Source organism: Carcharodon carcharias, chromosome 21 (assembly GCF_017639515.1).
Source record: "Carcharodon carcharias isolate sCarCar2 chromosome 21, sCarCar2.pri, whole genome shotgun sequence".
Taxonomy (NCBI): domain Eukaryota; kingdom Metazoa; phylum Chordata; class Chondrichthyes; order Lamniformes; family Lamnidae; genus Carcharodon; species Carcharodon carcharias.
In genome coordinates this window covers 81,742,468-81,858,193 of record NC_054487.1, presented here as the reverse complement: position 1 = coordinate 81,858,193, position 115,726 = coordinate 81,742,468, and the positions used below count along the sequence as shown (strand labels likewise).

The 115,726-nt window shown below is 45.1% G+C and overlaps 1 protein-coding gene across 1 annotated transcript; it reads right to left on the bottom strand.

Annotated features, from left to right (window-relative positions):
- Positions 1-11,657: 11,657 nt before the first annotated feature.
- cracr2aa (calcium release activated channel regulator 2Aa) lies at positions 11,658-86,029 on the bottom strand. Its single transcript, XM_041215675.1, has 17 exons — positions 85,811-86,029; positions 80,286-80,397; positions 78,613-78,787; positions 64,563-64,709; positions 60,416-60,506; positions 60,186-60,278; positions 54,870-55,057; positions 52,448-52,519; positions 49,757-49,811; positions 49,480-49,571; positions 43,836-44,172; positions 27,204-27,336; positions 24,646-24,727; positions 22,107-22,221; positions 16,856-16,957; positions 15,397-15,473; positions 11,658-11,769 (listed from the first exon to the last, which is right to left on the bottom strand). The coding sequence occupies exons 1-17, from the start codon at positions 86,027-86,029 to the stop codon at positions 11,679-11,681; spliced, it is 2,181 nt and encodes a 726-aa protein (XP_041071609.1). The 3' UTR covers positions 11,658-11,678.
- Between the last annotated feature and the right edge of the window lie 29,697 nt (positions 86,030-115,726).

Here is a 115,726-nt window from a genome sequence, read left to right as displayed (position 1 = left end):
CGTTCAGGGGGTGCACTACAATACCCCCCAAAGTGGGTGTCACTGATAGTGGTTTCATGCTGCGCTCTCCACAATCTGACACTGATAAGGGGGGACCCACTGGAGGAAGAGGATGTTGACACAGCTGCACAGGCCCCAGAGGATGAATCCAGTAGTGAGTCAGAAGATGAGCACGGTGAGGAGAACTCTGAGGACATGGAGGCAGACCTCGGTAACCTCCAGGGAGACAGGGATGCCAGGGACGCCTGGATCCAACGCTCCTTCAGCTAGACTGCCAAATATCAGCCTCAACCACCTGCCAGGGCTGCCACCTCCATCCTGGATGTCTGAAATGACCCTTTCATTTGAACACAAAGAACACTTGGTGCCTGTGCAATAAAGTTCAGAGCCACGTTCTTCCAGCATTACAGACCGGCGTACCCCGCACCAATAAAATAAAAAGGTGAAGCATACTCAGGCCATGACAACAAAAACAAAATTAATCCCATTTGGACAATTCCAAACTATTTACATAAACTTTTCTGGTCTTCATTCCCAGACCAGTACAGTTAAAGCAAATATTAATGGACATAAAATCACCCATGGCCTTTCCCTCTTGTGCTCATGGTGCTTTTAACTTATGTTTATGGGTGCTATGTCTTGGTGCCCCTCCTCGCTGGCTCCAGCAATGGAGACAGCTTATGACTCTGCTGTCCTGTTGGCCTTGATGACCTTGGCGGGCGTCCTCTGGCCAGTGGAGCCTGTGCTGGCCCCGCCTGGGAGGGAGCGGCCAGTGCCACCGCTGGCATCTCCCCAGTCACCGCAGCCTCACCAGATGCCATGGTCACTGGCAGAGGGGCAGAGGAGCTGCTGCCATCATCCAGAGCACCCTGAGAGGAGCCCGCAGCGATGACAGGCAGCTCGTGCGCCAACATGAGGTTGACCTGGACCTCCCTGCTCAAAGTTGATGGACGAGCACCTGGCTGGGATACTGGGTGCCCCATCCATCTCACACATGGAGACTGACCAGCTGAGGTCAGTACCAATGTGAGGGCTGCAGGTCCAAACGCAACCCCAGGAACCCCTGATTCTGTTCCTGGAGCTGCCTCTCCACAAGAGTCGCCACTCTCTCAATGGAGGAGGCGCTGCGCTCGGCCATGAGGGTCAACGCAGTGCTCATGCTCCACATGGACTCCTTCATGACAGAGACCATGGCACGCATACCCTCATGGATCTCCGCCAGATCCTCCTGCACATCCCGTTGGACATCCAGCATCTACCGCCTAATGGACAACTCCAGAGGCTCATCATCAGCCTTCGACTGAGCATTGTTCTGGTCTCCAGCCGTCCTCTGACTGCCGGCGCCCTGGGCACTCTCTGCCTCCACCTGCACCTCAAGCGAGTGTGAAGTGCCCTCACCACTGTGCACCGATATACCAACTGCAACTCTAATGCCCACCAAGGCGCTGGTATCTGCGCTGGTGCTTGCTTCAGAAAGCGGGCGTGACGCAGGTGAAAATGATGCCCAGTGGTCCTCCGGGGTCAGGGGTGGCCCTTCAGGGTCTGCAGATCGAATGCCTGCTGGCGAACCTAAAAGGGAGAGGAAGGACATGTCATTAATTAAAGTCATCACACTGTCACTGTGCATGCCAGGCACCCTGGTGAGACAATGGAGATCTACATCACAGGGCCATTGTCTTTCAATGAGCAATGTGGACTCCAGATTCGAGGCTCCCATCAATGAAGAGACTACACTAGAATGGTTGTACAATCCTAAACTCTCAGCTCTGTGAACTGCGATCTTACCATCATCTAGCACCCCGCCTCTTCACACCTGGTTCCACCGGGGAGTGGTCGGCTCTCCAGCTCCCAGGCATCCTGCTCAAACTGGGAGAGCAGCAGCAGGTTGGGTGGGGCCTCCACCTGTACGCGACCTCTCTGATTGGTTATGGCTCATCTTCTCCTGAAAGGACAGAGGAGCATTGATGAGTCCACTCTCTACCTGCAGCGCCATTGCAGCCTGGCCAACCCCAGCTGAGGAACACCTCACAGGGCACATCCGAGTTGTGGCCCTCGAGCCGCAAGGCACTCAGTCAAGGCAGCAAGGGCTGACCCCCTTGGCCAGCTCCAGAACTCCAGCATCAATGACAGTTGGCACTCAGACTCCATCACCCCTGAAGTCCACGAGGGGGGCGGGGGGGAGAATGGCCACACCCTAACACTGATCCATGCCATCATGATACTTACCCTTCCTGAGCACAGAAGGACATTGAAGCGCTTCCAGCACTGCGCCATGTCATGGCTGCTCACCAGGGATGCTACCTCCTCCCATGCCCTCTTGATGAGGTGCAGTGGCCTCCTCCTCCCATCCCTGGGGACAAGGGTGTCCCTCTTGGCAGCCACCTCCTCCAGGAGGACCGCGAGGTACTCATCCGAAAAGCAGGGCCCGAGTGCCCACCTGACCTGCCCTCCCGCCTGGCGTCTCCAGCCACACTCGACTCCATCACTGCAATGGAATAAAATACTATTCTCATTAAGAATTATAATGAAACTGTTGGATTGTTGTAAAAACCCATCTGGTTCACTAATGTCCTTTAGGGAAGGAAATCTGCCATCCTTACCTGGTCTGGCCTACATGTGACTCCAGACCCACAGAAATGTGGTTGACTCTTAACTGCCCTCTTAAATGGCCTAGCAAAACACTCAGTTCAAGGGCAATTAGAGGCGGGCAAAAATGCTGGCCTTGCCAATGATACGCACATCCCATGAAAGAATAAATTAACATTATATATTCACAGCTGAATTAGACAGAAATTTGATTGGCAAGGAAGGAAATCAAGGGTTATGGGTGGGAGACAGGAAAATGGAGTTGAGGCCATAACCAGATCAGCCATGGTCTTATCGAATGGCGAAGAAGGTTTGAGGGGCTGAATGGCTTATTCCTGCTTCAAGTTCTTGTGTCGATGGACCAGGTTGAGAATAGTAGGTGTTGACACCACCACATTAAATGAGCCTGGGTAGCTCTCCCCCACATTGTAATGCACCGTAGTTTGTACTTTCAGGATGGGTGGTTTGGAGAAGGTTATTGTCCCATTCATAAAGAACTGTGATGCACTAACCACAGCCACCCCACTCCACTTCTGGTTTTAATTGTTTAAGTGCAGCATTTCACAGTTTTGAAATGTATCTTTGGTGGTGAGGGGTCCAGACCATAATCCAGCTGGGACCCACTACAACAGGCCGGGTGTCCACTGTTAATCACAGGGAAGTCTCTCTGTACGCTGCTGTTGTGGAATATTCAAGTGTTGAGGATTCGTGCCCCGGCTCTTCTCCTGCCAACTCCACTGGCTTTGGTCGGGACAGATGTGTGGTCATCCTTCGCCTCTGAAATCCCAACATCAGCTTCAGCCCTGTACCTAGCTTTGGGCCCCAATTGCCAGCACTTGCGTTTATACATTTCCAAATTCCGGATGAGGCATTAAAGCAAGGCTCTCACTAGTGGACAATGAAAGATCCCATGGCACAATTTCAAAGAGCAGGGGTGGTGCCCTGGCCACTATTTGTCCCTCAACAAACATCACTTAAAAACAGGTTATGTGGACATTATCACAGTGCTGATTGCAGGATCTTGCTGTGTACAAATCAGCTGCTGCTTTAGAGCCACTTTTTAGAAGTCTAGTCACTCTTATAATGTAGGAAACATTATTCATTTCTCAACTAATATTCCGCACTCTCTGCTTTTCTCTGTTACCAAAGGAAAAAAGGTCCAGAATTTGCAGGAGTTCTTGACACCAAACTATCAGGGTTCACCATCGTTATCCCCCCCCAAACCTCAACTTCAGGGTTTACCTTATTGTCAGGTAAATGCAGAGATCCTGAAGTTGGGATCTGCCATTTTCTGCTCCACCACAGGCTGCACTGTGGATGCCCCCCCTCCAAGGAGCCTGGAGCAGAGAAATCAGAATTTAGCGAGAACTCCTACATTTCCCCTCTCGTATCACTGTTAAAAAAACCACACAAAAAGTTAAGCCTTGTTCAATGAGTTGTAACCAGGCTTTTAACAACAACTTGAACTGTAACTACTCCTGAACAACCTATCTGGTCCTGAAAAAAACATTTTATATTTGTGAAATATTGGGCGGAATCATCCTAGATTTGCACTAACCTGTGTGGTAGCAGGCAGGGAAAACAGCATTTTACCCTCTGGCGGCTTCACAATAGCGGCTTCTCGCACCGTATCGTCCCTAACCACCGCATTATTTATGCATTCCCAGGAAGCACGGCGTTTCGATGGCAGGCGGGCTCTCATTCGCCCACCACGCCATCCCCTCACTGCTTCATCACGCCAGGCATTACATTTAAGGTGCAGCTATGTGCACACCTCTCAGCCCATCCCAGGACTGCTGCGCAAAAGGCAGGGTAGCTCCAAAAGGCAAAAAGACAGCCGGTTTATTAACCTGTCCCTCGAGCGCCTTTTGGGTGCCATGGAAGCCCGCTGTGATGACCTTTACCCCCGCTCTGGTCACAGGAGGGGCAGCGGCATCACCAATCCAGCATGGGAAGTGGTGGCATTGGTGGTCAGCACCAATGGACTGCAAAAGAGGACAGCCACCCAGTGCCACTACACGGTGAACGGGCTCATCAGTTCCGCCAGCGTAAGTCAACCACCTCATCACTCTCGACTCTCACACTCACAAACCCATCACACATCCACAGGGATCTCACACCTCAAGGGACAACACCACTAATTCTCACACACCCCCTCACATCTCCATCAGGCTCATACCCTCTGGAGCTCGTGCCCTCATCCTGTCCATGTCTCCGCTCACACGCAAACATTCCACGCAGTGTCTTGTGTCCTGCTTTCACACTCCATCTGTTTCCATGCAGGAGAAGGCTGCTCACATCAGCAGGGAGAGGTCCAGACCGGGGCTGGAGCAGCCCATATTAGGCCCCTCACTTTGAGGAGTGTGTCATCATGCTGGCTGGTGAGGATGTGGGTCCTGCCTATGGTGACGGTGAAGTTGGTGGCAAACACCATTATGAGGATCCTGTACCACATCATCCCTCTCTCAACGCAACTGTGAGTGCTCTCTCTCCTGCTTCTGACTCTGCCATGCACTAAGTATCTCTCCTTTGGTTCACCGGGAGCTCTGCCAAGTGACTGACACCCTCAGCCAGGCAGTCCCTCAGCTCCATCCGCATCGTCCATTGAAGAGCCAGAAATAAGCAGCCTGGAAGACCCATCACACGTTTACCCACACCCTCCACCAGCGCAGAGACACACACCTCAGTGGGACCTAGATCTAGAGCAGGTTCAGGTTCACAGTTTGGTGGGCACAGCACAGACACATGCCCGCAGCAGGAGGAGGCAGGTTCAGCCGAGCTCCCTGGCACTCGGATGGCTGCTGGGGAAGAGGCATCTGTGAGGTCGGAGTCAGATGACGAACCTCTGGATTCGGCCTTCCAACTCACCCTAGAGAGTCAGCAGAAGGTGGGGGAACATCACACAGAGCTTTTGGAAGCCCTCAGCAGAGTGGCACACGGGTTGGAGGAGTGGGTCTGCCTGCTGCCTGATGAAGCGGTGTCCGTGTGTGCACGTATGGAGGTCTCCATGGGAAGGATGGTGGACACGATGGAGACCCCGCTCCAGCAGATCGCGGAAATGTGCGCAGACCCGCACTCCATCACGGGAGCCATGGGTGAGTTCCTGCAGTGGCAACGCGAGAGGGAAACAGGGCACCTCAACATCCCTCCAGGTGCTCCTTCCCCTCAAGGAGTCAGGCCAGGGACCCTGGACACTTGAGGGGAGAAGGAGCGGCAACTGGACACCCCTGGGTCATCCACTCAGTAATCTCAGAGGCTGTCCTCTCCCTCCAAGTCCCTTATGCCTGTAGGCCCCTCAACCTCATCCTCTGTCACCACCAGCCAATGAGTGATTCTGGAGGGAGAAATTTGAGTGTGTGGCAGGGCCTTTCAGAGCCTCGAGCAAGCACACTCCCACACACGCAGGCTATTCTCGAATCACACTCACTGCAATGTCCCGAGCATTTTCAGTGCTGCCTGCTGGGGATCGCTTTCAGTTGCAATCTGAGCTGACCTGCATCTCTGCCCATCCAATGATCACACTCCCATGACCTGATCTCGCCCACCACGACTTGTTTCATTGTCAATTTAGACAGCAAGGTGCTGATTCTATTTTTCATTCCGGTCCTTTCCACTCCCCCAGTCACCCACTTCCTTCCCTCTATCACTGTTGACCTCCCCCCGACATCACCTTCCACCTCCCCTCCGTGACTGACCAACCATAGAGATCGCTCAGCAAGGTTTCCTTCGGGGATGTCCAGGTGAATGTGCACGTTCCCATCTTTCCTGAAAAATCCCACCCCCATCCACATTCACCTTCCTGGCCTCCTCCTTCCCACCCTCAGAATCCATGTCTGCTGCTGAGTTCCCACCAACCACCCTCACCGACCCTTCTACTGACACTGTCACACCCTCACCCTCCCACTCTACCACCTCACTCTGCCCTCAGTTATTCTCACCAGTCCCTCATACCATGCCCACCCTCAGTTCACTCCCCAGGAGGGAGTCATGGACTCATCAGAGCCCTCCCTTGCACATTCACCTGGACATCCCCCACCGCAGACCCTTTGCCCCCTTGGGACCCCTTCCCCCACCCCCAGGACACCCTCTCATTAGTCGTCCCACCCTGGGACCTTCCTCTCTACCCCCTTGACCATCATCCGTTGTGAGCAGACCCTCAACGGTGACTTTCACCTTCTGCGAGCAGCTTCACAGAAGACCCATGTCCATGAGAATCCACCCAGCATGGGTGGACATTCCTCCAGGGTCCTGTTGCTGTCGGGCTCCAGCATCTTCTGCTCCTCGGATGTCCGCGATGTGCTCAAGGCCCTGGTGGGTAAGTCCTGACTTTTGCACGTCACACTTGGCAAGACGTGTTCTGCACCGGCGTGGTTTCCTGCCGATGTGGGCGGATGATTCACTGGGGCGGATGATTCCAGTGGGCTGGCCTTATAATGATATACAGATGTATTACAATAAGGTTCCCGATGTCCAATGGTGGGAAATGTGGCCATTCATCGACGGGCTGAGCGGACGATCACAAACTGGTTTCACGACGTCACGAAACCGATTTTTGGCCTTCTTGCCATAATGTCTGCTCACGCCACCGAACACGCCCAATGCCAGAGGGGATGGACAATTCCACCCATTATCAAGTGCCTCAATTATGATTAATTGCTAGACTTTTAAATAATGAAGACAGTTTTAAAGTCTGTTCATGATATTTCAGCTTCTACTTTAAACTTCAAAAATTGATTTATTCATGCTTTTCATTTCCTGCTTGGCTGTCCATGGGAATTCTTTTGTGTGATTGGCTGCTCAGGCAGCTTGATGACATCATTGCAGCTCAATGCTGGGAATTCCCATTAAACTACGCTAGAACCAATTTCATGTTGGGAGAATTGAAGTTCTCGCCACAGAGATCACTCAGCGAAGTTTCCTTCCAGGTCAACAGCTCCCCTGCTTCACTGTTGACAACAAAATCCAAGATCAATGATGGAATACGCAAAATCAGAACCTGCTCTTTCCCGCAGAGGATTTGTGATGTTATACTGAGCTGAAGATAGCACCTTCTTTGGAAGCTGCATATTCAGCTGAACGCCTCATTAAACAGAGGCTGACTTTTAATGGAGACACAATAACTTGTTGGTTTTAACAGCTGTTTAAAATTGTATGCTTCTTATAAATGAACTGCATAAATGAAGTTTAAGCATACATAGAGACAGCAGTTTTGTTTTATTTATGTGACACAGGTGCTAGCACAGGACTATATTCGAGGCTTTTTGCAAAAAGAACGACGTGGGGGAATCTGTAAAAGACACTGCTAGTCGATGGGCCATCGATCCTGAACCTGCTGCACTAACTAATCCCAAACAAGGCTTTGTACTAAGGTTACTCATCCAAAACCACAATTTGAACCGGAATGCAGTAGCAATGGTGTGTTAATGAGTGCCAATATGGCCGGGTGCAGATCACCATGTCCAGATGAAGGGCTTTTCTTTGCCACTTCTCCAATGTGCCCTCAGCCCCTTTTTTTCCAGCATAACAGGCCCTAGAGATTGTATTGACCGATTCCTGCGTCACTACAACTTTAGTTGCTTTCAGCTGCTTGTAGTACACTGATTTTTTTTCAAAATGCGTCTCAAACAAATGCCTAGCTATTTGCTCTGAAGCATCAGCTACAAAAGCAAAAAGTGAATACTGAAAGGGCAGCAGATAGATGGGAACACCGCCACCTGGAAGTTTCCCTCCAAGTCACTCACCATCCTGACTTGGAAATATATCGCCGATCCTTCACTGTCCAGGTCAAAATCCTGGAACTCCCTCCCTAACAGCATTGTGGGTGTACCTACACCACATGGACTGCAGCGGCTCAAGGTGGCAGCTCATCACCACCTTCTCAAGGGCAATTAGGCATGGGAAATAAAGGCAGGCCCAGCCAGCAATGCCCACATCCCATGAATGAATTAAAAAAATGACAATTTACTATTAAGGGGCCACTACACCCATAGACTTCATAAATAGGGATGCAAGAAGATTCAAGATTCAGACTGCTCTCTCTCCCACCCTCTCTGTAAACCAAAAGAAAAATAAATGTTTTAGTGGTACTGAGCTATGGAGCTGAAGCTTTAATTCTGTACACAGTGGATTCCTGACAAACCCAGCACTATTAAACTGAAGCCAAGATCACGAGCACAATGGTAAAAGGCTATTTTAATTTTGGCACAAGACAGAGCTTTTAGTTCTGAAAGAGGTACACAGAGGCGCTATGACGAGATTGAAATCTAAAAAAATACACTGTACATGACATTAAATCGACGCTGGTTCTGACATGAAAATATACCAAGAAAAATTGTTTTATAAGTGTCATTGACCGCACTTGTCTGTGTTAAATGAATATAATAATTCTTCAACCCCCAGGTTCTATGTGTTCTCTAACATGTTTCTGTACGAACAAGGTGGAAAAAACAAAAAACTAAAGGGATTAGTACTGTAAACATAGCAAGTCCAGCAGGTTGTAGAAATAATAGTGACTTCCCTTCTATAACATCCATAAAATCAACCAAAATACACATTGGAAGAGTGTTGAAATACAAGTTTGTTAGAAGTAAAATAATCCAGCTAATTCTGTCACTGATAAAAATTCTAATCAGTCTAAATATTTTTGGTGTTGATTTAAACTGTAAAACTACACAAATTCTGAGAGTTACTTTAAATACAATCAGGTCAAAAATTCCTTTGGAAATATCTTCAAAGGTTTCAATAGATCATTTGAATGTTTACTTGGAAAAGTCTGTCTTCCTCTTGACTGACTGATTATATCCTCTCTGTCATTGGATCTCTTCCATATTCACAGCAAGAACACCAGGGTTTTTTTCCCCATTTTTAAAAGCTGCATAGCGTTAAAAAAATTGTTTTACAAGATTTTCTTGCCTGTTGCCTAAGACATGCAACACAATTGGGGAGGTAACGTCACTGGGCTGGTAACTCAGAGGACAGAATTACCTGGAAAAACTCAGCAGGTCTGGCAGTATCGGCGGAGAAGAAAAGAGTTGACGTTTCGAGTCCTCATGACCCTTCAACAGAACTGAGTGAATCTTAGGAAAGGGATGGAATATATGCTGGTTTAAGGTGGGGTGGGGAGAGAGAAGTGGTGGGGGGGAGGTGGTGTGGTTGCAGGGACAAGCAAGCAGTGATAGAAGCAGATAATCAAAAGATGTCACAGACAAAAGAACAAAAGAACACAGAGGTGTTGAAGTTGGTGATATTATCTAAACGAATGTGCTAATTAAGAATGGATGGTAGGGCACTCAAGGTACAGCTCCAGTGGGGGTGGGGTGGAAAGGCAAGCAGGGCATAAAAGATTTAAAAATAATGGAAATAGGTGGGAAAAGAAAAATCTATATAAATTATTGGAAAAAACAAAAGGAAGGGGGAAGAAACAGAAAGGGGGTGGGGATGGAGTTCAAGACCTAAAGTTGTTGAATTCAATATTCAGTCTGGAAGGCTGTAAAGTGCCTAGTCGGAAGATGAGGTGCTGTTCCTCCAGTTTGCGTTGGGCTTCACTGGAACAATGCAGCAAACCAAGGACAGACATGTGGGCAAGAGAGCAGGGTGGAGTGTTAAAATGGCAAGCGACAGGGAGGTTTGGGTCATTCTTGCGGACAGACCGCAGGTGTTCTGCAAAGTGGTCACCCAGTTTACGTTTGGTCTCTCCAATGTAGAGGAGACCACGTTGGGAGCAACGAATGCAGTAGACTAAGTTGGGGGAAATGCAAGTGAAACGCTGCTTCACTTGAAAGGAGTGTTTGGGCCCGTGGACGGTGAGGAGAGAGGAAGTGAAGGGGCAGGTGTTGTATCTTTTGCGTGGGCATGGGGAGGTGCCATAGGAGGAGGATGAGGAGTAGGGGGTGATGGAGGAGTGGACCAGGGTGTCCCAGAGGGAACAATCCATATGGAAAGCCGCCGGGGGGGTGAAGGGAAGATGTGTTTGGTGGTGGCATCATGCTGGAGTTGGCGGAAATGGCGGAGGATGATCCTTTGAATGCGGAGGCTGGTGGGGTGATAAGTGAGGACAAGGGGGACCCTATCATGTTTCTGGGAGGGAGGAGAAGGCGTGAGGGCGGATGCGTGGGAGATGAACCCCCCACCCCCCCTTAAACCAGCTTATATTTCACCCCTTTCCTAAGATTCACTCGCTTCTGTTGAAGGGTCATGAGGACTCGAAACGTCAACTCTTTTCTTCTCCGCCGATGCTGCCAGACCCGCTGAGTTTTTCCAGGTAATTCTGTTTTTGTTTTGGATTTCCAGCATCCGCAGTTTGTTTGTTTTTATCTGGTAATTCAGAGGCCTAGGCTAATGCCCCCGGGGCATGGATTCACGTCTCACCAGGACAGCTGGTAGAATTTAAATTCAATTTAAAAAAAACCTGGACTTGAAAGCCGGTCTCAGTAATGGTGACCATGACAACGATCGTCAATTGTTGTAGAAACCCATTGGTTCAATCTGGAAGAAAATCTGCCATCTTTACCTCATCTGACCTACGTGTGACTTCAGACCCACAGCAATGTGGGTGACTCTGAACTGCCCTCTGAAGTGGCCCAGCAAGCCACTCAGTTCGAGGGCAGTTAGGGCTGGGCAACACATGTTAGCCTTGTCAGTGAAGCCCACATCCCATGAATGAATAAATAAAAAAAAAAATCAAGAGCCAATGCCAGAGATTTAAGGGATACAGAACTCATCCCAGCAAAACACAAATGATTATGTCATTCCAAGTTTCATAGCTTGCTTCATTTGTGAAATAAGTGGTCCAATTTGAAAGCTCCCACTGTGTCCAGTCTGTCAGTCTGTTAGCTACTCTTTAAACAGTCCCATTGTATTTGCTGCAAGAATTTAAAATGTGGAGAATTCCCCAACCGCAGCCAAGCTTCACATTCTTTAAACAGCATCACTTTGGCTGAAGAATTCAACACTAAATTTGCCAGCTGGCAAACCTGACTGAAGTTCAGTTTCTGTTTTTCATTCAGACGCTCTCCACAATTGCCCAACAAAGTGTGTTCCTCTCAGGTGATTCCAAGTTGCCTCTGGTGATCGGATGTAATAAATCCTGGTTATTATTTTGCGCAGCAAGTTTTCTGTTGGGGAGGCTCTTCCCTCAGCTCAACAATCTTCTCCTTTACCTTATCTTCTAGTTCCTTCAGAAGTCTAAATGAAAAAACCAATAAGTGTTCCATCACAATAAATAGCAAGCTGAAAGTTCCAAAAAAAAATAACCCCTCTTATAAATTTGGAAAATATATACAAGGAACTTTATAGTAAAAAAAGGCCCTGCAGCCTTTGCTATTGTTACCTCACACAATAAGCAAGTAACTGGAAATGAAGCAGAGATGGCTAATGGTTGGATATGTAGAATAGTCCAACACATTCACCTGCCAGTCAGCCCATCACATCAGTGCCAATAAGTATAAAACCTTTACCAGAAGTGAAAGCTTCATATCGGGATGAACATAAGGGCGAAGGGAAAACAGTTATTAGCCTACAAACTAGTTAATCGAAAAGCTTGCAACTCCCAGAATACATAAACTATCAGTGACCACATCCCCACCACCCCCACCCCCCTCCCCCTCCCCACCACCACAAGCAACAATAAAACAACAGAGATGATCCCTGGCTCCTCTATCTCCGGCTCCTTCGCCTTCTTCCCAAAAGCCAGTGACAAAGCGGAGAGAGTCGAGGCTCTGGTCAGAATTTTCTCAACCCTCCTGGCCAGTACATTAACAGGAATTGTTTCATTAAAGAACCCATTTTATGATCAGGGCTCCATTTTGAGATGAATAGACAGTTTGCGCAGAACATACTGAAATAAGCGATAGTCGCAGAACGCCACTGGCGCCAATCCCTATGGCACCATTGCTGACTATTCCCTGTGTCACTCCAACTATCCAACACACAAAATGCTTTGTTTAACGGCTATACGTTTGTCTATTCTGTGCATGCATGGACAGAATTCTGTTACAGGATTCGCTCTTTGAAGGGATGAGCTAGTGTAAATCACTAGCGACAGTCACGGAGGTCCTTTAACTGAGGTTAAGATGTGAAAACTCTGAAAGGGATGTTAGGGAAGACCCTTCAGGGCTTAGTCATCCTGTGACTGAGTTCAGAAGCTGCAACACGATGTCTCAATTTCTTTATCATTGTGTGAGTGTTATTCCTTCTAATAAAATCAATAAAATCTAGAGCTTCAGAACTTCAGCCTAGGACAGAGATAACAGCTCATCTCTCTCTCCCTCTCTCACAATCAACACTCATTAAATGTGCAAACTGTGCGATGAAACAGAAGATAGGTTGATGTAGCACCTTCTTTCGAGACGCAAGAAGAGGCTAATTACAGATCATTTGGCCTAACCATTAATTGGGAGCAATCACTTGGAATCCATAATTCAAGCTAAAATTAGAGCACATTTAAAACACACAGGTTAATCAAGCCAGCGCTGCTTTGCTGACATTGGATAGAGAAAGCAGACAGAGTGAGTGAGGTTGAGCTAATATCACTTCAGAGATCAGGTGGAGGTAGGTTTCAGGTAGATATTGATCTGCGAGCATAGCTCAAGCTGAATTTCACTCCACCGAGAGGATGTCTGGTGTTGTCAATAGCTGCTCATGAGATGCAGTGAGAAGTCTCATGTGGCTCCTTGCTAAAGGGAAGAGAGCAGAGCAAACTGTGTGTGGAAATGTGAGTGTTTCAGCTGAATGGAGGTCGCCCAGACGAGGGCAGCCTGTGATGGACAGACAGCACGTGCAATGCAGCCCAAACACAGAACTGACAACCAGACTAGGTTCCAGTGAGGAGTAACTAAACCAAGGGCTGGGGACTGGGCACCCGGCTTATAAGGACAGGTTGCAGAAGCTGGAAATGATACACTGGGGAAAGGAGGCTTGGGTTGCCCAGTAGTTGAAAACCTACAACCCTCCCAGCACATATCCACCTCTGCTAGTTGTGTATAAGTAGTTGTAGGAACAGGGCAAGTTCATGGCTTTAGGATGCTGCTCCTGTGGAAGATAAACACCGACACGGAGTGGATGGGCCGAACAGCCTTGTTGCCATGTTGTAATTTCTATGTACCTGTTTTTTTCTCTTCTCCATCATGTTATGTCTTAATAAACATGAATCAGTGCTTGTGAATGTTCAATATTGTACTTTCAATCCAACAGGGATAATGGATTTAATGATCTCACACAGTTTCCGGCGTGTAGCTTGACAACAAAAGAGTTCAGAGTCCACCAAGTGGTGGGCTGTCCTTGACTGTTTATACACACGCTCAGATTCTGGTTCAAAGTCTTTTAACATTCCAAGGCTCCTGATTTATAGCACTTCATAAAGGGCTAAAAGGAACATAAGAAGAGGAGACCTTTCAGCCCCTCAAATCTTTTCTGCCATTCTATGAGACCAGAGCTGAACTGCATCTCAACTCCACTTGGCATCCAGTTCAATCTTCAAAATCAAGTATATACCAAAACTTCAGTCTAATCAATAGTGAAGCTGCAATCTTTTCATATTTTCATGCTTGACCTCGTATGATTTTGGAACATTACAGATTCACGGGTGGCATTTTCCTCACAAAAGGCTTTTGTCGTCAAATTAATGGGAATCTTTGTATTTTCCCCACTGCAGCTAAATTCACTCACTGAGATTCCGTTCCTATCCGTGTATGGAGTTTACACAGAGTGCCTTTTGCTCTATTAGTGTTTGCTTTGAAGCAGATTGCAGAGTTCTCCCTACGGAGTGTCCAATGATCCCTGCCTCATTTCCATGACTGGCAATACGGAACGTGGAAGGAGAGATTAGATATTGGCCTGCAAGCAGGCCAATTAACCTGTCCCTCTTCGAACCCTTACAATAAAAGAGACACTACTGTCCCTTGGAATGCCCCATTCTACTTTGTCTACTCCAGGTGAATATTCTCAACACCATCTAATGTTAGCATTTTAAACATCAATTGGTTATGAATGAGATAAAGGGAACATGCATCACCTAAATAAAAATATTTTTTCCCACTTAAAATCCTTGGAGAGTTTAGGAGGGCCTGTGACATAGGGTAAATCTTACATAAGTCTTTAAAAATCATTGGCTTCTAAGCTCACACTTTCAGTCTTCGTGACTTTAGTATCAATATTAATCCTTGGCTACAAAGGATAAGCAGACAAATCTACACGATAATATTTTTAAAAACAATTCTAAGCTAGAATTACATATTTAGTTTTTAAACTGATGTTAGATGTCAATACCAGGGCAATACCTAATATCCAAGGAAATCGTTACCGACTCATTGTATCACTCTGCATTTTGGACTGACATGGAAACAGAGGGTTAGTCAAGAATCAAAGTTTAGTTTTATCGTCTCTAGTAGAGTTCAATCGTTTAACTGATCTGTGTTTGATTATGTTAGCCTGTTCACTGATCTATGTTCTCTTCACTTAATTGCTTAAGCCTGTAGGTAGAGCTGGAGAGCTTAAAGTACTGACACCATGCTGAAGGTGCTAGCATCTGGGCTGAGAGCATATGTGTAGAAATCCTGTAATTACTGAGATATTTAAAAGTATTGTAATTAAACCTGTTGTAGATTTAAAACTAATGTCATCTTTGCACTGCTTGGAGATAAATCAGGTATATAAAATCTATAGCAAACCAGCAAATACACAAGTCTCCATGGACAATGTTACTGCGTTGTGAAAAAAAGCTTTAAATATGTGATGCAACCATTAAAATATACAAATCAATGACTCACTCCCAGGCGTTCACCATCTTCTGATTCAATGAAGTTACTATCTTACCTGGCCAAATGCAACATGGATTTGGTTATATTGATGCCTGAGAAAGCACTGCATTCATAGAAAATCAAATTACATTCCTGTAAAAAGGGAAAAGAATAATCAATCTGCTTCAGATTCCTGTGTCAATAACTAAACACATGCAGAATTCAATATTCATGAAGACAAATTATCCAAAGACAGCCCAGGATAATTAACAGGAGGAACAGATGAGACCAGTGGAAAAATACTTAATAAAAGCAAACAAAGTCCAAGTCCCCATAATCCTTGAAGGATAACATGAGTAGGAGTGTTACGGGTGTAAATCAGGATATGGCAACGGCGTTAAACAAATCCTTCACATAACATCTCTGCACTGATCCCAGATCGAGTCTGTTCCCATTCAGGAACTGGCAACACCTGCAGGAAGCACTGAAGGATTTGAAATGGCAGTGCATTTGGGTCCAGAAGGGAATGAGCAAAAAATTGCTGTCTAGTAAACACTGAAGGTAAGGTTGGTATAATAACGTACACTTTCCTGACAGAATTGCGTGACTAGTTAATTTAGTCTTTAGTGGGAGGCACATGTACTTCCAACAAAGCTCTGCTGAAGCTTCAAGCCAGATGGAGCTGTCAACATGGCTTTCATATCAACTATTCCCTTACTTCATGTAAACAGCTGTCTGGTCGCAAGTGATTGGAAGCCATGGAGTCGAGTGTCTTCCTGCATTAAAATCTTCATCTATCTGGAGAGTGGATGTTAGAAATTTTCCACTGGGTGGTGATGGTGTGAGGAAATCACTCTGGAAATTTAATTCCCTTATTCTTTCATGGGATGTGGGTGTCACTGGCAAGGCCAACATTTGCTGCCCATCCCTAATTGCCCTTGAGCTGATTGGCTTCCTAGGTCATTTCATAGGGCAGCGAAGAGTCAACCACAGTACTGTGGGTCTGGAATCACATGTAGACTAGACCAGGCAAGGTTGACAGATTTCCTTCTCTAAAGGATGTTAGTGAACCAGATGGGTTTTTACAACAATCGAATGGTAATTGTACTGAGACTAGCTTTATATTTCAGATTTATTAATTGAATTAAAAATCTACCAGCTGCTGTGGGATTTAAACTCATACCCACTAGGCCTCTGGAATACTAGCCCAGTGACATTACCACATGTCACCTTCTGCCCATGAAAAACACCCGCTGTGAATGACGAGCAGTACCAGGACCCCAAGTTTCCAGTTGGACCAATTACCTTTGGGTAAAGGGGAATTTCCCTGTTGCTCCTTCACTTTGGGAGGGGCTATTGAGCCTGTTTTTATGTTGGGCTCGGTTCCTGCGCTATCCCCACTTCCAGACTTACTGTTAATGTTCGGAATCTTCCCATTCCTCAAGTGGCCATTTTGTTTTTGATTAAACAGAAATATTTGGAAAGCTTTATGGATGTTTTAAAGTGTTGGTGATTATAGATCTTGGAATGCAAACCTTAGCCAACCGCCGCCCCTCTTCACTGGTGACCTGACGTTCACTTTCCAGATCCGTTTTATTGGCTAGGAGGAGGATTAAAACCTCAGGACCCGCCCCCTCCTGTGAACACAAAACACCGTATCACATCACCAATACAAATCAATATGGTTCCTAGCACCCAGCCTCAGACACTGAGCAGATCCAGACACCAGATACAACAGCACCTTCCTTTCAGCCCATCGAGCCCTGCTATTCAGCTCCCTTTAGCCCATCGTGCCCCCTATCCAGTTCCCCTCAGCCCATTGTGCCCCCTATCCAGTTCCTTTCAGCCCATTGTGCCCCCTATCCAGTTCCCCTCAGCCCATTGTGCCCCCTATTCCCCTCAGCCCATTGTGCCCCCTATCCAGTTCCTTTCAGCCCATTGTGCCTCCTATCCAGTTCCCCTCAGCCCATTGTGCCCCCTATCCAGTTCCCCTCAGCCCATTGTGCCCCCTATCCAGTTCCCCTCAGCCCATTGAGCCCTCCTATCCACAATATTCCATTGCTGCATTTCTAATTACCCTGATCCCCTATCTGGCTCGTTGTTCCTGTGAATGTTTCTGGTTCTGCCCCATGTTTGTAATCTGTTCCACACACTCACTAGCCTTGTAGTAAAAAAGTTCCTCATGCATTTCCTACTTGCTTTTGATATCATTAATTTGAAAGTATGACTCCACGTGCTTAAATTCTGAGCACAACGGAAAAATTTACTTAGTTCCAATTTGTCAAAACTCTCTCATAATTTAAAAGCTTAAATCATTTCCATATCCAAAATCCTCTATTCGAGACAGAAAAGACACAGGGGCGTCCAATCATTCATTAAACATCATCCCCAAAAAATTCTGAAATCAACTCTGTAGCACTTCTCTGTACCCCAATAACTGAACATCCTTCCTCTACCCCAATAACTGAACATCCTTCCTCTACCCCAATAACTGAACATCCTTCCCGTACCCCAATAACTGAACATCCTTCCCCTACCCCAATAACTGAACATCCTTCCCCTACCCCAATAACTGAACATCCTTCCCCAACCCCGATAACTGAACATCCTTCCCGTACCCCAATAACTGAACACCCTTCCCCTACCCCAATAACTGAACATCCTTCCCCAACCCCAATAACTGAACATCCTTCCCCTACCCCAATAACTGAACATCCTTCCCCTACCCCGATAACTGAACATCCTTCCCCTACCCCAATAACTGAACATCCTTCCCCTACCCCAATAACTGAACATCCTTCCCCTACCCCAATAACTGAACATCCTTCCTGTATCCCAATAACTGAACATCCTTCCCCTACCCCGATAACTGAACATCCTTCCCCTACCCCAATAACTGAACATCCTTCCCCTACCCCGATAACTGAACATCCTTCCCCTACCCCGATAACTGAACATCCTTCCCCTACCCCAATAACTGAACATCCTTCCTGTACCCCGATAACTGAACATCCTTCCCCTACCCCAATAACTGAACATCCTTCCCCTACCCCAATAACTGAACATCCTTCCCCTACCCCAATAACTGAACATCCTTCCCCTACCCCAATAACTGAACATCCTTCCCCAACCCCAATAACTGAACATCCTTCCCCTACCCCAATAACTGAACATCCTTCCCCTACCCCGATAACTGAACATCCTTCCTGTACCCCAATAACTGAACATCCTTCCTGTACCCCAATAACTGAACATCCTTCCCCTACCCCAATAACTGAACATCCTTTCTGTACCCCAATAACTGAACAGCCTTCCCCTACCCCGATAACTGAACATCCTTCCTCTACCCCAATAACTGAACATCCTTCCTCTACCCCAATAACTGAACATCCTTCCCCTACCCCGATAACTGAACATCCTTCCCCTACCCCAATAACTGAACATCCTTCCCCTACCCCAATAACTGAACATCCTTCCCGTACCCCAGTAACTGAACATCCTTCCCCTACCCCAATAACTGAACATCCTTGCCCTACCCCAATAACTGAACATCCTTCCTGTACCCCAATAACTGAACATCCTTCCCCTACCCCGATAACTGAACATCCTTCCTGTACCCCGATAACTGAACATCCTTCCCCCAACCCCAATAACTGAACATCCTTCCTGTACCCCAATAACTGAACATCCTTCCCCTACCCCGATAACTGAACATCCTTCCTGTACCCCGATAACTGAACATCCTTCCCCTACCCCAATAACTGAACATCCTTCCTGTACCCCAATAACTGAACATCCTTCCCCTACCCCGATAACTGAACATCCTTCCCCTACCCCGATAACTGAACATCCTTCCCCTACCCCAATAACTGAACATCCTTCCTGTACCCCGATAACTGAACATCCTTCCCCTACCCCGATAACTGAACATCCTTCCCCTACCCCGATAACTGAACATCCTTCCCCTACCCCAATAACTGAACATCCTTCCTGTATCCCAATAACTGAACATCCTTCCCCTACCCCGATAACTGAACATCCTTCCCCTACCCCAATAACTGAACATCCTTCCCCTACCCCGATAACTGAACATCCTTCCCCTACCCCGATAACTGAACATCCTTCCCCTACCCCAATAACTGAACATCCTTCCTGTACCCCGATAACTGAACATCCTTCCCCTACCCCAATAACTGAACATCCTTCCCCTACCCCAATAACTGAACATCCTTCCCCTACCCCAATAACTGAACATCCTTCCCCTACCCCAATAACTGAACATCCTTCCCCTACCCCAATAACTGAACATCCTTCCCCAACCCCAATAACTGAACATCCTTCCCCTACCCCAATAACAGAACATCCTTCCCCTACCCCGATAACTGAACATCCTTCCTGTACCCCAATAACTGAACATCCTTCCTGTACCCCAATAACTGAACATCCTTCCCCTACCCCAATAACTGAACATCCTTTCTGTACCCCAATAACTGAACAGCCTTCCCCTACCCCGATAACTGAACATCCTTCCTCTACCCCAATAACTGAACATCCTTCCTCTACCCCAATAACTGAACATCCTTCCCCTACCCCGATAACTGAACATCCTTCCCCTACCCCAATAACTGAACATCCTTCCTGTACCCCAGTAACTGAACATCCTTCCCGTACCCCAGTAACTGAACATCCTTCCCCTACCCCAATAACTGAACATCCTTGCCCTACCCCAATAACTGAACATCCTTCCTGTACCCCAATAACTGAACATCCTTCCCCTACCCCGATAACTGAACATCCTTCCTGTACCCCGATAACTGAACATCCTTCCCCCAACCCCAATAACTGAACATCCTTCCTGTACCCCAATAACTGAACATCCTTCCCCTACCCCGATAACTGAACATCCTTCCTGTACCCCGATAACTGAACATCCTTCCCCTACCCCAATAACTGAACATCCTTCCTGTACCCCAATAACTGAACATCCTTCCCCTACCCCGATAACTGAACATCCTTCCCCTACCCCAATAACTGAACATCCTTCCTGTACCCAGATAACTGAACATCCTTCCCCTACCCCAATAACTGAACATCCTTCCTGTACCCAGATAACTGAACATCCTTCCTGTACCCTATTACTGAACATCCTTCCTGTACCCAGATAACTGAACATCCTTCCTGTACCCAGATAACTGAACATCCTTCGTGAATCCCGATAACTGAACATCCTTCCCCTACCCCAATAACTGAACATCCTTCCTGTACCCCAATAACTGAACATCCTTCCTGTACCCCAATAACTGAACATCCTTCCTGTACCCAGATAACTGAACATCCTTCCCGTACCCCAATAGCTGAACATCGTTCTCTGTGCCCCAATAATTGAATATCCTTCTCTGAAACACTAAAACCAGCCCTTCTATACAGATAGGTCAATGATTTTGGACCCTGTGCAGTGTTCATGCTCTCTCGAGGTATGTTCGGTATTTACACTGCACCATGAGATTCAATGTCATGTTGTCAATAACTATTCCACAAGCAACATTCAAACCCATTATCAATAGTCACAGATACCATAAACTGATTAACATTTATATTTGGTAATATTATTGCCAGCAGTTGCCATAGTCATCCTGCATCAACACATAAGGATGAGGGATATTCAGCGCTCAATGTTTTAAATTAACTAATCCACTTTATGAATAGAATCTTGGTAGCAACCTGGGATATCAGCATATCTAACACTGCAAGGCAGCTAGTCAGCAAATTGGGGCAATTGTCTTGCTGAACACACAGGGCGGAATGCGGGGGTGGGGGTGGTGTTTAAGAGTGGGCACGCAGAGGCGCGCCTCCGACTGGCACCCCCAATCGGGGGTGCACTGCCATTTTACGTGGGCGGGCCAATTAAGGCCCGGTCAGCGTGACGTCCGCTGGGAAGCGCAATGCACTCCCTGTGTGGGCGGGGGAAGGGTATTCCTTGAGCCGAGAGTGCGCTCTTTCACACATGTGCACGAAAGAGCGACTCATCCCCCTGCGGCTAAGTGCTGCCTCAGGGAGATCGGCTCCACAATAAAAAATCTGAAATTTGGAAAAAAATAATTTCCCTGACATGTCCCCTCATGTGACAGTGTCACATGAGTTGGGACATGTCTATAACTTTTAAATACACTTTAATTACATTTTTTAAAACCTACATGAAACCTCATCCCGTCCACTTTTTCTAATGCCCGCCAGGGCTCCTGGCCTGTCCGACAACCTTAAGGTTGGACGGGCAGGTCCGTTATTTAGTTTAATGACTCTGTCAATGGCCTCAATTGGCTGTTGTCAGGTCGGCGGGCGCACAGCTGATTCTGCTGAGCCCCCGCCGACCTGAAAATTGAAATGACGCGGGGTGACTTTGGGGGTTCTGCCCAACAACATCCCGTGTCATTTTACACATGGGCGAGCAGGCCCCGCCCCCCTCTCGCCGACCGGGAAATCCTGGCCACAGTGTTAGTGGGGCCTGTGACACAATCCGAGAATACAGCTTCTCTGGGACAATCCATTACAGACACAGAGCTCCGAGGAAGGACAGCGACCTTTGCGATTCACACAACAGTCCATCTTAAAGCTAATGCAGGAGCATGCTTGCCTCAGTAATGGTGAGTTTGCTGACTTGAAGGCTTACTAACAGGCAAACGACAGTGAATAGGGAAGGATGAAATACAAAACTAAGCTAAATTTGGCCCCATGATATAGAACTACTTAAGCGTTGTCACAAAGTACAGGAGGATCTAGTGACAGAACCTGCACGCTCTCCAGCCATTGTCGGACAGCGCTAAAGGTTATCGCAGCTGTGATGTCATACATCAGAACAACTCCATCGGCCTTACGAAAGAACTGCTTCGTAACACTGCGAAACCTGCAACATTAAACAAAGTCATCGCACCACGTTTAACAATAAACACGCCCAAGTGAGAGACTGAAAAAGTTTATTCCAAAATATTATCTTCCTAAGCATCACATTTGCTGTTGTCTTTTTTTTTTAATTCACAAAATATAGTTAAAAATTAAAGCAAAGATCTCTCCTCATTTGTCAACATTAAACCACTAATGGATATTAATGCAGTCACACACCACTCTCCGGCAGGTCGCCACCAATCCCTATTGCTACAGAGCTCATGTCATAAAGCTGAGTAGCTGCAAGTCCCAGTGGCATGACTACAACAACTTGCATTTATTTATCACCTTAAACATCCCAAGGCACTTTACAGGAGTGATTAACAAAAAACAATTGACACCAAGAGGGATGAGGATAGGGCAGGTAGCCAAAAGGTTGGTCAGAGGTAAGTAGTAAGAAGCATCTTAAAGAAGGGTACAGAGGTTGAGAGACAGAGAGGTTGAGGGAGGGAATTCCAGAGATTAGGGCCCAGGCAGCTGTAGACACGGCCACCAGTGGTGGAACAATTAAAATCATGGACACTTGAGGCTAGAATTGGATGTGTGCAGATATGTCAGTGGATTGAAGGGAGGGATAGGGCAGAAGGACAGAGATAGGAAGGGGTGAGGCCATGGAAGGATTGAAAACAAAGGTGAAAATTTTAAAATGGAGGCACCACTGGACTTGGAACCAATGTAGGTCAGCAAGCACAGGAGTGATGGATGAACAGGGTCTGGTGAGAGTTAGAATATGCCAGCAGAGTTTTGAATGAGTCTAGGTTGATGGAGAGTGCATGGTGGGAGGCCAGCCAGGAGAACATTGGAATAGGTAAGCTCAGAACTAACAAGGGCATGGATGAGGTTCAACAGCAGATGGGCTGAGACAGGGAAATAGCCAATTGATGTTAGAGATATAGAAACAGGCACCTTAGTGACGGGGCAGGAGGTCTGGTGGTGCAGTGGGTAACACCCCGGCCTCTAAGCTGGGAGCTCTGGATTCGAATCCCACTCCAAGGCTTGATAGCCAAGGAAGGTGCGTTCATAACGCAGACAAACTGGTTGAGTAACAACCCGGAAATTCTTCCAACACACTGCCTGCCAAGGGCGTAAGAGCGAGAGAGATTCCTGATCAACCATGTGATGGTGAGAGATTGGAACCTCTACCATCACTGTAACCTGCAGAAGGCAACGGAAAACCACCACAGTACTTTGCCAAGCATAATCATGGACCAATTCAGAAGTCCGTGGTTGCCAATGTTCTTTCAGGGTATGGTACCTTAAGAGAGAGAGGGGGATGGGGCAAGATTCAAATCTGCAAGACCCAGAAACACATTGACAAGGCCCAGAGATGTGCCTGAAAGATCAATAGCTCTATTCTCACAATAAGAATACGTAATTTAAAGATTGTAGATACTGGATTATAATGGAGTTTCTGGTGGTCTGTTTCTGTGCCATGGCACTGATTACGGAAGGATACTGGTTATCGTCCTGGCTTGGTGAATCAGAGGTTGGGAGTTCAAATCCTATCATGGCTGGTTCCACAACTCATTTCAATAAATCAGATTAGCACTGCAAAAATGACCACTAAAGCCCAACTCCTCCAAGGAAGGAAACCTGCCAACCTTCCCATCTGCCCTACACGTCACTCCAGCCTACACTCTGCTTAACTCTCTGAAATTACCAAGCAAGTTACTCAGCGGAATTGGAAGAGATCTAACCACCTTCCCAGGGATGGACAATAAGTTCAGCTATTCCAAGAATCATATTCTGATCAAACATTGTTTAACAAGCTATTCTGCAGACTAGAATAGAATAATACTATCTTGCTGAATCTGAATGTTAGAGTCACCATAAAGGAAGGCTTGCATTTATATAGCACATCTTCAGGAGCTTCCAAGCTGCTCTACAGTCAATTAACGACTTTCTAAGTGGAGTCACTGTTGCAATGCAGAAGCTAATTTGTGCACAGCAAGCTCCCACAAAGATAATGACGAGGTCACCTGTTTTTTTGCAATGCTGAGGGACTCCAGGGTCACCTCCCCTGCTCTTCTTCAAAATAATGCAATGGGATCTTTCACATTCACCCAAGAGGGCAGGCAGGGTTTCGGTTTAACATCTCATCTCAAAGATGGCATCTCAGACAGTACAACCTTCCCTCAGTACTGCACTGGAGTGTCAGTCTAGAATTGTGTGTTCAAACCCTGGATGTGAACCCATGACCTTTCAACTCCTGATGAGAGTGCAAGCCACTGAGCTGCAGCTGAGAACTTAAATGACAACATACCGAACTGGGTGTAGCGGATGATCATTCTAAGCATCTTATTCTAACCTAGAAGCAGGCAAACCTCACATGTCTCCCTTATAAGTGTCCACTATAAGATTAATCCCCCCTGCCCCATTAACTCACCGTTCCTGTCCCGCAGTGTCCCAGAGTTGCAAAGCCAGCAGGCAATTGTCTACATTTACTGTTTTCACATGATAGTCTATACCTGGAAATAAAAACTGTTTTAATATAGAAGCATTTATAAATTACAAGTTGTAAAAGGAATTTACTAGTTAGAAGAAACTTTCCCTTAAAAATGTCAACCCGACCTTTGTTTTCAATCTTATCTACAGGAATTGGTTGAGGCACAAAGCATTTGATTTTTCCCTGTAACTGATCCAGATGCCTGAGAAAATAGAGATGTGGAGAGGATGTTTCTTTTTGTGGGAGAATCTAGAACTAGGGGTTACTATTTAAAAATAGGGGGTCACTCATTTAAGATAGAGATGAAGAGAAATTTCTTCTCTCAGAGGGTCGCGAGTCTTTGGAACTCTCTTCCTCAAAAGGAGGTGGAAGCAGAGTCTTTGAAGGTTTTTAAGGCAGAGGTACATATATTCTTGATTAATAAAGGGGGGAAAGATTATTAGGGATAGGCAGGAATGTGGGGCTGAGGTTACATTCAGATCAGTCATGATCTTACTGAATGGTGGAATAGGCTCTAGGGGCTGAGTGGCCTACTCCTGCTCCTAATTCATATGTTCCAATCCTATCTGCAGTTTGACCTACACTTGACTCCAGTTCTACCTGCAGCCTACACCTAATTCCAATTCCAGAAGATGTGGTTGATCTTAATGACCCCAAGAAGGGATGCAACGAGATAGGCAGTGAACAATTCCTGCTAACCCAACCTGCTAAGTCCTCCCATTAATACCCAAGACCCTTGTGTCCAGGCTGGAATGATACTTCAAAGTCTCACTGTTCTCACACTCTCATTAATTAATAGTCATTATCATCCCTGGACATTAGAAAGGTCTGTGCAATTGAAGGGGGGGTGAATAGAATTGGCAGTTCTTCAATTATCAAGACTTCTAAATCCCACTTGAGACCCTTAGCAACACTGGGCACCAGAAACACTCAGGTGTTGCTAGGGTGCAGTAATCAGGAAACACATCATAAGAGAGATTTCCATTTGCCGATCAAATGGGCAGATACATTACACATCTAGTGGAAAGGGAGTGGGTAGAGGGTACCCAAGTCCTGGCACAGCACCTGCCCATTCCAAACCCCGCCTCATCCATCACAAACCCCGCCCCATCCATCACAAACCCGGACACTCCAAACCCTGCTTCATCCACCATAAGCCCCGCCTCATCCATCACAAACCCCGCCCATTCCAAACCCCGCCTCATCCATCACAGATCCCGTCCCATCCATTACAAACCCCACCCATTCCAAACTCCACCTCATCCATCACAAGCCCCACCCCCTCCATCACAAGCCCTGCCAATTCCAAGCCTCCACCCCATTCACACAAATCCCATCTCGTCTACCCCAAGACCCACCATCGCAAGTCACAGATTTGTGCTATCACTGGCCAGAATTCAAAAACTATATATTTCACAAGGTTGAAGATAAGGAAAATGGTATAGTATCAACTAGATATTTTTTCTTAGGATTCATGGGACATAAGTGTCGCTGACAAGGCTAGCATTTGTTGCCCATCCCTAATTACCCTTGAACTGAGTGGCTTGTTCAGCTACTTCAGAGGCCAGCTAAGAGTCAACCACGTCCCTGTGGACCTGGAGCCCTATGCTGACCAGACCAGGTATGGTTGGCAGATTTCCTTCCCTAAAGGACATTAGTGAACAAGATGGTCTTTTACGACAATCGATTATAGTTGGCATGGTCACCATTACTGAATAAACTAGCTTTCAATTCCGGATAAATTAATTGAATTTATTAATTATTTGAATTTAAAATTCAATTTAGCTACCATGGTGGGATTTGAACCCATGTTCACCAGAACTTTATCATAGATTCTGGGTTACTACCCCAGTCATATTACCGCTGCACTGCCCTGCCATCAGCTGTCTTGAAACAACCTCCACATGACAGACTACAGTGGGGGAGGAAGGGGTGGGGGGGGGGGGAGGGCTGGCAGCAATTCAGGCAGGCTTCGTTGAGGCTCTCCTGCTTCCCTGGCCACACCCTAGTTGCCATGTAGAGGGGCTCCCCTTCCACAATGGTGGCCAGGCTGGTGTGGCAGTATTATTAACTGAGATGTTTTTAAAGTTGCTGAGAGAGCACCTCAAGGTGGTGGGCTGCAGCTGCTTCCAAGCTGGGAGGCCTCCTATTGGTCTTCCAGCTTCAAGAGCCCACCCTTCATCCTTAATTGGACAGCAAGCCCCGCCCTCTGGCCATTAATTGGCCCATTCAGGGAAAATCACTTCTGGCTGACTGTTCCCCGCACAGTGAGGGTTTGGGGCCCCTTTTTGACCCCGGCATCAATGTCCCAACAAAACCCATAACCCTGCTTGTAGGTTCAGAACTTTCCAATTCTCTTAACTCTCTAGGACTTGAGCCCAATGTTCGAAGATGAAGAACTGCCCACCTGGTAGGGATATTAGCTCCACAAAGTTAGTTGTAATTAAATAAATCTATATCACGTGACAAGTGACAAAAACTGACATCAGCTCACCTACCGACGGTAGCGCACATTCCAGGGTGAAAGCTATCGCCGCAAAATCGTCTTAAAACGGAGCTCTTCCCCACACTGGAATTCCCGACAAAAATGATTTTGAATAAACGGTCAGGGTTGGAGCATGATTCTCTGTCCTGCAAAGAATATCATTCATTTTATTTCAAATACTCAAAAAAAAATAAGCATGCTTATTTATATGAAACATTGGTCAGGGCACAGTTAGAAACTGGGTGTAGGCTCGAGTCCCTGTTATAGAAAGGCAGTTAAATCCCACAGACAACAGGTATTGTAGATTCACTTGTAGATTATCAACTTAACTTTATCATTTAGACAGTGAGGAGAGAGATTCAGATAAAGCTCATTACACAAGAGGGTTATCAGAACATGGGATATATTTATTTATTTCAACAGAAAAGATTTATAACTAAAGATTACTTCTAATTCTTTTTAAGAAAAATAAATTCCTACAGGTTTTTTGAAAATCCACCTATATAAAAGTTGGTTATGTTATCTGGAAGGAGACGGTGGTGTAGCATAGTGGTATTGTGACTAAATTAATAATCCAGAGGCCCAGACTAATGCTCTGGGTGACATGGGTTCAATTCCCACCATGGTAGCTGGAGGAGTTTAAATTCAATCTGGACTATAATGGTAATTATGAAATTGTCATTGATTGTTGTAAATACCCATCTGGTACACTAATGTCCTGGTGACAATGGTGTTTTTTCGTACTTTAAGGGATGTGGGTTTCGCTGGCTAGGCCAGCATTTATTGCCCATCCCTAGTTGCCCTTGAGAAGGTGGTGGTGAGCCGCCTTCTTGAACTGCTGCAGTCCTTGTGGTGTAGATACACCAACAGTGCTGTTAGGGAGGGAGTTCCAGGATTTTGACCCAGCGACAGCGAAGGAAGTTGGGTTGGTGTACCCAAGATTTGGATCCAGCAGTGATGAAGGACTGGGGACGGACACCACACAGTCAGGACAGTGCGTGACTTAGAGGGGAATTGGCGATTGATCGCGCTTCATTATCCTTCTCAGAGCTCGAGGACACAGGGCTGGAAGCTGCAATGAAAGCCAGCTTGCTCATCCTCTGCTAGCCTTGCACTTGTCCTCTGCACATTGCTCAGGATGGGAAAGGTATCCGAAAGATTAGACAAGTCACTTTGTTATTACAGACTGGAAGCACTCAATATTCCATCACCAATAGCACCAGAAATAATCAAACTGCATTTTGCTGCAGTGGTGAATGTATTCCAACAAACTGATATCACTCAGCACTTTTGCCACAACTTCTCCTTTTCTGGGCTATATTTAGGGTGATGGGTATTCTTGTGACTGTGCTTTTGCTAATGTCTAGTTTGCCATTTCTATTCAATCGGCTTGAAGGTGTAGAAAATAGAAAATCCGAAGTGTGAAAAATTATCCATGTCACAGCTTGAATGAGATTATCCAACATTAAGGATAGTGAATATTTCTGTTCAATCAGATCATACAATTCAAATTATTCGCAAAGCTTATTTACTGCCTTAACTGTCCCTCTCTGTGGGTACAGGCCATTGCCCCTCTTGCCCCTCACAGCAGGTAGGAATCATTGTCCCTCTCTAACCCTAATCATTGCCTCTACTACCTCTCACTGTGGGTAGGGATTATTGCTCCTTCTGCCCCTATAGGCTTTGTGCGTAGTCCTGTGAGAATTTGATTTCTGTCCAGTACAAGCCACAATTTGCCCATGTCGTGGAGCAGGTTAATTCTAACTGTTTAATATACAAATCAGGTACTGTGTACATGATCACAGGAAGTGATGCAACATCACACGAATAGATCTCTATTTTTTATTCATTCATGGGATGCAAGTGTCACTGGCTGGGCCAGCATTTATTGTCCATCCGTAGTTGCCCTTGAGAAGGTGGTGGTGAGCTGCTTTCTTGAACCGCTGCAGTCCACTGGTGTAGGTACACCCACACAGTGCTGTTAGGGCGGGTTCCAGGATTTTGACCCAGCGACAGTGAAGGAACGGTGATATATTTCCAAGTCAGGATAGTGAGTGACTTGAAGGGCAGCCTTATGGAAGATGTAGCCAGTGCAGTAAGACGCGCTCCAATAAAGCTCTTACATACCTCTGCAGACTTATATATTCTGTATTAGTCAGAACAATACCGAGAACACTACAGCCAAAACCTGGAAATAAGTGACGCAAAACCACATCATGTGGTTTTAGGGTTTAAAAGTGATGTCAGTAAGTTGGAACTTGTCCGATTCTTCCATCCGAGAGCAGTGGCTGAACCTTTGCACAAACGCTGTACGGTAGCATCATGGCTACGGAATAGTAACCCAGGGACCAGGATCAATGACCTAGAGATATGGGTTCAAATGGCTGCTGAGGAATTTAAATTCAGTTCATAAATAAATCTGAAGTAAAAAGCTGGTGACCATGAAACTACCAGTAAGAATCCTGCTAGTTCACTGATGCTGTTTAGGGAGGGAAACCAGCTGCCATCATCTGGTCTAACTTATACATGACTCCGGGTGCACAGCAGTGGGGTCTGCTTTCCAATGGGGAATTCAGGAGAGAACAGAAGAGGCTGAGGGGTGACTTAATTGAGGTGTACAAAATTATGAGGGGCCTTGATAGGGTAGACAGGGAAGACTTGTTTCCCCTAGCTGAGGGGTCAATTACCAGGGGGCATAGATTTAAGGTGATTGGTAGAAGGATTAGAGGGGACATGAGGAAAAGCTTTTTCACCCAGAGGGTGGTGGGCACCTGGAATTCACTGCCTGAATCAGTGGCCGAGGCTGAAATGTTCAACTCATTTAAAAGATACCTGGATCTGCATCTGGAGTGCTACAACCTCCAAGGCTACCGACCAGGTGCTGGAAAGTGGGATTAAAATAAGCAGCTAGTTTCTTTCTTCTCATTTTTGGCCAGCGCAGATATGATGGGCTGAATGGCCTCTTTCTGTATCGTAACTTTTCAATGGAAGAAACTTTTTCACCCATTGTAGTGATTATGGCTTTATTTAGTGTAATATACCTTTAAGAATAATGCTTGTTAAGGAAGATCACATGATCTTTAGTACCCAAGAGGAGAGTAGCGAGGGCTACCTCAGTAGTTAGTTGTGTGGAGATAGATTTTGCACTGAAAGCACACATTTAGTTGCTGTGGAGTATCTTGGAAATAATCCACCCAAGAAGTGTCTGCTGATCAACTCTATCAATAGTACCAACTTGGCCACCACTCACAACAAACTGGCGATGAGGACAAAACAAATTTAATGGAAGAAATCAAGTGAAAGGAAATTGGCACTGTACCTCACGCCCAGTGACTATAAATAGAAAGCTCCATTAGATTAGAAATGCCACAATTCAGAAAGATTGATCCTTTGGATCCAGCCAAGTACAATTGGTCTGATTACATTGAACGCCTCACATTCTTTTTTTCAAGCAAACAAGATTACGGGGGAAGAGAAGAGGCGAGCAATCCTCTTAAGTACATATGAGAATAAATCCTACAGCTTGATTCGAGTTTGACAGCACCCAGTGCCCCAGATTTGAAAGGTTTGATGAATTGATAGACCTCGTGAAGGGTCATTATTAACCAAAACCCTCAGTAACGATGCTAAGGTTCAAGTCTGATTTGAAAAATAGAGCCTTGAGTGAGACAGTTGCATGCTATGTGGCAAATTTGAAGCAGTTAGTGGAACATTGAGAGTTTGGTACATCGCTTAACAACATGCTCAGAGATCATTTATTGTGTGATGTGAATGAAGACACTATTCAGAAGAGATTATTGTCCAAAGTGAATTTGGATTTCAAGAAGGTGCTAGAGATAGCGTTGGCCATAGAAAGCGCAGTGAGATTCAAAAACCATATAGGGTATGCAAAATGGCACTGTCCTGCACATCGGGCAGGAAACCCCAGCTGGAAAGCGCATGAAAACTCTGCTGAGAAGCAGGAACCAGCCCCCACATGACAAAGAATGAGAAAAAGTAACTTAGCAGCAAAATCAAATAATAATTTCAATAGAGGAGGAAGCAACCAGTCTTTTAATGACTGGCAGTTTTAAAAAATTGAATGCTATTATTGTCACAGAAATGGACATACGATGAGGCAGTGCAAGGAAAGATTCAAGCAGGCTTGTAAACAAAAGAAGAAACCCAATGAAATCTACAATGTGGAAGAGCCTGAAACAACAAATTCAGACATTTACTCGTTGTTTAACCTGAAAGTTGGAAAGACAGAACCAATATTTGTTAGAGCGAAAGTAAATGGCAGACCTGTTAGAATGGAAGTGGACATGGGAACTTCCACTACAGTAAATTAGGGAACATACCTTCAGGTATCTGAATAATGGGGAACATCAATTAAGTTTAGAAGAAACAGATGCCAAACTAAAGACACACAGGGGGGAAAACATTCAAGTAAAAGGCATAAACAGAGTAATTGTCCATTATGGAAGCCAATCGGCCAAGCTACCCATGTTAGTATTGAGAGGCAGAGGACCAAGCCTTCTAGAATGAAACTGGCTAAGGGAAATCAACCTTGATTGGTCATTGGGGTTCCAAAGTGAAGCTGGAAGCATTCCTGCTTTGAAAAAGGACTGTGTAAGGACTCAACAACCTTAAGAAATGCAGGCTGTCTTAAGCCAAAACCTGGAAGAACAGCAGAAGGAACTCGAAGAAACCCCGCTTGATGACAGAGTTCAAGATGAGGTGTACAACCTTCGAAGAGAAAAAGAAAACCTGTTGAAAGACCTTCACACTCTGCAGGATTCCCTCAGGTCAAAGTTTGTACCTCTGGAAAAGTGTGAAAAGAAACAGAAAGAATTCAGCACTTCTCTGAATAAACTGAAGAACGAGTTGGCAGAGAGGACACAACAACGTTCAATTTTCCAGGAGGCAGCAAACAAACACAGTAAAGAGACGGAGGAGCTGAAGGACCAGCTAAATGAAGCCAAAGAGGTTTTGGAAGCACAAGTCACAGAATTTTCTAAGAAGCAGACAGATGATGGAATTTTGGGAGACCTAACCACTGAGCTCAGACAAGTTGAGTGGCAGCTGAGAGAAGTCTGGCCAATAGTGAAGTCAAAAAGGCCGGGATTAAAGTCTGCGCTAGAAAGAAGGCAACTTATAGAAAGAAGATACAGAAATACTAGTAGGGCTTTAATACTGACAGTGTACGAATACACTTTTGTACATAGGCCTGGCAATCAAAATTGCAGATACGATGCCCTTAGTCGTTTGCCTTTACAAGAAAATGATGCGGAAGTCCCAGTTCCACAGGAACTTGTTCTGTCAAATTTTTTAGATTCTTCGCTGGACGTGCTCAACAGATCAGAGACTGGATAAGTCGGGACCCAGTCCTGTCTCAAGTACGAGAACAAGTGCTCCGTGGTTGGTCACAAGAGCCCGGATCTGACAAAATGAAACCATACTTCAACAGAAGACATGAAACAAACAGCCATTTTATTGGGGGGAGCACGAGTGATAGTTCCTCCAAAAGGAAGGGAGCCACTTTTAATTGAACTACACATGGCCCATTCAGGAATATCCCGAATGAAGATCAAAGCATGCAGCTGGGATGGATGGCGAAATAGAGAGTTGAGTGAAGAATTGTGTGCAATGCCAGCAGCTGCAAAAGTTACCATTGACAGCTCTGTTACACCCTTGGGAGTGACCAGGTAGACCCTGGGTATGGTTACACATTGACTATTTGGGACCTTTTTTGGGAACTACATTTCTACACATTGTCAATGCCCATTCAAAATGGATGGGCATATATGAAGTGAAGTCACCAATGTCGACAACTACAATTGAGAAGCTACGTCAAAGTTTTGCCATTCACGGACTACCAGGAGTAGTGGTTTCTGATAATGGCACAGCATTGTGCTGAGTTTCAACAGTTTATCAGCCTCAATGGTGTCACTCACGTGAAAACAGCACTGTACCACCCTTCTTCAAATGAATTGGCTGAAAGGGCAGTTCAAATGTTCAAGGCAGGCATGAAAAAACTAACTGGAGGTTCTTTAGCAACCAAGCTAGCATGTTTTATTTTCCATTATAGGACCACCCCTCACATAACAACAGGTGTCACACCTGCGGAGTTACTGTTGAAACACCATCTCAGGACGAGATTCGGCTTAATAATGCTGAATTTAGAGGGGGAGGTGGAAAGGAGTCAGGGAAGCCAGAAAACTGGACACGACTGGCCTAGTTGAGAGAGGAAATTTCCGTGGGAGAGCCGGTATACATGGAAAACTTCAGAGAAGGATCAAAGTGGTTACCGGGTGAAATAAGTGCAGTGACTGGACTTCTATCTTACCACGCGGAGGGGGAAGGCCAAGTCATACAGAGACCTGTGGACCATTTAAGGAAGAGAGAAAGAGATCACCAAAAATTGATTCCACCAGTGTTCATGACCGGGTCAACCTTTCCTGTTGAAAGAACTCAACCCAGGGCTGACATGTCTGATATTCCTGTAATAAGCGCCTGCTGATCAACTCTATCAAGAGCACCATCTCAGCCACCACTCACAACACCTATAGAGTGGTAAGAATGTGGAACTCGGTACCACAGGGATTGTTGAATAAAATAGTATAGCACATGAGGGAGAAGGGAATAGAGGATTACAATGACTTAAATGAGAAAAGATGGGAGGAGGCTCAAGTGGAGCTGAAACACCAGCATGGACTGGGTGGGCCAAATGGCCTGTTTCAGTGTAATCCAATGTAATCCAATGTAAACTGGTTTCCACCTCAACATTGTGATCCTGTTAATGACAGCAGAAGACTGGACTGGGTGGATATTGCAAATCAATCTACAGTGAGGATCTAATCTCCGTTAAAGAAAGGTAAAAGTATCGAGAGCAGTTAAACTTGGTGAGTTTGCTGAGCTCATCGTCACTGCCCTGTTAATGGAGAAAGTTAAATACAGGACATGGAGCAGGATCTAGATTAGAAAGTCAACAAAGCAGCGTGAGAAAAGCAGAGAGAGGTGGAGAGAAAACAAGAGAAAATCAATGACACAACTCTACAAGGAACAGGAATTGATCAGTTAGAGTGGAAGTGGCAGTTGCAGACCAGGAAATGTTGGATTGTGAAAATTCTACTAGAGGGTCTTAATCTGGAACAGAATTTTTAAAAATCACAAAAACACACGAGAAATTCAGGAATATTCAATACATCAGTTTAACGACACATGTAGTTACACACCAGGCAGAATCAGCCCAGATTTACCTGCTGGCCACAATGGTGGGTTTTCACGCTGTATCGTCCCAATCCCGCCACATTATTCATGCATTCCCAGGAAACATGCTGTTTCCATGGCAGACGGGCTCTCATTCGCCCGCCCGCCATCACCTCGCTGCTTCATCACGCCAGGCGCCATATTTAAAGTCCAGCCGCGCGCACACCTCTCAGTGCTTCCAGCCCACAACTACTGCACAGAAGACATCCACAAAAGACAAGAAGACTTCAGCCCCCAGGCGACACGTCACTGCGATGCCTTTTGGGTGCCGCGGAGGCCCACCACAATGTCCTCTACCCCTGCTCTGGCCAAGGATGGGCAGCAGCATTACCAACCAAGCTTGGGCAGCGGTGGCCAGTGCCAATGCCCTGCAAAAGAGGACAGCCACCCAGTGCTGCCACAGGGTGAATAGTCTCATCCATTCCACCAGGGTAACTCTCTCTTCTCATCACTCTCAACTCTCACACTCACAAACCCATCACACATCCACAGGGATCTCACACCTCAAGGGACACCACCATTAACTCTCACACACACCCTCACATCTCCATCAGGCTCATACCCTCTGGAGCTCACATCTTCATTCCTGTCCATAACTCTTCTCACTACACAAACATTCCACACAGTGTCATGTGTCCTTTTCACACTCTCTCCATCTCTTTTCATGCAGGAGAAGTTGGCTCACAGCAGCAGGGAGAGGTCCCAGACCCGGGGTGGAGTGGTCCACATTAGGCCCCTTACTCGCTTTGAGGAGCTGCCATTGCGCTGACTGGTGAGGGTGTGGACCGTGCCTGTGGTGATGGTGATGTCGGTGGTGAACACCCACCCGAGGATCCTGAACCACATCATCCCCTCTCTCAATGCAACTGTGAGTGTCTCTCTCTCTCCTGCTTCTGACTCTGCTGCCCTGCACTAATTATCTCTACTTTGGGTCACAGGGAGCTCTGCCAAGTGACCGACACCCTCAGCCAGCCAGACCCTCAGCTCCATCCAGGTCCTCAGCTGCAGCCAAGAGGACTCCTCATCCGGTGAAGAAGTGGGAATAAGCAACCCGAAAAGCCATCACCACAGAGTGAGCAGTTTGGCTCACAAGTGATTCTGGAGGGAGAAGTGTGTGTGTGGCAGGGCCTTTCAGAGCCTCATGCATCTCTCTCCCACAGATCCTTCACACTCATCTCAATGTCCTGAGCATTTTCACTGCTGCCTGCTGGGGTTCGCTTTGTTGTCCATCTGAGCTGACCTCCATCTCCACCCATCTACTGATCACACTCCCATGCAGCACCTGATCTCGCTTCACTTCCCATTTGGACAGCATGGTCTGCATTTTGCGCTCCCCCGTCTTTAACCATCACAGTTGACACCACCCCCCCCACCCCCTCCACCCTCCACTGGCATCACCTACCAACCACAACCCTTTTCCTTCGGGGATGTCCAGGTGAACATGCACGTTCCCTTCCTTCCCAAAAATCCCACACCCATCCAAATTCACCTTCTCCACCTCCTCCTTCCCAACCCCAGGATCCAAGTCTTTCTCCGGGTCCTCATTAACAACCCTCACCCGTCCCTTCTTTCACTACCGTTGAACCCTCACCCTCACACCCTACACCTCACTCTGGCCTCAGTCACTCTCACCCATCCACTATATCACACTCACCCTCAGTTCGCTCCCCAGGAGTCAGACATGGACCTATCCGACCCCTCCCTTGCACGTTTACCTGCACATCCCTCCCTCTGCACCCTTTCACCCCTCCACACCCCATTGCCCCCAGAACCCCTCCCACCACCCCCCCCACAGTCCTCCCACCACCCCCACTTCACCCCAGACATCACCCCCCCACTTTGTCCCTCCCACTTCCTGACTCCTTCCTCCACTTTTACTTCGTCCTCCACCCCTACTCCCTCCCTCCTCCACACTTTCCCTTCTCCGCGCCCCTCCCTCCGGACACCTTCCCCTCTCTGGACTCCCTCCCTTGCATCTTCCACCCTCCCCTTACACCTACTTCCCCAGAAGCTGTCTTCTCCCTTGTTACCCTCTCCTCCCACCATTTCCCCTCCACCCGCAATCTCCCCCGGTCACACCTTCATTCCACCCTCCCAACCACACCCCCCCTCAATGACACCCCTTCCTCTCCCAGCCAATCCTAGCCCTTCTTCTCCCACCCCGTCAACCGTCACCCATTGTGAGCATCAATGGTGACTTTCCACCTCCCGTGAGCCGCTTCGCAGCAGTGTCATGTCCATGAAAATCCACCCAGCATGCCATGGACATTCCTCCAGGGTCCTGTTGCTGTCGGACTCCAGCATCTTCTGCTCCTCAGATGTCCGCGATGTGAGCAAGGCCCTGGCGGATAATTCCCGGCTTCTGCAATCACAGTTGTCAAGACGTGTTCTACACCAACGTGATTTCCCATGGGCGAGATGGGCGGATGATCCAGCAGGGGATGGGGGGACAATTCCGGTGGACAGGGCTAATAATGATATGCTGATGTAATGGCCTTCCCGATATCCGATGGTGGAGAACGCGGCCCATCGTTGGAGGGCTGAGCGGACGATCACTAACGGGTTTCGCGCTATATTGTCCGCTCATGCCACCAAACACACCCGATGCCAGGGGACCATGGAAAATCCTGCCCACCATGTTTGTAAGCAGGCACATTCCTGATGTGTTTAGGTTACACATTGTAGTATAAGGGTCTGGCACATACAGGATTAATGTGGTTCTGAGTACCGTACTGCCCATGCAGCGATATGAGAAGGCACATAGCCCAGACGTAGGGTTGGTGTGGTGTTGAGCAGAGACAACCACACTGAAGACCTGAACATGGAGGTAGCTCCTTTATCCTTTACTGTATATATGTATATAGCTACAAGTAGTTAATAAAGACATGCTGAAAATGAAGAAGGCTTCTTTAAGAGACACTGTTCTGTAACATAGAAACATAGCAAATAGAAGCAGGAGTAAGCCATTCAGCCCTTCAAGCCTGCTCCGCCATTCATTATGATCATGGCTGATTATCCAACTCAATAGCCTGCTCCCACTTTCTCCCCATATCCTCTGATCCCTTTTGCCCCAAGAGCTATATCTAACTCCTTCTTGAAAACATACAATGTTTTGGTCTCAACTACTTTCTGTGGTAGTGAATTCCACAGGCTCACCACTCTCTGGGTGAAGAAATTTCTCCTCATCTCAGTCCTAAATGGTCTACCCCATATCCTCAGACTGTGACCCCTGGTTCTGGACTCCCCCACCATCAGGAACATCCTTCCTGCATCTACCCTGTCTAGTCCTGTTAGAATTTTATAGGTTTCTATGAGATTCCCCTCATTCTTCTGAACTCCAGCGAATATAATCCTAACCAACTCAATCTCTCCTCATATGTCTGCCCTGCCATACCAGGAATTGGTCTGGTAAACCTTCGCTGCACTCCCTCTATAGCAAGGACATCCTTCCTCAGATAAGGAGACCAAAACTACACACAATGTTCCAGGTGTGTTCACACCAAAGCCTGTATAATTGCAGCAACACATCCTTGCTCCTGTACTTGAATCCTCTCGCTATGAATGCCAATATACCATTTGCCTTCTTTACCGCCTGCTGCACCTGCGTGCTTACCTTCAGCGACTGGTGTACGAGGTCTCGTTGTACATTCCCCTCTCTCAATTTATAGCCATTCAGATAATAATCTGCCTTCCTGTTTTTGCTACCAAAGTGGATAACCTCACATTTATCCGCATTATACTGCATCTGCCATGCATTTGCCCACTCACTCAGCTTGTCCAAATCACACTGAAGCATCTCTGCATCCTCCTCACAGCTCACCCTCCCACCCAGCTTGTGTCATCTGCAAATTTGGAGATATTACATTTAATTCGCTCATCTAAATCATTAATGTATATATTGTGAATAGCTGGGGTCCTAGCACCGATCCCTGCGGTACCCCACTAGTCACTGCCTGCCATTCAGAAAAAGGCCCGTTTATTCCTACTCCTTGTTTCCTGTCTGCCAACCAGTTTTCTATCCATCTCAATTCACTACCCCCAATCCCATGCGCTTTAATTTTACACGCTAATCTCTTATGTGGGACTTTGTTGAAAGCCTTCTGAAAGTCCAACCACCACCCTCCCAACGTGGTGGTAGAACCGTGATAAAACACACAACTTCGCTAAAATGCTGAAGCAAACCAAAATGCTGGAAGGGTAAGAAAAACTTCAACAAAGATTCTGACCTGAAAGAAGCTCCCAAGAGAAGTAGAGGGCGCAAAGGAAAAATCACCAGAAAAGGTTCCAGAGAAAAGGCCTGGAAGCTGAAGGCAGAGAGTTTTACTGCAGCAGAAGACTCCAATGAATGTCCTTTGGAAGTCCAGTTTCTGACTGCAGAGTCCACAGAGCCTGCAAGGGTGAGTTAAATCTTTTGAAGTTCCAGGCTGCAGCTAGTTCTGAGAACCCTTTCATTGATCCAGTGTCAGAAGTGACGTTTGAATGAAAGCCGGTGCTAAAACCCGATTTCCAACACAGAGCCCCAAACACGTGGCCTCCAAACTCGCAAGAGCAAAAAAAAAAATTAAATCTCTCAATAATGTCGCAACTGTTCAACTTGGAAAACAGCAAGTTTACATTTAAATTTGAATACCTCGTTACTTGGAAAAAAAAGCGCTGAACAATAGTAGTCAACAGACAGCCGACCCTCACAGCCATTGTTGAAAATTTCTCTTCAAGAAGTCAAGAATTGCACCATCGCCATTTGCGGAGCTTGCCAAAACCGGCGAGTGTGGGAAATCCTTTGTATCGCAATAAACGACGATGACACCTTGAAAGCCTGGAAGCTCTTAAAGTTGTACCCACACTTTAAACATCTTTAACATGGATCACAATTCAACACTCCCAACTCAATTTGGGCTAACCCAAGGCCCAGGCCAGTCACAAAATTGGGATATTTGGAGGAAAAGATTTCTAAGATCAAACATCGCTTCTGGTTTAAAGAAAAAGCTAGAAGAGGAGCAGGTGAACACGCTTCTTTACTCTATAATGCCAATGGCAGATGACATCACTGCAAGACAGCGTATTAATGAGTTAGCCATCAAATTTGAAGAGGTTTTAAAATCTTTTGACATTTATTTCAACTTGCAAACCAACAAAATATTGGAGACAGCTAAATTCAATAAGAGTGTCCCACTGCCTGGGGAACCTGTTGATTCCACCATCAATGATCTCTACAGGATGGCAAAGGGATGTGAATATGGAGGCTTAAAGTCTGAACTCAGCAGAGACAGGAGCGTGGTGGGAATCACTGACGATCAGACGATTCACTCTGACCTCCCACAAGCTAAAGATGATCTAATCCTAGACAAGGCAATCGATATAGTTAGACTGTCTGAGCTACGTGAACAATACAGGACGATCCTGAGGGGAGACAATACAACATGGGACAGAAACCAACCCATGGTCCAGCTTATCAGGTCACAGGGACAATCCAAGTCAGGAAAGCAATCCCTGAACTGCCCAGCAGAGCAACCTTGCCAATGCTGCGCTGCAAAATGCCCTCACAGGAGAGATAGTGCCCTGCAAGTATAGCCCAGTGAATCGGACACTATGGGAAACCGTGCAAGTCCAAACCCCAGAAATGCACAGACAGCAGAAAGGTACTCCATGAGGTCAGGACTGAAAGCCTGGAAGAGACACAGGCACGTTCCTTTGCTGAGGTCGAGGATCATGATTCTTCGTTTTGGAATGCTGACATCCTTGTAAATGGCCATCTAACAAGTTGTAAATTGGATTCAGTGCCAGTGTGGCAGCCCTGACAGACAAGGAACCATGGCTCCAAGACCTCTGGGTTTGAACAACGAACACTCCGCTTTATGGGACAGAAGGAATTCAACATCCAGTCATTGGCATGATCCTGGAACCACTGTGGTATGGTGGAAAGTGGACCTCTGAGCAGATGTACGTCATTTGTAACCAGCCTTTCTGTCTCCTGACCAAGGTACCTGCGTAGCCTTAGGTCTCCTCCAGATGGCAGAGGATGTCAAGACCACCAGTGTCGTCAGCCAGCCAGAACAGCACAGTCCTGAGCACCCAAACACTAAAGAGTATTTAGACTCAGACTTCAGCTTTGAACACTCTCTTCTCTTTGTCCATTCTCACTGCAGGTCCCAGAAACACCTCACCCCCACACCCAGCCGAGGTCAGACCAGCCTACCGTCCATGAGATAACCTTGGCACCTCCAATGGAAGTGGTACAAGAGAGTGATCAGCAGTCCAAAAAACAACCACCTCCATCTACGACAACGGTACAGCTGGTTAACCCAGCAACCACCGTGCACACACTGCAGCTCCCAGCCTGTTTGCCACGGCAACAAGAGATGCTGGAACCTGGTAGCAGTCTCCCACCATCAACAACAACGGGCAGAAGTGAGCATAAACCTTCTTCTCGCCACAAGAACACTCTTCCTCAGTCACAGAGGGCATCGAGGCAGTCCACACGGAGAAAGAAGAAGAAAAGGAAGTAACATGGAGGTGAATATAATGTTTGCCCAGCCCGCAAGAAACAATTCACAGTAGCAGGAACCACTGATCAACATAACAGCCAAACCGACCAAGCACGGTTCATCACAAAGAAATGGAAGAAAAGAATGAAAGCAAACCCAAGTGCCAGTCCAACCTCTAAGCCAACAGCAAGGACCAGAAACAACAGAGCCTACCATTCCTCTGTCAGAACAGTGAACAAGATGTGGAAGGGTTATAATGCCTCCAGGCCGCCTGAACCTGTAGCTTCAAGGACTTGAAGGGAGAAGATGGAATACTGATAATGTTGTAGCAATGAGAATGTAGTAATGGAAATAATGTGGTATCAACAATGTAAATGCACGAGACTGACAACAACGTAAGACATGAAGTAAACTAATGTAACTTCATATACACTGGATAAAGGCTTGGGGGGAGGTGTAGTATAAAGGTCTGGCACAAACAGGGTTAGTGTGGGACTGAGTACAGGACCATCCACACATTGAGGTAAGAAGGCATGTGACCCAGACTGAAGGTCAGTGTGGTGTTAAGCAAAGATGTGTGAAAACCTAGACATGGAGATAGCTCCTTGCCTTTGCCCTTTACTATATATATGCATATAGTTATAAATAGGTAATAAAGACTTGTTGTTAACCTACTGAAGACTACAAAGACATCTTAGACACCATTCTGTAACAAACACCCTCCCAACACATGTTACTCATGTATGTGTGCATGTATGTAAGCATGTCATTGACTTCCCCGCAAGGATGCATCCTGGAGATTAGACCCTAAATTGTGCCCATTCTCCCAATCACAAAAGGATGGAATTTCCTGCCAAGATTGTCAGAATAACCCGAGCGTGAAATGAGCAGAAATCAGCATAAACAATTGGAATCCAGAGAAAGTGCTGAACTAGCCCCAGATCCTTCTGCATTAAGTCTGGAAGTTCAATCTTCACCTCACTCGCATGGATCAGGGACATTTAACAACCCATAATCGGAGAACCTTTACAATTCTTAACGTGACCTATTCTTTGTCAGAAAAATGCATGAAGCATAGAGCCAGCCTCAGTCAGCAGACACCAAAAAAAAACACAAAATAAATTAAAACAAAAGAACAATGACTGTTTCCCACTGAGCCTGACTCTTTTGGGAATTAGAGAGTCGCTGAACAAAGTTATAGGAAACTCAGGTGAGGCTTTGTAATCTGGGAGGATCTGATCAGAATCTCCCATCTTTCACAACAAATTTAAAAAATTAACACCTTGATGGACTCGGCGGTGGTGGCTGTCCCTCGCTTTGCGGACAACGTCTACTCAGGGTCACAAGTTTCTGCCATGGATCATGTGACTGAACGGTCTGACTTTCAATCCACAGATCTTTGGACACAGGAGGCAGGACATCTCATGAGGTAGTGGGGTTCAGAGTGCAGGATTTGCTTCCCTTTCCTTCCTTCTTGACTGCTGTGCCTCATAATTAAGGTGTTGTGACTCAAAGCATGATGCAGCTTGATGGACAAGTCGTCGCTTTTCTGAATGAATGGGAGCAAGCTCCTCCCAGTCACTGATGTCAAAGCTGCCACACTTGAAGGAGAGCTTCAGAGTGTCTTGGAAGCATTTTCTTTGTCCTCTGCTGCAGCATCGGCTGAGAGTTGAGGAAACAGAGCCTGGCAGTGGAGATGGTTTTTGGCCATCTGGACAGCATTCAGTCCATCGGAGTTAATTCTGCAGGAGTTTTGCCTGATGCTTGCGGAGCTGACATCAAGGTCACTAGTGTTTGCCCGAGAGTCCTCTTAACAGATGAGGAGGATGCGGCAGAAGCATGGATGATGGAATTTCTCTAGTGCTCATGTGTCGCCGATATAGTCCAGATCTTACTGCAGTACATGAGTGTGGTGATGACAACTGCTCTGTACACCAAGATTTTTGTTGACTTGCAGAGGTCTTTGTTGTCCATCACTCGCTGCCATAGTTGTAGATGGCTGAACTGGTGCAACAGAATTGGTGTTGCATCTCATCAATGGTGGTCTTTTGGGAGAGGTGGCTGCCAAGGTATGGGAAGTGCTCAACATTTCCAGAGTCTCTCCTTCAACATACATGCTAGGTGGAATATTTGGCTGATACATGAGTTATATATATGAGATATATAATTAAGGAGTAAACGTAAGGTCACCCAAAATTCTGCCACTTGTGTCTCAACTTGCATCAAGCCACATTCACCCATCACCCCTTCTGTGCTCACTGACCTATATAGGCAACATCTTCATTTTAAAATTCTCATTCTTGTTTTCAAATCCCTCAATGGCCTTGCCCCTCCCTATCTCTGTCATCTCCTCCAGCCTCACAACCCTCATCTACTTCTGGCCTCTTGAACATCCCTGATTTTAATCGCCCTACCATTGGCGGCCATGCATCCAGCTGCCTGGGCCTGAAGCTCTGGAGCTGCCTCCTTAAACCTCACCACCTCTCTTTAAGATGGTCCTCAAAAACTACCTCTCAATCCAAGCTCTTGGTGATCTGCCTTAATGTCTCTTTATCTGGACCAGAGTCAAATTTTCTTGTGAAGCACCTTGGGACATTTTACTATGTTACAGGTGCCATATAAATGCAAGTAGTTGTTGAGTTTGCCATGTTAAGTTTATAAATATGTGAAAAAAAAGTCTGAAAAGATATGGAAAATGGGCAGCGGTGATGGGGGGAGGGGCTGGTGAGATGAAATGAAAAACCCTTTCAGAGTTACATGGGTGCAACTGGCCATTTTGCGGTGCTCTCTAAGTATGATTTATGTTTTGGCTTTGAACAAAGTTTTAAAGCTCTTGAAATGCCACTTTCCAATGTAACGGTGATTGCTATATTCAATCTGTGGTGAGAGGATGAAGATTTCCCACTTACCTCTGTCAAAGCTCCTTTACCAGCAGGCTGCCTTCCTGGAGGTGAAGGAACTGTTTCTGTCTCAAGGCTTCTCTTTTCTCGCACCAACTCTTCCTCATCCTCTACCTCCTCTTCCACTTCCATCCAATTTTTTAAGTGAGTTGTGGATTGCATTTCAAGACACTGTGGTAATGGATCCTCTTCAATCGAAATAACTCTCGGCAAGTACAGTCTCTGTCGCGCGTTGGCTACAGACTCCTTATCTGTTTCTTTCCGGATCTGGCTATGTCCATTTGCATGTTCCAAATTATTTGAGGATGGCTCAGGATTGCTGAGCTCCTCACAGGTATTACCTTTTCTAAAAAAAGGTTAAGAATAAGATTTTTTAAATTAACTGATTTCCCTCGTTTTTCCAATTAATAAGAAACTCAGCTTTGCCTCCTCTGTTTTAGCACAGAGTTCGAAGTGGGGTGGGGTTAGAGTCTGTCCCATCTCCAACCTCCCTTTCCTTTCCAACCTCCCTTGCCTCTCTAACCTCCCTTGCCTCTCCAAAGACCAGGATGTGCTGTTGCCTCCAAAAAACGTGCCCAGCTATCTCGCAAAGCACTCCAAAGCAGCTGATCACCACCTTCTCAAGGGGCAATTAGGGTTGGGCAATAAATGCTGGCCTTGCCAGCAACACTCTTATCCCATGAATGGATTTTTAAAAAACATGTTCCTGCCTCTGCCACAGCACTGAAACAGCTCTTATCAAAGTCACAAATGGCGCCCTTTTTGACTACGAAACTATCCCTCTTCATCCTACTCGAACCGTCTGCAGACTTTGTCATGATTGGCCTCTTCATCCTCTTCCAAATGCCTCTCCACTATCATCCAGTGTTAAATGGATCCCAGAACAGATGTGAAGTATGAATCTAAACACAAATCCTTTTCTTGATAGCTGGTTTCTTTACAGAATGCAACATTTCATATCTCTGCCTCCTACCTACCAATCAACTCAGTGTCCAAGCAGTCCCTCTTTATATGTGCTCAAGATACTTATTCAATCAATGGCCTCCATCTGTTTATCCTTAACCTTATAAATTCAATGGCAGCTGTCCTCATCGAGTTCCATTACCCACCCATCTCAGACAGAGAAACTCCTTAAATGGATCTGCTTCCCATTCCTATATCATGACCTCTGGTATATCTCTAGGATTTACCCATGGGGCCTTTCTATTTCTTATCTACATGCTGCTCCTTGACGACATCATCGAAAAACACATCAGGTTCCACATGTACACTGATGACTGCAGCTCTATCTCACTGATTATCAATATCAAATCTTGACGCAGTTACAATTTCCTTTGGGTTAAACTCTGGGAAGACAGAAGCCATCAACTTCCCCACCTCCACATGCCACCCCCCCCCCCCCCCCCCCCGCCCCAATCCACCCACCCACCACCCCCCCCCCCACCGCCCAACCATTTCCATTCCTCTCCCTGGCCACTGTGCGAGGTTGAACCAGACTCTTTGCAACCCAGGTGTCCGATGTGACCCTAAGCTGAGCTTCTGACACCAGACCCATGCCATCACTAAGATCGCCCCTACTTCCAACTTCAAAACATCACCCATTTCTGCCCCTGGCTCAGCTCACCTACTGCCGAAACCCTCATCCATGCCTTTGTTACCTTTAGACCCCACTACTGCAATGCCCTCCAGCTGACCTCCCATCTTCCACCTCTCATAAACTTGCGCTCACCCAAATCTTTACTACCTGTATCCTAACTCCCACCAAAGCCCGTTCACCTATCACCCCCCACGCCCGTGCTCGCTGAGCTACAGTGACTCGTAGTCCAGCAATGCTTTGAATATAAAATTCTCTTCCTATATTTAAATCCCTCCCTGGCCTTTCCCCTCCCTATTTACAACCCTATCGCCATCTCTCCATTCCTTTGACAGGCCTTTTGCATATCCTCACCTCCCTTTGCCCTACCATTGATTAAGTGCCTTGGTCACACAGATTTCCATGCCTAATCCTCGCTGACTCTCCTCCTCCTTTAAGATGCTTCTTAGAACCCATCTGCTCAATCACAGTTTTGATTACCAGACCTCAGTGGTGCAGTGTCAAATTTTCAGGTGCAGGAGCGCCAACAAAATGTGTTGGGAATATATTTCTAAATCTACTATTACGTTGTTTTCCTATGTATTAATCACCTGAGCCCTCAAACGTCAGTAAAACTATACATTTTAAGTGAAAAATATTACTGCCAGTAAGCATTTTATTTTGAACCATGTGATATTTTGAATCATTAGTCCTTATAGCACAACTAGAATTTAATTGTGCAACAGTTTAATTATTTAATTCAAACCTATTAAAAACGCGAATTACAGAAAACTTTACTTACTTCTGACTGGGGGATGGTATAGAGAGGGCCTACTGCTTTTCTTGATTTATATTTATAACCTAGACCTGGGTGTCTGGGGCACAATTTCAAAACCTGAAGATGATGCAAGACTTGGATGTATTGCAAACTGTGAGGATGATAGTGATAGACTTCAAGAGGATATAGACAGGCTGGTGGGATTGGGCAGACATGTGGCAGATGAAATTTAATGTCAAGATGTGTGAAGTGATACGTTTTGGTCAGAAGAACGAGGAGAGGTGACATAAAATAAAGGGTACAATTCTAAAGGAGCAGATGAACCTGGGCGTATATGCGCATAAATCTTTGAAGGTGGTAGGACAGGTTGAGAAAGCAGTTAAAAATTATACTGAATTCTGGGTTTTATAAATAGGGGCACAGAGTACAAAAGCGAGCAAGTTATGAGCCTGCATAAAATACTGGTTCAGCCTCAAGGGTGTAGAAAAAATTTAGGAGAATGGTTCCAATGATGAATAACTTTAGTTTTGTGGATAGATTGGCGAAGCTGGGGCTGTTCTCCTTGGAGAAGAGAAAGCTGAGAAGAAATTTGTGTGATGAGTTCAAAATCATGAGGAGCCTGAAGAGTAAATAGGGATGAGCTGTTCCCATTGGCAGAAGGGCGAGAACCCTAAAGTGATTAACAAAAAAAACAGAGGTGACATGAGGAAAAACTTCTTTATGCAACAGTTCATCTGTATCTGGAATGCACTGCTTGAGCTTGTGGTGAAGATAGATTCAATTATGGTTTTCAAAAGGGAACTGAATAATTACTTGAAGGAAAAGGATTTTTCTGGGCTACAGGGAAATGGTCGAGGAGTGGGACTAGCTAAGTCACTGTTGCAGAGAATTGACACAAAGACAATGTGCTGAATGGCCTCCTTCTGTGCTGTAACCATGCTATGATTCCAGTTTGGTACATTCAAGGAACTTAATAAACACATGAGGAATAAAGAAGCTGAGGGTTACCCTGACAGTGTGATCAAGAAGGGTGGGAGAAGGCATATGTGGAACATAAACACCAGTTTAGATGGAGTGGGCCAAAGAGCCTGTTTCTGTGCTGTAAATTCCAGAAAATCTGCCAGCAGGGAATGTAAACACTATACCATGTTTCACATCCTCAGGCCAACTTAGCCAAGGAATTAATGTGAATTACTCTCCCTCCCCCCCACCGCCCTCGCCCAGTTTCACTCCCCCCCACGCCCTCACACTCCTTCTCCCTCCAACCCCACTGCTTCTCCCCCCACTCCCTTTCCTCACACTCCCTCTCCCCCCATTCCCCCACACTCCCTCTCCCCCACACTCCCTCTCCCCCACACTCCCTCTCCCCCACACTCCCTCTCCCCCACACTCCCTCTCCCCCACACCCCCTCTCCCCCTACTCCCTCACACCATCTCTCTAACACAGAGACACACACACATACAGTCTCCAGTCACTCACTTCAGACACCAGTGGGCCCCACTCTGGCTGCCTCTCCTAGGCTCTGTTGCTCCGGCTGCCTTACGCTCTGGTCCTCATGCTCTGGGCCCTGGAACTTACCTTCAAAATATACCTTCTCACTTTTTGCTGCTCATCCAATCACTGGCTGGCTTCTCTCTGCATTTGCTGCTGATTGGATTGTGGGGGGGTGGGGGCTGGGAGGGTGGTAGCCCTTTGGCTCCACGGGAATTTTTTTAAAAAAATGTTACTGATAAAACTGTGGCTTCAGTTGATGGTTGAAGAATGCCCCACAAGACACAAGGCCCAACGCCAGTGCCCCTCGACCTGCCCAAAATCTGTAAGGGACAGAAAGCCCCTCATTTATTTATGTAAGGTTACTAAAGGGTATTTTTTCAGGTGTCCTTTGAGCTCAGGTGATTAATCCTCAGACTATGAAACAGGTGCAAGTTCCTAGCCCCAAGCAATGTTTGTACAGGTGCCAGGCTACGTGCAATTGGGAATGTGCCACACAGGAGACAAACAGGCCATGCACAAGCAGCGGTCCCTTTAAGAGCATGCATGCAATCTTAAAGGGACCATACAGTGCAACAAACAGACTGCGCGTGGCAAAGAGAAATCAGAAGGAACATTGCCCTGACCCTGTCTAAAGTTCCCTAATAATCCTTTCTTCATGAAATATTTACACCCAGTATCTTTAAACAACAGAATGTAACTTTTGAATTTGTTTGGTTATTTTCCATATTTTAATGAATACACCCTCACACCGTCAGGTAAAAGGTTAAACAGGTCAGTGAGCTTATTGAACACAAGAAAGAGGAGACCACACAGCCCATCGAACATGCTCTGACGTTTAACATGGTCATGGTTGATCTTGGCTTCAACTGCATTTTCCCACCTGTTTCCCTTAATCCCCTGAAATGCTAAAAATCTGTCTATCCCGGCCTTAAACTTATTCAACAATCAAATGTCCACAACCCTCTGGAGGACAGAATTCCAAAGATTCGCAAACCTTTCAGTGATGTAATTTCTCCTCATCTTAGTCCTAAATGATTGGCCCCTTATCCTGAGACTGTGTCCCATGTTTTACATTCCCCAACCAGCAGAAACAATCTCTCAGCATCTACCCTGTCACGCCCCTTCAGAATTTTGTAGGTTTCAATGAGATCATCTCTAATTCTTCTAAACTCCAGAGAATATAAGCCCAATTTACTCAGCCATTCATCATAACTCAACCGCTTCATCCCAGGGACCAATTTAGTGAATCTTTGCTGTACGGCCTCCAATACAAGTAGATCCTTTCTTAAATGTGGAGACCAAAACTACAAACAGGATTCCAGATGTGGTCTCACCAATACCCTGTAAACTGCAGCAAGATTTCTTTAGTCTTGTACTCCAATCCCCTTGCAATAAAGGACAATGTGCCATTTGTCTTCCTTGCTGCACCTGCTTGCTAACTTTCTACCTTCCTTGTAGAAGCACACCCAAGTCTCTTTGAACATCAACACTTATAAGTTGTTCACCTTTTAAATAGTATTCTGCTGTTTTAATCATATGACCAAAGTGAATAACTTCACGCTCCCCTATTTATGCTCCAGCTGCCATTTTGTTGCCCATTCACTTAACCAGTCTATATCTCTTTGCAGCTTCTCCATGTCCTCCCCACAGCTAACCTAGCTTGGTATTGAGAGAGTATTTTTTCAATTTACTCAGCCTTTCATCATAGGGGCCAAGTTAGTGAATCTTTGCTGCACCACATCAATGCAAGTGTGTCCTTTCTTAAATATGGAGACCAAATTGGATAGCACGGTCGCTGGGAACTGACCTGTTTGACAACACCCTGGTGCCTGTACACTGATCAGTGACTGTCGCTGCTTTGTGACTCCGTAAGTTGGAAGATCCAAGAATGGAAGGCTTCTGTGAAATTATTAAAGATGTGAAACATTTTAAAGTTTCTTTTTCATGCGTGATCCCCACAAAATCTTTTCGCAGTCACGTAACAGTGTCTATTTTCAAGGCAATTATGGCTGCAATTTATTTGAGAAGAGAAACACAATGCTTATAATTTAAAAACATTGAAAAAAAAACAGTCAAGGACCCACCTGAAAACCAGCCAGGGAAAAATCTCGTTCAGCTCGAAGATGTTTGTTCATTTCCCTGTAGTATATTTCAATGCAGTACAAGTAACAAAATGCTATTCAACAGCTACGAACATGAATCCAATAAACAGTCTTGAATTTGCAGTGCACTTATGGGAATAATTATGCATCAAAATACCATTATAATTGCCAATCATTCTTTGCATAAACAGCTAATTCTTGAGATAAATGATGTTTGAGGACATCGTTTATATTTCTCAAATCTGTTCATTATCTATATTACACAAATTGTTCCAAATTTTTTATGACTCTACACTTAGATGATTCGACTGATGTCATCAGGTACTATTAGGACATTTCTAAATCTTTAAAGTTTACAAGTTGTTGCTACTTCTTCTACTGTATAATGTCCAGTTATAGATGGCTTAAACAATCTTCTTTGAGGTGGCTTCTTCTCTTTTGAACTACACAATATTACCATCAATACATTGCATTGAGTTGTTGATCAGGAATGAGTCTAAATGGAAGATTGATGCCATTGATATTAACAGACTCAATAAGATGACAAAATAAAGTGGGATAGAGGTGTTTGTCTGTAATTATTGAAGTTCCTCCAAACTTGGAATCAATGCAGCCAGAGAGAGAGACTTTGTAGATGACCTCCAGTTGCAGTTTTGCATCTAACACATCACAACAAGCATAAAAGTGTCACATATTGTATTGATGCAAAGCAATTTTTAAAAAGTGAACCATTTATTAACCCGCATGCAGCCTTGGTGAGACCGCATCTGGAGTATTGTGTACAGTTTTGGTCTCCTTACCTAAGGAAGGATATACTTGCCATAGAGGGAGTGAAATGAAGGATCACCAGACTAATCCCTGAAATGGTGGGACTGTCTTAGGAGAAGATATTGAGGAGGCTGGCCCTGTATTCTCTAGAGTTTCGAAGAATGAGAGGTGATCTCATTGAAACTTAAAAAATTCTTACCAGGCATGGCAGAGTGGCTGTGAATAGGATGTTTCTCCTGGCTGGTGAGTCTAGAACCAAGGGACAGAGTCTCAGAATAAGGGGTAGGCCAATTAAGCTGGAGATGAGGAGGAACTTATTCTCTCAGAGGGTGGTGAATCTTTGAAATTCTCTACCCCAGAGGGCTGTGGAAGGTCAACCATTGAGCATGCTCAAGACAGAGATCGATAGATTTCTAGATCTAATGACATCAAGGGGCATGGGGATAATGGGGGGAAATGGGGTAGAGATTGATGATCAGCCATGATCTGTTTGATTGGCGGAGCAGGCTTGAGGGGCTGGATGGCCTACTCCTACTTCCTATTTCTTATGTTCCTATGCAAGAAACTTACACCCAGCTTCAATGAGGGGTGGGGAAACCAGCTACTAATTTAGAGCAATGGTGTTAAAGGGGCAGAATAAATGAAAGGGTTGTTAACTAAATATCACAACTATATTGGATGACCTTAAAATACATGGAGTTACAACAGACCATTTGGCCCGACTGGTTTGTGCCAGTGTTTATGCCGCACACAAACCTTCTCCCAAATTATTAAAAAAGCGATTGGCATGAGATATTTTCATGCACTGTTGCTGTGTTTACCATGATTCAACTCTCAGGTTCCATTTGTACAAAGCTGCCAGTTACTATTTTAATACTTTAGTTTTTCACCAGTGATATTCAGTCACTTCAAAATCAGAAATGTTCAACACCACAGGGCAATGACATCTTTGGATCAAAGTCTGTTAAGAAATAGGAACATAAGGAATAGGAGCCGGAGTAGGTCATTCAGCCCCTCGAGTCTGCTCCACCATTCAATAAGATCATGGCTGATCTGTTTTGTGGCCTTTAACTCTATGTTGCTGCCTGCCCTGACCTCAACAACCTTTGGCTCCTTTGCCAATTAAAAACCTAACTCAGCCTTGAATATATTCAATGACCTAGTCTCCACTGCTCGCTGGGGAAAAGAATTCCAATGCTAACGTCCCTCTAAGAGATGAAATTCCTCCTCATCTCTGTATTAAAATGGGGAGGCCCCTTTACTGTGAAACTGTGCCCCCAGGTTCTAGATTCCCCTATTGGGCAGGGGGGGGGAACATTCTCTCAGCACCCACCTGGTCAAGCCCCCTCAGAATCTTGCATGTTTCAATAAGGTCACCTCACATTCTTCTAAACTCCAATGGGTATAGGCCCAACCTTTCCTCATAACTTAAACCTCTTCAATCCAGGAATCAGCCTAGTGAACCTTCTCTGAACTGTTTCCAATGCAAGTGTGTCCCTCCTTAAGTAAGGTGACCAAAACTGTACACAGTACTCTAGCTGTGCACTCATCAATGCCCTGTAAAGTTGTAGCAAGACTTCCCAACTTTAATACTCCATCCCTCCCCTGGGCCAAATGAATAAAAAAAACCTTCCACCTCCAGCATCAATATACAGACTCCCTTCCTGGTGATGTTATGATTTCAACAATGTCTAATATCACCATATTACTTAAAAAGATATAGATCCTGCACTTTGCACAAGTCTCAAATCTTTTGTGGCCAAACTACAAGTGATTAGGCATCTTATCCTTGATCATCGTTCTTCACCCTGTGATCTCAAGGCTTGATTAACTATAATCAGGATTTACAATCAAATTTACGATCAAGATTGAATGTTGGCGGCCGTACCGATTTCATCCTCTTACCTGAGAAGATCCAACTGTTTACAAAGGCTCAGCTTCTCTCTCTCCAGGCCCTCAGTCACTCGATAGAGCTCCCTGAGGGAAATAAATCATTCAGCTATGTAATTATCAAGCTTTAAAAATTAAATTACTCCTCATTAGTTTTTTCCTTCTTAAACTTAAGTTTCCAGCCTTTTAATTCTCATTGTTTAATTTTGTCATTCTCAATCAAAAGTCACCAGGACCGGACTGAGGGGAGTAAGGGTGGAAATGATGGAGACACAGGCCATTATCTTCCAATCCTCCTTAGATACAGAGGTGGTGCCAAAGGGCTGGGGAACTGCAAATGTTCCACTCTTGTCCAAAAAGGATCGCAAGGTTAAACCCAGCAAGTATAGGCCAGTCAGTTTAATCTTGATGGTGGGGAAGTTTTTAGAAACAATAATCTGGGACAAAAAGTAACAGTCTCTTGGACAAATGTGGATTAATTAAATAAAGCCAGCTAGGGTTTGTTGAGGGCAAATCATGCTTAACTAACTTGATTGAGTTTTTTGATGAGGTAACAGAGAGGGTAAATGAGGGCAATGCAGTCGATGTGGTGTACTTGGACTTCCAAAAGGTATTTGATAATGGTCTTGTCAGCAAAGTTGAAACCCAAGACAGCAACAGCGTGAATACAAAGTTGGCTGAGTAACAGGAAAAAGAGAGTGGTGGTGAACGATTATTTTTCAGATGTTGAAACTGGAGAGGTTTGTTTATATGATTCAGGTTAACACCAGGAACACATCATCCTCGAGGCCTTAGAAATACCTATACATCTCTGCCACCAGCATTGCTAAATCAGTGAAGGGGCAGTTTGAAAATTAAATGGGCACATCATGGAATGCAGACACTCACTCTGATCAGCTGCACGAGGCAAGAGGGGAGAATTACAACACACACTTGCTCTATTATAGCACAATGCATGTCACATCCTCCTTCTTTCACCATTCCATCAAAACACTGTTAGCAACCAGTGAAAAGTGTTAATGTTATGTTAATTGTATTGCTAAGGTTAAGGATAAACAGGTGGAGGATATTGATTGATTAAGTATCTTGAGCACATATAAAGAGTGACTAGGAATGATATTTTGGTTTAGTTAGCTAAGTTTCCTTTGACTTTTGTTACAGTGCCCCATCAGGGGCTGTCACCCCTGCTTCTTAGTTTATTTCAATAAGAGAATATAAAGAGGGACCTGCTGGGACACTGGGTTGGTTGGTTGGTAGGTAGGAGGCAGAGGTATGTAATGCTGCATTCTGTAAATAAACCTACTATCAAGAAAAGGATTCACATCTAGTTTCATACTTCACCATCTGGTTTGGGATCCAGTTAACAACAAGGAAGTAAAAGATCTGCATAACAAAGTATTCTCACACACTCTGTCCTAAATTTCTTGTTCTTCACCTTATCTCCATGTCGGCAACAAATGCTGGCCTTGCCATTGACACCCAGATTCCATGAAAGCATAAAGCAAACTAAATCTGCCACTTTTTGTCCATTCCTTCATCCTATCATTATCCCCTTGTATATACTTTTGGTCCTTAAATTTACTTACACCGTCTCTTATTTGAATATTGACTGCAAATATGGACAGCTCTCCCTCAGGCCCAATGTCCAATTCATTGACATTCAAAGTGAAGAGACAAGGAGAATAAATAGAAGCCTGTGAGACACCCATACCTACCTCCACCCACCCAGAGAAACTGTCCTTAACTCTGACTCCCTGTTGCTTCCCTTCTAATTAGTTTTTCTTCCAATTGTTACCTTGGCCTTAACTCTATACCCCTTCACCTTCTCCAATATTCTCCTGTGTGGTAGCCTGTCAAAAGCTTTCTGGAAGTCCTGATAAAGCACATCCATTACATTTCATCTGTCAATTCCTAAAAGAACCCCATCAATTTTATCAAGTAAGATTGGAATAAAAGTCTTTATCAATCAGTATTGAACGGTTTCACAGCTATATTTGCAGTCTTTGCCTGGTTGGAAGATTGTATTAAATTTAGGACTGAACCTGACAGTGACATAGCAATGTGTGGAATAAAATTTCCAAATTACTTCTCTCTATTTCCTGTTGGGCTTGGATCGTTGACCCTACCATACCAATGAAGTATATATATTCTTTTAAAAGATAACACTGGATTCTGCACAAGAACCTCCTGGGATATAAAGGTACCAGATCAGCACAATTCTACAGAATAAGATAATTAGGATAACAAACTGAAAAAAAAATGTTGTTCACTGCAAATTGAAAAGTGATTGAATATCCAAGTGGCAATAGCATATGTCAATATTAGCAATTCTAACTACCCATTACATTATTACCTCTATAATGAATGTTCTAAAATATCTCAAGTTTCAAAATTTGGTTTCACTTTATCAAAGACATGAATTGCCACAGGGACTCACATTTCTCTTTCTTCATGCTGCTGATATGTTTCTTCCTGCAGCACCTGTACTTGACGCTGAGCACAGAGGAGGTCGTCATTTGCTTTCTGGAGATCTTTCTCCAACTCCTCATTGATCTGTTTTAGTCTCCGATTCTCTAGCTTTGACACTTGCTTCTCACTCTGCAGCTCTACACACCGTCTCTCCAACTGATATGAATCGACAAGACAGACAGACAATAAGACTGGCCATTTTAACTGGACTCCGACACACCGACCCAGTGTCAATAGTACCCATGCTTTGCTTTCAGTTGCACAGTGACTGGAGCTTTATTAACATCACCCTTACGCCTATACTCACTAGAGTTTAGAAGGAGAGAGGAGATCTAATTGAGGTATATAAGATGCTAAAGGGGATAAACAAAGTAGACGTGGAGCGGATGTTTCCCCTTGTGGGGCATTCTAGAACGAGAGGCCATAGTTTTAGGCTAAGAGGTGATAGATTTAAATCAGAGATGAGGGGGAATTACTTTTCTCAAAGGGTCATGAATCTGTGGAATTCACTACCTCAGAGTGCAGTGGATGCCGGGACGCTGAATAAATTTAAGGAGGAGATAGACAGATTTTTAATTAGTGATGGGCTGAAAGGTTATAGGGAGAGGGTGGGAAATTGGAGTTAAGGCTGAAATGAGATCAGCCATGATCGTATTGAATGGCGGGGCAGGCTCGAGGGGCTGAATTGCCTACTCCTGCTTCTAGTTCTCATGTTCTTATGTTCTTACCCAGAGAACAAAATAAACCTTTGTCTGCAGAACATTGAAGTCATCTCCTGAGTTGACTAGTAGACTCCAGGCTGAGATATCTGTCCAGGTGCAATCAGTATGTACAAACATTGTGATAAATAAAGGGACATTAGCACATATTTGGAATGTACAAAATGTCTAACAATATAACAGAACTAGGCCCTCAATGGCTCCAGCCTCTTAATTAACCTGGGCACTCATTACATCTGTAAATTAATATGCATCTGCGCTCCACCAATGCATGGGTTTTACATTGTTACATTCATGCGGCATGTTGTGGAATGGCTTAGTACACTCTGAAGTAATCCTTCCCTCTCACACTAACCTTTACTTTGAGAAACACTCAATTCAAATTTACCCTGGAAGAGCAGCTGAGAACTCTTCATGAGAATCTAAAGAGAAAAATCCCTCTAGTGTCAAAATACAGCAACTAAGATAAAAAGTTTGCAGATAAAACATTTTCATAAAGCATTTTGAACTTTGGTGGGAAAGAATTGTGCAACTAGAGGGACGTTTTTAAGTCAGCAAAAGACATCATAACTGCAGCAGGAAAGAAGAACCTCTAGTGGCAAAAACTGGAAAGAATGCGCAGAGAGAGGACGTTAAACGTTAAAAAAGAACCTCATGGGCTGGACTTTCATCCTCGAGGTGGGTACCGAGAGTCGGGAAAATTCCCAGCTCGTCCCGCCCTGCCCATCTCGGGAGAAAGTGGCCACAAGGATGAGATTTTCATCGTGGGGGTTTGGGGGGTGGGGGTGGGGGGGGGTGGGGGTGGGGGGGTGGGGGGGGGGGGGGGGGGTGGGGTGGTGGCGCGGGGTGGGGTGGTGGTGCACGGTGGGGGCTGGTGTCTGGCCAGCCGACGTGGGAGAAAGTTCAGAGGCAGCCACAAGGGCTGCCGGGTGCAGAGGCAGGCTGATTAAAAGGGCTGTTTGCTGTTAAAATAAAAACAGAAAAGTCCTCAAGCCCTCACCCTGCCCACCCCCCCATGCCACCCCATCCATCCCTGTGGCCCCCATGACCCCAATGCCAGTGTTTGCCCCCTAAAAACTCTTATGACCCCTCGTGGACCCCATGCCAAGATATGCCCCTCTACCCAAACCCCCCCATGCTCCCTATGCAAAATGTAGCACTTGCATGCCCACTGACCCACAACACAGTATGGAACCAATGAACCCTATAGTGACAATATGATGTGCAAATAAACGCTTTTTAAAAAGTCATCTATAACTTTAATGGAATTTTAATAATTGCCTTACATTGAAAAGGAATTTAAGTGTCAATCACCCAAACCCTTTAAAGTTTCAAAAGCTGAAACTACAAGCACTTGAAACCTCAACCTTGTGTAAGTAAATATTATACAATTGACAGCAGAGATCAGAAAGCCAGAGCTATCAATCAAGTAGTGTTTTCCCTGGGTTCCAAGTGTTTCAACAAGCTAATGGATTTCTGGGCTCGCAGCCAAGCTCATTATGTATTCTTGGCTGAGAGCCCCCGACATCTACTAACGTACTCAAATACCTGAGCAATGGAATTATTGGGCTCATTGGTTCTATATGATGTATAGTGGGTCAATGGGCATTGAAGTGCCATAGCTTGGCAAAGGGCCATGAGGGGCCAAGGGGTTGAATGGAGTGGCATAGCTTGGCATGGAGGGCATGAGGGACCATGGGAGGTTATTTGGGGACATGAGGAGGCATGGGAGCATGAGGAGGACATTTTGAAAATATATTTTATAAGGTCCCCTCATGCAGAAATAAAAAATATGGTTCACGACACCTCTGAGTGTCAACACCTTTTCCTGTCCCACCCACAATGATGCCTGCCAGTGTTAGGGGTAGAAAATCTGGCCCATTATTAACTGTAATTGCAGAATTCTCTTTTTTTTTTGCTATCAAAGCTTTTTCTCGAGGATCTCAACCTCTTTGAAAGGAAATGCATTTGTAGAAGGGGCTGAACTACAATATATTTGAAGGACAGGATGGCACGTTGATTGTACGTTAACTCTGTTTAATTGTGTGCAGATAATGGGCATTAACTGTGGATTCCCCTGTGCTCCTATGAATAGAAACAGACAAATTGTGGTAAAAACAAAAAACTGTGGATGCTGGAAATCCAAAACAAAAACAGAATTACCTGGAAAAACTCAGCAGGGAGTGGCTTTCAGTGTCCACCCCACTACCTGGTGCTGGGTCCTTCGATTGGGCACAATGTGCTGGAGCCAATCTTTGCACACTTTTATAACCATTTATTTACAGAGATACACATTACAAACATCTGCCTCCTTAGTCAACCACCACAATTTCAAAACAAAAACAGAATTACCTGTTCTGCTGAAGGGTCATGAGGACTCGGAACGTCAACTCTTTTCTTCTCCGCTGATGCTGCCAGACCTGCTGAGTTTTTCCAGGTAATTCTGTTTTTGTTTTGAAATTGTGGTGATTGACTAAGGAGGCAGATGTTTGTAATGTGTATCTCTGTAAATAAATGGTTATAAAAGTGTGTAAAGATTTGCTCCAGCACATTGTGCCCAATTGAAGGACCCAGCACCAGGCAGTGGGGTGGACACTGAAAGCCACTCCCTGCCCTTGCCTCTAACCTTCCTGCAACCGCCCCTTCCCTCCCACAATCCCACCCTGCGATCCCTATACTGCCTTCACTCACCTTTGGTTTGGGATCGCAAGATGATCCTGGGTGGGTGCATTACCACCAGTTGCCACTACTCTCGCTGGCGCTGCTGGTAGCTTGAAGATTGTGACTGGCTGACAGTCGTGACTTCAGCCACTGGGGACCTCAATCGCGGGGGAAGCCTAAAGACGGCCAATTAAGTGCCAGAAAGGCACTTGATTCATTCGAGCCTCCCCTGCAGAACTGACTGTGTGAGACCCCCGTTCAGAAACACTAGATACAATCTTCCAAAATTCTCTAGATTCAGGAATTGTGGCTTTATTCATTGGAAAAATTTGAAAATGTGACTACTGTTTAAGGACAGTGGAGAGAGCGAGAGACCAGTAACTCCAGGCCTGTTAATTTAACGCCAGTTGTGGGGAAGCTACTAGAACCTATCATTAGGGTGGGAGTGACAGAGCAGTTGAATATTAGCTGATCTGAGACAGACAGCATGCATTTGTTAAGGGTAAATCATGTCATAGTAAAGTTGAGTTTTCTGATGGGGTCACTGATTAAGTAAATGGAGTCCAATGTTAGAAGAGGCAAGGTCATCCACTTTGGACTCAAGAAAAGGAGATTGGAGTGGTTTCTACTAACTACTAACTAAGGATAAGAGAGATTCAGTGTTCCATGTACAACAATCACTAAAGACTAGTGATACAAACTGAAATCAAAAAGGTTAATGAAATGTTGGCCTACACTAGGGGGCTGCAGTATAACAGGTTGGAAGTTATATAGAGCTCTGGTTAGATCCCATCTGGAGTAACTGTGTTCAGATCTGTGCACCACACCTCAGAATGGATATAACGGCCTTGGAGGGTGTAAATGATGCCAGGGATATAAATAGGTTAAATTATGAGGACAGGTTGTATAGGCTTGGCTTGTAGTTCCTTGAGTTTAAATGATTGAGGGGTGATCTGATCAAGGTGTTTAAAATGATGAAGTGATTTATAAGATCATAAGAAATAGGAGCAAGAGGAGGCCATTCAGCCCATCAAGCAGTTCTGCCATTCAATAAGATCATGGCTGATTTGATTGTGGTCTTAATGCCACTTTCCTGCTTCCCAAAATCTTTGACTCCCTTGTCAATCAAAAACGTGTCTAACTGAGCCTTGAATATATTCAATGGCCCAGCTTCCACTGCTCTCTGGGGAAGAGAATTCCACAGACTAATGACTCTCAGAGAGAAAAAACTCCTTTTCACCTCTGTATTGAACGGGAGACCCCTTATTTCGAAACTGTGCCCCGCAGTTCCAGACTAAAACATCCTCCCAGCATCCACCCTGTCAAGTCCCCTCAGGATTTTTTTTAAAAATTCATTCAAGGTATCACTGGCTAGGCCAGCATCTATTGCCCATCCCTAATTGCCCCCAAGAAGGTGGTGGTGAGCCACTTTCTCGAACCATTGCAGTCCCTGTTGTGTAGGTTCCAGGCATTGCTGTGAGCCTGGGGTCACATGTAGGCCAGACCAGGGAAGGACAGCAGATTTCCTTCCCTACAGGGCATTAGTGAACCAGATGGGTTTTTAACAACAATTATTTCAAGGTCATCATTAGACTTTTAATACCAGATTTTTATTGAATTCAAATTCCACCATCCACCATGGCGGTATTTGATCTCAGGTCCCCAGTGCATTACCCAGGGGTCCAGTGATAATACCGCTACAGCACTGCCTCTCACATGTTTCAGCAAGATCATCTCTTATTCTCCTGACCTCCAACGAGTGTAGGCCCAACCTGGTCAGCCTTTCCTCATAAGACAACCAAGAAAAGGTTTGATAGGACAAATATACGGCGCCTCCAGAACAAGGGACATAACGTTAAAATTAGACCATTTGAGAGCGAAATCCAGAATTGCACCCAGTTTACCCTATTCTGCTTCTGAATAAGCTGCTCCTGTTCTTGCTCTTTAATTCCCAACAAATAATCAAGTTCTTGGCATCGTGATTTCGATTCCGAATTCTGAACAAAAATAAGAAGGAAAAACAACATTTGTAACATCTATCCCAGTGTCTACAACCTAGGTTAGAAATGAATAGACAAATCTAGAAGTTAAAAACATTTCGCCACACTTCAGTGTTTTTATGTAAAGTCCTTACTTGGTTAAACATTCTGTCTTTTTCACTTTTCATTTGTTGCTCCATTTCATTATAGAGATGTTTTATTTCTTCACCATGCTCAGCTGCTTTTCTATAAATAGTCAACACATTTACTTAGCTTCATCATTCCAAACTTAATTTTCGGTGAAACTAATGCAAATCCATTCAAACAGCCAATCATTACCTTGAATTCTCACACTGAAACCCTGAGAGGTTAAAAACAAGAATCAGAGAAAATGAAGCACCAGAAAGTCTGAATCATACAAACTTTCCCAAATTTCATTTCTCAATCTTCTTTATCAAATCACCCATGCAAATTCTCATAACTCAAACAGCCAGTTACTACCTCAAAACCTCTTAGCGAACAGCGGGATTGAACACTGAGCAGTGCAAGTGGCTCTGTTGCCTTAGGAAAGGTTACTCTGACCTTGCTAAAGGTGCTTTTAGATAATGGGCTGCAGGGTCTAGCTGTGAATAGTACATGCTGGGCACAGTGAGACAAGGTGACAACAGATTATAGTGATTAAACTGGCAGAAACATGGATTAAAAACTATAGCACGTAACAAGGACCGAGAAATCGGATCTCAGCAGAATCAGGCGCTTAGGGGCAGGAAGCGTGGCTGAGGGTGGCAGGGAGTGGAGCTGGAGACAGGGGGGAATGCAATTGAGGCAAGGGGCAGAGCAGGGGCAGGTTAGAAGGCAAAGGCAAGGGGCAGAGCGCAAAGGGGGAGGGGGCTTCACAGGTAGTTTAGAGGGTGGGCAGTGGAAATGTCTTCAATTGATTAATCACCTGGCATAAGTGCCAGGGCAGAGGATAAGATGCCATGGGTGCCGGCTCACCAGAGGGCAAGACTGCACAATGGCACTGCTGCAGGGGGCTCAGGTGTTGACTTGGAGGGCCCAGTTTACCAAACAGGGCCAATGAGGGGGAAAAAAAAACAGGAAACACTAGGCAATTTGCCAGGGAGTCTGGTGGACATGTTGAACAACATGGAGGAGTCTAGCTTCAACTTTGCACAGGGCATAGAGACTCTTATGTGCAACATGGAGTGGGTGCCATCAACATTACAGAAGTGCCCTCCATCATAGGGTTCCTCCAGACAGACCTCATGGCTCTCCATGGAAGCTCAGATATCTACAACCTTGGCTTTGGGGACCAATCTTGATGAGCGTTCCCAGAATATCACCTCACTCCTGCACTCAGTTCTCAAGCAGAGCCCTAGAAGAAGAGGTCCAGCCCCAGGAAAGTGACCCTTAGTACCATGTGAGAGGCATCTGCTGTCCTCTCTCAGGATAACAGCATACCCACTGCACCAGTGCCCCTAAGCGGTCAAAGTGCCCCAGCTGTTGCCAGGATTCTGCCCCTCAAGACCTCGAGGTCGCCCATCATGACCATCTGAAGGATCTGCAATGTAAGGGCAATAGCTTCCCAGACCTTGAGCTGTATCTATTGGGCAAACACAGCATAGAAGCACTGGACAGGGAAAGGAGACACCAAGAGCCAGCAAAGGTGAGATCCAGAATCAACTCTGGTCCCAGTGCATCACCCAGGTCAAGTCAAATACAGATGGAAGTGAGTTATTTGATTAATTTGTTTTTGATCTGAATTTGGTTAGTGTTTATATTTGTAGTGAAGTGAGGATAAGACCTATAAGCCTGGACTGAAGAAAGACAATTGGGGGGTGTAGGGGTGGAGGGTGGTTAGTGAAGACAGTGGTGAGGAATATGAAACTGTTGGTGCATTGGGGATGGGGAGGGATGGATTTAGGTGCAGTAGCTCTTGGATAAATAGCTCTCTTAAACCCATTGTATGTACAGCCCCAAGCACATTGTCCTTCTCCTCCTCTTCCCTCTTGCTCCTGCTGTCTATCTCCCTCTAACTTTAGAGACAACCTCACCAGACCACCCATTCTTGTGAGGTACATAATGCAGCTTACACAAAGTGAGCTTTCCACAGAGGGAGTTCAACAAAGGTTCACCAGACTGAGTCCTGAGATGGTAGGATTGTCCTGTGAGGAGAGATTGAGGAGACTGGCCCTGTACTCTCTGGAGTTCAGATAGATGAGAGGAGATCTCATTGAAACATACAAAATTCTTGCAGGCCTCAACAAGGCTGGTTGGGGGCAGGGTCTAGGACCAGTGGGGACAGTCTCAGAATATGAGGCAGGTCATTTAGGGCTGAGATGGGGAGGAATTTCTTCACTCAGAGGGTGGTGAATCTTTGGAACTCTGCCCCAGAGGGCTGTGGAGGCTCAGTCATTGAGCATGTTCAAGACTGAGATCGATAGATTTCTAGAAATAAAACACCTACAAAAGATGGACTGCAGCAGTTCAAGGCTGCGGCTCATCACCACCTTCTCAAGGGAAATTAGAGATGGGCAATAAATGCCGGCCCAGCCAGTGATGCCCACATCCCATGAAAGAACAATAAAGAATAGAGGGATAGTGCAGGAAAATGGCATTGAGGCAGAAGATCAGCAATGATCTAGCTGAATGGCACAGTAGGCTCGAAGGGCCGAATGGCCTACTCCTGCTCCAAGTTCCAACATTCCAAAGTGATGAAACACACCAAAAAACACCCAAAAGTTAACCATCCATCTGAAATGAGAAACCAGCAAATAACCTGCATGTTAAGCTTTTAACTAGCTCTGATGAGGGGCTTTTCTGCCAGGTTGTGCTGAGTCACATTGCGAGTGAAAGGCTGGGGTAACCGAGAGCAGGAAATGGGACAGGAGTGCAGGGCTCTGATTTGGGTAAGTTACTCTCAGCAAACAATCCTGACACCAGTGCAACACCGTGAACAAATACGGGTGCTCTTTCTGTCCATGGTACTGGGTGACTTAGGTGAAAGGAGATCCTGTGTGGTCACATTTTGACACCAAGACTATGTGTGTGTTTTTTTTTAAAAAACAGATATTTTGTCTACAGTCCCGAACACAAACATCTGGATTTCAAAACAAACAGCCTTCACCTGGAACCTAATGCTGCCGAGATCCTTAAGGAATTTACTATTCCCGTGCATCTCACACAGCAATCCAATTGCAATTCAGTGCATTTGAGTACATGCACGCGGAGTTTAATGAAGGGAGGGGTCATAGAATCACACATGAGCGGGCGGGTCAGAATCCTGATGGTAGAAACTGACAGGGGAATTAAACAACTGGCGGGAAGACAGCAAAGAGGTAAACTCGCGTGGGGAGGGAAGACAATTAAGATTGTTAAGCAGGCAGGTAAGTCGCTTAACGCTGCTGAATGCAATCAAGTTCAAACTTTGGAAATATCCGAGTGGCCAATGGAGATCATGGGCCACCAGGTCCCTGACCTTGAAAGCTGCTGCCAATGTTGAAGAGATGAAAGGTCAGCCACTTTGGAACTGCCTTCCACAGTTCACAAGGTTACAGTCTGAGGGGCACAGATCAGAGAGGGAGGGGGTGGAACAGTCTGAGGGGCACAGATCAGAGAGGGAGGGGGTAGAACAGTCTGAGGGGCACAGATCAGAGAGGAAGGGGGTGGAACAGTCTGAAGGGCATAGATCAGAGAGGGAGGGGGTGGAACAGTCTGAGGGGCACAGATCAGAGAGGAAGGGGGTGGAACAGTCTGAGGGGCATAGATCAGAGAGGGAGGGGGTGGAACAGTCTGAGGGGCAAACATTAGCACTTTCAATCCAGGCCAATAGCCAGTGAAAGGGTTAAAAATAGTCCCATGGAGATCACAAATATGTTGGACACACAAGCATTGGAGGAGCAGCGCCAAGGGAGGTACCTGCAGGTAGCAGAGGCACCATTATTGGAGAGACAGGTGCAGCAAATGGGCCCACCATCCACATGTAATTGGGTGGCTCCAGGCTTCTCTTCTCCTACTAATTGGCTGCTGCACGATGGTGATTGACCAGCCCCTTCCCACTTGCTCAGTGATCTCACCAACTTCCGAGTGTGCCGGTGGGGGTCCTGTCGACTCAATCAAATTCCACCTCACGTACCTCTATTGAAAGTATCAGTACATAACGAATAAAATAGCACTGCTTATCGCTGGAGTAGTTTAAATTGGTAACATGGAACAAGATTTCAGGTCATCCATGAACAGATACAATATTTTCACCCTTTTCTGTAAGTAAGCCGGCTGGAGATTTTTAGCACTCAAACAAACCTTTTCAGAGCACATTCCATCATTTCCCTTTCCCTGTTGGACTCCTGAATCTGAATGGAAACCTTCGCCAGGAACTCCTCAAAATGAGTCAGTAAATACGAATCATCTTTTCTCAGTTGTGTCCAAAGGTTTTGGATTTCCCTTTGACTGAAAAATACACAATTTTATTTGATATTTACACATTTTTAAAAATTCCTTCCTGGGATGTGGGTGTCACTGGAAAGGCCATATTTGTTACCCATCCCTAATTACCCTTGAATTGAGTGGCTTACTAGCCCCTTTGAAAGGTCAGTTAAAAGCCAACCACGTTGCTGTGGATCTGGGTTCAGACCAGGTAAGCAGGGCAGATTTCCTTTCCTAAAGGACATTAGTGAATGAGATGTGCTTTTGATGATAATCTATTAAAGCTGTCATGGTTACCATCACTGAGACTAGCTTTCAATTCCAGATTTATTAACTGAATTTAAATTCCACCAGCTGCCGTGACAGGATTTGAACACGTGTCTCCCAGAGCATTAGCCTGGGGCCTCTAGATTACTAGCCCAATAACATTACCAGCATGCCACCAACTCCCCCACATTAACTGATCGCCTGAGCCAATATGTAAAGCAGTCAGGATTTTTTTCTTTATTCATTCACGGGATGTGGGCTTCGTTGGCTAGGCCAGTATTTATTGTCCATCCCTAATTGCCCTTGAGAAGGTGGTGGTGAGCTGCCTTCTTGAACTGCTACAGTCCATGTGGTGTAGATAACCCACAGTGCTGTTAGGGAGGGAGTTCCAGGAATTTGACCCAGTGACAGTGAAGGGACGGCGATACATTTCCAAGTCAAGATGGTGAGTGACTTGGAGGGGAACTTCCAGGTGGTGGTGTTCCCATCTATCTGCTGCCCTTGTCCTTCTAGGTGGTAGTGGTCATGGGTTTGGAAGGTGCTGTCTAAGGAGCCTTGGTGAATTCCTGCAGTGCATTTTCTAGATGGTACACACTGCCGCTACTGTGCATCGGCGGTGGAGGGAGTGAATGTTTGTGGATGGGATGACAATCAAGTGGACTGCTTTGTCCTGGACAGTGTTCAGCTTCTTCAGTATTGTAGGAGCTGCACTCATCCAGGCAAGTGGGGAGTATTCCATCACTCTCCTGACTTGTGCCTTGTAGATGGTGGACAGGCTTCGGGGAGTCAGGAGGTGAGTTACTCATCACACGATTCCTAACTTCTGACCTGCTCTTGTAGCTACAGTGTTTATATGGCTAGTCCAGTTCAGTTTCTGGTCAATGATAACCTCTAGGATGTTGATAGTGGGGACTCAGTGATGATAATGCCCCATTGAACATCAAGGGGCGATGGTTGGATTCTCTCTTGTTGGAGATGGTCATTGGCTGACACTTGTGTGACACAAATGTTATTTGCCATTGTCAGCTCAAACCTGGATATTGTCCAGGTCTTGCTGTGTTTGGACATGGGCTGCTTCAGTATCTGAGTAGTCACGAATGGTGTTGAACATTGCACACTGATGACTGCACAATCATCAGCAAACATCCCCACTTCTAACCTTATGATGGAAGGAAGATCATTGATGAAGCAGCTGAAGATGGCTGGGCCTAAGACACTACCCTGAGGAACTCCTGCAGTGATGACCTGGAGCTGAGATGACTGACCTCCAACAACCACAACCATCTTCCTTTGTGCTAGGTATGACTCCAATCCCCCTGATTCCCATTGATTTCAGTTTTGCTAGGGCTCCTTGATGCCTCACTCGCTCAAATGCTGCCTTGATGTCAGTGCAGTCACTCTCACCTCACCTCAGGGGTTCAGCACTTTTTTCCATTTTTGAACCAAGGCTGTAATGAGGTCAGGAGCCGAGTGGCCCTGGCGGAACCCAAACTAGGCATCATTGAGCAGGTTATTGCTAAGCAAACACTGCTTGATAGCACTGTTGATGACCCCTTCCATTACTTTACTGATGATCGAGAGTAGACTGATGGGGTGGTAATTGGCTGGGTTGGATTTGTCCTGCGTTTTGCGTACAGGACATACCTGGGTAATTTTCCACATAGCTGGGTAGATGCCAGTGTTGTAGCTGTACTGGAACAGCTTGACTAGGGCGTGCAGCAAGTTCTGGAGCATAAGTCTTCAGTACTATTGCCGGAACATTGTCAGGACCCATAGCCTTCGTAGTATCCAGTGCCTTCAGCCGTTTCTTGATATCATGTAGCGTGAATCGAATTGGCTGAAGACTGGCATCTGTGATGCTGGGGACCTCTGGAGGAGGCCGAGATGGATCATCCACTCGGCACTTCTGGCTGAAGATTGTTGAGAATGCTTCAGCCTTATCTTTTGCACTGATGTGCTGGGCTCCTCCATCATTGAGGATGGGGATATTTATGGAGCCTCCTCCTCCAGTGAGTTGTTTAGTTGTCCACCACCATTCACGACTGGATGTGGCAGGCCAGCAGAGATTAGATCTGATCTGTTCCAAAGAAGAGTCATAAGGTCTCGAAACGTTAACTCTGTCTTTCTCTCCACAGATGCTGTCAGACCTGCTGAGTTTTTCCAGCAATTTTTGTTTTTGTTTCAGATTTCCAGCATCTGCAGTATTTTGTTTTTATATTAGATCTGATCTGTTGGTTGTGGGATCGCTTAGCTCTGTTTATCACTTGCTGGTTACGCTGTTTGACACGCAAGTAGTCCTGTGTTATAACTTCACCAAGTTGACACCTCATTTTTAGGTATGCCTGGTGCTGCTCCTGGCATGCCCTTCTGCACTCTTCATTGAACCAGAGCTGATCCCCAGGCTTGATGGTAATGGTAAAGTGGGGGATATGCTGGGCCATGAGGTTACAGATTGTGTTTGAGTACAAATCTGCTGCTGCTGATGGCCCACAGCGCTTCAGTGATGTCCAGTCTTGAGTTGCTAGATCTGTTCGAAATCTATCCCATTTAGCACGGTGGTAGTGCCACACAACACGATGGAGGGAAATTAAGTAGGGGTAGAGGGCAGCTGATAATTGGGTCAAGGCACACAAGCTTTAATTCAGCTCCCATCTTAAAAGTATTACTGTTTTGTCTTTATTTTATATAATACGCTTTGATTTTTATCATTAAATCTAGATTGCAAAACAGACAGCAACTTGTGAACCACCATATGTTGGATTCCATTGCAGTCCCTAGAATTAATTGTCAGGCACGACTGCACTGACCAACCTTATCCAATGCTTTGCACCTTAGATGTTTCTCTGTCATCTGATGGAGCAGTTAGAGCACCGACATTGACAAGATGGAAAACAATTAAAGCATGTCATGTTTAATACAGGTTCTGAAGGGTCAAAGGGATTTGGGGCTACAGATAGACAGATCACCAGCAATAATGATACGCGTTATTAAGGCCATTAAAAATTAAAATCAAACTAAACAATGAGGTTCATTTCTACAGGGACAGAATTGAAAAGCAGGGAAGTTATGTTAAATTTGTATCAAACTTTGGTTAGATCACATCTTAGAGTACTGTGAACAGATTTCTGTGCTATTGGAAGGACATAGAGGCACCAGGGGGGTGCAGAAAAACAATTGCAATGATGAAAGCAGAATGGAGAGGATATATTAGATGAGGGAAGGTTGGACAGGCTGGGACTCTTTTCTCCGTGACCTGATAGAGCTCTCTAAGATAATGAGAGAGTTTGATAGGGTAGACGTAGAGAAAATGTTTCCACTTACAGGAGAGACCAAAACTAGAGAAAATACATATTATGGTCATGAATAAATCCAATAGGGAATTCAGGAGGAACCTTGTTATCCAGAGAGTGATGGGAATGTGGAACTTGCTCCTACAAGGAGTAACTGAAGTGAATAGCATAGATGCATTTCAGAAGCTAGATAACTACACGAAGGGAGAATGAATTAGGTTATTGCTGATAGTGGGACATGAAAGGGGGTGGGAATAGGCCTGTGTGGAGCATAAACATCAGCATACATACTTACAAACATACAAATTAGGAGCAGGAGTAGGCCACTAGGCTCCTTGAGCCTGCTTTGCCATTCAGTAAGATCATGGCTGATCTGACTGTAACCTCAACCCCACATTCCTACCTACCCCGATAACCTTTCACTCCCCCTTATCAAGAATCTATCTCCCTCTGCCTTAAAAACATTCAAAAGCTCTGTTCCTCAAAAGGTGGTGGAAGCAGAGTCCCAAAGACTCATGGCCCTCGGAGAAAAAAAATTCTCCTCATCTCTGTCTTAAATGAGCGACCCCTTACTTTTAAACTCTGACCCCTAGTTCTAGAGGAAACATCCTCTCCACATCCACCCTGCCAAGACCCCTCACGATCTTAGATTAAAGCAAAATACTGCAGATGCTGGTAAGAAGGGTCATACAGACTCGAAACGTTAACTCTGTTTCTCCACAGATGCTGTCAGACCTGCTGAGTTTTTCCAGAATTTTCTGCTTTTATTCCCTCAGGGTCTTATACGTTTCGATCAAGTCGCCTCTTACTCTTCCAAATTCCAGCACATATAAGCCTAGCCTGTCTAATCTTTCCTCATAAGACAGCCTGCCCAATCCCAAACTAATCCCACTGCCCCACTCTCTCCCCATTCCAGGTATTAGCTTAGTAAATCTTCTCTGAACTGCTTCCAACACATTTACATCCTTCCTTAATTGGAGACCAATACTACACAGTACTCCAGATGTGGTCTCATCAATGCATTGTATGGACCAGTTGGGCTCAATGACCTGTGTCTCTGTAGATGCAACGTAACAATACGTAACAAGAGTGATCAGACTGAGAATGTCCTTTAGGGAAGGAAATCTGCCATCCTTTCCTGGTCTGGCCTACATGTGACTCCAGACCCACAGCAATGCGGTTGACTCTTAAATGCAAGGGCAATTGGGGATGGGCAATAAATACTGGCCTAGCCAGCGATGCCCACAGCCCATGAACGAATGAAGAAAAGGAGCAAGTACCTCACTGAGGTCGAAACTGGTTTAATATTCTCCATCTGTGCGAAAGTAGGATATCACTGAAAGCCAACAATCAGGCTCCAAAATTCTCTTTTTAGTTCAGTTCACTAGTCTAATGATTTCACATGGAGCATGTGGATTGTTTTAGTGGGAAGTATTGAGCCCAACATGAAGCAAAAGATGGCCAGAAAAGATGGCTATAATCTGACATATGGCGGGGTTGGGGGGGTGGTGGGGGCTACATGTCAGCCGGGCACTGGTCTGAGTATGTGCTCCGCCTCCCATGTTCACTGTTTATTTACAAATAAAATTTTAAAAAAGAGAACATTTGCACAGCAACAGTATTAAGTCCCAATTCCCTTCACTCGAGGCAGAAGAAAACAGACACAATGTGTTAGTCCGACTGCAGGCTTCATTTTGATCATCTAAGTGAGCATCCTAACAGCCGTTTTCTTGATATGAGAGGCTATTGCACTAAACGGAAGATGTATACTTTTCACTGGGATCTGATTGGTGATCATCAAAAGGCAGAATCTGAGGACCAATCCTTCACAACCTGGGGAAGCCCAAGGGCTTTCACATTGGGGATGTGAGGGGAACATAAATTCACAATGTCCAGCATGTTGATCAGAAAGGCCCTGAGGACTGATTAAGCATTTCAGAGGATTGTCGAAGAGGCATAGAAGTCAGCAGCAGGACATTCAGCACAACCTCACTGCTCCACTCTCTCCCCATTCCCCTGTATCAATCCCAAACTAATCCCACTGCCCCGCTCTCTCCCCATAGCCCTGTATCAATCCCAAACTAATCCCACTGCCTCACTCTCTCCCCATTGCCCTGTATCAATCCCAAACTAATCCCACTGCCCCACTCTCTCTCCATTGCCCTGTATCAATCCCAAACTAATCCCACTGCCCCGCGCTCTCCCCATCACCCTGTATCAATCCCAAACTAATCCCACTGCCCCGCTCTCTCCCCATAGCCCTGTATCAATCCCAAACTAATCCCACTGCCTCACTCTCTCCCCATAGCCCCGTATCAATCCCAAACTAATCCAACTGTCCCGCTCTCTCCGCATAGTCCTGTATCAATCCCAAACTAATCCCACTGCCCCACTCTCTCCCCATTCCCCTGTATCAATCCCAAACTAATCCCACTGCTCCACTCTCTCCCCATTGCCCTGTATCAATCCCAAACTAATCCCACTGCTTTGCTCTCACCCCATTGCCCTGTATCAATCCCAAACTAATCCCACTGCCCCACTCTCTCCCCATTGCCCTGTATCAATCCCAAACTAATCCCACTGCCCCACTCTCTCCCCATAGCCCTGTATCAATCCCCAAACTAATCCCACTGCCCCACTCTCTCCCCATTGCCCTGTATCAATCCCCAAACTAATCCCACTGCCCCACTCTCTCCCCATGGCTCTGTATCAATCCCAAACTAATCCAACTGTCCTGCTCTCTCCGCATAGTCCTGTATCAATCCCAAACTAATCCAACTGTCCCGCTCTCTCCCCATAGCCCCGTATCAATCCCAAACTAATCCAACTGCCCCGCTCTCTCCGCATAGCCCTGTATCAATCCCAAACTAATCCCACTGCCCCGCTCTCTCCGCATAGCCCTGTATCAATCCCAAACTAATCCCACTGCCCCACAGAGAGTGCTTAGGATCTAGATAGCATTGTCTGAGAGTCTGATGGAGGCAGATTGAATTGTGGCTTTCAAAAGGGATTTAGCTGAGCAGCTGAGGGGAAAAAAAATTGCAGGGCTACAGGGAGAGCGGAGGAGGGTGGGACTAGGTGAGTTGCTGTTGCAGGGAGTTGGAATGGTCTCGGCAGGCTGAATGGTCTCCTTCTGTGTTGTGCCCATTCTGTGATTCAATATCAGTTGCATTCCTGTTGTTGCAGCTTTCATTATTTTAAAACAATTCATTCGTTAAACATGTCTTGCCTTGAACAAATTGATGCTGGCTGTCCTTGCTTCTCAAAGCTCATTTATTTTAACCTAAATGACAGATTGTTAGCAACCACTTTCTCCTCCAACAGAACAACTTGCATGTTTAAGAATAGAAAATGATTGCTTACAGGCTGCAGTGTTTCTTTAGTGACCTCTTTCTGCAGCCTTGGGTACTGCCAGGAAGTAGAAACAATGACAGCATGCTAAGGATGGCCCAGGATTAATGGTTGAATATTGAGTTCAACAATTTTGGACCTTGAACTCTCTCCTCCATCCACACTCCCTTTCCGTTTCTTCCCCCTCCTTTTTGTTTTTTCCAATAATTTATATAGATTTTTCTTTTCCCACCTATTTCCATTATTTTTAAATGTTTATCTATACCTTTTATGCCCTTTTAGTCTTATTTCACCCCACCCCCACTAGAGCTATCTGTACCTAGCTTGTCCTGCTCTCCACTCTTAATTAGCACATTCCTTTAGATAATATCACCACCTTGTACACCTCTTTGTTCCTTTGTCTGTGACATCTTTTGGTTATCTCCTCCTATCACTGGCTGCTTGTCCCAACAACCACCCCCCCCCCTTCCCCAACCCACCCACCCACCACCCTAGACCAGCTTATGTTTCACCCCTTTCCTATTTTTACTTAGTTCTGTTGAAGGGTCATGAGGACTCGAAACATCGACTCTTTTCTTCTCCGCCGATGCTGCCAGACCTGCTGAGTTTTTCCAGGTATTTCTGTTTCTGTTAATGGCTGACTTGCTCTGATGGTGGAGGAGAGGAGTGACGTAAAGGAGGTTCAGCCATCCACCTGTCAGAGGAGGAGCAAACTTCTGCTATTTACAATTGATGCCAGATCACAAGAGCACTTTGGACAAACAGGAAATTTTATTTCCATCTCAATTGAATGATAATATGGAAAAATTGGTCAAAAGTATTTTTCAATGCAAGACTGTCTGGAAACAGAACACTAATGGCTTATTGTAAAACTTTATAAAGCTCTGTGAATTTTAGTACTAACAAATTATTGAGACCCTTTGAAATTTGGCATTCTTGCATTTGTCCTGATGAGTGTGAGGCGTAAAGCGTTTGCAACATGTCTCCCTTTTCAGCAATATTCAAATAATTGTATCTTTCTATTGTCTATGTTCATTAAAAAAAAGCAAATCGCAAGCTACATTTTTCAAATATTTTTGCATAACTTAGCTAACAAGGCTGTAACACCCGGTAAATCAAATCTGAATTAGCTGGGAATATAGGAAAGCAAACTAAGCACTGGAGTTCTTATAGAAGGCCATTGACCTGAAATGTTAACTCTGTTTCTCTCTCCATGGATGCTGCCACAACTGCTGAGTTTCTAGCACCTTCTGCTTTTATTTCAGATCTCTAGCATCTGCAGTATTTTGCTTTTATTACAGAAATAAACTCCAACGCTTATACAAAAGTTAGCACTTCAAGTCCAATATGACTCTTCTTCAGAACTAAAGACAGGTAGGAGTATGCTGTTGAAAAAGTGGGGAGGGGCAGGTGGAGCAAAAGACAAAGTCAGAGCTAGGTTAGAGGGTGAGGGAGATTAACTGACACAGGACCATTCATTGCAGACAGAAAGAATAGGTACACACATTGCAACTGTACCAGCTAAACAAAATAAGTGATAGCCATTCACTGGTTCATTCCTCAGGGCAATGCCTTGACCAGAGTCAAGTTGCCTGGTTTAAATTTCAAACAATGCTTGGCAGTTAACTGTCAGTCACCATTAACTGGCGCATTCTCCATGGCAATGCCTCTACCAATGTACACTTGCCAACCAATCAGCACTCTCTTCTTATACAGTATAAAGTTGTTGCTTCCCCTAACATTGGTATTCTTGCAATTGTCCTGATGAGTGCAAGACGAAAAGCTTTGACAAAACGTTTTTTTTCAGCTATACAATAGAGAAAACTGAGGGATGACTTGATAGAGGTCTTTAAGATTATAAAATTATAATTAATATGATAATATATCTGTGCTCCACTAATTCTGGCCTCTTGGGCATCCCCAAATTTAATCACTCTACCATTGGTGGCCACACCTTCAACTGCCTGGGTCCTAAACTCTGGAACACCTACACCTCTCTGACTCTACCTCACTTTTATCCTTTTAGGCACTCCTTAAAATCCACCTTTTTGATCAAGCTTTTGGTTATGTGACATAATATCTCCTTCTGGGGCTCAATGTCATATTTTTGTTTCATCATGTTCCTGGATGTTTATTATTTTAAAGGCCCTATATAAATACAAGCTGTTGTTGTTAGAAGGATTTGATAGCGCAGCCATAAAGAAGATTGAGGGTGAGACTAGAACTAGGGGTCATCAATATAAGATAGTCACTAATAAATCCAGTTGGGAATTCAGGAGAAACTTCTTTGCAGTGCAATGAGAATATGGAACTCATTACCTCATGGAATTATTGAGGTGAATAGTGTAGATGCATTTAAGAGGAAGCTGGATAAACACGTGAGGAAGAAAGGGATAGAATATTACGTTGATGGAGTTAGATGAAGAGGACTGGGAGGAGGTTTATGTGGAGCACAACAACCAGAATAAACCAGTTAGAGTCAAATGGTCTATTTGTGTGCTGGAAATACTTGGTAATCTGGGACTCAGTCATAAATCATCTGAGCCAAGATAACAAGATGATGTCCAACTTTCCTTTATATTCCAAGCCAGTTCCAGGTTACATTAAATACTTTCTGCTTTACACTGAAAATATGGAAAGCCGTAACCTATTTATTGATAATTTATATTAAAAAGGCTTGCATTTAGATAGCATCTTTGATCACCACCAGATGTACCAAAGTGCTTGACAGCCAATGAAGTGCCTTTTTGTCACTGTTGTAATGTATGAAATACGCCAGCCAATTTGTGCACAGCAAGCTCCCACAAACAGTAATGTGATAATGACCTGGTAATCTATTTTTGTGATGTCGATTGTGGGATAAATATTGGCCAAGACACTTGGGATAACTCCCCTGCTCTTCTTTGAATATGTTATGGGATCTTTCACATTCACTTGACAGAGCCAACAGGACCTTAAGTTTAAGGTCTCATCTGAAGGGGAACACCACTGACAGTGCAACACTCCCTCAGTACTGCACAGGAGTGCCAGCTTCGATTTTTGTGCTCAAGTCCTGGTGTGAGACTTGAACCCAGAACCTTGAGAGGCGAGGGGGCTACCAACTGAGCCACAGCTGTCATAAAATTTATACATAATAAAATTCTGTTTTAAATAGTAATTTGGTGGTACAGAACTTGAGTGTTGCTGAAAACACAGACATGCTGTCAAAGCTTTTCCTATTGCACTCATTAGGACAGTTTGTAAAACCATAAATAGTAAAGGGACCAATAATTTATACTGCATGAGAAGACAATGCTGATTGGTTGGCAAGTGGACCCTGATTGGTAGGGGCATTGCCATGGAGAATGCAGCAGGGAACAGTTAACTACCAAGCTTTTGTTCAAATTCAAACCAGGCACGTCGACTCTGATTGGTCAAAGCATTGGCATGGGGAATGAACCAGTGAATGGCTGGCCCCCAAGCTTTGGTTTTACATAATCCCAATGTCTAAATGGATATACATTTTGCTAAAAATAATTGCTGTGTTGAGTTAAAACCTGACTGATGATAATGGACTGTTCAAAACAGGGGATTTGTGGGGTGGCGGGGGGGAGGGGGATTCAAGAAAATTTGCTATGGAAATGAAATACTCATCAGCTTCTTTTTAAAGACATGGTGCAATTATTTATCATTAGCAATTTCTTAAGATTGTCACTGATGAGGAGACTGTCATCAACGTGACAAGAAACTCCATGGGTTCCGAAAAATCAAAAATCTTGTTGACACTTGGAATTCATCCAATGTGATATATTTAGGGTTCAAGCAGAGTATTTCATCTCATGTCACACGGGTTAGTAATGAAAATAAAGGAAGATGTGAGGTAGGATGAGATTCTATCATAGATTTTAAATTGGCAAATGGAATGAGCTGGTATGGGGAAGGCATCAAAATTTATACATAATAAAATTCTGTTTTAAATAGTAATTTGGTGGTACAGAACTTGAGTGTTGCTGAAAACACAGACATGCTGTCAAAGCTTTTCCTCTTGCACTCATTAGGACAGTTTGTAAAACCATAAATAGTAAAGGGACCAACAATTTATGCTGCATGAGAAGACAATGCTGATTGGTTGGCAAGTGGACTCTGATTGGTAGAGGCATTGCCATGGAGAATGCAGCAGGGAACAGTTAACTGCCAAGCTTTTGTTCAAATTCAAACCAGGTGCTTCAACTCTAATTGGTCAAAGCATTGACATGGGTGGTATAATGGCAATGTCACTGGACTCGTAAGCCAAAAGCCCAGGCTATTATCCTGGGGACATGGGTTCAAATCCCACCACAGCAGCTGGTAGAATTTAAATTCAATTAATAAAGATACTAGAACTGAAAGCCAGTCTTAGTGATGGTGACCATGAAGCTCACATTTTTTTTAAATATAAAAACCCATCTAGTTCACTAATGTTGTGTGGGAAGGAAATCTGCCATCCTTACCTGGTCTGGCCTGCATGTTGCTCCAGATCCACAGCAATGTGGCTGACTCTAAACTCTGAAATGATTGAGCAAGCCACTTGGTTCATGGGTAATTAGTGATGGACAACAAATGCTGGCTTTGCCAGTGTTAGAATCATATCTCTCAAGACTGAATTTTTCTTTCACAAACCGGAAGGACATGGCATGATCTGGACATTTGGATGCTAACCTAAGATCAAAGGTCATAAGTTCACCTTGGACTGTTAGCAAGCAGGCCTCTTCCAATAAATCACCTGATCTTTATGGTACTTGGGGAAGATCTGGTTGTTTGTTTTGAACTGTAATCACTTTAATTGATGGAGAAAAAAAACTGAAAAAGGGAAGGTTAGTAACTCGCTGGAAATCACATGGGTGAGAGAACAAAAACTTAAGTTGTGAACCTGCTTGTTTTGAAGGCAGTCTTGTTGGGGAACAAGCTGAGGAAGAAAAGCTACCCCAGCTGGCTTCCTTTCTCATTTGCCTAAAATTTTGTGTGGCTATCAACCTGTAGCCAGAGAGCCCTCATCTGAGTGTAACTAGTCTGCATTTGGACCTGCAAAGCTGAGAACAGTTAGTGAGAGGTTCCCGACATCTATCAGGACCAGTGGCCCATCTTCACACAAGGGATCTCCAGGTTGACAGCATTGGAACCCTATGGACTTTATCCTTTATTTTATAATGCCCATCCTCCAAAGCCCATCTCTGCAGAGAGAATCTATCTGTTTGTCTTTTGTTTGTCTATGTATGTGTGTATGTGTGTGCACACGCTGGGGGAATTCTTTAGGAAGAGATAGATAGTTATACTTCCCGATTATAATTGTATGATAAACAGTATTTGGAACTTGCTAAAAGAAGTTTTGTTTTAAAATAAATTAATCATTCTGAGTTTTTGAAAGAAGCCTGGTCAGAGCTCTTTTCTTCTGGGAACTAGAAATACAGGTGCACAGTTGGCCATTTCAGAGAGAAAATTAAGCATTTAACTTAATGGTACGGCTTGCGGAGTAGTGGGGCTTGATAATTCGCGCACTCCTCCCATCACGGCCGTAACACCAGCGACGCCCACATTCCATGAAAGAATAAACAAATAATGGGTGTCATTAGCAGGAATCAGAATGAACTGCATTATAAAAACATCAATTATTCATGACTTTTGTTCGCCAAGGATATTGATCAAAGATGAGTGTAAACAGATTTGACATACAGATCAGCACCATCGAGCTCATCCTGCCATTCAGTTCAAAGGATTTGAATGGCCTCTTTCTGTTCCCATCTTATTATGTACCATAACAAACACATTGCCTGCAATTATCTTTCCTTGCCCTCTGCCAATTTCTTGTTGGAATTGGATGGGCCTGGCAGAACATGAATTATGGATAAACTACGCCAGGTCCCAGTATACATATGCATCCTTTGATTCGCACAAACCGGGGCAATCAATGTAGAATACTTCCACCTGCTAATGGGAGGGCATATTGCAAGTGTACATAAACCAGCAAAACACATCACGCAACAGATTTTTCATTTTCATCATGAGAATTTTTTTCTTTCCTTTATTGGTTCTTGGGATGTGAGCATCGCTGGCAAGGCCAGCGTTTGTTGCCTGTCCCTAACTGCCCTTGAACTGAGTGGCTTGCTAGGTCATTTCAGAGGGCAGTTAAGAGTCAACCACATTGCGGTGGGTCTAGAGTCACATGTAGGCCAGAGCAGGTAGGGACAGCAGATTTCCTTCCCTAAAGGACATTATTGAATGAGATGGGTCTTTACAACAAGCGATGAGTGTTGTAATCTTCACTATTTCTAAGACAAACTTTCAATTCCAGGTTTATTGATTGAATTCAAATCCCAATATCTTCTGTAGTGGGATTTGAACCCATGTCACCAGGGCAAAACTTGGGCCTCTAGTTCAGTAACATTAACACTACGCCCCCCTCTCCCCTGAGGGCGAGAGGAGTTCCTATCACTCCCTGTGCTCCACATTAGCACTAGAACTCAAAGGACAAGAATATCCATGCCCCTCCAATCCTGAGCTCTTGAGTATCCCCAATTTTCATCGCTCCACTGTTGGCAGCTGTGGCTTCAGCTGCCTAGGCCCCAAGCTCTAGAATTCCTCCTTTAAGAGGATCCTTAAAATCTAGGCCTTTAGGCAGATGTTAGGACAGATGACCATGTGGCTCAGCGTTAAATTTTGTTTGATGACACTCCTGTGTAGCACCTTGGGATGTTTTACTTTGTGACAGCTGCTATATAAATACAAGTCGTTGTTGTTAGCAGGGATTTTTTTTTTTTAAAACCAAGTTGAACTGGTAGCCTAAAGGGGGGAGGGGAGTACAGTCTCTGGTCAGAGGTCATCGCTAAGGGAATGCACAGCTAGTAATTGCCCCAAAAATGCTTCTTTAAAAATATATTTCAGCCGCACAACTAAGACATGGTCATAAATAATTTGTGGAATTGTGCATCTGAAGCCCAGGTGTAGGGAAAAATAGGGGACGGAACTGCAAGTGTCTGATTGTGTTCCTGTGAGGTTTCACTTACTCTTTAAAGAGATTCCTTGCTCCCAGGCGGTCCATCAGAGTGTGGAAGTGATGCTCCTCATCGTCAGCCGCTGTTGCCAACCGTTGGGCATACTGATTCCGACACAGGCTCCCACACTGATCCTGGCCTTTATTTATCTTGTCTGCGATGATCTTTTCCCCAAACAGGAACTGACCTGAATGTCAAAAAGGTCCAGTACTTCTGAGTCAGTTGGCATATCATAGAACAGTTACAGCACAGATGGAGACTATTTGGCCCATCGAGTCCCTGCTGGCTCACTACAAGAGCAATTTGGCTATTCCCACTCCCCTCACAGCCCTGCAATTTCTTTGTTCCCCTTCAGGGACTTAAAAAACATCCATTTCCCAGTTCAATCAAGCATGTAATTCAAGTGATGGCTCACCTGTAACTGGCTCAGTATCTGTCAATACGTTACTTCAACATGATGCCCCACACACTCATAATAGAAAGCACCCTGTAAAATTCATCACCTTCCGAAACAGTGCATGGGCCGGAATGTTAAGGCCCCATCGCAGCAGGGACGAGGCTGTAAAATGCGCTGAGCCATCCCAAACTCCATTGGGGGGAACGTAAAATCCCGCTGCGGTAAAATTCCGCCCCAGATGTTTTCCTTTAAGCTCCTGCACTTTAACAGTTTATTTAACCTTCACCCATTCAAAAAATGTCGAGGATGTTTAATTGGAGTTTCCACTTTGGACGTAGATTGTGCAAGTTTTCAAGGGATGGTGACGGTGGCGTCTGGGACATGGTCTGGAAGGTATGATTCCGTGAGTGTGACCATGTTGCTTGACTAGTCTGTGAGACAGCTCTCCAAATTTGGGTGCAAGCCCCCAGTAAGGAGGTCTTTGCAGGGTTGACAGGGCTGAGTTTGCTGTTATTATTTCCGGTCCATCTAGTTTCATTCCTTTTCTTTTAAGACTTTGTAGCGGTTTGATACAACTGAGTGGCTTGCTGGGCCATTCAAAAGTCAACCGCATTGCTGTGGGTCTGGAGTACATGTAGGCCAGACCAGATAAGGACAGCAGATTTCCTTCCCTCAAATGAACCAGATAGGTTTTTACAACAATGGTTTCATGGTCACCATTACTGAGACCAGCTTCCAATCCCAGATTTATTAACTGAATTGAGATTCCACCAGCTGCCGTGGTGGGATTTGAACCCATGTCCCTGAAGTATTAGCCTGTGCCTCTGGATTATTATCCCAGTGACAATACCACGACCGCGCCACCTAGCCATAAGTGAAATGGGGGCAGGGGCTGGTGGGTAGGTGGCAGGGCAGGCTGACTGCTGGATTTTATGAGCCCCCATCACCTTCAAACCTGCCGGCAGAGGAGTGTGTAATATAACGCAGGCCATTGTGCGTTAACAAAAAACTTAATTTTACGCAAGTCCTCAAAGTCCTGCAAACGGACACAATTAGCAGAAACTCACCATGGTGGTTATTTCGATTGGGTTAATGTGGTCAGGGGGTCAGCTTCCAGCGCAATGTTTTCTAAATTAACGCAAAGATCACAGAAGCCTGGAGCTTCTCAAATTCAGGAAAATTGCGTCACAAAAGCCAAGTGGAAACTCTCCAGGTTGCCACGTCTTAAAACGGTCACGGTGTAAACTGTTTAACAAATTTAAAGTTGAACTTATTGCTATAAACTCACTAAATCCAGTGGTAAATTCCTCCAAGGTTAGGGAACCATTCCCATCCGTGTCCAGAGAATCAAACACATCCTGCAGTTCGCCTGAACTAAGAGGTAGCTCCGTCTGAAGGTGCTGAAAATAAACAAACTTTTCTCAAAGTCATATTCCAACCAACTCTTCACTGCAATAATAACTTAATTGCTCTGGTTACCATAGGTCTAAAGGCGAGAGAATTACACCATCTGGGCATGAGGGCAGGATGGGGACAGTTACTCAAATAAGAATTGTGTACAGGAATTCATGTTTTATTTCTTATGCTACATGAGTTAGAAACACAACTTCAGCTGAAAGGATATGCCTAGTCATTGAAGAAAGCTGGGGACAAGCTGGGCATGATTCAGAACTACCTACTCCAGGCTATACGATCGTTAGAAAGAACAGGGAAACTGGGAGCCGAGAAGCGGTAGTGATAGAAGACATAATTCAAGCAATGGATTGAAGGGACTCCAGTAGAAGGCCCCTTGAGCCTGACCTTCCATCCCACTGAATTAGGGCGGACCTGCTTTTTTAATTCCTTTTACCTGCCTTTAATCCATATTCATTGATAACAACACCCAACAGAAATCTATCGATTTCAGTCTTAACCCTCAGCATCAACAGCTTCTCGGGGAGGACCGTTCCAGATTTCCATGACCTTTTATGTGACCCTTTATCCTTGCTGTCATTTTACGATCTCTCCTTATTCTCTTTCTAGAGGAAATAGTTCCTCCCAATCTAACTTATCAAATCCTTTCACATTCTTTAAATTTCTCAGTCGGATCACCCCAATGATCTTTTAAACTCAAGGAAATACAAGTCAAGTTTATATAATCTGCCCTCCTAACTTAACCCTCTGAGGCCCAGTATCGTTCTGGTGAATCTCCACTGCACCCCCACCACAGCCAATAAAACCTTCTCAAGGTGCGGTGCCCAAAACTAAACACAGTATCCCAGAGATGGTTAGACCAGGGCCCAGTCCAATTGAATCACTTCCCCTCCTTTATATTCCAGACTCCTTGAGTTTTCATCAGCCATTTTAAATGATTGTTTTTTGCTCCAGTCCATCAGCTATTAATGATTTGTGCAAATGAACTCTCAAATCTATATTTCCCAGTTTCTCTCCATTTTGAACATACTGTAATCCCAATCTCTCTTGGGTCGAAAATGGGCGGCCTCTATGTTCCATCTAAACTCCATTTGTTAAAGTTCTTTTCCCACCCACTTAACCTGTGCGCCCCTTTGCAACTTTCCGTTCCCCTTGTTGCAACTTATTGTGTCCTCTAACTTAAGAGTCATCTGCAAACTTAGATAAACAACACTCTGCTCCTTCATCATGAGAAGAGATGGTTACAGAGATAGGGTAGGACAAGATTGCAATGATCCCAGCTGAAGTTACCCCTGGACAAGCCTGATCCCAAGATGGAACCCGGCTTCATGGATCCTAACTTTTATTGGTTTGTTTAGATACGTGGAGAGTAGCTACTGAGCAGAGCCACAGGAATCAGCTGATGAACTTTTAACAAAAGAATAAAACATTTATTCAACAAGAAAAGATGAACTATATTACAATACTACTTCACCCATAACTATACCTTTACAGATATATAGATTTGTAAGATAAAACAAGTCACAAAAGCCATCTTATACTCTAATGTTCAAGGTACATACAGTCTATGTAAACCAATTAGCAACCTGTGTGTCTATCCAGACACACCACACTCTGAAATCAAGTGACATATGCCACAGATCCCTCCTCAACTCCCCCAGATGCTTGTTACACCGTAAACCCACCAGTCTCACTGAACTCTGTCTTTCACACGAGGATTTCCAATCTCCACTCGCCTTGGAATCCTCTCCCAAACCAACGCTTTCTCTCAGACGCATTCCGCGAGGGTTCACCTCCAGGGTTTCAAACTCTCCTTCCGATGTTCCTCTCTCCTGTGTCACCACATGTATTCAAGCTTTCTTCCACACACTCTCTCTCACCAACTCAGCTGTCAACAGCACTCCACTGCTTCACATGCCCATAGCAAAGAGTTGCAGATCTTTAGTTGCCTCTTTGGACCTTCTGACTTCTCACAAGCCTTTATATCGCTTTGACTCTGCTTCCTGCAGCTTGGAGCTTTAAGCTGGAAGCTTGGAACCTTTTTCTGCCCCTCACTCTTAACTTCACTTAACAGGACCTTTACTGGGGTTCCTGTCCTTCCTTTGACTAGAAGGTCTGCTTGGGACTTTCCCCTGTTCCATTCCCCTGGATTTTTGGGGATTTTCTTCTTTAGCTTGGGATTGGCTATCTGACCCCTTTGGTCCAGAATATCCCTGGCAGCTACTTTCAACCAACTTTAGCTTGGAGCTAGCTATTTGAGCCTCCTAGGCTGCTTCTGCCTGGCAGCTGTCTTCAAAACTGAACACGAAAACTGCTGTTTCTAGTTTCTTCTGTGTGTCTGAGGGAGGGACCTGCCACTCTGGACCCCTATTGCTAGGCAACAGCCCAGTTTTTCTACTCTTGTGTTTGCTTAACTTCTCTTACAGTCGTAAACTCTCATTAGAAATGCAGGCACCTTTTAATGTGAAACTAAAAACCAACCTGACCTTTTCTTAACACACAGATACAGAAATACAAATCAAACTTCAACATTAAGTGAAACCTCATTCGTATCAATCACCAATACAACTTACTTAAACTATCTCGATTTCCTAACAAAGACAATAAAGTGCTTTGGGCACAGGGATTCTGATCTTTTGATTTGAAGCATTCAACAACTGGATGCAAATTTAGGACAGCCAGCACAAGGGGTGATGGGTCATTGGGACTTGGCATAGGTGAGGATAGGGGCAGCCTCATTTTGAATGAGCTCAAGGTTAAAGAGGGTGAAAGATGAGAGGCCAGCCAGGAGGGGATTGTAATAGTTGAGGCTGAAGGTAACAAAGGTATGGGCAAGTGTCTCGGTAGCAAATAGACTGAGGCAAGGGGCAACGATAGGCAATGTTAAGGAGGTACCTGGGCATTAAGCTCTGGAATTCTTTTCCTAGGACTCTACCTCCCTCTCCACCTTTAAGACATTCCTTATAAGCCACCTCCCTGTGATTATTTCTACGTTGATAGCAGAAAATTAGGATAATAAAATGATGGCCTTGAACCATGATGGGCAATTTAAACTGATAGGAGAACAAACAAGTAAATTCGAGTTAGAAAAACCAGGAAATGTATCAAAAGCTGAGGTTTCATTGGTGAATAAGGAGATTAACTCATATTTGAACTAAAAATAGAAGCACTCAGCTTTTACAAACTGAGAACAAAACAGCTGGACAAATACACAGGGAATGCTAGAAAGGAAATACAAGCCAAAGGGCAAATGATGGAAAACTATCAGGCAGCAACTGCCTTTCAATCTGTACATTAAAAGGAACGGTCACAGTTAGGGTTGAGAGATGGAGCAATGGAGGAAGTGAAGTAACGGAGAGGTTGTCCCAAGAAGTGGTGATAAAATGCTTCACTTCAATTTTCACAGGAAAGATGAATATTAAAATTGTACAATCACTAGCTGTTAGTGTAGAATAGTTAGTGGGGGGTGGGGGGGGGTAAGGTAATTAGTTAGAGTTAGGGTAGAGGGATCAACGGAGGCTAGCACAGAATAGTTAGGCAAAGTTAAGGTAGTTAGTGGAATTTAAGGTAGAGAAACCACCAGAGGCGAATATAGGATAGTTAGTGGGGGGTTAGGCTTGTTAGTGGGGGTTAGGGTCATTAGCTCGCCAGAATCTAATAGCTTACATCCAAAGATGCGGACACATACATAGCAGAGGCTCTGTCTATACAAAGGGAAACGCACTGAAGCACAGGAGAGGCAAACTCCGCTCTTCCAAAAAAAAAAGAGAGGAACTGGGAATAGCCAGGAAATTATATGGCAGATAATCTCCATATAGCACAAATTAACGAGCCAATCTATCTGTGCTAGGCCAATCTTCTCCAGTCTGTTTTTAAAAGGCAGGTTGTGCTTCATTGATTTTCCGACATTCTTCAAAGTAATTGCAGAGATAAAGTAACTGCAGTGGGTGTCGTTTGCTGCATTTGCTCAGCTGCATACAAGAGACTTATGGCACAGGGAATTAAGAAATTGTGGCACGCGGAGAGGTGTTGGGGAACAGAAAGAAAAGAATTGGGTTAGAGAGAGGTACTCCAAATTCAAATGTGGTGACTTCCACAGGTGTTTTTATGGTTGGACCCAGCCTTTTGTGCGTTCCGACTGAATCATCGCTCAATAACGAGCTGCTTTATTTTCCAGACCTTCTCGAACATTCCAGACTAAGAGCAGCAAACATAGTACAAGAGACACCTTAGAATCTAATTGCTACAACATGCTACAACTCTGGTCTTCAGCAGACAATTTACAAGTGCCATGCGAATCACTTACCCCTTCAGAACTACATGTTTAAATAGTCAAGAATGGACTTGTTTAGCAGCTTAACAAAAAGGTTAAGTAAGTAAATTCAGCAACTACATCTTACAACTGCACAATAAAAGGAATACTGCCCTCTCCTGGCAATCTGCAGAAATTATGGATATTGACAACACTCGAACCAGAATGAAAACCACTTGACACATAACCGTGTACAAACAATTTACCCTTTCCCTGATATCTTGGAGTAGCCAAGCACAAAAAAATTCAAAAAGGGCAATGGAATGTAAGCCTTTATAACTCAAGGGCTGGAAAATCAAAGAAAGGATGTTTTAGTACAGCTATGCAAAGCTCTGGTCAGACAACTTCTAGAGAATTCTGGGTCCTGCACCTTTGGAAGGATCTGTTGAACTTGTAGTGGGTGTTGGGCAGTTTCAACATAATAATACCAGGGTTAAATTATGAGTACAATTTGTAAAGGCTAGACCTATATTCCCCTAAATATAGAAAATTATGGGGAGATATAATTGAGATGTTTAAGATGATTAAAGCAGTTGATGGAGTCGATAGAGGGAAACTTAAGCTATTGAGGTGAGGGATCAATTGATTTTTGTTAATCAAGGGATTATGGAATCAAAATGGATAGAGAGAGATCAGATACAGGTCACCCACGACCTAATTATGACGAGTGAACAGGCTCAGGGGGCTGAATGGCTTATTGTTCCTAGAATATTGTATTGTCAAGGATTGTAAATGATGGAATAAGGCTGAAATATGAACTGAAAATGTGCAAAAAAGCTGTCAACTGCTATGAAGGAAGCAATCAGTGATGGCCCATCAACACCAGAGAGCTCCTGACTTCCAGTCAGACAAAGCCCAGGAGCTACAGCGGGAAGGGCCATTTATGTTGCATCTCTAGAGATTCTGATTGACAGGGGAAGAATCTATTCAAACGCATTAGTGAACAGCAGAAATACATAAAGCTTTGGCTTGAACCATTTTTAAAAAAATTTTGAAAGCAAGCTAAAGGATCAGTTATCAAATTTCAGAAGTAATGATCAAAACACATTCCATTAGCGTGTGTGTAAATCCTCATCCTCAAGTCTCACCTGCATATCTGCTTGATTAATAAAGCCTTTCTCTTCCCGGTCACAGATCTGAAAGAACTCCCGAGCTTTCTCCACCACAGCCAATTGTCCATTACTATGCATCTCAGCCCTCTCCCAGTCAATCACCTCTAAACCCCGCAGTAGTGACAAGCCATTGTCATCTTCCCGTTGAGTTTTACTTCTTGTTTCCGCTGAGGGTACTTCATCTAAAGCTGCCATGATCCACGTCCAAAATCAGGAGGCCACATCTGCCTCTCGCTATTGTTCTACACTCTTCAGCCTCTTGAATTCACCTGTGGTATCTGGAAAAGAAAAACAAGCTTTTTTAGAAATTTTTTTTTAATTTTGTTAATAAACTGGACGTAACTGAAAAGGAGAATTAAATTTTGAAAAGCAACAAACAGGTACCAATAGGTTAATAAATTAGTTGACCAATTCATTACCAAATACTGAGAAGCTGAATATTTAACAATTCAATGGAAAGTTAGTCCATATATATTAAAGCTCGCTAATGCTTTAGAAATATCTGCTCACCTTATTCATCAGCCACATTTTCCAACTTATTCAAAGCAGAAAAAAGACCAAAGGAGGGGAATAATCAACGCAAACACTTTGCATTGATACACTCAACAAGACGAAAAAATGGAGCGCTAATCAGCCCGCTAAGCCTAAGACAATTTAATCATTCCAAATACAATGGGAAATGTCTTCCTTTTTTTGTAATGGAATCCGTTGTTGCCAAGCTTGTATTTCTTGAGGCAGACCCTAACTAAAAAACGGAAATGAAGAAAGGAAACCGGCCCTCCCAGTTTCTAAGGAAACGAAAACTGAAACTGGGATTTGGAAATGAAAACTCCTGGACAGACTGAAAGCGCTTGAGGCTATAAAAAAGGGATACAGAGCTATCCAAGCTGGGTGGTAGCAGTCGATGAGACTAGTGGTGCTGTACAAGCAAGCTGAAGCTGATAGAGGCCAGATCCAGAGGCTGAAAGTAAGCTGCTGCAGCAGTTTCTGTTACTTGGAGATAACGGTGGTGAACCTACACCATCCAAACCGAGTCGAGGAGGTTCTGCCAACTTGGTGCCATCTGTGGTGAAGACTGTGCCCGTGGAACTCAAGTTGGTTGTACGCTGCTGTCAGCTGGGGATCAGGCTACATCCTAGAAGAGGAGCTGAAATTCTTTGCGAAGAAGACAGAGTTTTGAGGGACTTTCTGACTGAGTTTGATGACCTATATGCTGTGTTTATTGCTGAGCCAATTTGTAAGATCTGTCTTAGCTACACCTGCCACTTAATGTATAACTTCTAGCTCATAACGGACCCCAATTTGCCTGTTAATGCATGTTTAACTTATGCTGATTCTGGATATTAAAGCTTAGGAGTACTAGTGTACAATCTAAAATAGTATTTAGTGTTTGCTTTTTTGACTTTTGTAAAATAAAAATTCTTCTGTTTTATAAACTGGCTTCATTCTTTTAGTAAAGAGTAGGGATTTCAGATTTCCTCTTATTTTTAAAACATGTTACAGGTCTCTACTGAGGTTGTAACAATTTAGAATCCAGCCTTTTAACAAGTGTTAAGTGTTATCACGCACGGCCCAGGGACTTAACAAAAACAAAAATATCTGGAAAAACTCAGCAGGTCTGACAGCATCTGCGGAGAGGGGTACAGTTAACATTTTGAGTCCGTATGACTTTTCACCAGAACTAAGGAAAAATTGAAAAGAGGTGAAATATAAGCTGGTTTAAGGGGGGGTGGGGCTGGTAGAGCTGGATAGAGGGCCAGTGATAGGTGGAGATTGCCAAAAGATGTCATAGACAAAAAGACCAAGAGTTGTTGACAGTGGTAATATTAGCTAAGGAATGTGCTAAAGGTGACATTAATGGTAGAAAGCAGGACGAGCAAGGTACAGATAGCCCTAGTGGGGGGGGTGGGGTGGGTGGAAGGGATTGAAATAGGCTAAAAGGTAGAGGTAAAACAATGGATGGAAATACATTTAAAAATAATGGAAATAGGTGGGAAAAGAAAAATACATATAAATTATTGGGAAAAGGGGGATCAGAAAGGGGGTGGGGATGGAAAGCGTTCATGGTCTAAAGTTGTTGAACTCAATATTCAGTCCAGAAGGATGTAAAGTGCCTAGTCGGAAGATGAGGTGCTGTTCCTCCAGTTTGCGTTGAGCTTCACTGGAACATTGCAGCAGGCCAAGGACAGACATGTGGACATGAGAGCAGGGTGGTGTGTTGAAATGGCAAGCAACAGGGAGGTCTGGGTCATGCTTGCGGACAGACCGAGGGTGTTCTGCAAAACGGTCACCCAGTCTGCGTTTGGTCTCTCCAATGTAGAGGAAACCACATTGGGAGCAGCGAATGCAGTAGACTAAATTGAGGGTAGTGCAAGTGAAATGCTGCTTCACTTGAAAGGAGTGTTTGGGCCCTTGGACGGTGAGGAGGGGGAAGTAAAGGGGCAGGTGTTGCACCTTCTACGATTGCATGGGAAGATGCCATGGGTGAAGGTTGAGGTGTAGGTGGTGATGGAGGAGTGGACCAGGGTGTCCCGGAGGGAATGATCCCTGCGGAATGCCGCCGGGGGGGGTGGGTGAAGGGAAGATGTGTCTGGTGGTGGCATCATGCTGGAGTTGGCGGAAATGGAGGAGGATGATCCTTTGAATGCAGAGGCTGGTGGGGTGATAAGTGAGGACAAGGGGGACCCTATCATGGTTCTGGGAGGGAGAGGAAGGTGTGAGGGCAGAGGCACAGGAGATTGACCAGTCATGGTTGAGGGCCCTGTCAACCATCATGGGTGGAAAATCTCGGTGGTTGATAGGGCCCTCAGCCGAGTTTTTGGAAGGCATATTTGGAAATCCCTGTCAAAACTTCAGTTTGAACACTATGGAATTCACTAAAATCTCAAATCAGAAGTTACATTCGTGCCAGGCAATGACTATCTCCAACAAGAGAGAATCTAACCTTTGCCTCTTGATATTCAATAGCATTGCCATCACTGAATCTCCCACGATCAACATCCTGGGGGTTACCATTGACCAGAAACTGAACTGGACTAGCCATATAAATACTGTGGCTACAAGAGCAGGTCAGAGGCTAGGAATCCTGTGGCAAATACTCACTTCCTGACTCCCCAAATCCTGTCCACCATCCACAAGGCACAAGTCAGGAGTGTGATGGAATACTCCCCACTTGCCTGGATGAGTGCAGCTCCAACAACACTTGAAGCTTGACACCATTCAGGACAAAGCAGTCCATTTGGCATCCCATCCACCACCTTCAACATTCACTGTCTCCACCACCAATGAAGTTGTAGTGTGTACCGTCTACAACATGCACTGCAGGAATTCACCAAGGCTCCTTCATTAGCACCTTCCAAACCCATGACCACTGCCACCTAGAAGGACAAGGGCAGCAGATAAAAAGGAGCACCACCACCTGGAAGTTCCCCTCCAAGTCACTCACCATCCTGACTTGGAAATATATCACTGTTCCTTCACTGTCACTGGGTCAAAATCCTGGAACTGTCTCTCTAACAGCACTGTGGGTGTACCTACACCAGATGGACTGCAGCGGTTCAAAAAGGCGGCTCACCACCACCTACTTGAGGGCAATTAGGGATGGGCAATATATGCTGGCCTAACCAATGACGCCCACATCCCATGAATGAATTTAAAAAATAAAGTCATGTACAGCTTTGGACAACCTGCCATTAATAATTGATGTATTAGAGAAGAGATGGTGATTTTATTTTGCTCTTTGGGGGTGGGATGGTGGAAGGGCCTGGTGATTAAGTTGAGATATTGTCAACTTTTTACCCCCATCTTGTTTTCTTCAAGATGTCAACGTGTTCTGGTGCATGATTTTGTGTGGAAAGTCTCTGGATATCTTACCAGAATGGTCACTCCTCATATGCAAAATCAGAGTAATAGATAAAAACAGAAAATGCTGGAAATATTCAGCAGGTCAGGCAATGTCAGGTCTGACCTTCCATCAAATCTGAGGAAAGTTAGAAATGCAAGTGAGAGGGGGAGCAAGAACAGAAAGGTGGAGGGCAGAGAGACTAAATGGTGCAAAGGCCAAAGGGAGTGCTAATGGGACATGATGTGTCTAGAGGACTTGTGAATGGCAGGATAATGACCACCTCAAAGTAAAGAAATAAAGAAAGAAACTAGAAAAAACCCACAAAATACCACAAAACAAAATTGGGTATGGACCAGATGGGCTGAATGGCCACCTTTGCTGTTGATTCAGTAAAACGTAACCTGTGGAGTAACCAAAACTACTGGACATTCTCAATGGTGCTCAGCTGGATATAAAAATTGTAGGAAGGACAGTTTTCTTAGTCCATATGTGCAGTTTTGTAATGGGTGATGAGGGTGTGGCTGTGCATGCTTTCTGCTCCAGGAATTGGAACGTATTTTTTTTTGCCTCGGTAGATCACCGAGTGTTTGCCAGTTGTGAAACAGATTTAATGAAAATTAGCATGTCAAAAGAATTTCTGGCACATCAGGTGAAGTCACGACTGAATCTCGTCATGAACAATGGCGGCTGTGCAGTCAGAGAAGGGCCAAAATACTACATGTTCACAATCACTGAACGGCAGGCTTACTGTGGAGGGCAGCTCCTGGTAAGAAAGAAAAACTTCTAAAACTATTTTGAGAGATGTGATATGATTATCAAGACTGATCTAATTAAATTTTGTAATAGCTTGAGCTGGATATGGTTTTTAAATTATTTGTTTATGGGATTTATTGTCCATCCTTAATTGCCCTTGTTCAGAGGGTATTTAAGAATGCTAGTGGACATGTAGACAGATTCCCTTCCCTAAGGGGCATTAGTTTTTGTGACAATCAGTAATGGTTTTATGGGCATCATCAGACTTTTAATTCCAGATTTTTATTGAATTTAAATTTCACCATCTGCCATGGTGGGATTCGAACCTTGGTACCCAGAGCAATACCCAGGTCTCTGGAACAATTACCGAGGTTTTCCACCCATGGTGGTTGACAGGGCCCTCAACCATGACCAGCCCATCTCCTACGCATCTGCCCTCACACCTTCCTCTCCCTCCCAGAACCATGATAGGGTCCCCCTTGTCCTCACTTATCACCCCACCAGCCTCCGCATTCAAAGGATCATCGTCCGCCATTTCCACCAACTCCAGCATGATGCCACCACCAAACACATCTTCCTTTCACCCCACCCGGCGGCATTCCGCAGGGATCATTCCTCCGGGACATCCTGGTCCACTCCTCCATCACCCCCTACACCTCAACCCCCTCCCACGGCATGTTCCCATGCAATCTCAGAAGGTGCAACACCTGTCCCTTCACTTCCCCTCTCCTCACTGTCCGAGGGCCCAAACACTGCTTTCAAGTGAAGCAGCATTTCACTTGCACTTCCCTCAGTTTAGTCTACTGCATTCGCTGCTCCCAATGCGGTTTCCTCTACATTGGAGAGACCAAACGCAGACTGGGTTCAATCCCATTCCGGAGGCTTTAGTACAAACTCTAGGTTGACTCAGAGAGTGCTGCACTGTCGGAGGCGCTGTATTTTGGATCAGATGTTAAAGGCGAGGCGGGGCCTCGTCTGCCCTCTCCGGTGGATGTAAACGATCCCCTGGCATCGTCACAAAGAAAAGCAGGCAAGTTCTCCTCCATGTCAATTTATCCAGAGTCTCTAGTTGTTATCACATTGCTGCTTGTGGGAGCTTGCTATATGCAAATTGGCTGCTGTATTTCCTATATTACAAGAGTGACTTTGGGTGGAATCTTGTGCCATCCCCCCGGCGAGTTTGGCAAGGGGGGCATTAAATCAGGCAGGAGGGACCCCCACTGCCTTCCACCTCCACCCCGATTAAATAAGTGGCAGGAAGGCCCACGGACAACCTTCCTGCCCTGCCGCTAATTGAGACTCTTCAAGCGGCCAATAAATGCCCCACTTCAGGGTCTCATCCTGCCGCTGTTGGTATTAACCCAGTGGTTGGCGGGGGACTCTCTATGCAGGAAGCATGACAAGCAAACTCCGTTGGAGTTCCTACCAAGCTCCCGGTGTTGGGGTGTGGGGACATAGGCACTCAGTGGCTGATCGAGGGACCCGGCATAGGAAAGTGAGGGGGGGAGGGTGGTCACTGAGATCCATCCCCTGCCCTTGCTGCGAAACACTCTCCCCCACAACCCCCACCCCATGACCACCCTCTCGTCATCACTCACCTCTGGCCTGAGGTCCAGTGATGATCCTAGGCCTCAGGGTGGGGGGTGGGTCTCGGCTCCCTGGTGGTGCCGCTGTTCAATAGAGCTGCCGGCCTCTGATTCCCTGACAGCTCTCAGCAGGCGGGTCTTCAGCCCCCGTGCTCCTTGATCCCAGTGAAGGTCCACTGCTGTCCAGTTAAGTGCCAGAGTGTAAAAGGGTGCAGCAGGCCTTCCTGAAACAAGGCCACACTGGGCTCTCACAGGCTCCAGCTGACAGCCAGGGCCCTCGATGCCTCCACAAGGCTCCGGCCTACACTCCAAAAGTACTTTATTGGCTGTAATGCACTTTGAGATGTCTTCAGGGCTTTCTTTCTGCATGTCGCTGGGTGCGTTTTTAAAAATTCAATCATGGTGCCATGCCCAGTACAGGCATGTAAATATTACACATTTTTAAAGCTATTTTTAAAATCCTCATTTTTAAAAGACTGCAAAAGACGGAGTTCAGGGATCATCAAAATTCTCTTGTGGATTGAAATGACCCTGCTGCCAGTGAGAACAAAATGGGTACATTACTGACTGATGTAACATGTTGTAGGTCAGACCAAAAGGGATTAAAAGCCCTTAGACACCTCATTGTTATATGGCCTTCCCTTCAAACACAAAGGCCTTTGGCTGTCTGAAACCACAAGCGTTAAAAACCACAGCCCAGAACGCTTTTCAAATTGAATCACCACCTTATTTGGACAACGACTCTACACTTCACACAAGGTCACATAGCTAAGGGTGGTCATCTTTACTCCCTGCGGTTGAAACGTAACAGCAGACTTTCAGCAGAGCACCTCAGAGAGTCCATGAAAACACCATCAGAAGACATCAGAACCGCTGCCATCAACTAAGCAGCCAAGGTACCCAACAGCAATACCTTGAAAGAGAAAAAAGGCTTCTCTTTTATCCTGTTCCAACTTCAAGTTCACCAAAGAGATCAACCACCTGGCAAATCAACTACAGGAACCTTCACAGCTTCTGAGAAAGCTCTGCCCATCAAGACTCCAGCCAAAGCATCAACTCAACTAACATCAGGCCTGCAACAAAAGAGAGACTGAGATAAATTTCATTTTTATACCTACTGTTTTTATCTTCATTAGTATCTAATTTGTGTGTGATAATCAAGTGAGAGAGAGATCGCATTTTTGTTAACCTCCAGGGCAAGTGTGTGAGAAATAAAACAACCTTCCTCATGTTTAAATGCACTATATCTTGCTGCTGGAAACCATTTAAAATGGGGCAAATCACTCTAAGGGTAAGAAAATCCACACAGCTCACACATTAAACAAAAGCTTTAATCACAGACAATAAAACGCACAAACCCTGTCCATAACAATGGATGTGGGCGCCACTGGCAAAGCCAGAACTTATTGTCGATCACTAGGTGCCCTTGAGAAGGTGGTTGTGAGCTCCTCCCCTTGAACCTCTGCAGTCCATAATCCAGCAACAGTGAAAGAATGCTCGATATAGTTCCAAATCAGGATGGTGTGTGACTAGGAGGGTATCTTGCAGGTGGTGTTCCCGTGCATCTTCTGCCCTTGTCCTGCTAGATGGTGAAGATTGCAGATATGGACGGTGCTGTCGATGAAGGCCTTGGAAAGGTCCTGCAGTGCATCTTGTGGATGGGTCACACTGCTGCCATTCTGCCCCTGTAATGGAGGGAGTGAATGTTTAAGGTGGGGGGATGAAGTGCTTTATCCTGGATGGTTTCAAACTTCTTGAGCGATGTTAGAGCTGCATCCAGGCAAGTGGCATAGTGGTAATGTCGCTGAACTAGTAATCCAGAGACTTAGGCTAATGCTCTGGGAACATGGGTTCAAATCCCACCAAGGTAGCTGGTGGAATTTGAATTCAGTTAATAAATTTGGAATATAAGACTAGCTTCAGCAATGGCAAACATGAACCTATCATTGTCATGAAAACCCATCTGGTTCACTATCTTTAGGGAAGGAAATCTGTCAACCTTACCTGGTCTGGCCTACATGTAACTCCAGGCTCATAGCAATGTGGGTCTGAAATGGCCAACCATGCCATTCAGCTCAAGGGAAATTAGGGATGGGCAAAAAATGATGGCCCTGCCAACAATGCCCACATCCCATGAAAAAAAATTCCATCACACTCCTGACTTGTGCCTTGTAGATGGGGAGTCAGGAGCTGAGTTACTCACCAGAAATCCCAGCCTCTAGCCTGCTCTTCTTGTAGCCACAGTGTTTATAAGACTGGTCATGTTCAGTTTCTGGTTGATGGTGGGGGATTCAGCGATGGCAATGCTGTTGAATGGCAAGGGGAGGTGGTGAGCCGCTTTCATTGGAGATGGCCATTGCCTGCCACTTCTGTGGCATAAATGTTATCTGCCTCTTATCCTAAGCCTGGATGTTATCCAAGTCTTTCTTCATGCAGGCATACTCTACTTCATTGGTTAAGGGATTACAAATGGAATTAAACACTGTACAATCAGTGAACATCCCCACTTCTGACCTTAATGAAGGAATGAATATAGTAGAAGTTACATTTTGGATACAGACTATTTAGCCCAACATGTCTTTGCCTGTGTTTATCCACCATGCAATGCTAAAATGAGTACTTTATCTTGATTTTTTTACTAAAAAGCATGGCACGGAAATGAAAGAGTAGGGTAACTAAAGATAAGGCAACAGGGCTGAGGACCAATGTGGACAGGGCATTGTGTGCTGACAGTGCTTTCAGGCAAACAATATCAAAGTTTGTCAGAAGACACGAGATAGGAAGCATTGGGTAATTATGACGAGGGTTAAAAGAGACTTCAGGGCAAATAGATGTCAGATGAAATTTCACGTGGAGAATATACTGAGGTAATAAATTTCAGGAGGTAGTGCAATGGAGGTAAACACTACGGACTAGTGACATTAAGTTTTATAAATAACTTTATTTATTTATTGTACAAAAGCAAAGCAGTAACGTTCAACTTGTCTACATCATTGGTTAAACCCCAGTTAGACTATTATAATTTGCATTGAACATCCTATTTTAGGAGGCTTTATGGTGCAGTGGGTAGCGTCTCTGTCTGAGCCAGAACATTCAGTTCGAGCCCCACTCCAGGGCTTGATGGTCAAGGAAGGTGCAGTTATAATGTGGCCAAACAGGTTGAGTATCAACCTGAAAACCATTTTGATGGCAAGCGATAAGAGTAGGAGAGATTCCTGGTCAGCCATATCATGGGAAGAATGTTGGAGCCTCTACCATCACTATCCATAGCTCCAGATTACAATATGCATGTAAAAAGTGCACGTTTCGACAGCAACTTGGACTCTACAAGTGAACTATAACACACCACCCTATTTTAGGAGGACTTCAAGACTATGGGGAGAATGTAGAAAACATTCTCTGAGATGAAACAGGGCTTTGTTATGTAGAGAGATTAGAGGAACTAAGGGAACAAAAAAAGAGGAGGCCTGACAGAGGTCAAACAGACCCATTGACTCATGGGAGTCCCTGGCTTGTGACCAACCAAAATGGAAAAGGATCATTTGGGAAGGCACCAAACACATCAAGAGACTTCGTCAGGAACATGCTGAGGGGAAGTCAAGGCATCAGGGGGACTTCACAAACCTCCAAATAACCCAACCCTCCCAGCACCACCTTCCCCATAATGACAGAATCTGCAGATCACCCATTGGACTTATCAGCCATTTCAGAACCCATCGAACCCAGATCAAAACACGTCACCTTTGGTCCCAGGGGACTGCCTAAGAAGAGGAGAATTTATACCAGCTTCTCAAAGGGAAGAGGAAAAGCATTTGGTGAAAAAAATTTACAGGGCTTGAAAATGGGAGTAAAGGGATTGCTTTTCAGAGACCTGGCACAGGCAAGATGGACCAAATGTCTTGGAAAATTCCATGAGTCTATTGATACAGTACAAATGTTATATACTACATACATTCACTATGTTTGTGTAATCCAAGCAACAATGCTACACACCCTAAAAATAAACAAAGATCATTAGTTTTAGACGTATTTGGTGCCCTTTTTGTTCACACAAATTTGGTAATAAAAATCAGATAGCGTTCTGCATGTTAGCAGTGTCAGCTTTCAAAATTAATGACACCCAAGGCTTTTGTGGTGGAAGATCATCTTATGATGCTATTATTGTTCTCTTTTGTTTGATAATCTATATCCTGTTTGTTCTTTAATTATGCCTGTTGTACTATTGAAATAGTATTTGCCAGATGGTTTATTCATGAATTTATTATAATCCCAGCCAATTCTTATTAACAGAATAAACATTTGCAGAATGAAAGAAGTGTACAATTGGACTACTGGAACAAGCACACTGTCACCAAGGCAACGCATCTTTCTGTCCGCCTGACTTGACCAGCAAGTTTCTCGAGGAGTTTCTAACAGATGTTTTGGACTTTGAACCACAGTGCTACTTTATTCATTGGCATCACTGGCTAGGCCAGCATTTATTGCCCATCCCTAATAAGAGTCAACCACATTGTTTGTAGGTCTGGAGTCGCATGTAGGCCAGAGCAGGTAAGGACAGCAGATTTCCTTCCCTAAAGGCAATTACTGAACCAGATGGGCTTTTACAACAATCATACTTTTAATTCCAGATTTTTATTGAATTCAAATTTCACCATCTGCGGTTACCCTGGGTCCCTGGAACACCAGCCCAATGATAATACCACTACGCCTCCCTCCACCTAAACAAAGAGAAACCTATTGAATTACAAATAAATACATCACTAAAGCAAGGCAGCAGATTTTTCTTTTTACTCGTTCATTGGATGTAGGCGTCACTTGCTCGCCAGCATTTGTTGTCCATCCCTAATTGCCCTTGAGAAGGTGGTGCTGAGCTGCCTTCTTGAACCGCTGCAGTCCATGTGGTGTAGGTACACCCACATTGCTGTTAGGGAGGAAGTTCCAGGATTTTGACCCAGCGACAGTGAAGGAACAGTGATGAAGTTCCAAATCAGGATGGTATGTGACTTGGAGGGGAAACTTCCAGGTGGTGGTGTTTCTATGTATCTGCTGTCCTTGTCCTGCTAGGCGGTGGGGGTCATGAGTTTGGAAAGTGCTGTCAAAGGAGCCTTAGCGAGTTGCTGCAGTGCATCTTGTAGGTGGTACACACTGCTGCCACTGTGTCTCAGCGGTGGAGGGAGTGAATGTTTAAGCTGATGGGTGGGGTGCCAATCAAGCGGACTGCTTTGCCCTAGATGTGTCAATCTTCTTGACTGCTGTTGCAGCCACACTCATCCAGAGAAGTGGAGAGTATTCCATGACACTCCTGACTTATGCCTTTAGATGGTAGACAGGCTTTGGGGAGTGTTTTTTAAGATAGTTAAAGGAGAAAGTTAAAGCTGAGCAGACAAACAGGCAGCATGGGGAGGGTGGTGGGGAGTGGAGTGAGTGGTCAAATGAGACAGTGGAGAAGTCAAACTGGAGGTTGTCACCATACATGAAAACTTACTCCATCTCTCCAATTTACTAGGGGTGGGGGTGGGGTGGAGGGAGGTACGGTGTAGAGGGGCTCAAGGGTTGGTTCTTGGAGTACTCCAGAGATAATGATGCACGGGTAGGGTGATGTTTTCTTGATGATTGTCTTCAATGGAAAGTGGAAATCAATGCTAAGATTCCCAGCTTGTAACACAGGAACATGGCCTGATCAGCCATGCAATTCTTGAATAGCTACTTCAAGGTAAGCAATAATGGTCTATGAAGTTTCCTATCCCTGTGATGTATTCCCAAATTACACTCTGCATCTGCTCAATAGTAGCACCAAAATTTGGGTTCAGCTCATTGGCAGTGGCAGGGTTACACCTACATTGAGTAGTCCCATTGAAGACTCAACATTCAAATTTCAACATTCATAGATCATTTGATCTTTTCTTGACAACCAGCTCAGCTGTTCCCCACTCTGCATCTCCCATTCTGGGAAACTCACTATGAACCCATCTGGTTCACTAATTTCCTTTAGAGAAGGAAATCTGTCGTCCTTACCTGGTCTGGCCTATATGTGACCCTAGACCCACAGCAATGTGGTTGACTCTTAAATGCCCTCTAAACAAGGGCATTTAGGAATGGACAATAAACGCTGGCCTGGCCAGTGACACTCACATCTTATGAATGAATTTTTAAGAAACTTCCACTATGTGATTTATTTCCCACATATTTCAACTAAACTTATTCCTGTTGGAGTGAAACTACTTCTTCCAAGCACGTGAATTGGAGGCAACCTATTGGCATGGGTAAAGAATTAGTTAGGAGGAAAGAGACAGTTAGTTGGGATAATGTACATAATTTGGTAGGATATGACTAGTTATGTCCCCCAGGGATCTGAATTAGAGCCTGCAATTTTCACTAGGTTGATAAATGATTCAGATGAAGGAATGGGGAGCCTTATTCCCAAATTTGCTGACAATACTAAGTTAAGTGGTATAAGGATGGGAGTAGAAGGTTTCAAAGTGAGTTAAGTGATTGGACAAAACTATGGCAGACCGAGTTCAAACGTGGAGAAGTGTGAGGTCATTCACTATGGGCCTAAGCAAGGTAGAGCAGAAAATTTCCTAAAACATGAGGACCCAGGAACTGTGGAGGGAAAAGAGAGATTTAGGGCTCCTTTTACAGAAATCATTAAAAACTAGTGGGCAGATGTAAATGGCTAATGGAATGTTGGTCTTTCTCTCCAGGGGGCTGGAAATCACAGGAGAAGAAGTTATGTTCCAGGTGTACTTTCTGGTTAGACCACACCCAGAGTACATTCTCCATTCAGTTCTGGGCATCACATCTCAGGAAGGATATGCTGGTCTTGAAGGGGTTGCAGCGCAGAGTCACTAGAATAATACCAGGGGCTAAAAGGATTAAATTATGAGGACAGATTATATACCTGGGTTGTATTCCTTTGAGTATAGAAGATTAAGGGGTGTAGGGAAGCACCAAGAGAAGTGAGAATCTGGAACATTCTCCCTCCCCAAAAAAACTGCTGAGGTTTGGATCAATTTCAATATTGAAAAATCCTGGAACTCCCTCCCTTAACAGCACTGTGGGTGTATCTGCAACACATGGACTGCAGCAGTTCAAGAAGGCAGCTCAGCACCACCTTCTCAAGGGCAATTAGGGAGGAGGGGGCAATAAATGCTGGCCCAGCCAGTGATGCCCACATCCCGCAAATAAATAACTTTTTCTTTAAATGGATTGAACTGAATGATGGAACAGGCTTGAGGGAAGAAGCCACCTTCAACCTGCACCAATGATTCTTTGAAACATACTTTTACAAGAATACTTTTAATTACTTAAACTGAAATAGCCAACATCGGGATCACAACACAAAGGTAGGAGTTTCTTCAAGTCAAAGGTTCGCTATTTGATATTAATTCAAACATATAACTAAAATGAAATGTACTTTTTCTCCATTTTATCAATTAATTGATCAGTAATGCTCAGTTAACAAACATGCCAACAGTTGTAAATGGCTCTACTGCAAGAAACTATCCACTGTCCTTTGTAATAAATGTTAACAATTAAAATTAGGAACTGCGTCCTAGGTCTATGTAAAAGCATCAATGAGCACTCAGCAGGAGCACAGTATCATCTTTCAGTTCACACATTGTGTCCATTAATCAATGATCATGGGTAGTTTCACTATGTTGGATATTGCTCCAAAAGAACGTCCACAGTCTATGTGACTTGGAACAAATGATAACCGTCTCAAGCTCACCCTAAGTTACAACATCTTACAAAAGTCATGTATTAACGATGTAACTATTCTCTGAATGCCAACATTCTGATCATTTTCAGTGTCAATAATACACAAGGTTTTACAGATTCTGTTGCCAATATATTTGATCACTTAAGTAATGAACAAAGATTTAGCCTTCGATATTTTATTTTCTTCACCCTGATTGTACACAAGTACCAACTGTCAAGAAATGTAGCAGTCTTCAAACATTGTTAGATGCACACACATTAACTATGTTTTATTTTGGGTGGGAGAAAGTGCACACATGGTCCCAGTGCCTCCATTATCTTTCTCACACCAACTTTCTCCCCTCTTTGCACTGAACCTGTTGGCTTTCTGGTTCCACACACGCTTCATGTCTTCCAGAACCTCACTTCAATAGACATCATTCATCTGCGATCCTTAACAGTGGCAATAAAGCTATATATGTTATGCCCACTTCTATCCTTTGCCCACAAGCACTCAGGGGTTGCTGTACCATGATAAGAGTGACGCCTGGATAATTTTCCCCTCCTCAAGCCCAAGGGTGCAAAGGTCAATAGTGCCCTAACCTTCCAGACCAGCTAATCTTGGACCTAACCCTAATATCACAAAATCTGTGAATGGACCCAAGAAATCCTCACCTATATAATGTTAGCTGGTCAAAGCATAAAGCTTTGCATCATTGAGGAATCCCACAGTACAGCATTTTAGAACTACCCCCTATTCTACAATTTCTGCCTCATTTTACTAAATGAATGGTTTTGTACATCACTGTTCAGGAGAATGCATTTAACCTCTCTCTCTCCCAGAAAATGATATTTTGAGATCCAGTAATTTGAGACATGATGTGTGCTTGGGAAGGATGTTTGGGAGGAACAGGTGACTTTCAGCCCACGTCTCCCAAAACTCTACTACACAGTTGCCTTGTGTAATTTTTGGGTGTTGTAGACTAGCTGATAAGGGTTAATTGCAATGATTAGTTAACAACTCCATTATGTTATCATGTGACTACCAGGATGGTGGAGAGTGAACTATATGGGCCTTGGTCTACGTTCAACGAATCCTGTCTCCCTTCTCATGCCACTGTTCATTGTATTAACCATAGAAATTCCATCAGCCTTGTGCCATCCCACTCTATTTTACAGCCACCCTTGACAGCCTACTTATCTACCACATCATGGGAAATTTCAATGAGGGTAAACGAGGAATCACCTTATCCATTTTCTGCCAAAAGACTCTTGATCTCCAACTCTGTCCTTCCCAGTTGCTTGTTCAGGCTGAACTAGAGATTCCTGTTTGACCCTGAACTCAGCTTCAAACTCCACATCCTTCCAATCATTAAATTCCATCGCTAGATCACTGCTAACCTTCATGCTGCCTTGCCCTAACTGCACATGAAAGCATCAGCAATACTTTTGTTACCTCAAGACTCAAATCACCAATCCTGCCACCCCCCAGCTCCATATAACAAACTTCTTACGAAACTTAAGGTGTCATTATGCCCTGTAGTCAAACTTGGCATTCCTATCCACAAAAACCCCTCCATACCACTGCAAACCTCTCCAACCCTACAGGCCAGATCAAACTTCAGTCCTCTAATCGAATATCCTTTTAATTTTCTTATCCCCCATCCTTTTGCTCTCAGAATGAGCCTTCAGTCACCTAACCCTACTCTCTGGACTTTCTTTCCCAAACCTCTCTATGTTGTTTCATCTTTAAAAGTCTCCTGAAAACCTATCTTTTCCTCCTTGTTCTGGTCAATTCCCAACTTTTCAGCTCCCCCTCAATATTCATGCTTCCTTATGTAAAGTGGCTGAGGACATTTCTTACAATAAAGTCATTATATGAGTGCAAGTTGTTTACATTTAATGGTACGTCACTAACAGCTCAATCACTCTGGATTTGGTTTGCTTCGTTCCAATTATTTGCAGCTAGACACACTTTTGTATTGTTAACAAACTTTAAACTGCGACATCTCTGCCCCTTCCCTAAGTTACTGCGTGAAATGCAAAATCTTTCATGAAAATCTAAAAATAGCATCCATTCAGTCTCACTCATCCACTGGGTTCATATCCTCAAAAAAATCAAATGTATTTCTAGACGAGTGACAAAAAGACATGGTAATTCTTCCAAATTATTCGTTATTAAATAGAATTGTACACACCGAAGTGGGTCATGAAGCCCATTTGGTCAATGCATCATGTGAACCTCCTTTTGCCCTATTTCACCTCAGCCTATATCTTCTCCTTCCTGCTTAACTCGCTACACCTTCAATGTATCTATTCCTCTTGAAGTTTCCCTCCTTCAGACTTCCTTCAACTTTGACATGATATAGATGTCGGATCTGGATGTGCTCCCCACAGGTATCCCTAACCCTCTTTTTATGAATTATTGTAATGTCTGTCCTTCACCAATCTTTGAGCAATATTTCAGTTTCTAACAAATTCCTAAATGTGCCTGATAGTTTGCGACTGATGTCCGATGTAATTTGCTCGCTTCGCACCCGTGTCCCTCTGCATTGTGTTCTCCCTCCTTCGAGTGCTCGCAACCCGTCGACTTCTGAATTGTCATTTTTAACATTATTAATATTTGCCTGCCCCAGAATTGCTATCTCTGCGATGGAATGGCCAGTGGTGGTTTCCTCTGTGAAGACACCCACATTCAGATCTAGAAATAGTTTAGGATAAGGGCCTTTTTTAACACTATATCATTCACTTCAGGGGCAGAATTTTCTGCCTGTCGGGCAGACCAGTTGGGAGCTGGTGCAGACGGGCGGGGAGCCAATCACCACCCGCGATCGGCTGCGCGCCACCATTTCACGTGGGCGGGCCAATTAAGGCCCGCCCAGCGTGATGCACGGCCGGTAGCGCTCAGCACAACCTGTGCGGGTGGGGGGGCGGGGAAGAGGGAGAGTCGTAGCCTGCGCTTTTTCGCGAAAGAGGGCAGAAATCTCCCTGAGGCACACAGCTGCCTCTGGGAGATTAAGTTCAGATTGAAGGTCTCAAATAAAGAAAGATTACAAATTACCTCGACATGTCCCCTCCAGTGACAGTGTCGCATGAGCTGGGACATGTTTATGAATTGGGGAAAAAATATTTATTTATTTAATAAACCTTTCACGGAACCTCATCCCGCCTGGCTCTTCGCCTGCCCGCCAACCTTAAGGTTGGACGGGCAGTGTTGATAATGAGTTTACTTGGTTTATTAATGGCCTTAACAGGCCTTTGACAGTTGCGCCCGCACACAGCCAGCTCCGGCGCGCACCTGCCAGACGAAACGTCTGAATGACCCGCGGTGATGTCAGGACACACGCCCGACATCATCGCACGTCATTTTATACGTTGGCCCCCGCACCCCAACATTAAAATTCTGGCCCAGGTGTCCTTCTGCTTCCCCCCGCCCCCCACCCCCCCACAGTTTGTTCCAAATATATATTTGTAAAAGCTTTTCAGCATGGACTTGATGGGTTGAATGGCCTCCTTCATTGTGTCTCTATGACAATGCGCTTTATCCTCCCACAATCGTAACCTCATTTTCTATTTTAGCTTTTCTGAACAGTCTCATAACTTCTTCATATTCCACTGAATTGTACTTCATGTCTCCTTGTTTTAAGATGACCCTTTTATCTCAGAGTGCAGCACCTGCATCTCCATCTGAACATTGCTGCGTTGAATTCAGAGACCAAGGTTCACACTCTGTTAAACCCTGTCAGGATTAGAGGCAAAGAACTTGCAGAAGCAAGAAGGTTGAAGAGGAACAGCAGGTTGTAAAACACATGGGAAAAAAAACCCAGCAACAACCGCATTGTGCAGGAAGCTAGAAAGAAAGAAGAGCAATAAATTAAAAACAAAACCACAAGCAGAATTACGTGCTGGCTTTTAGAGATTCATGGCCAATCAACTGCATGCAATTAACAGGTCATCTGATTCATCACCTTCGTTTAACTGCATTCTCTTTTATGGCTGCTCATAAAACAATAGTGTGGGCAGAGCGGTCGCCCTCCTTTCTTAAAATAACTGTGGTGACTGAGCTGGAAACCAACTCATTCTCTGTGAAGCATTGGATGAAGTTGTGAATAAGGTGATAAAACACTTCATAAAGGAGAAATCTATTTTTTTCTGTCCACTGGTCAGTGGTACAACAATTTAACGTGTTGGAGTACTGCTGAGAAAGGAGACGTGACGAAGCTTTTTGTCTTACGCTCATCAGGACACTTTTCAAGAATATGAACATAAGGGGAGAAACAACAGTTTGTACTGCATGAGAAGAGAGTGCTGATTGGTTGACAAGCGGACTCTGATTTGTAGAACAAAAACAGAATTACCCGGAAAAACTCAGCAGGTCCGGCAGCATCGGCGGAGAAGAAAAGAGTTGACGTTTCGAGTCCTTGTGACCCTTCGACAGGAGTCCATTTTTCATTGAACCAGGGTTGATCCCCTGGCTTGATGGTAATGGTAGAATGGGGGATATGCTGGGCCATGAGGTTACAGGTTGTTTTCAAGTACAGTTCTGCTGCTGCTGATGGCCCACAGTGCCTCATAGATGCTTGGGTCCCAAAGCTTTACCCTGGGCCTCTGGATTACCAGTCCAGCGACAATACCACTAAGCCATCGCCTACCTGCATTGACTGTAAAGTGCTCTAAAATGCCTGGTGGTCATGAAAGGTGCTACATAAATGCAAGTCTTCCATTTTTTTTGTCTTAGATTTCATCCATCAACAGCAACTTGCATTGATACAGAAACTTAAAGGTTTTTCACAGGAGCAATATCATTCAAAATATGACACCAAGCCACACAGGATGATATTAGAGCAGATTACCAAAAGCTTGGTCACAGAGAGAGATGTTAAGGAGCGTCTTAAAGGAAAGTAGATGTGGGAGGTCTAGGGAGGGAATTCCAGAGCTTAGGGCCCCAGCAGCTGAAGGCACATTGACCAATGGAGGAGGAATTAAATTCAGGCAGGCTTGAGCAGCACCAGGCAAACCTAAAAATGAGGTGTCAACCTGGTGAAGCTATAACACAGCACTACTTGTGTGCCAAACAGCATGAGCAGCAAGTGATAGACAGAGCTAAGTGATCCCACAATCACAGAATCACAGTGCAAAAGAGGCCCTTCGGCCAATCAAATCTGCACCGACCAACAGGTCAGATCTAAGCTCTGCAGTCCTACCACATCCAGTCATGAATGGTGGTGGACAATTAAACAACTCACTAATATCTCCATCCTCAATGATGGAGGAGCTCAGCACATCAGTGCAAAAGATAAGGCTGAAGCATTCGCAACAATCTTCAGCCAGAAGTACTGAGTGGATGATCCACCTCAGCCTCCTCTGGAGGTCCCCAGCTTCACTAATGCCAATTCAGCCATTTCGATTCACTCCACATGATATCAAGAAATGGCTGAAGGCACTGGATACTGCAAAGGCTGTGGGCCTTGACAATATTCCGGCAATAGTTCAGAAGACGTGCTCCAGAACTTGTTGCATCCCTAGCCAAGCTGTCCCAGTACAGCTACAACACTGGCATCTACCTGGCTATGTGCTCAGGTATGACCTGTACATAAAAAGCAGGACAAATCAAACCCAGCCAATTACTGCCCCATCTCCATCCTCAGTAAAGCAACTTGCTTAGCAATAACCTGCTCACTGACCCCCAGGGCCACTCAGTTCCTGACCTCATTACAGCCTTGGTTCAAACATGGACATAAGAGCTGAACTCCAGAGGTGAGGCAAGAGCGACTGCCCTTGACATCAAGGCAGCATTTGACCATGTGTGGCAAGTGCCAGGCAATGACCATCTCCAACAAGAGAGAATCTAACCATCACCCCTTCACGATCAGCAGCATTATTATCACTGAATCCCCCACTATCAGCATCCTGGGGGTTACCATTGGCCAGAAACTAAACTGAACTAGCCATACAAATACTGTGGCTACAAGGCCAGGTCAGAGGTTAGGAATCCTGTGACGTGTAACTCACCTCCTGACTCCCCAAAGCCTGTCCACCATCTAGAAGGCACAAGTCAGGAGTGTGATGGAATACTCTCCACTTGCCTGGATGAGTGCAGTTCCCAGAACACTCAAGAAGCTTGACACCATCCAGGACAAAGCAGCCCACTTGATTGGCACCCCATCCACAAACATTCACTCCCTCCACCACCAATGCACAATGGAGCAGTGTGTACCATCTACAAGATGCCCTGCCAGGAATTCACCATGGCTCCTTCAATAGCACCTTCCAAACCCACAACCATTACCATCTAGAAGGACAAGGGCAGCAGATAGATGGGAATACCACCACCTGCAAGTTCCCTTCCAAGCCACTCACCATCCTGACTTGGAAATATATCGCTGTTCCTTCACTGTTGCTGGGTCAAAATCCTGGAACTCCCTTCCTAACGGTACTGTGGATGTACCTACACCACATGGCCTGCAGTGATCAAGAAGGCAGCTCAGCACCACCTTTTCAAGGGCAACTAGGGATGGGCAATAAATGCTGGACCAGCCAATGACCCCCACATCCCATGAATGAATAAAAAATAAATACACGTTTCATTGCTGACTGGATGCCGATGTAAAGTGAAGAGCATGGGGTGATGTGTGAATGGGACTTGGTAAGAGTTGAGATACAGGCAGCAGAGTTAATGAAAAGTGATGCAACAGCAGGGAGACCTGGGACTTCACACAAAAAATTTTGAACTTGGCAGTACGAGTTGAAAAAGAGCTGTCAGTGCGTCGAAATCCTCGAACTCCCTTCGCACTGAGGACAACTAGGGATGGGCAACAAATGCTGGCCTAGTCAGTGACGCCCACATCCCATAAAAGAATTAAAAAAGCAAATTAAATACTTATTTTTATTTAAAATTAACAAATCATATCATACAAAAGCAATTAAGTACACTGTAGGGCTCAACTTTCATGTCAAACCTGAAATATAAATGATGAGTTATATATTGAAACCCAGCTTGAGGTCATTTTCTGAAAATGATTTTTCACCTTGTTTAAATTTTGACTCTATTTTAAAAATTAAAGGAAAGAACAATAATGTAAACAGTTCCCGCCGTCTGGCTGCCCTCCCACTCCCTTTAAGAAATTCCTTAAAATCAACAAATTGCCACATGAAGATAACTAAGGAATTATTTGTCCAATTTAGTTAATTCAGTGCATTAGTTGCAATGTTTTGTGTTTCTATAGACTGAGGATAGTCTAATCAAGATCAGTATAACTTTTCTTTTGTTTTAATGATCCAGTTACTGATTAATAAATGTCAGTTTATAAAATAACCCATGGCTTACGTTATGTATTTACCCAACTGTTTTCTGAAGATCATGTGAGCTGACAAGTGCAATAGATTTTTTTTAAACAAATGACCGATTTTACGCTGGGAATTCAACATAGTGCGTGTGAGTTTTCCAAAGATAAGTGATAAGTTGTCATAAGAGAGGCTTGTATCCAAAATTTGAGGCTTAAGGATTGTAGCAAGATGCTCCGACTGGAGGATTGGATACTAGTTGAAAGTGTCTTGAGGTGTTACAAAAGTAAAGGGAAGGTGTGACACAAGAGCAAAAGCGACAGAGGCAGCGCACATAATGGCAAAAAGATTCATCTATCACAATAGTCGATCAATCCTAACCAAGAACACAGAGGAGAAATGCAGAGTAGATTCAGACAGAGTTTAAAAAAAAACAAAAAAGACTTGTATATTACGCATTTCCCAAGAACTCTCACAGCGCTTTACAGCCAAAGACGTACTTTTGAAGTGTAGTCACTGTTCTAATACAGGAGTAGGCTGGAGGACTGGGGATAAATCAGACCGAGGTGCCCAGAATTAATTCAGCCACCGTGGTACAGTCACACAAACTGTCCTTTAATATAATTTAAGTTTAAAATAAGCAAACATTAAACTTGGTCCAAAGTTTCTTTCCTTTGTATTTTCCACATTAGAAATGTGCAATAAAAAACTTGTTTTTGAACAATGCTGTAGGCGAGAAAAGATTGTGTGGGCTTCGATCTGTAAAACTTCAATAGTGTAACTTCGTCAATTTAAACAGACCTCCCGCCCTCGGGGTCATTCACCTAATTTGCATCAAATTTATAAGACACTGAATTAAACTTAAAGGAACTTACCACCGCCCGCCCGCAGGTAAACGCAATGAGCCTCCTTCCACCGCCGCACAGTCCGATCCCATGGAGAGTCTCGGAACTTCCTCCCTCAGCTCGAGGTGCAGAAACTCTCAGCCCCGAACCCGATACTTCCGCTCTCAGGAAATCAGAGTTGGGGGGTGGGGGGAGGGGGGAGACTCCGGGCTCCTGGGGAGGGGGGATTCCGGGGGGAGGGGTTTCCGGGGGGGGGGGCGTTCCAAGTTTTGGGGGGTGTGATGTGGGGGAGGGGCTCCAAGTTTGGGGGGGGTGGAGTGTGGGGAGAGTAGGGGGGGTGTGGGGAGAGTAGGGGGGGTGGGGGGAGAGTAGGGGGGGTGGGGGGAGAGTAGGGGGGGTGGGGGGAGAGTAGGGGGGGTGGGGGGGAGAGTAGGGGGGGGTGGGGGGAGAGTAGGGGGGGTGGGGGGAGAGTAGGGAGTAGGGGGGGGGGAGAGTGGGGGGGGGGAGAGTGGGGGGGGGGGAGAGTGGGGGGGGGGGAGAGTGGGGGGGGGGGGAGAGTGGGGGGGGGGTGGGGTGGGGGGGGGGAGGAGTGGGGGGGGAGGGTGGGGTGGGGGGGGGAGGAGTGGGGGGGGAGGGTGGGGTGGGGGGGGGGGAGGAGTGGAGGGGGAGAGTGGGGGGGGAGGGGTGGGGTGGGGAGGGTGGGGTGGGAGAGTGGGGTGGGGTGGGGTGGGGTGGGAGAGTGGGGTGGGGTGGGGTGGGAGGGTGGGGTGGGGTGGGAGAGTGGGGTGGGGGTGGGGTGGGGTGGGAGGGTGGGGTGGGGTGGGGTGGGAGGGTGGGGTGGGGTGGGAGAGTGGGGTGGGGTGGGGTGGGAGAGTGGGGTGGGAGAGTGGGGTGGGGTGGGGTGGGAGAGTGGGGTGGGGTGGGAGAGTGGGGTGGGGTGGGGTGGGGTGGGAGGGTGGGGTGGGAGAGTGGGGTGGGAGGGTGGGGTGGGGTGGGAGGGTGGGGTGGGAGAGTGGGGTGGGAGGGTGGGGTGGGAGAGTGGGGTGGGGTGGGAGAGTGGGGTGGGAGAGTGGGGTGGGGTGGGGTGGGGTGGGAGAGTGGGGTGGGAGAGTGGGGTGGGGTGGGAGAGTGGGGTGGGAGAGTGGGGTGGGGTGGGAGAGTGGGGTGGGGTGGGAGAGTGGGGTGGGAGAGTGGGGTGGGGTGGGGTGGGGTGGGAGAGTGGGGTGGGGTGGGGTGGGGTGGGAGGGTGGGGTGGGGTGGGGTGGGGTGGCGGGGGAGAGTGGGGTGGGGTCCAAGTTTGGGGGGGTGGGGGTGTGGTGCGGGGGGGGTGGGGGTGTGGTGCGGGGGGGGGTGGGGGTGTGGTGCGGGGGGGGTGGGGGTGTGGTGCGGGGGGGGCTCCAAGTTTGGGGGGTGGGGTGTGGTGTGGGGGTGGGGCTCCAAGTTTGGGGGGGTGGGGGTGTGGTGTGGGGGGGGGCTCCAAGTTTGCGGGGGGTGCTGGGTGGGGGGGATTTCAAGTTTGCGGGGGTGGGCTCCAAGTTTGGGGGGGTGGGGTGTGGTGTGGGGGTGGGGCTCCAAGTTTGGGGTGGGGTGGGTGCAGGAGGGTTCCAAGTGGGTGGGGGTGGGGGTGGGGGAGGGGGAGGGTTCCAAGGGGGGGGTGGGGTGCCGGGTGGGTGGGGGTGGGGGCGTGGGGGGGTGTTCCAAGGGGGGGCCTCCAAGTGGGTGGGGGGGGCTCCAAGTGAGGGCGAGGGAGGGAGGGGGGAAGAGGGCGAGGGAGGGAGGGGGAAAGAGGGGAGGGGGAGGTGGGGTGGGGGGAGGTATGGCGAGGGGAGGGGGGAAGTAGGGTGAGGGGAGGGGGAGGTGGGGTGAGAGGGAGGGAGCGAAGAGGTGGAGAGGGAAGGGGAGGCGGGGAGAGGTGAGCAGGGGAGAGGGGGAGGGGTGGGGAGTGGAGGGAGAGTGAGAAGGCACCAGACTCCCAGGGCTGAGGTGGGAGGATGCGGAAACCCCAGAATTCCAGGGGTTGTTCGGGGACTCCAGACTCCCTGGTGAGTTGGGGCTGGGCAGACTGCTGGGGGTTGGGCAGACTGCTGGGGGGTGGGAGGGGCGACCCCCAAACTCCAGGGTGGTTGGGGGCGGAGCGACCCCCAAACTCCAGGGTGGTTGGGGGAGGGGTGACCCCCAAACTCCAGGGTGGTGGTATAGACCCCAGTCTCCGGGCAAGGGGTCCAGACTCTTGGGCGGGGGCAAAAGAACCGCCCACTCCTGGTTCCTGGGAATTGCTCCATTTTCACCCAAACTCTTTATTGACCAAATGCTGTGCCCTGGTCGCCAGCCAACATTCAGCTTTTTATTCCGTAGCCCTGCCACTGCTTAGGTGGATTGAGAAATCTGGGAGGCAACAACCCAGAGAAAGAAGCTGCTGTGGGTATCTCCTGCGGGCAGATTGAAGTTAATACCACGTCAGGGTCTAATACTGACTGAGGGTTCACTCACGAATCGGAAACAGTGAATACAAGCTGCCCATTCTTCTAGGACAAGGTTAGGGTTTTGGGGCCAGGGTTAGTTCTGGTCTCCAGAGCCAGTTCCTTTGCTGACAAATCCATAATGTTATCCGGCACAACACCCTGTTCTACAAAACCTTCAACCCACCATGAGTAATGACATGGGAAAACTTATAGAATCATAGAACAGCCAAAAGGAGAGCATTTGCCCTATTGAACCCCCCCCCATGCCAGTTCTATGCAAGAGCAATTTAGCTAGTCCCACTACCTAAATAATCCTGAAAATTTTGTTTTACTTTCAGTTGCTTGTCCAATTCTGAAAGCCACAGTTGGGTCTGCCTCCGGGCAGTGCATTGCAGGTTGTACCGCTCGCTGCACAAAAAGGATTTTCCTTGTGTTGCCGTTAAATCTTTTGCGAATCATCTTGAATCCATGCCCTCTGGTTCTCGACCCTTCTGCCAAGGCGAGAGGTTTCTCTCTATCCACTCTTTCTAGGCCTCTCGTGTTTTCTATTTATTTACACTTAAATTATACACTATGTTTAAAATTGTGTCTACAACGTGCTAACATACATCTTGTAACACTTCTCGATCACATTTAATCAAAGTTAAAGCTTTTCACAACCACGTCCTCATTTGATGGATTTCTAGTCTCCACCACATCGACTACAGCAGTTCAAGGAGAACGCCCAACATCAGCTTCTCATAGGCCACTAGGGATGGGCAACAACACCGGTCTCGTCAATGACACCGACATCCTGGGCATGAAAAAAAAAATCAAAGCAGAAAACACATCTTCAGATTAGCAGCAGAATACTATACTGTGCATCATCCAATTCATGTGAGCAATGCCACAGGAGATCCCATGTGATCTGAGAAAGGAAGGTATTTTGATTTATGTAGCACTTCCTAAAAACATTACATCTAGCATGCCTTACATCAATGTTTGTTATAAAATGCCTGTCAATTAAGACAGATTGGATCTCAGTTACTATAAATAAAACTGCACTGAATGCTGAATTTCAAGGATTAATTTCATGAATGCAAAGAATTGGACCTGGTAGTCTTAAAGGGATACGCTTTTACACTTTAGTTGCAAAATAATACCTTGGTGGGGATCTTACGGCCCCTCCCGCCCGGCAGGACATTACGGTCCTGCCAACTGAACGGAGATTTAAGTGGCTCACTGCATCCACGGGGGCGGGTCATAAAATCCTGGCCCTTGTGTATTTAAGGGGAAGCAGTGGTACTTTCACTAGACTAATATTCCAGAAACCCATGGTAATGCTCTGGGGACCTGGGCTCAAATCCCACCACAGCAGATAGTGAAATTTGAATTCAATATAAACCTGGAATTAAAAGTCTGATGATAACCACAAAGCCATTGTCGATTGTTGTAAAAACCCACCTGGTTCACTAATGTCCTCTAGGGAAGGAAATCTTACCTGGCCTACATGTGACTCCAGACCCCACAGCATTGTGGTTGACTCTTAAATTCCCTCTGAACAAAGGTAATTAGGGATGGGCAATAAATGCTGGCCCAGCCAGTGACACCCACATCCTATGAACGAATAAAACAAAACATAATGACTGCATTCTTGACTCACCATTAGCAAGACAATGTGAAATCCTGTAGTATATATACATCCTATATGCATGTAATTCCTCATCACTACACTTCAGAAAGCTAGTATTGCCTAACGCAAACTCCTTAGAAAGGAGCATAAACCAATAAAATTATTCAAAGAATTTTTTGAAAACATTTCATTGGCCATAAAACAACCATGACCTCCAAGTTACTAATCATAGGAACATAGGTCTTAGGAGCAGGAGTAGGCAATTCGGCCCTTCAAGCTTGCTCAGCCATTTGATAAGACCATGTGTTATGACACAGCAGTTTGTAAAGGATGAGTTATTTAAAATCCCAGAGGGAAACTTTAAACAACTGTCATAATCTATATTTTCAATTGGTATGTTTGAGATGCAGTTCTGAATTCAGAATTGAAACCACAAAGAGGTTTTTCTATATAAATTAAATTAAACATTTATTAATTTAACAATAAATTAAACACATACACGTCTACAAATTACTACCATAATAACTATTAAACAAATCGCCAAATTAATCATTATCAGGTAAATCTTCCCCAAGGCAACAATAACCCATAGACTTAAACAGACACCAGGCAAAGCACATTTTATGTTACAAATTCAAAATGAGGTTCCTTTCGATTTGGTTCCTTTGCTTTGTTGTAGGTTTACAGGTGGCTTAGATCTAACATGCACCTCTGACCTACCCACACAAAACTCTTTTCTGTATTTACCTAGCCTTTCCTTTGAATGCAAATTCTCATTGTATCGCCAGGCCCTTTGAACTCTACCTCTTCTAATAACAAATCACCTTTCATAGTACCAATTTTATTAGTAATAGGAACATATTGCTCGGTGTTTCTTAGCTAGGTGCAAGATTTCACCCCCAGTCTTTGAATGGTTTATTCAACAAAATCCAAATGTACCCTCTATCCTACTGTTTAACATCTCAAAACTACTATACATCAAAGCACCCAAACTAGCTGGGTGTCATCCTCTTGAACAGTACAGCCTAATGCCTATATTGCTTGCATCAACGGCCAACTTGACTTGGGTACTGCCAAAACTGGTTTCGTAGTTAATACAGTTTTCAAACTATCAAATGACTTCTGACACTCCAGTGTCCATTGAACATCTTGTTCTTTTTAATAGTTCAGTCAGTGGAGCAACCACACAGCTAAAACTTGGTATGAATTTCAGGTAAAACCCACTCATGCCCAGAAATCTCAACTTCTCGTTTTGTTGTAGGCACTGGGAAATCCATGATCGTCATGACATCTCTCAGAGCCACCTTCTCATATCCAGTGGTATGGCCTGAGATACATAACTTGAATTTTGCAAATTCACTTTTAGTCAAGTTCAGCATCGAATTAGCTTCTTGTAATCGAGAAAATAATCCTTCCAGGTGCTGTAAATGCTCCTCCCACGTAGGACTGAAAACGATTAGATCATCAATGTAAACGACACAATTGCTTAGATCTGCAATTACTTTGTTTGTCAGTCTTTGAAATGACGCAGGTGCATTCTTCATACCAAATGGCATGGCTTTAAACTGATATAGTCCACTTGGCGTTACAAAAGCCGATATCTCCTTTGCTCTCTCTGACAATAGTATCTGCCAATATCCTTTTAGTAAGTCAATCTTTGTGATAAATTTCGATTGTCCCACTTTCTCAATGCAATCTTCCAACCGTGGTATAGGATATGAATCCGCTTTTATCACCACATTCACCTTTCGATCGTCCACACACAGCCTTTGTCCGGTTTTGGTACTATCACAATAGACGAACATCATTTACTGCAACCAGACTCAATGATATCATTTTCAAGCATGAAATCAATTTCATTTTGTACTTGTGATAACTTGGCCAGATTTATTCTATAAGGATGCTCCCTTATTGAAGATGAAACCTGTACAGATACATCATATACAGCTAAACGTTTCTTCCCCAATTTATTCCCACAAATAAGTTTGTGCGACTGCAATAGCTTTTCCAAATCATTTTGACACTTGTTTGGAAGGTAATTCAATATTTCATTTAAATTTTCAAGCACCGCCTCATCACTCAAGTTGATTAGAGGAAAATCAATTTCAGAGTCCTGTACTTCACAGAATCTTAATGGCCATTCAGTCCATCTTGTCTGCATTGGCTCTCCAAATGAGCTTTATGACCTAGTGCCATTGCCCTGCCTTTTCCCCATATCCCTGCGCCTTGTTTTTATTCAAATAATCATCTAATTCCCTCTTGAATGCCTCGATTAAACCTGCCTCCACTACACTTCCAGGCAGTGCATTCCAGACCAGAACTACTCGTTGTGTGAAAAAACTTTTTCTCATGTCACAATTGCTTCTTTTGCAAATCACTTTAAATCTGTGCCCTCTCATTCTTGATCATTTTGTGAGTGGGAACAGCTTTTCCCTATCCACTCTGTCCAGCTACCACATGATTTTGAAACCCTTTTATCAAGTCTCCTCTCAGCCTTCTCCTCTCCAAGAAAAACAGTCCAAACTTCTCCAATCTATCCTCATAGCTGAAGTTTCTCATCCCTGGGACCATTCTTGTAAACCTCTTCTGCACTTTCTCCAATGTATTCGCATCCTTCCTATAATATGGTGTCCAGAACTGTACACAATATTCCAGCTGAGGTCTAATGAGGGTCTTAAATAAATTCAGCATATCCTCCGTGCTCTTGTGTTCTATGCCCCTATTAATAAAGCCCAGGATATGATATGCTATATTAACTGCTCTCTCCACCTGTCCTGCCACCTTCAATGGTCTATGCACATATACACCCAAGTCTTTCTGCGCCTGCACCCCCTTCAAAATTCCACCCCTTATTTTATATTGTCTATGTTCTTCCTACCAAAATGCACCACCTCACACTTCTCCACGTTGAACTTCATCTGCCACCTATTTGCCCACTCCACCAACTTGTCTGTCCTCTTGAAGTTCCACACTGTCCTCCTTGCAGTTCACAACACTCACAAGCTTTATATCATCCACAAACTTTGAAATTATCCCCTGCACATCAAGATCTAGGTCATTAATATATATTAGGAAAAGCAAGGGTCCCAATATCGACCCCTGGGAAACTCTACTACAACCTTCCTCTAGCCTGACAAACATCTGTTGACCATTACTCTCTGCTTCCTATTTTTCAGCCAATTTTGTATCCGTGTTGCTACTGTCCCTTTTATTCCATGAGGAATAACTTCTCACAAGTCGGTTGTGTGGCACTGTGTCAAATACCTTTTCAAGGTCCATGTACACCATAGCAACAGCATTACCCTCATTGACCTTTTCTGTCACCTCTTCAAAAAACTACAGCAAGTTAGTTAAACATGATTTCCCCTTTAGAAATCCATGCTGGCTGTTTCTTATCAACCCATGTATTTCCATGTTCTATCCCGAATAATTGTTTCTAGAATCTTGTCCACCACTGAAGTTAAACTGACTGGTCTGTAATTGCTGAGCTTATCCTTTTTTGAACAAGGGCATAATGTTTGCAATTCTCCAGTCCTCTAGCACCAGCCCTGAATCTAGGGAAGACTGAAAGATTATGGCCTGTGCCCCTGCAATTTCTACTCTCGCTTCCTTCAATATCCTTGGATGCATCTCATCCAGACCCAGTGCCTCGTCAACCTTAAGTGCCGACAGTCTATTCAATGCTTCCTTCTTATCAATTTTGAACCCTCTAGTGACAGAGTTTCCTCGTCTGTCACCACGGACTGGGTAGCATCTACCTCCTTGATAAAGACGGATGCAAAATATTGATTTAATACCTCAGCCA

Bases quoted from the DNA above. Each gene is read 5' to 3' on its own strand.
- cracr2aa (XM_041215675.1), bottom strand. From the start codon at position 86,029: ATGGCAGCTTTAGATGAAGTACCCTCAGCGGAAACAAGAAGTAAAACT. The intron at 49,812-52,447 runs GTAAGAGGATGA...AATATACTACAG, and splicing joins AAACAGTTGGATCTTCTCAG to GGAAATGAACAAACATCTTC. The intron at 44,173-49,479 runs GTCAGTTCCCAG...ACCTTTTTTTAG, and splicing joins ACCAGGGTGTTGTCAAACAG to AAAAGGTAATACCTGTGAGG.